Here is a 143,834-nt window from a genome sequence, read left to right as displayed (position 1 = left end):
CCCTTGTCTGCTGGTAGGATTATTATGCTGGTGTCTTCTTTCAGGTTACGTAGTGCTGTCTGTTCCTCTTTGGGTAAGTTGCTTTTGGGTGGCTTGCTGGTGCAGAGAATGTTGGTGATTTCGAGTCTGATTCTGTTAGCATCATCAGGGTTGATTTTGGTCAGGCTGGTTTCACCTCCACATATAATGGTTTTAGTGGGGATGTCTTTGGGAGCGACTGCAAAGTTGAATCCTTTGGAAAGGACATTCGTTTCGGCTTTGGTGAGGATCCTATCTGAGATGTTATGCACTGTTTGTTTCATGTGTGGCTGTGAGGGAGGAGGGGTTTGTTTCTGGCATTCTTGTAGTCTTCGGAGTTTGTTGGTGTGTGTGTCTGTCTTGAGGGTGGTCTGTGTTTCGGCTCTCCAGATGGCGAATTATTTGGATTTGTCCCAAAGTGCGGGGTGGATAATCTTTGAGCGCAATGTCTGATTGGGCTTGTGAGCCACCTTTATGTTGTGGGGGGCCAACAATCTGGCCGTCGCCTCGGAGACATTGTTAATATACGACAAGGAAATGTGTGTTGTCTGTGTCTGAAGTTCTTCTTTCTGTTGATTGCCCCGGGGTTCAGATATCCTACTGTGGCATCTAATGAACCTTAGTGGATATCCATTCAGCCGGCAGATGCGGTAAAGGTGTCTTCTCTCTTCCATTTTAGACTCTACCGTGCTGCAGTGTGAATGTATACTCTTCCCCCACTCAGTGTGTGTATGTGTGTGTGTGTGTGTGTGAGAGAGAGAGAGGCATTTGCGCTTCCCCCTTTCTCTCTTTCTCTCTCTCTCTCCCTTCCTCTCTCTCTTTCTCTCTCTTTCCTCTCCCTTTCTTTCCTTTCTCTTTTTTTCTCTCTCTTTCCTCTCCCCCTCTCTCTTTCTCTCTTTCTCTTTCCTCTCTCTCTTTCCTCTCCCTCTCTCTTTCCTCTCCCTCTCTCTCTTTCCTCTCCCTCTCTTTCCTCTCCTTCCTCTCTCTTTCTCTCTTTCTCTCTCTCCCTCTCTCCCCCTTCTCTTTCTCTTTCCTCTGGGCTATCTAGCTCAGCTAGAAAAGGGAGGAGCCCTGCCCAATAACCTTTCAGCTCGTTGAACAGGGTGAGGCCACTCTCTTGTTTACACACACACACACACACACACACAAACACACACACACAGAGAGAGAGAGAGAGAGAGAGAGAGAAGGGAAGCGCAAGTGTCTCTCTCTGTCTCTGTTTCTCTACAAATGGCAGAAGAGGCTGGGAGCCACAGGAAAAGAACTGCATGCAGCTCCAGAGCCGCAGGTTGCTGACCTCTGGCCTAATAGAAGGGACCTGGAGCATGCCAGCAGTCGTATAAGAGAAGACAAGAGATAGAAAGAGACAGAGATAAAGTGTAAAGGAATTGAGTTCTAGCAATGAGGAGGATGTGGAGAAGATAAAATGATTATTCAGCCCTGGGAAAATAGTGTGAGAAAAAGATTAAGAATATCCCCCACCTTGACTGTGTTGTCCTTTAAAAGAAGTAGTGAAAGCTTTGGATTCTGGCAGGGGAAGAAGGATGAGGGTAGGGAAAAAGTCAGCATTAGTTCTTGACTCTTACACCTCAATGTGTATTGTTAGGATGAGTTCAGCAGCAGAATTTCCTATAGTTCACTCCAATGTTGTCTGTGGTGTTGTTCATATTTTCATATTGTTCTTATTAAAATATTAGGCTATTCAACTTTACAATGACACTGGGTGACCTGCATTAAAAAGCAATGATAAAATGCAGCTAAAACTCAAACAGCTGTAAGAAAAACAATTAAAGAATAAATTAACATACTGGACCCACCACTAACCCAAATTAAGGCCTGGGGAAAGAGCCAGGTTTCAGGGCTCTTTTATACATAGCCATGTAGGACCAAACATCTCTCTGGGAGAGCAGATTCTACCACAGACAAGGTGTAATTCTTAAGTCCTATCAAGTGGCATTGCTTACCGGATGGGATCTGGATCATGCCAACTGCCAGATTGCTCTGATCAGAGGAGAAAGCATGGGAGACAGTCAGTGGTGGGATTCAAATATGTGAACAACTGGTTCTCTGTGAGGATGCCATTTCCGGAAGTCCATTCTAGGCCTAGGCAACAAAAAATTAGCTACCGGTTCTGAATTCCACCATTGGTGACAGTCCTTTAAATAATTAGGGCCTGCAACCTGAAGTGCTTTATAAGTAATAACTAATACCTTGAAATTCTGGGAATTGAAATCTACATGTCTTAAAATTATCAAGATTGAGAAACACTACATTAGATTAAGGAGATGATGATCCCAATGACTAGAAATAAGAATACAGATAAAAGGCAAGCAAAAGTAATTAACAATAAAAGTGACACTATCTGCAAAACAGCTAAATTCACTTAAGAGTATATACAGATGAATACACAAATGACTTCAGCCAGCTAAATAACCTACTGTAGCTAAATATTCCTGCACAGAAATATTTATATGTATATGCACTATACATATACAAAAAAAGACAGAAGGAGACAACACCTCCAACTCCTCATTAGTCTTCCATGGTGTCAGGGTGTCCATCAAACTACTTACCATGCATTTTAAGTACATTTTGCTCACTCTGTCTGGAATATATTTTTTTTCTAGTTTAGTCCATGTTACTTTTTACTATGTTTATTAAAACCTCAATAAAATTATAAGAAAAACAGTATGCCCTGAATTAAAGAACTCTAATTCCAATCCCCATGACAACCATAAAACTGATGGAACTGCAGGACTCTGCAATTCCAACTCTATCAATAATTTGCATCAATATCTAAGGCTGTTTAGAGAACATCACAAGCTATGTATATATAACTTAATGGTTTGGAAATTTTTGCTTTGTAGCAAGAACCATTCTTACATTTTCAGAATCTGTTACAATAATCATCAATGCTGACAGTTGCTGAACAAAAGGCAGCCTATGATATAATTTTGGGAGTTCTCAAAGCATGTCCTTAATTTTTTTAAAAAGGTAATACAATTCCAAATATTTCATTCGGTGTAGTATACATGTTTCTTTCAAGCATAGAATCTCCCTTGTTGAGATGACATCCAACCAATGGTAAATCTGCCTCTTCCTCCTTAACTGACCTTTACAGAATATTGAAGAACATTCTTTTGTGGGGCTATCCTCCCAAGAGTTTTAGTGGGCCAACTGCAAACATCTACAAGGAAAAGCAAATGTAATTTTCTACTTTCTCATATTGAGTATTTAACCTAGTTTTGGTTACGGGTTAGAACTGGAACTTCAGAACTCAGTTCTTCTGGGGAAACTTAAGAGGTATTATTTGCTCTTTAATAAAAATCCTTCTATTTATATTACCTTATAATGCTGAGCTAATTAAAGTACAATGTTAGTTATCCATAATTTTAGCTTCAGAGAAAAAATATTTAATAACATTTAATAACCAAGCAAATTCTTGATCGAATGGGAGAAGGACTGATCCATCTTTAGTTTCTGCTCTGCTAGGTTACAGGATGGGGCTGCAGGTTGAATATAAAGCAACACAACATAATTTGCATCAGAGAGATAGATATAGCTTTGCAGATGCTTTCATAGTTGCATATTGCTAAGTGAGTTAAAGTGAACTGATTAATTGTGGGCTCTTTACCTCAGGAATCTTGTTTTTTTATTCCTACTCAACCCAGATCTGTGGTGGTTACCACAGTATCCAAATGTGTAAAGGGGTCAAAATCAGAAGGATGAAACTTGGAATATCACTGTGCAAGCTTTACCCATTTTGTATATGCACCAACGTGCAGACACTAATGTTTTTTGGGAATTGGCTCAAGGACAAGTCACAAGATGTTTCCAATAGAAAACTAACAGGAGACAATTAGGCAAAAACCTATTAAATTGCTGTTTATTGGATTCATATCCTACCTGGTGCACTATTGTAGGCAAACTCTGCCCAGAGCCTGGAGTTCGATTCTGATGGGGCTCAAGGTTTACTCTGCCTTCCATATTTCCAAGTTCAGTAAAATGAGGATCCAGATTTTAAATCCGCCAAGAGTATGCTATAAAGCACAACAGAATGGTAAACAAGCGTAAATGCTATTGCTAAATACTATTGCTATTTTCTGTTTATCTCCAGACAATGTACACAGTATTGCCTTTCCCATTTTTGCCACACAGCGACTGCTCTGTGAGAAGGTTGGAGCAGGTTTCTTGAGTAGAAGGATTTGAGTTTTTGACTTCCCCTCCTCATCTGTAAGGCTTGCAATGTTAGTTTGCTATCTTGGAGAATGCTAGACTATCCTAATGTGGAATGTTTGGCTGGCCTACAAATGTGTCATAAAAAGATCCACCAATAATATCTGATGGGAGGGTCAGACTGTTTCTACAGCTACTTATAATAGCAGGTAAACCAGTCTTTAAAATGAAAAGCAAAGAGGCCACTCAGAGTGAGTACCTGCCTGTGGGAAGATCCAGTAAGTGAGTAAATTGCATTTAATTTTTTTTTAAAAAAAACAAAATGGGAATTAACATTTTATGTAGTAAGTTTGGAGACAGAAGAGTCAGTCCTGTACTGGGAAAGCTGACAAAGTAAAGGGAGAACAATCAAGCTGGTGTAGAATTTTCTTTTCTGATTCACAGTAACATTTGCAAGATGTATTGCTTACACCACTCTGAAAACAAATGAGGTTGGGAGACCGGCTTTCTTTCAATGTCACACAGTGTGAAACAAATCGTTAATTGAAATCAAGGACTTTAACAAGTTAATATCCTTCTGTCCCTCCATTGATAGATATAAGTCTGCCTAGATCAGGGGTAGGCAATCTTGGCTCTTTGAGGACTTGTGGACTTCAGCTCCCAGAATTTCTGAGTCAGCCATGCTGAGGGGAAAGGGAGAGGTTTCCAAGCTGAGCCATTCTGGCTCAGGAATTCTGGGAGTTGAAGTCCAGGAGTCATAAAAGAGCCAAGGTTGCCTACCCTTGGCCTAGATAAATAAATTGTTGGATTTGTTCTATAGCCTAGGCATGGACTGTTATAGGCATATTATCCTGAGCATTTCTGTTGAGTTCTCAGCTTAATGGCAATAATCACAGAGCATCTTGTAATGTCAATAAGCCTTTATTGTTGTTTCTTCAGCTCCGTTTTAGCTCTGAGGCACGCAGGCCTCTCTGCTCCTCTTAAGAACGCTTCCCCGGACCGAATGGCAACATTTGGCGTGCTCCGCACCTCGCACATGGGTGCAAAGCCGGCGCCAGCCAGTTTGGTCCCAGGCAGCTTGCAACTGCCTGGGACCATTGCAACGTCCCGAGCCTGCCCTTGCAGGCTCAGGACACAACACCCCTTCCCCCCCCCTGGCTAAGACTAATAAACTATATGAATAGTTACACACGACATCAACACGAGCGTGGTGTGCCAACCCATGCTCCAAATGGTACCGGGCTATTATTCTGGGGATTAATACTCAATGCCCGCATTTCCATTGTTCCCAACAACAGACACCCTCTCACTGTTTCTGCTTTGCCAGCAGTTACAAAGTCTTCAAGGTACTTAGGAGATCTCTTGACTCTCTGTGATCTTCTTAGACCTTGATAATCCCCAATTTCATTTTGCCCAGAGGATGACATGAAGTTGCCCCCTTTTTCAGGCCCTGGTGGTCCCCATGGACCATGCCCCGTTGCCTGGTCTGCTTGCTTGCCCACCGGGCTCGTCAGACCAGGACTTTGTTCTCCCAATAACCTGGTTGACCTGCCTAGTTGCAGGCTCTCTGGCCCCTTTATAAAACTGCCACTGTTAGGCAACTCTGTACGGCCTCCCAGGCCCACACTGGGCCTATCAAGGGACTGCATTCCTTTGCTTCCCAGTCCCGTAACGGGACTGTCTGGGGTTTCAGTATTTCCCCAAAACTCAGTTGCCCCCCCCATCTGTGCTGGAGGTGTCAGAATTGGGATTTGCCTCTCCAACCACCTCCCTGTATGAATGCTTCCTTCTGGAAACAGCAGTAGTACTGGGCCAACTAGACTGTTTATGTGCCAACTCTCTTGCAATGTTTGGGTTATTAGGATGCTCCCGGTTATTCTCCCTAACTGGAGTGCTGAATGGTATTGGTGAATGATGAGTATGCCCCCTGGGTGACTCCCTGGCTGGAGTAGGCACTGGTGCCTGTGTGCTTCCTAGTTCCCATAGATTCCTGTTCGGAACACTTGCGGAATCTTGGAATAGGCCATCTGTGGCCTCTCTGTTTGGGTCCGGCTGCTGCCAACACCCATCCCTTTGCCCATAGTGGTCTCCCTCCCCCCCTGGAAAAGACCCAGGAGTTTCTGAGGGTAAGTCCAGTCTTGTATGCAGCTGGTCGATATGCCACCGAAGGATACGACCGTCATCCAGCGAGACCTCGTATGACAAAGGACCAGTAACCTTGCATACTACAGCAGGAATGCACAAGTGACCTGGCCTGTAATTAGGGTCAATACCGGGGCACCCACTTGCAGATACCTCGGTGCCCTGGGTTGTGTAGCCTTAGGAGGCAGTCTGTCCAGGTGCAACAAGTCAAGTTTAGTAATCAGTTTGCGCCCCCATCGAAGTTCAGCTGGGCTTTTCCCAGTAGAAGTTGAAGGTATGGTGCGGTACACAAGAAGAAAGTCTGCCAACCTGTGGTGCCAGTCCCCATAGGTCAGTTTCTTTAAAGCATCCTTGGTGATGCGGACCATCCGTTCAGCCATACCCTTGGTGGAAGGGTGGAAAGGTGCAGAGGTGGCATGACGAATCATGTTGGCCTGTAAGAAAGCTTGGAATTCAGAAGAGGTGAATTGAGGGCCATTGTCAGACACCCAAACATCCGGAAGCCCATGTGCAGCAAAAATCCCCCTCAGTACTTGAATGGTCTTTGCAGCGGTGGTGGAAGAGACAGGTACAACCTCAAGCCACTTTGAATAGCTATCAACAAGGACCAAGAAGAATTGACCCTGAAAGGGCCCAGCATAATCAATGTGCACCCTGGACCAAGGTGACTGTGTGTCCTCCCATCTATGTACAGGAGCCTGGGGCATTTCTGGGCGTGAGCGCTGATACAGGTGGCATGCGTGCACCTTAGCATCAATTCACTTATCTAACACAGGGCACCACAAATGGCTACGCGCAAGGGCCTTCATTCTTACAATGCCAGGATGGCCCTTGTGAACGGAACCTAAGTCTCTAGACCTCGTAGAGGTAGGAATAACAACTCTGCTGCCCCACAGCAGACAACCCTGAAAAGTGGATAACTCATGTTTCTTAAGCCAGAAGCTCTGAAAGTCAGTACCTGGACAACTCTCTGGCCATCCAGACAAAACCCAGGATAAGACACGAGAGAGTGTGAGATCTGTGGCTGATTCAGCAGCCACATCCCTGGCATTTAAAGGTGAATCAGGCAATGCCTGAATGGAAAGGATGTTGATGGCAGGGGCAGGATCAGCCTCCACTACCTGTAAGGGTAATCTACTGAGGCCATCAGCATGGCCCATTTCTTTGCCAGGTTTGTGAACTAAGGAAAAATCATAGGCTGACAGAAAGATGGACCATCTCAGCATCCTTGGGGAGATGATATGGGGAGTTTGTTTGTTTGTAGTAAACAGCCCCAACAAAGGCTTATGGTCAGTGTAGACTGTGAAATGCCTGCCATATAAAAAAATCATGGATTTTTTTAATTCCAACAACAGCTAAGGCCTCCCTGTCTATCTGGGTGGAGTTTCGCTCAGCAGAAGACAAGGTTCTGGAGTAATAAGCAACAGGAAACTGAGTTCCATCAGGTCTTAGATGGCTAAGTACTGCTCCCACCCCATAAGGGGAGGCATCACAAGCGATGCAAACAGGGAGAGTTTCATTAAAATGTGCAAGCACATTATTGGATGTGAGTAAGGCCTTAACCTCATTGAAGCTTGCTTCATGTGCTTGTGACCACTGCCACACTGCCTGTTTCTCCAGAAGCCTATGAAGTGGTTCAGCTACATTAGCTTTGTTAGGAATGAAAGCATTATAGAAATTCAAGAGGCCCAGAAAAGCTTGTAGTTCAGCTTTGGACTTAGGCCTAGGAGCTTGCATAATAGCCTTTAATTTAGACTCAGCAGAATGAATGCCAGTGGCATCAATTTTGAATCCCAGAAAATCTGTAGAAGGCACCCCAATTTTACATTTGTCTTTTTTAAGCTTGAGGCCTATTTTCCAGAACCGCAGCAGGACAGCCCTCAATCTCTCAGCTAAGTTTTGCGCGGAATCTCCAGCAATTAAGACATCATCAAAGCAGGGGCAAACTCCTGGTATACCCCTCAAAGTATTTTCCATTACGCTTTGTAAAATTCCAGGAGCCACATTTACTCCAAATTGTAGTTTTTTGACTTTAAATGCCCCCCCCCCCCGTGTTACAATGGTTTGTGCTACAGCAGCAGCTTCATCAACAGGTAACTGTTGATAAGCCTGTGCTAAATCTAGCTTTGCAAAAACACGCCCCCCCCCCTTGAGGGAAGCAGAATATGGCTGACTACAGGTACAGGATATGCATGTTGTTGCAAGGCCTTATTTAGGGTGCATTTGTAATCTGCACAGATGCGAATGTCCCCATTAGCCCTAAGAGGTGTGACTATGGGAGTTTCCCAAGGACTGGAGTCAACAGGTTCTAAGACTCCTTGCTGAATCAATTTGTCCAATTCAGCATCAATTTTTCCTTTTAAAGCAAAAGGTACTCTCCTTGCTTTTACTCTGATAGAAGTGACAGTGGAGTCCAATTTTAAGGAAACTGGGGGTCCTTTGTAAGTACCCAGCTGTGGGCTGAAGACATCTGCAAATTCTTTGCAGACTTCTTGTAGACCTACTGTTTGCAAACTATTAAGCCCTGTAACTTGTATTCCCAAGGCCTCAAACCAATCGAGTCCTATGAGACTCGTGCGCTCACCCCCAACTACCAATACATCTAATGGACCTTCAAAATGCTTATATTGTACATTAAGGGTGGCCTCCCCCTTAACACACACTTTGGAGTTTTGAAAGTCTGTTAGAACTATATCGGATGGCCTAAGCTTGGCCTGGAACCCGCTGCTAAAACAAAGCTTTCTGAATGTGTGAATGGAAATAATTGAAAGTGCAGACCCAGTGTCTAGTTCCATAACCAATGGAACTCCTTGCAACTTCACCTTAAGTGACAGTTTCTTTTTAAGTGGCTTGTGTGTGCCTGTCCTATAAATGCTTCTTCGTGAAGCACAGAAACCCACCCTGTTTTGTCTACGGACCCTGGTACTTTTCAGGCGCAATTCTTCTCGTGGTTGTACCTTCTGATGGCCCAGACTCACAGCTGCTATGTGGCCTTGCTTCCCACATGCTCTACAGATTGCAGAAGGGAACCTGCAGTCGGTCCTCTTGTGGCGACCTCCACACCCGAAGCACTTGGGTACAGCTGAAGACTTTTCTTTGCCTTCCTTTTGCTTCCTTTCTTTGGTTGGGTAGAGATGATCCACCTCCTCTTCAGCATCCTCTTCCGAGCTCTCCTGGACTCCCTCATGGTGCACGGAAACAGCTTCTGGAGTACTTCTGATAGGCCTCATATTCTTGATTGCCCCACCTGCTGCCTCTTCTGCAGTAACCTCTCTCAAGGCATCTTGGAACGATATGTCTTCCTTTGCAAAAAGTCTCTGCTACAAGTCTCTGTTTCTAAGCCCACATACAAATCTGTCTCTCAGCCTTTCTTCTAAGTCTTTAAACTCACAAGGCTTAGCTGCTCTTCTCAAAGCTGTAGTGTATTCTTTAACTGATTCACCAGCCCGTTGATCCCTCTGTTCAAAAGTATGTCTCCATGCAATAACAGACAACTTGGGCTGAAAATGTTCTTTTAGTAATTTTTTTAAATCTGTGTAGGTAACAGATTCAAGAGGCGCAGGGGCTGCTAAATTTTCAGCAATTTCAAATGCATCTTGACCACAAACACAGAGCAAAGTAGCGGCCTTTAAGCCATCTTCTCTTACTTGGTTTACTTTCAAGTAGTTTTCTACTCTGGCCACATAAGACTCCCATCTTTCTGGGTGCGTGACATCAAATTCAGAGAGTCTTCCTATCTTTGCCATTTTGTCTTTTGTAAGGAAAGGGTCTATCAGCCAGCTTACCTCCAACGACGCTGTATTGGCAGGCAGATGCTGAATTTAACGCTGTCTTCCTAGCTGTTCTCCGGACTCCTGGGTAAGCTTACAATTCTTTTAATTGATGTAAGGCATCCCACCCTCGTCGCCAGTGTTAAGTCCTCAGCTTAATGGCAATAATCACAGAGCATCTCGTAGTGTCAAGAAGCCTTTATTGTTGTTTCTTCAGCTCCGTTTTAGCTCTGAGGCACGCAGGTCTCTCTGCTCCTCTTAAGAACGCTTCCCCGGACCGAATGGCAACATTTGGCGTGCTCTGCGCCTCACGCATGCGTGCGAAGCTGGCGCCAGCCAGTCTGGTCCATTGCAACACAACAATTTCTGATTTATATAAATTTGGCCTTCTCAAAATTTATATTCCTTTCAAAAGCCAGTCTTTATCTCTGTTTATTGAATGTTGTGAGGATATAGATAAGTCTTTGATGGGTGGAGTGGGGAATAGGGAATGGCCTTGAAGGACGCAAGGGATAGCCATCAGCAACACAATGGTCAGATTAAGGTTTGGTCAGTTTTAGGCAGAGGCTGGGAGCTAGCCAGAGCGTTCTCATCAGGTAATTAAGATCACAGAACTGAGCCTATCAACTTGCTAGTAGTACTTTTTAGTACTAAAATAAAACAAAATTAGTCAGACACAGGCTACCATAAGAGAGAGTTTACAGGTATCTGAATGAGATGGCAATAACCAGTGATCTTCACAGCATCTGCCTTTTTCTCTTAGTCATGTGGCTTCCTTAGCTACAGTACTGCTTAGCAACCATTTCGCTAAATTGCCATCACTAAATGAGGACTACTTATATAGCTCTTACAATAAATGTAGTCCTCACCTATATGGCATTGGTTTCTAAGTCTGGTCTACCTTTTAGAGCTACATTTGTGATGGAAAACAGAGAATCCTGTGGTTTAAAGCAGGAGTCCTCAACCTTGACAACTTTTAAGATTTGTGGACTTCAATTTCCAAAATTCCTCAGCCAGCTTTGCTGGCTGATGAATTCTGGGAGTTGAAGTCAACAAGTCTTAAAATTGCCAAGGTTGAGGACACCTGCTTTAAAGTAATGGAGCATGAGCCACTTATGAACCAGCTGATAAATTAGGGCAGTTAGTTGGGTTAAAGAAGTTTCCTGCATTCTTTGAGACAGAAGAAAAAAACATGGTAGTACAATTTCTGCTGGTCTCATCAACCTATTTTGCTCCCATAAAGAGGCTAGTGAGTGGGAAGAATAAAATACACACCATATATTCCGGCTTATAAGGCAACCCGGCGTATAAGACGACCCCTGTCTTCGGCGCCGAGTCGCATGCCTAGAAAGTCGTCTTATACGCCGGAAACTACCGTTATTTCTGACATATAAGATGACTCGGCGTATAAGACGACCCCCATCTTCGGCGCCAATTTTAAAGCTTGCAAAACTCATCTTATATGCTGGAAAGTACGGTAGATACTTTCAAAACAACTTTATAAGAAACGCACTTCTTTTAGAATGGGAAAAAAATAAAAGCAAAAATTTACATCGAGATATCTGAATGGCTTTCAACAATGAAAGCTTTTGCTTACCCAAATTTAATTAATTACGACAAAGTTGTGACCTATAAAGATATCTTGGACAATGAAGGAAAATTGAAAGACAGACAAGATTTACAAGAACAAGGTATTGATCTGTCATGGTGGCCATATTTGCAAATCCAAACGAGATATGAAAAAGATGTTAAAACAGTGGGATTTTATAAAAAACAGATAGAATTTAACCAGATACTGTTAAAAACAGATGAAAAGTTGATTAAGAAACTCTATAAATATATGTTAAGCTTAAAGATGGAGGAAGAACAAGTAAAAGAAACAATGATAATATGAGCAAAGAACTTTGGATATAATATAGAATTAGAAGACTGGCAAACGTTATGGGAAAGAAATGTTAGATTAACTAAAGCAGTGGCATATAAAGAAAACTTATATAAAATGTTTTATAGATGGCATATGACACCAGTGAGATTAGCAAAAATGTTTAAAAATACTTCAAACAAGTGTTGGAAACGCAAACAAAGACCAGGTACCTATTACCATATCTGGTGAACATGCCCTAAAGCAAAACGATTTTGGTTAAAAATACATTTATGGTTGGAGAAAATCACTAAAAAACAAATAGACTTTAAGCCAGAATTATTTTTGTTAGGAATAATAGGAGCAAATTATGAGAAAGATTATATATATTTAATTCTACACATACTAACTGCAGTAAGAAATGTGCTGTGTCCTGAGCCTGCAAAGGCAGGCTCGGGATGTTGCAATGGTCCCAGGCAGTTGCAAGCTGCCCGGGACCAGACTGGCTGGCGCCGGCTTCGCGTGCCTAATTGTTGCCATTCTGCCCAGGGAATGTTATTAAGGGAAGCAGAGAGGCCTGCGAGCCTCAGAGCTGTAACGGAGCAGAAGAGAGACCACAATAAACACTTCTTGAAACCACGAGATGTTCTGTGCTCATTCGCCATTAAGCCGAGGACTCAACACTGGCGACGAAGGTGGGATACCTTACAATTAATTAAGAAGAATTATAAGCTTACCCAGGAGTCCTGAGAGCAGCTAGGAAGACGGCATTAAATTCAGCACCTGCCTGCCAATACAGCGTCGTTGGAGGTAAGCTGGCTGATAGACCCTTTCCTTACAAAAGAGAAAATGGCAAAGATAGGAAGGCTCTCTGAATTTGATGTCACGCACCCAGAAAGATGGGAGTCTTATGTGGCCAGAGTAGAAAACTATTTTAGAGTAAACCAAGTAAGAGAAGATGGCTTAAAGGCCGCTACCTTGCTATGTGTCTGTGGTCAAGATGCATTTGAAATTGCTGAAAATTTAGCAGCCCCTGCGCCTCTTGAATCTGTTACCTACACAGATTTAAAAAAATTACTAAAAGAACATTTTCAGCCCTATCAGGAGCACTCCAGAAGCTGTTTCCATGCACCATGAGGGAGTCCAGGAGAGCTCGGAAGAGGATCCTGAAGACGAGGTGGATCATCTCTACCCAGCCAAAGAAAGGAAGCAGAAGGAAGGCAAAGAAAAGTCTTCAGCTGTACCCAAGTGCTTCGGGTGTGGAGGTCACCACAAGAGGACCGACTGCAGGTTCCCTTCTGCAATCTGTAGAGCATGTAGAAAGCAAGGCCACATAGCAGCTGTGTGTCTGGGCCATCAGAAGGTACAACCACGAGAAGAATTGCACCTGAAAGGTACCAGGGTCCCCAGCCAAAACAGGGTGGGTTTCTGTGCTTCACGAAGAAGCATTTATAGGACAGGCACACACAAGCCACTTAAAAAGAAACTGTCACTTAAGGTGAAGTTGCAAGGAGTTCCATTGGTTATGGAACTAAACTCTGGGTCTGCACTTTCAATTATTTCCATTCACACATTCAGAAAGATTTGTTCTAGCAGTGGGTTCCAGGCCAAGCTTAGGCCATCCAATATAGTTCTAACAGACTTTCAAAACTCCAAAGTGTGTGTTAAGGGGGAGGCCACCCTTAATGTACAATATAAGCATTTTGAAGGTCCATTAGATGTATTGGTAGTTGGGGGTGAGCGCACGAGTCTCATACGACTCGATTGGTTTGAGGCTTTGGGAATACAAGTTACAGGGCTTAACAGTTTGCAAACATTAGGTCTACAAGAAGTCTGCAAAGAATTTGCAGATGTCTTCAGCCCTCAGCTGGGTACATACAAAGGGCCCCCAGTTTCCTTAAAGCTGGACTCCACTGTCACTCCTATCAGAATAAAAGCAAGGAGAGTACCTTTTGCTTTAAAAGGAAAAATTGATGCTGAATTGGACAAATTGATTCAGCAAGGTGTCTTAGAACCTGTTGACTCAAGTCCTTGGGAAACTCCCATAGTCACGCCTCTTAAGGCTAATGGGGACATTCGCATCTGTGCAGATTACAAATGGACTCTAAACAAGGCATTGCAACAACATGCATATCCTGTACCTGTAGTCAGTCATATTCTGGCCTCCCTCAAGGAGGGGGGGCGTGTTTTTGCAAAGCTAGATTTAGCACAGGCTTATCAACAGTTACCTGTTGATGAAGCTGCTGCTGTAGCACAAACCATTGTAACACACAGGGGGGGCATTCAAAGTCAAAAAACTACAATTTGGAGTAAATGTGGCTCCTGGAATTTTCCAAAGCATAATGGAAAATACCTTGAGGGGTATACCAGGGGTTTGCCCCTATTTTGATGATGTCTTAATAGCTGGAGACTCCACCCAAAAATTGGCTGAGAGATTGAGGGCTGTCCTGCTGCGGTTCCGGAAAACAGGCCTCAAACTTAAAAAAGACAAATGTAAAATTGGGGTGCCGTCTACAGATTTTCTGGGATTCAAAATAGATGCCAATGGCATTCATCCTGCTGAGTCTAAATTAAAGGCTATTATGCAAGCTCCTAGGCCTAAGTCCAAAGCTGAACTACAAGCTTTTCTGGGCCTCTTGAACTTCTATAATACATTCATTCCTAACAAAGCTAATGTAGCTGAACCACTTCATAGGCTTTTGGACAAACAGGCAGTGTGGCAGTGGTCACAAGCACATGAAGCAAGCTTCAATGAGGTTAAGGCCTTACTCACATCCAATAATGTGCTTGCACATTTTAATGAAACTCTTCCTGTGTGCGTCGCTTGTGATGCTTCCCCTTATGGGGTGGGAGCAGTACTTAGCCATCTAAGACCTGATGGAACTCAGTTTCCTGTTGCATATTACTCCAGAACTTTGTCTTCTCCTGAGTGAAACTACGTTCAGATAGACAGGGAGGCCTTGACTGTTGTTGCTGGGATTAAAAAATTCCATGATTTTTTATATGGCAGACATTTCACGGCCTACACTGACCATAAGCCTTTGTTGGGGTTGTTTACTACAAACAAACAAACCCCCCATATCATCTCCCCCAGAATGCTGAGATGGTCCATCTTCCTGTCAGCCTATGATTTTTCTTTAGTTCACAAACCTGGCAAAGAAATGGGCCATGCTGATGGCCTCAGTAGATTACCCTTACAAGTAGTGGAGGCTGACCCTGCCCCTGCTATCAACATCTTTTCCATTCAGGCACTCCCTGAGTCACCTTTAAATGCCAGGGATGTGGCTGCTGAATCAGCCACAGACATCACACTCACTTGTGTATTATCCTGGGTCTTGTCTGGATGGCTAGAGAGTTGTCCAGGTACTGAGTTTCAGAGTTTCTGGCTTAAGAAACATGAGTTATCCACTTTTCAGGGTTGTCTGCTGTGGGGCAGCAGAGTTGTTATTCCTACCTCAATGAGGTCTAGGGTCTTGGCTTCCCTTCATGAGGGCCATCCTGGCATTGTAAGAATGAAGGCCCTTGCGCGCAGCCATTTGTGGTGGTCTGGGTTAGACAAGGAAATTGAGGCTAAGATGCACGCATGCCACCTGTGTCAGCGCTCACGCCCAGAAATGCCCCAGGCTCCTGTACATAGATGGGAGGAAACACAGTCACCTGGGTCTAGGGTGCACATTGATTACGCTGGGCCCTTTCAGGGTCAATTCTTCTTGGTCCTTGTTGATAGCTATTCAAAGTGGCTTGAGGTTGTACCTGTCTCTTCAACCACCACTGCCAAGACCATTCAAGTACTGAGGGGGATTTTTTGCTGCACATGGACTTCCGGATGTTTTGGTGTCTGACAATGGCTCTCAATTCACCTCTTCTGAATTTCAAGCTTTCTTACAGGCCAACATGATTCATCATGCCACCTCTGCACCATTCCCCCTTCCACCAATGGTATGGCTGAATGGATGGTCCACATCACCAAGGATGCTTTAAAGAAACTGACCTATGGGGACTGGCACCACAGGTTGGCAGATTTTCTTCTTGTGTACCGCACCACACCTTCAACTTCTACTGGGAAAAGCCCAGCTGAACTTCGATGGGGGTGCAAACTGACTACCAAACTTGATAGGTTGCACCCATAGTTGCAGATACCTCGGTGCCCATAGTTATGGGTCCATACCGGGGCACCGAGGTATCTGCAAGTGGGTGCCCCGGTATGGACCCATAACTATGGGCCTTTTCACTTGTGCATTCCTGCTGTAGTATGCAAGGTTACTGGCCCTTTGTCATATGAGGTCTCGTTGGATGATGGTCGTGTCCTTCGGTGGCATATCGACCAGCTGCGTACAAGACTGGACTTACCCTCGGAAACTCCTGGGCCTTTTCCAGGGGGGGAGGGGGACCACCTTGGGCAAAGGGATGGGTGTTGGCAGCATCCGGGCCCAAACAGAGAGGCCACAGAGGGCCTATTTCAAGGTTCCACAAGTGTTCCAAACAGGAATCCATGGGAACTAGAAAGCACACAGGCACCAGTGCCTATTCCAGCCAGGGAGTCACCCAGGGGGCATACTCATCATTCACCAATACCATTCAGCACTCCAGTCAGGGAGAATAACCGGGAGCATCCTAATAACCCAAACATTGCAAGAGAGCTGGCACATAAACAGTCTAGTTGGCCCAGTACTGCTGCTGTTTCCAGAAGGAAGCATTCACACAGGGAGGTGGTTGGAGAGGCAAATCCCAATTCTGACACCTCCGGCACAGATGGGGGGGCAACTGAGTTTTGGGGAAATACTGAAACCCCAGACAGTCCCATTACGGGGCTGGGGAGCGAAGGAATGCAGTCCCTTGATAGGTCCAGTGTGGGCCTGGAAGGCTCTACAGAGTTGCCTAACAGTGGCAGTATCATAGAGGGGCCAGAGAGTCTGCAACTAGGCAGGTCAACCAGGTTATTGGGAGAACGAAGTCCTGGTCTGACGAGCCCAGTGGGCAAGCAAGCAGACCAGGCAGCAGGGCATGGTCCACAGGGACCACCAGGGTCTGAAAGAGGGGGCAACTTCATGTTATCCTCTGTGCAAAAAGAAATTGGGGATTCTCAGATTCTAAGGAGGTCACAGAGAGTCAAGAGATCTCCTAAGTATCTTGAGGACTTTGTAACTCTGCTGGCAAAGCAGAAACAGTGAGAGGGTGTCTGCTGTTGGGAACATTGGAAATACGGGCATTGGGTATTAATCCCAGAACAATAGCCCGGTACCATTTGGAGCATGGATTGGCGCACCACGCTTGTGTTGAGGTCGCATGTAACTATTCATATAGTTATTTAGTCTTAGCCGGGGGGGGAGGGGTGTTGTGTCCTGAGCCTGCAAAGGCAGGCTCAGGACGTTGCAATGGTCCCGGGCAGTTGCAAGCTGCCGGGGACCAGACTGGTTGGCGCCAGCTTCGCACGCATGCGCGAGGTGCAGAGCGCGCCTAATTGTTGCCATTCTTCCCGGGGAATGTTATTAAGGGACGCAGAGAGGCCTGCGAGCCTCAGAGCTGTAACGGAGCTGAAGAGAGACCACAATAAACACTTCTTGAAACCACGAGATGTTCTGTGCTCATTCGCCATTAAGCCGAGGACTCAACAAAATGTATTTGCCCAATACTGGAAAAATGAAAATTTATCAACTGAAGAAGAATTAATTAAGAAAATTTTAGATTGTGTAGAAATGGATATATTGACTTTAAAGATAAACGAGAAAGAAGACTCAGTATATTTTAGAATATGGGATTATTTTTATCAATGGCTAGAAAAACGAGTTAGAGAGAATGTGATATGTAACTTTGAATATATATTAGCAAGAAGAAGACCATCGAGCGATAATTAACATATTGTTTATGATAATTAACTATTACTCATTGTTTTTTTCTTTAAACACATGAACCCAGACATTATGCTGTTTGCTAAATATTGGGAATGTTATTTGAAAAAACCCTAACCTCAGCCCCAACCCTAACCTTAACTCTAACCCAAATCCTAACCCCAATCCTGATCCCACTTTATTCCTGCTCCTATAAAAATTATTAATAATAATATATATAAATATATATAAGAGGCTAGTGAGTGATGCTGTTGTAACTGCTTTAATGCTCAGGAAAGCAAGCGGTAGATTTGTCTGGCTCTGTTTTCCCACCACTATATCCTGTCTGACAGGAAAAAATACCTTCACCAATTGCAATGCTTAACATGGTTCCCCAGGAGGCAAGTTTTTAAAAGGTGGAACGTGGGTTTAATATCTTTCTCAGAATGTGTTTCGGCTTTGCACAGATGTTTTATATGGGTGAATTTAAATAGAACCACTCATCAGCTGTAAACAGTTGATAATTGGGCTTGTTTGGAACAGGGATTTAATGGAACACAGAGTAACACTTTGTAACACAATGTACCCAATGATTAGGAAATAGTCTTGGTTCCATTTAGGATACACTCATGCAAAAAATTAGAATTCAGTTCTTTTTTGGAGCTAACTTAAGGGGTATTATTTGGCCCATAATAGAAATATTTCTATTAATGTTATTTATAGTGCTGAGTTAACAAAAGAAAAGCAAATACAGCAGACTTAACCTCAGTGCTGATAACCATTGCAATAAAAGGTCTGGAAATTACAGTATTAGATATCAGCTTCCAAAGTACAATGTTAGCTACCCATAATTCTAACTTTAAAGAAAAAAAGATATGCTTTAATAACCACACAAATTCTTGGTTGAAAAAGATTATGAGTTGTGGGGAAGGACAGATCCATCTTTAGCTCTTGTTTTGCTAGGTTGTGGGGTGTGGTTGCAAGTTGAATCCAATTCAATAAAACATAATTTACATTAGAGAGGTAGAACTAGCTTTGCAGATGCTGTTTATTGTAAAATGGCTTAAAATTAACTGCTTAATATCCTGATTTCCTTAGATTGCATCCATGCAAAAATAATAATATTTTTTAATTGTTTTGCTTCCTCTTTTACATTTCCCTTTTTGTTCCTTGCTATTACTCTAGGTCAGCGGTTCTCAACCTATGGGTCGTGACCCCATTTGGGGTCGATCGACCATTTTTCGGGGGTCGCCAAAGGCGGCGATCCGCCATTTTCTCCCCTCCGGGGGTGCCGCCGCGCATGTGCGCTGCACATGGGTGTGGCGCCACGCCCCTGGGGGCGCTGCCGCACATGGGTGGCGCCGCGCATGCACGCCACGCATGGGGGTGGCGCCGTGCATGCGCATAACGTTTGTGTGACGGGGGTCGTCGTCACACAAATGTTGAGAACCGCTGCTCTAGGTCTTGAATTATTGTCACTGGGGATTGTGTTGCCACCTCCAAAGGGTTGTGCAAGCTATTGCATGTTGATCTTTCTCTTACCAATCAAAGCCTCCAAACTCTGGTTGAGTTGCTGGAGCCAACTCAAAGAAGCAAAGGGAGGCATTGGAAACTGAATTAACAGAAAATGCCTCTTTGGGTCTTTAGTTTATGTAATAAATAAGAACCCGAAGCTAGAGAAGACAGTGGTATCGCTCTGCTTCAGTCAGTCTTCAGTCAGTTGGGAGATCAGGCTATTATGTGCTCCTGGCTACTTTCCTTTGTGACCAGAGGCAAGCTCGCCTGACCAACAACCAGCCAAGACACAGTGAAGGCCTTTTGTTTCACTTATTGCAATAAGCAGTGAGAGAAGCTTTCAAAGCTTGGTTCTCTCCAAAGTTTCATGCCAAAAAATTCCCTTCTTTATACAACCCTCTCCTGGCTGCCACATCCCTCCTCTTTTCCCATTGGCTGAGGTACTATGAGGTTACACTCTTTCCTACCGCCTCCTATCTATTTCCTGCTACATACTAAATCATACATATGTACATTAATAATACAAAATATTAGACATATTCAACTGTTGGTTTTGAGTTCTGTGCCCCTTAGGGGTGTCAAACTGCCTGCCAGTTTCATCATACCAAAGTCGCACCCACCCCATTGCCGGCAATGCAAAAAGGGTCACGATACATCACGACACGTCACCTGACGTGGCGAGTTTAAACATCCATGCCTTAGAACAATAGGTTTTTTCCTGTTTTTCAGTTTAGTTAAATTTTCCTGGCTAGCAATTTCCTCTTACAGATGTTTTTATAGCTTATCTTCTTCCTTTCCCACTCTAAGACTCAGCTAATTTTTGCCTACATATTTATCTTATATCCTCCCTTTATGCTATCCTTTCCTGTTTCCCATCCATTGTAGTTGCTTTGGTAAGCTTATTTCTCCACTCAGTAATTTTCCACTGCAGCAAATTCAATTTTAAATTTCTTTTTCAATGTTAAATTTTGAAGACCATTCATTTATTCCTATCAACGCTAACAGAAAAGAACAAAAATTTCTTGAGATTTCACAACTTGTGAAAGGAGGTCAGCTGTTGAATGGCTGGTAGAGGTACGGTATTAAATGAAACATGAGAGTGCGTCATTCCATTATGTTACTGATCATACAAACTGAATTATCAAGAACTAAGAAGGCACACAGTTCACTGAAGCTTGGGAGAAGAAATAGCAATGCTGTATGTGAGAGGCAGAATTCTTATCTTCCTTTAGCACAGTGGTTCTCAACCTGTGGGTTGGGACCCCATTTGGGGTCGAATGACCATTTCACGGGGGTCGCCAAACAACGCAGTCCGCCATTTTTTCCCCTTTTCCTTAGCTGTGCTACTCCCTTTTATTCTATTGGCTTTTGAAAGCCAATAGAATAGACTCTCTTGAATGAGTCTAATTCTATTGGCTTTCAAAAGCCAATAGGAATTGTCCAGGCTGTCTCTGCCCTGCTGAGCCCGCCAAAAGTCCCATTCTGCAAACTGTGCTGCAAGTTGTCTGCAGTGAAGGCGAGCTGTCTGGAAGCTTCCACCCCTCCCTGCTGAGCAACTACTAAAAATATAAGTAAAAGAGGGCCAGGGGTGGGAGGTGGGAGGCCGGCGGGTGCAGGGAGGGTTGCTGGCACGCGTGGGGCCCGGTGGGTGCCTTAACTCCCTTGGGCTGGGCCAGCTGGTGGCCCAGCCAGTGGTCGGCCTGAGCCGTCTCTGCCGCTTGCCAGCTACGCCTCGGCCGGCACAGGGGGCGGCACCACACATGCACGGCGCTCCCGGGCAGGGAAAGTCCTGGACTTACGACCAGTTGGGTAGTCCTCAACTTACGACTGGTTGGGGTCACGGCATTAAAAAGGTTGAGAACCACTGCTTTAGCAGATTATATTGTATCTGGGTATATAAAAGAGATTGAGATATTTGGATCATATACTTTGGACTTCAATTATCATCAGTCCCAACTAGCATGTCTGATAACAAGTTATAGTGGAAATTATAGCTAAAAAATATGAAGAACAATTTAAGCAGGGGTCTCCAATCCCAGGTCTGTGGATCAGCACCGGATCACGGCATGCCAGGAATTGGACCATGCAAACAAGCAAAGCCTCATCCACGGCTTCAGTCTGCAGATAAACCTTTCTCCTGGTCCCTGGTGCCCAAAAGGTTGGGGACCATGATCTAGAGGCCTCAGGGCACCTACCACTAAATTAGAGGACTACAGCTATCTTATCACTTTATGACTCTAATACTGAATCCAGTGGTGGGATTCAAATATGTGAACAACTGGTTCTCTGTGTGGATGCCACTTCCAGAAGTCCATTCTTGGGCCTGGCAACAAAAAAATAGCTATCGGTTCTGCCGAAGTGGTGCGAACTGGCTGAATCCCATCACTGACTGAATCCCTATTGTTGCTTAGGTTGGAAAAACAATATACATTTTTTGGGAAGAACTGTAGGATTGGGGGGGGGGGGTTATGGAAAAAGAAGGATGGAGAAAAGGCTCAGAGCTGAAATGTTCTCAGTAGTACAAGGAACTGTAGGTCTGAGGAGCCCTGGTGATGCAGTGTTAAAATGCAGTATTGCAGGCTAATTCTGCCCACAGTCTGGAGTTTGATTCTGACTGGCTCAAGGTTGACTCAACCTTCTATCCTTCCGAGGTCAGTAAAATGAAGACCCAGATTGATGGGGCAACGGCAATATGTTGACATTTATAAACTGCTCAAAGAGCACTGTAAAGTACTATGGAGTGGTATATAAGTCTAAGTTCTATTGCTATTGCTATTAGCAAGAAGGAGGAGGCATGCAGTGTAATAAACAGGAACATTTATCCTAAGGATATTAGAACCAGACTCACTAGAGCTTTGTTTGTGAGATTGGCAGTTATATAAATTGAATAAATAAATAAAAGGTAAGGGAGGGAGGGAGGGAGGGAGGCCCCAAAAATCTAATTGTCTAAGATAAAGTTCACCAATGACCAGTTCCTGAGAGTTTCTATTATTTTGGAATTAAAAATAAATAAAGCTATAAAGTGAACTGACCTAATACTCAAGGAAGCACATGGGACTATTTTAATTTTTAAAAATGAAAGAAGGTTGAAAGGTATTTTCTTTCTGCATAGGGAATTATAGAAGTTATGATCCTAAAATTCTTCCTAAGATTCAGGAAAGCTGCTTTAAAGGATGGAAAATCCTTTCCAAATTGTTAGGTAAAAGAAATCTAGTTAAAAGAAACAAGAAAAAAAATGAATGTGTGGAAGGCCTTATAAATAAGTCCCAGGGTCTAAGGAGGACAAGGCTGCATTTCACAAATGAAGAAAGCATAGTTTTAGAATTAAAATAGAAACATCTATTGTGCAATGCATACATAAGTTGAAAATATGTCTACTGTAAACTTATATTCAGATCAAAAATTTACATTTTACCCCAAGGCTGTTTAGAGGTGATATTCCATATGCTGTTGAATCATTTTTCTTACTTGGTTTAGCTATAATTAGAAAGATGTCATAAAACAACACAAAACACAATCTTGTATAAATTCTTGTATAATATTCAGTTTACTTTTGAGTAAGTTTGTGCTCCCCCTACTGAGCCTACCTGCAACTTTGGGTCCTTAGCAACTAGAAACCTGTTCACATCTATAATGGAAAAGAAATTTGCAATTTTTTTTGTATATGATGAATAGACTGAAAAAAAAATCCTCTGGGTTGACTATGATGGGACACTAACGTAACTGATCATCTAATTACAGTTCACTCCTCTTTCAGTTATAAGCTGCAGTCAGGTCTCTAATTAATTGGGTTTCTTCATTTATGAGCCAGGTACATAAATGGCCCCTATGTGATACTTAGAAATGCCAACGCATGTGAAGATACTCGGTGTGGTGTGTGTCAATTTCCATTTGCCTCTGACTTTTCCAAATTTCTAAGATCTTCCCCTTCCATTCTTCCTCCTCCCCTTTTTCAACAGTTCACTCCATCAGTGGGGGTGACCTGATAGCAGTCTTCCAACATTTAAGGGGCAGCCACAAAGAAGAGGGGGTTAACCGATTCTCCAAAGCACCTGAATGCTGGCCAAAAAGCATTGAATGGAAACTTATGAAGGAGAGATCAAACCTTGAACTAAGCAGAAATTTCCTGATGGTTAGAACAATTAGTCAGTGGAACAGCTTGCCTTCAGAAGTTGTAGGGACTCCATCACTGGAGATTTTAAAGAAGAGATTGGACAACCTGAACCATTTATCTGAAATGGTGTAGCATTTCCTGCTTGAACAGGGGGTTGGACTAGAAGACCTCCAAGGTCTCTTCCAACTCTGTTATTCTGTTAATAAGTGAGTTTACTTATAGATCCCAAACGGGCCCACCTGGTGGGCTTTGTTATTCAACTTTGGGATTGGAAGAATATTACAGCTATGACTTGCACCATTTCTCTATAACTTACCCTGCTCAGTTCTAGTATCATCCGATGAACTGAAGTGACCTGGAAAGATGGAAAACTGATATAAATAAAGTTTTTGGGATGTCATAGAATTATTACTTGGGAATAGAATGAACTCAAAGACGTACACAGATTGCTTGCATTCCTGTAGGCAGAATCCTTGACTTATTGTCCCACAGAGACAGCATTTGAAATAGTCTTCACATCTGTATGATTCTATGGCAGTCATACAGATAGTCCTCAACTTACAACAGTTCATTTAGTGACTGTTCAAAGTTAAGATGACCCTGAAAAAAGTGATTTATGACCATTTTTCACACTTATGACCATTGCAGCATCCCCATGGACATGTGATTTACATTCGGATGCTTGACAATTGGTTCATATTTATGACGGTTGTAGTGTCCCGGGATCATGTGATCATCTTCTGACAAGCAGAGTCAACGGGGAAGCCAGATTCACTTAACAATGGTGTTGCTAATTTAACAACTGCAGTGATTCACTTAACAAATGTAGCAAGAAAAGTCATAAAATGGGCAAAATTCACTTAACAAATGTCTCATTTTGCAACATAATTTTTAGGCTCAAATGTAGTTGTAAGTTGAGGATTATCTGTACTATTTGTCTCTTTCCTTCGTTCTCAAACATGCCAGCAAATTGGTATTTGTTAATTAACCTAAGCTTTGGTTAATGATCAAAGAGCCACTTTTAACTTATATGATCTAAGGATAAATGGATATTTGAATGCAATTAATAAGGACATACCAAAAGAGCAATCATTTCAGCACTAATCTCTCCCTTTGAATACACACAGTAATTAAAATTTGTACAGATTGAGGGAGGCAGAACCAGTTGAAAATTATTCCTTAAGAGTGGCTAACAATAACAAAACACAGTGAAGTGAAATCCCACATGGGATTTCAAAGAGAGGGAAATCTGTATGTGCCTTTAACATTATTTTATGCCTTTGTAAAACAGAATAAAAATATAGCTAAAGATGATCTTTCTAAACATTATACATTGGTTAAATATCCTTTTTTTTTAAACACCATGTTCAAGCTAGGCTGAGCTTTCAGAAATGAGAAAAATGTATTGAAATTCAACAATTAAAATATCAATGATTAATCCAATGTAAATAACTCTATGGACTCTTAAGCACCATGAATGCCAGCAGTTGGACAATCAGTAGATAATTATGTCATTCACAATCTTCTGCCATTCTTCATCTGGGCAGGAGCTGATAGTCTGGGGTTTAAACTTAGACTATTTGTATTATATCTATTTGAGAATAGAAAAACAGTTGAACATTCCCATCTCCCTATCTTATCAAGACAAAGCTAGAGATATGAATTGTGTATGTGTTTTCAATAAACTTTTTATTCCATGTTTTCAGCATTAAAAATAATTCTACAGTTGATAAACCTGCAAGGGAAAAAGACCTCTTTTTCACTTGCACATATAGGAACTTCTTGTGATTTTACCATAATCACAACATAAATTCACACAATCTCTTTTTTTCCCCCTGTTAGGTCACAATATCATTGCCGTGATTTAAACTAAGATTTAGTTATGATTTTAAAGCTTTGTTTTCTCCTTTAAGATGCAGCTTAAGGTCACCTTGACAAATCTTGCATTCATTAAATCAAATACCATACATTTGTCAGCAAACTAGAGTAGTGTCAAGATAAAGATGGCAATGGGGATGTCAGAAGATCAAAGGGATTTGATCCCCGAGCTAAGAAGAGAGACTCGTCAACTGTTGCTTGAGGAGGAGACTAGGGCATTTTTTTATTTTCAAGAGCACAGCACAGAAATCAGTTTTCGAAAATGGTAGGCTACAGAGGTTTTGGTGCTGAGATCTAAGCTTCTTATAGGGATGAATGTGTATATATGTGTAAGGGAGGAGTATGCATAAGAGAGTGTGTGTCTGTGTTAATTTGGTAATCTGCAGTTTTGGAGGAGGTCTGTTTTTTTTTTTTTTATTGAAAGTTTTATAAATTTTACAAAAAGACAAAAACAATACAAAACAAAAAGCAACATATACAAAAAAGAAACTAAACATTACATATATATATATATAAAAAAAAAACAACCCCATCCCCCACCCCTCACAAAAACCCTCCCTTCCCCCCCCCTGAGCTTCCCAGAGCAGAATATAGGCTTAATTAAAAATTAAGAAATAAAAATAAAAAATTAAATTAAAAAATTTATATTTATATATATATATAAAAAATATCTATATATATATATAAAAATAAAACTTATAAAAAAGCTATGTGATATTTTTGTATACCCAATCTAAATTGTATAAATTTTATCCATTTGTCCCAAACAGCAAGGAACTTCTCTTGCGTTTGTTGCTTTAAGAAAGCCGAAATCTTTGCCATTTCCGCCAGATAAGCTACTTTAAGAAACCATTCCTGCAATGTAGGCAAAGATTCCTTCTTCCAATATTGTCCTACTAACAGCCTAGCGGCTGTAATCAAATTTAACATCAATACAACCTCCTTTGTATCACAATCTGGAGGAGGTCTGTTTTTTAACATCTGTTTGAGCATGTAAAACCTTTGCATGTCTGAGTGCAGGATGTTGAGTGCTAAGTTTTTGTGTATTCATGGAACTGAATCTTTTGGGGTTTCCTTTGTTAGTCTGTCTCTTACTTGATCAAATAGTCTCTAACATTACTTTCAGATATGGTCATTAAATTAATCTTGCAATATCTTATTTGTCTTGCAACATTGTTATGGCAAGTCAGCCTTTAGTGATTAAAAAAAGTTTTTTAAGGAGGCTATAAAAATAATAGAACAATAAAAATTAATTTGGCAATTCCCTTGTTTAGCTGCTTGCAATGCATGTTTACAACATACATCAGTATATCCCTTAAAAAATATCAGCCCAATGTTAAGACAATATCTGTTGATGTCCTCAGTTAAAATCTTTGCCTTCTAAAGCAGGGGTCCTCAACCTTGGCAACTTTAAGACTGGTGGACTTCAACTTCCAGAATTCTGGAAGTTGAAGTCCACCAGTCTTAAAGTTGCCAAGGTTGAAGATCCCTGTTCTAAAGATCCTACAAAAGAGGGAAGTTTTTATCATTTTTTAGAAGACAAGGTAGGGTGGGGACAGTTAAGACCAAGTAGAGTGGGCAGATCCTTTTGGAGAAGATGGTCCTGAAGATACAGGTAGTCCTGAACTTAAAACCATTTGTTTAGTGACCCATTTAGTGATCAAAATTACAATGGCACTGAAAAAACTGACCAATGCCTGGTCCTCACACTTATGACCGTTACAACATTTCCCACGGTCACATAATCAAAATCCAGGCACTTGGCAACTGGTATTGTCTTTAATGATGATTGAAGTGACCTGGGGTCTTGTGATTACTAGCCAGTTTTCAACAAGCAAGGTCAATGGGGTAAGCTGGATTCACTTAACAGCCCTGGGATTTACTTAACTGCATGATTCGCTTAATGAATTTGGCAAAAAAAAAGGTAATAAAATTGGGCACAACTCATTTAAAAACCTTCTTGCTTAGCAATCTGAAATTCTGCTGTCAATTTTGGTCGTAAGTTGAAGTCTACCTGTAAGAAGGGCCCAAGCCATGTTGGGTTTTGTAGGTTATAACCAGCAAGTTGCTGAAGTTTGTTGGTGACCAAAGGAGTACCTGAAAATAATTAGCATTGTACTGAACTGGATAGTGCCAATCAGCAAGTAGACACATGTATTCCTTCCAGCTGCTATTTATAGGACATTTTCAAGGTCATGAAAAAAATCGGAAGTCTAAGAGATTACAAGGGCGTGAATTTTTAGTTCCTTCAAATTAGAGCAAGGGCCTTCAAACGTAGCCCTTTTATGACTTGTGGACTTCAATTCCCAGAATTCCTGCTGGCTGAGGAATTCTGGGAGTTGAAGTCCTCAAGTCATAAATGGGCCAAGTTTGAAGATCCCTGAATTAGAGGAATGTATGAGGTTCACATCTAAATCCCATTCAAATCATGGACAATGGGATTGCAAGCTATTAATTTCATAGCTTTCATGGTTAACTGTTAGTTGAATTGGGATCAATAGATGAATCCAGCCATTCTCAGTCTGCTGCCCTCTAAATCAGTTGAACTTTATTTTCTAGCCTGGCGATTGTATCAGCAAACATTACAGTATTTGATAACACTCAGATTTCATGTCACCTATTGGTAAAGAATCAACAGTAGAAACAGCTATTAACACCATTCAATTTATCAAATCTGTCATGTGAAAAGAACAAAGTCTGATAACATTAATGGTCTTTTGTACAGTGAAAGTCTTATCTTCACAATCACTAATTCTTAGTCTTCAGCACAAAAGTTGCTGGTTACAACACACAGTATCTGTTTTCATATTCTATTGCTTAAGCAGGATGACAGTTGTGTAAGAATATCTTTTTCATCATTAACACATTTCAATTTTTTTCACAAGATTACATTTGCAATCCGTAGGCTGAAAAGTTGAAGAAAAACATCCTGGTCACCAGCCTTTCCAAATAAACTAACATAAACTATGACCAGATGAGCTTATTCTACTTGATTGTAAGACTACATTAACAAAATCTTGCAAATCTGAATGTAGAAATCTTCCGCCATTTTTTTTATAGCCTGATAAACTAGGCAACTTCCTTTCTCATGTTTTTCTCTGCCAGTTTATGCAGCTGTAGGCTCCCCCCACACCAACTGATCATTTGCTAGGCATCATCTCTTCTCCCACTTATCAAGGTCATTCCCAGATAACACTCCATTTTGTGGACTGTCTGAATTCTCCCTAAATGAAGGGCCCCCTTCGTAGCTCTTGGGAAGGGTGTCTGTGGAGTTTTCCTTGGTTGCTGTTTGGAAACGAGCTGGGCACTTGCTGGCTGAATATTCTGTTGATTTGCAAGATCTGCGTTGCATTGTTGTGTCAGACATCGGCACTTTTATCGAGCATAATCTAGTTAAAAGAACAATAAAAGAACCGCCCATGATATCTTCTTCTTTGCTTCTCTTTTGATGATAGGCGTATTTTTGCTATTCTTATTTGCTTGGTTCTCCTACACCGGATTCTGTATTGGATTCCAATTTTCCAATTCATCATGTGTGTATGTACTACATACTACATACTACATAAACTTCGCAATCTAAATGCTGCAAATTCCAGATTGTTAGGAGTTCAAGGTTGAAGTGATACCTGATCTTGCTTAGTTGTTTTTCCTCCCAGTATTAACTGATAAAGCAGAAGTTATCAAGGAATCCTCATTAGATAATGCTGTTCTCAATCGCTAGATTATAAAACCATTGCTAGATTATAAGAGTATTGTAAAATTTCTAGATTATAAAAGTGACTAATATGTAAAACATTTCTTACTCAGTGGAACGCAGTTAGAAATCACTTCAACTGTCCCCCCCAAGCTACCATGTCATTTTGATAGTTCTGTGTTCCTTTCAGTATCCATGAACACCAAGAAGAAGAGTCCAAATTCTGCAGTGTGAAATACAGGAATCTCCAGGTTTCTTCTGATTCCGTTCAACCATTTATCAGGTAAGGATGCCTTTGTATTTTCCAGTTCAAGACATTCTATGTCTTATCACATGGGAATTGACTCATGGACCAAAGGAAAAAAAGAAAGAAAAAAGATTCACAATCAAATGAATTCGACCTCTGAAAAATAAATGGCTCCAACTCTTTGTGGTTTGTTGAATAGATTAATATGAATCAGCTAAAGATGACTGTAATGAATCATTGCTTCAGTGTTTTGATATATTTGACTCCATGGACTATAGCATGCCAGCCGGACTGCCTACACAGAGAAGCGCAGCCAAGGACATGGCAGCTGGGAGGCAGGGACAAGACTCTGCTCTCATGCCCCATTGTGTGTAGATGATGCTGTAGAGCGTGGGCAGAGGGCATGGCCTCCATGGCACTGCAGTGTTGCCTGGGCGATATGCTGCGGTGGTCTGTGGAAGTGGTAGATGGCCCTGCGGGGCAGGTGGCAGAACAGGTGGGCAGGTGGGCACGAGGTGGGTGCAGCAGGCAGGGGGCAGAGCAAGACGGGTGGGGTATTCAATGTCTAAAAGGTTCACCATAAATGCCCTAGGATCAGTGGTAGTATCGAGTAACTGGAGGCAAGTGTTATGGATGTTCTGTAGTCCATCTTGCAACCCTAACCACATTTCTTTCTGAGGTTGGCTTCTGTCTACAAGACTGTGTGTGGTGCCTTGGCTCCTTCTTCCAAGAATAAACTATCTGGAGGTTATCCAAAGATATGTAAGACATCTACCTAGGTTACTGATACTTCTTTTGTGTTGTTTCTTCTACTTTTCTTTTTATAGTTGTTTTTCCATTGATGAAGAAATCCAAATCAGCAGTTGCTCTTGGAATCGTTAGTGTTGCCTTCGTGATGGTCGTGCTAGCAGTGGTCATATCCCTCTTAGTCATTTATGTTCTCCCAAATGGTAAGTCTATGGACTTCTTCTATCAATATTGTAATACTGATGGAATAGTAGTGCCCATGAAGTTATTACTAATTGTACTTGAGAGATTTCCAACCAAGGATGGGATTGGAATGACTTTGGTCCGTTCATTCTCCCTCATAGTTTTTTTTTCAAGGTATTCATGTTCTCATATGCTCATTAAAAAAAAAAAAAGAAAGAATGATAAGATTACAGAGAAAACACTGGGCCAGAAGATTTTGAAGAAAGGATGGTTTGGGAAGTGGTGGAATTCAAATAATTTAACAACCAGTTCTCTGCCCTGATGACCGTTTTAAGGAAAAATAGAAACAGGAAAAAGTTCTAGAGCCACAACCCCAGCTAATACTTGGTGGCCTCGCCCCCTTTACCATATGCATCAATCGGGGTAACTAGAGAGATGAAGCATCTATTCCTGAAATTACCTCTGAGAAACACCATCTAGTTTTCGCCTGAGTGATGTGATCAAAGGCACCGTGTCTCCATTTGGTTTCCATTGCTCCTCCATTGGACTTTTGGGGAGTTTTTTTTTTCCTGCTTGGAAGGAAGTTGATCAAAAACCAGACATGTTCTGGGAAACAAGGATTTATCATAATCAATTCACCGAACTCAATAAAAAATTAGGTATCAGTTCTGCTGAACCGGTGTGAACTTGCTGAATCCCACTACTGGTCCCGAGACAAAAGTAGAAAAGGATTAGGTAGTTAACATTATTTCTCAAATTGCATTTCTTTTCTGATGGTAATGGTTACATTGCCAACTGCCAAATAAAGGAAATATTTATATGCAGTGTTGAACGTTGTACTCTGATGACAGGCATGGATATAGCAAAGCACATATGGGAGAAAAAGGAGAAAAAGGAAAAACTAAGCTAATTTTTCTTAAAAAAATCAAGGGATGGCAAGTGCCTTGAAACATTCCTGAGGGACTCAAAAGTAATGATACCGTAGATTTCCTATTTTTTTTTTCTAAAAATGGTACTATTTGTACTTTTCTATTGGTTTTTTGGGATTCTCTTCCTTTTTGTTAAAAAAAAAAGGAAAAACCAAGACAGGTTCTCAGACCAATAGATCTTTATTATGATCAAAGGGCAGTATATCGACACTGGGGTACAATCAGTTAAAAAACATACATACTGGCATCTTTGGAATCTACTAACAGTAGTGAGAGACAGAAGGCATAATCTCCCATTCTATCATTGATTTTGTTGTTTATCAAACTAAGAAATAAAATTTGCAAAAAAAGCAAAGGTGAAAAAGAAAGCAAACTAGTTGTTTTTTTAACCAGTGTTTTTGAGTGTACCCAACCTTACATGCTTTCAGAATCGAAATATTGTTTCTCATAAAATGGCTATTGCAGTCACCACTGCTGAAATCTTCCATCTGAGGAAAGACTCTTCTCATCCTGAAGGTGCTGTGTTTCATTTCACTGGACTTAATTTTGGACTCCTCAAGCAGTGTCTGTCAACGCTGCTAACATTGGATGTTCTTGTTTTGACAATGATGGAGATGCAGCCTTTTTCTTTCTGTTGTTTTACTCTTAGAATTAGATGATGCTGGGGGGAGGGGGAGGAATGTGATTTATGACTGTTAGTTGTAGGAGGGAATTGTGCTTTGATCTATGTGCTGAAGGGAGGGGAAGTCAGGTTTTGTTTTCAATTATGTATGTACCAAAGCTATGCTGCTCGATTAAAGATTCTTTAGGGTAAACAATGCCTCAAAGTTCTTTGAAGAGTTTCATCTATGACATTAAGCCAAGATCTACAAACTTTCCAAACTTTCTAGGGGTCCTGAGCTCCAATCACTGTCCCCAGACATGAGGGTAGCTGACAAAGATTCAGGAGAAGATTTCATCATGGAGAAAAAAAATTGCTTGAAACTGGCAAACCGGCAGCAGCTGCTACCCCGGGGGGTGGGGGGTGGGGGGGGTGGGGGGAGCGACAGCAAACAAGAAGAAGGAGGAAGAGCTTTTGCAAGACTCCCAGCTGGAGGCAAAACCCAAGCAGCTAGGAGAGCTGATCTGGTCGTCAGATGGGAACCAGCCCAGCGGAGACTCCAGATGCCTCGAGACTGCCTTGCTACCCACAAAGACTTCAAAAGCAGACCAGTGGAGAGCTACCAGGACATCTGCCATTGAGGAATGCCTGTCTGCAGCTTGTAGCCAGCCAGTGGAGAGATTTGAAGGGATAGGACAGAGAAGCAGAAATCAACTCCTGCCAAGAGAAGCATCCAGCCCCTCCTTTGCAGATCAGACAGCCTTCCAGCCCCTACAGAGAGAGAGAACCCCATTCTGAGGCCCCTGCAGCAGTGGGGAGTTTGGAAGCCCCTGCAGGTGGATGGTCAGCGACCTCTGAGCTTGCAGCTTGGGGTGGTGCAGAAGCCAGGATATCAGCAGCTATTACTATTTGAGGACCCATTCATTGCCCTCAAAGCAGAAGAACAAATCCATAAATAAAACAAGCTGGCAGGCCTGCCTTGGAGTATGTACGAGAGTTTTGCAAGTTAGCTGGTCAAATAGAGAGGTCGCCTGAGCGGTCCATAGTCCATCACTTCAGGGAAGGGTTGGATGATCACCTCTCTCAGGCATGTATCTATTGAGTAGTACATGATCAGCTGCAAGAATGGTACCAGACAGTGGTAAGACTAGACATTCAGCTCGCCTGCTATAAGAAGCCTCCCCCACCTGAAGCTGAGCCAAAGCCAGAGCAACATAAACGGCACCACCCCCAAACTTCCAGTTGCTGCGACTGCTGAAGGACCCAGGCCACCTGCAGGCCCACCAATCAAGTGCTTCCGATGTGGACAGCAGGGACATCGAGGAGCAAATTGCTCAGTCCCCTACCCCCAACAGCAGAGTAGACTGGGACCAGAAGCGAGAAAGAAACCTGCCTAGCTGCCAACGAGAGAGAAATCCAACTGGATTACATAGGAACCAATTGCCCAAGTCACATTGCCCAAGCAGGAGGATGCCAGGACTAAGACTGGATCCACTCCCGCTCTACCCTCTTTCGATAGCGACAATGAAGGAGAGGATGACTCGATGATAAGTTGACACATCCCATCTTTCTCGCTGCCAGCCAAACTCATAATCCTTAAGTTGGGAGCACAGGCAGATTTAAAAGTGCTAGTTGATTCCAGATGCTCCCAGTGCATCATTAGCTTGCCATTTGCCATGACAATGGGCATACAAGCAAAGCTACTCTCCAAACCTGTGAGGTTTGAGCAAGCTGATGGCTCCCTGATGAGAGGGACTTTTAGTCACTCAATTAACTGAGCCCCTACGCTTAGAAATAGGAGAGCACTGGGAGTTCATTCATTTCTTGATGGCTCCAAAAATGAGACTATGATCCTAGGATTAGCCTGGTTGGACAAATGGAAGCTGCTTATCTGGTGGGAGAAGGGAAGGAGAACTGTGAGGCTACCTATAGGGCCCAAGCCCCATATTGATTCAACAGATGTTACAGGAAACTTTGGCCCATCCAACAAGCAAGCATGCATGGCTGCCTCATCACCACCAGGCGAGCCACTCATCCCCAGTGAGTACTAGGACCTAGCAGAGGCATTTCATGAGAAGGAATGTGACAGCCTACCTCTCCACTGACCCAATGATTGTTCTATTGAACTGTTGCTGGGAGCCAAACTCCCATGACCGAGAATGTACACCATGTCCCCCCTTGAAATGGAGGAGATGCAGCGATACATGGACAAAAACCTAGAGAGGGGGTTCATTGAACAGGCCAAGTCTACTGTGGGAGCCCCTGTGTTATTTAAAGAAAAAAAGATGGGTCTCTTCGTCTCTGCATAGACTATAAGGGTCTCAATGTTGTGAGTGTCGAAAATAAATACCCCCTCCCCCTCCTGAAGGACTTACTAACCCCCCTGGCTAAAGGGAGCATCTTCACTAAATTAGATCTGAGAGAGGCATATTACTGGGTGAGAATAAAGGAGGGAGACGAGTGGAAAACTGCCTTCAACTGCCCGATGAGACTCTCAAACAGCTTCAGAGCTTCTTAGGCTTTGCCAACTTCTACCGTTAATTCATCCCCTCCTTTGCTGAGATTGCCCTACCCCTTACAAAACTACTCAAAACAGGCAAAGGAGGAAGGAAACCATGACTGGACCAACCACTAGCATGGACTATGGGCTGTCAAACTGCTTCTGAGAATCTAAAAAGAGTATCTGCTCTTGAGCCAGTCCTAAAGCACCCCTGCTCAGGGAAGCCCTTTGTAATTCAAGCTGATGCCAGCGACATAGCCGTAGGAGCTGTATTACTGCAAAAGAACCAAAGTGAGGCCTTGCAAACCTGCGCCTACACTTCAAAAAAATTTACTGAAAGCGAAAGTAGGTGGGCAGTCTGGGAAAAGGAGGCCTTCACAATCAGATGGGCTCTATTAAACTGGAGACACTATCTAGAAGGAGCAAGGTGCCTTTTGAAGTATGGACAGATCACAAAAATCTAGAAGCATTGAAAACTCCCCGCAAATTGTTCCTGAAACAGGTGTGCTAGGCACAATTCTTTAATTGTTTTAACTTCACTCTAAAGTACATTCTGGGAGAGAAAAACTTCCTAGCTGATGCACTATCCAGACTGCCCCAGTACAAAAGCCAGCACGAAGAGATCAATGAGGCAATTATCTCCAATCCACAAATGGCTGCTCAACTCATTCCTTGTAGGGCCCCTAATCCTGATGATTCTAGGGCAAAGAAAATAAAACAAGTGCTCCTCACCGATCAATGGTTCAAGGACAATCAAACCTCCCTAACGTGCAGGGATGGTTTGGCTTGGAAGGGGGGAGGGAATTGTACTTGCCAGAAGCCCTCCATCTTAATGCTCTCAAACACAGCCATGATGTAAAGCAGGCTGGACACTTTGGATATTTAAAAACTCTACATCTCATCTGCCGGCAGTTCTGGTGGCCAGGGTTAAAACGGGATGTGAAAAATTATATCAAGAGTTGTACTGTATGTGACACCATGAAAAGAATTCCAGGGAAACCCCCTGGATTATTGCATCTGGTGGCAGACCCTTCTCAACTATGGGAAGAAATCGCTATGGACTTTATAGTAGACCTCCCTGAAAGTAGAGGAAATACAGTCATCTGGACTGCGATAGACCTATTTTCAAAGCAGGCTCACTTTATCGCCTTTAAAGGACTCCCGTCTGCCCAACGACTGACTAAACTGTTCTTGAAACACATCTACCGGCTGCATGAAGCCCCTAAACAAATAATTTTGGACAGGGGGATGTAGTTCACAGCTACGTTTTCGAAGAGCTTTCTTAAACTAACTGGGTCATCTCAAGGTCTATCATCTGCTTTTCACCCATCTACTAATGGGGCTGCGGAATCCACTAACAAGATGGTGGAGCAATATCTCAGATGTTATATTTCATACCAATGAACCAACTGGACCGACCTCCTCCCTTTCGCAGAGGTGGCTTACAACAATTCTGTTCACAGCAGCACTGGCTTCACGCCTTTCAGTGTAGCTACAGGAAAAGAGTTCAGCCCAATACCTGAATATCCTCAAACACCCTCAATTTCTCAGACACTTGATCAATGGGTGAGAGGGTGGGAAGAGGTTTGGAAAGCCATGAAAGCTGCTTTAAAAAAGACTTCTGAGACTTATAAAAAGCAGGCAGACAGAAAGAGAGCCCCTCAAAGAACGTTCTGAATTGGGGAAAAGGTCTGTCGACCAAATATTTACGCCTTAAATTACCCAGTAAGAAATTAGGACCAACATTTTTTGGGCCTTTCTCCATCGTAAGAATCATCAACCCAGTCACAGTAGAATTAAAACTCCCTAGGCTTTTAGGGAGAATTCACCCTGTCTTCCATTGCAGCTTGTTGAAACTTTTGCGAGAATCCACTTTAAAACCTTCCTCTAAGAAGGCACCTGGACCCCTCGTAGTGGCAGGTCAAACTCACTATGAAGTAAAGTGTATTCTTGATTCTAGAATTTTTTTTTAATTGAAAACTTTTTAAATTTTACAAAACAAATCCCCTCCCTGAAACCCCCCCACCCTCCCATACCCTCCCCCCCTCCCCAAACCTCCCAAACCCTCCCCCAACCTTCCCAGAGTTGAGTACAGGCTTAGTTAAAATTTTTCAAAAAAAAGAAAAGAAAAACTTAAAACACATATAAATCCTAATATACTCTAAACATTTTCTAACATCATACTTATAATATTATTCATCATTCTGTATAAACTCCCTCCAAGACACAAATTTAAACATTACTTTCTTTGAACATCTATACATCTATATAAATCTAATCTCTCCCTCTTTCTTTATCATAAAACAAAAAAATAAACATATAAACCTTCATTATACCATTGAAACAAAACACTCTTTGAATACTTAAGCTAAATACTTAAACTTAAACTTTAAACAAATTATCTTCTCTTAAAAATAATAATAAACAATAATAATTAAAAAAATCCAATCATTAAACACGTTATAATATACTCTAAACCTTTTCATGTCATACTTATATTCCATCATTCTTTATAAACTCCCTCCAAGACACAAATTTGAACATTACTTAAAACTTAAAACTTAAAACATTAAGATCCCCTTATACGCATTTAAATCTTTACCAATAACAAATACTATCTTAAACACATTGTAATATACATCTTTACCAATAACAAATTGCATCTTAAAAATAATAATAATAATTAAAAAAAACCCAAACATTGAAGACATTATAATATACTCCAAACCTATTACTTAAACTTAAACTTCTTATCTAAAATTTTCATTCAGTCTCCATAATCTTCTGTCCAATAACCGGTTACGTCCACTATAAACACAATCCTTATCAGTCTCTCTTGCCCATAAGCATCGAAAGAAATGCGTTAAAATCTGCCCTTGAAGATCGCTCCAAAAAATTTGTAAGTCCTGGTTCTCCCACAAACTCAGGAACCAATACCTGTGAAGCTTCCTCAACCTCCTTCTTCTGTTGGTCTTTCTCTTTACGTTTATATGTTACTTTTTCTTTACATTTATACGTTACACAAGTCTCAGGAACCAATACCTGTGAAGCTTCCTCAACCTCCTTTTCTTTACGTTTATATGTTGGACATGTTGTCTTCTGGTCTTTCATCTCTTGTGGAACTTCCTTGAGCTTCTTCTGTTGATCCTTTTCTTTACAGTTATATATTGCATAGGTTATCTTCTGCTCGTCCATCTCTAGTTGTTGAGGCCTCCCATTTTTAATTAATATAGACTCTTCAGACTGCAATTCTGGCATTAAAGGTTGCTCCAAAGAATTTATAAATCCTACTTTTCCCTCAGATTCAGAAACCAATACTTGTGGAACTTCCTTAAACTTCTTCTGTTGATCCTTTTCTTTACAATTATATGTTGCACAGGTTGTCTTCTGCTCCTCCATCTCTACTTGTTGGGGCCCCTCAAACTGCAATTCTGCCTTTTTTTCTTCCAAAGCTTTAAGCGTAGTAGGTGACGATGAGCATACCCCCAGGACCGAAGTATAAAAGTCGTTTGCTTTAGAAACAGTATTAAGACTATAATGTATCCCCAGGTAGCTCACCACCATTCCAGTTGGAACATCCCATCTAAACAAAATTTGTCTCTTTTTAAGTTCGTCTGCTAAAAAAGCAAACTCATTTCTTCTTCTTAAAATTTTTGGTGGGATCTCCTTTAAAATTATAACATCTTGTGAAGCAATTTGAAACCTCTTCTTATAAAAGGCTTGTATAATTTCATTGCGCAGGGATCTTTTCCCAAAGTAAATTACCACATCTCTTGGCAAATTCTTTTGCTCTGCCACCACAGAGTTAACTCTAAATGTCTGATCAATTCCACTAAGTATTTCCTCTTCTTCTCTATTCAGAATCACAGCAAAGTCCTTTGCCACCATCTATCTCAAATCTCCTTGCACAGACTCATGTAAACCTCTGATTCTTAAGGCATATTCCATTTGTTTATATTGAAGCATAAGAATCTCATCTTGAAAGTTTTTCATCTCTTTTTCCATACTTTCAAAATTTTCCTCCATCAATTCCAATTTTTTTACTACCTCTTCTACGCGAGAATTCAACTTTTCAAGAACAGAGGCAACTCCTTTTAAAGTCAAAACTATCTCTTGCTTCAAAGTCTTATTATTTTCCTCTAAAATCTCTTTCATTTCTCCCCTAATTTGAAGTATAACATCTCCCATCATATCTTGCAAGTCCTTCACCACTGTTGACTGTGGCAAGGAAGAAGGTGAAACTATTAATTTAGATTGTTGCCCTGATGATAACACCGAAGAAGAAGTCACCTTAGAAGCTGTAGAGATTACTGGACGCTTTGGAGCCATCTTAAAAAAAAAACTTTACTCCTTCTTAAAAATTGCAAGAATTAAGCAAGAAAAATAAGAAATTAGCTCCATAAATTAAAAAAAAAATCCTTCAAGAGGGGATCGTTATGATAAAATAAAAATAAATAAAAAAGGAGTTCAAAAAAGAAAAAGAAAAAGGAGAAGAAAAAAAAATAATAATTAAATAGAAAAAAATCCATTCCATTTTTTAAAAGTACCAAAAAGTAAACAAAAATAATAATACTAACACTCCATTCCTATCATAAAAAAAAACAAAAAAGAAAAAAGGAAAGGGAAAAAAAGAAACAACAAAAATGCTTAAAAAAATAGAAAAAACGCCGGAAAGTCTGCCGATCGCCATTTTACTTTCCCTTTCAGCAAAAAGTAAAAAATAAAAAGAGGGAATATAAACGTAAAAATAAATCTTTAAACAAAATCCATATAAAGTCAAAAAAGGCAAAAGTTAAATCCTATAGTCAACTCTGTCCGCTTCTAAAAAAACTCACCAGATCTCTTTAAACGCGGAGGTGGTTGCAACGGCTTGTTTTGTCCCTAGGGACAAAAGCAGCTGGGAAGCAGAGACAGTCTGAACTCCGTGGGAGCACTCCTTTCACACCCCCCCAAAAAATATTGGGGGTGCATAAGTGGCTCTACCACTATTCAGACAACCCTCTTCCCCCCCCTTTGCCCGGGAGGGGGATTTTGAACCACTGAACAGCTGATGTCCGCTGTTCATAGCGATTCATTACACTTACCCAGGAGGACGGCTACAAAGTAGCCGCCATCGCCCGTGCAGATCCACCGGAAGTCCGATTTTAGAATTTTTAAAGGGAAATTACAGTACCTAGTACAATGGAAGGGATACTCGTTATCTGAAGCCACTTGGGTGAAATCTAGTGATGTGAAAGCTGACAGACTCATCAAAAAATTCTATAAGAAACACCCTAGTAAACAGAGAGACAGCCCCTACATATGCTTTTGTTTATGCTACAGGACCTGTCATTTTTGTAAGGGGGGCCAGATGTCAACGCTGCTAACATTGGATGTTCTTGCTTTGACAATGATGGAGATGCAGCCTTTTTCTTTCTGTTGTTTTACTCTTAGAGTTAGATGATGCTAAGGGAAGGGGGAGGAATGCGATGGGAATTAGTTAGATAAAGAATGGCGGGAGAGAAAAATGGGCGGGAAGCCAGCATTTTGAACTAATTGGAGAATGTGATTTATGACTGTTAGTTGTAGGAGGGAATTGTGCTTTGATCTATGTGATGAAGGGAGGGGAAGTCAGATCTTGGCTTCAACTATGTACCTACCAAAGCTGTACTGCTCGATTAAAGATTCTTTAAGGTAAACAATACCTCAAAGTTCTTTGAAGAGTTTCATCTTTCGGAACCATGACATTGTCCTTTCAACCTTGTCAACCTAGCTTTAAGAACTTAGATATGCTTTTAAATTTCAGATTCTGCACAGCCCTGTTTCTCTGTGTTGGAAGGAGTGCTTAATTCTTCTATGTATGTTTTTTCAGGTGCTGATTCTGAAATTTCTAAAGGTTCTGAAGGTTACTTAATCGGTGTCGGCCGGGCAGATTGTACTGGTCCTATAGCTGATGTATCTCTTGTGAGTATTTGTCTGGTCTCAATAGCTGACAGCCTATTTATCCCAACTATTTAATGACCCACTCAAACTCCTGCCTACCCTGTTCAGAGTCTCCCATTTGACCACCTTCTATCAAGCTCTCACCCAACCTTGGAACCATGGGGACCCATGCCTTCTAATAATTTACATTGGGAAAGTCGTTTTCTCCTTTGGTGCCTGTCTATTACCCAGAAACCAAACATCAAACCCTTTCCCCTCCCATTTTATAACTCGTCTGAACTGCCTTCTTCCAATCTTCAATATCTCAGCAAGTTAAATCTCCCAACCAGGACCACTTTATTCTCTGGCTTCTATCTCTTCCCATTCTTCTTCTTTCATTATTAGCCCTTCAAGGTAGTGCAGACAAAGAACAAGACAATCAATACTAGCTCCCCTCTTCTGCAGGTAACATTCCCACATGCTGTACCATTACATTCATTCCAACTTTTCTCTACAACTCCTGTACATTCCTTCTCAAAATTCTCTCAGGAAACACAGGTAGTCCTCCACTTACAACAGTTCATTTAGTGACTGTTCAGAGTTACGTCACTGAAAAAAGTGGCTGATGACCCTTTTTCACACTTACGACTATTGCAGCATCCCCAGGTCAAGTGATCCAAATTCAGATAGTTGGCAACTGACTGACATTTATGAGGGTTGCAATTTCCTGGGATCATGTGATCAGCTTTTGTGACCTTCTGACAGGCAAAGTCAATGGGTAAACCAGATTCACTTAACAACTGAGTTATTAACTTAACAACGGCAATGATGCACTTAACAACTATAGCAAGTTGGTCAAAAATGGGGCAAAACTCACTTAACAAATGTCTCATTTAGCAACATAACTTTTGGGCTCAATTTTGGTCATAAGTTGAAGACTACTGGTACCAGCAAGTAACTAATAATGTAATGTATTCTGCACTGAATTCCACCTACCTGCACTGAAACATTTCCATATTACTTTTTTAAAAAGATACCCCTTGTGTATTTGATAACTTTTCCTTTCTTTCCCCTATAATTATATTTATAACTTGGTAAAAATGTTCAGAAGGATTTTGGAAGCCACGTGCCAGGTTTGAGGATGTATGTGCATTTCTGGAGTCTATCATGCTTCTGATAGAGAGGATTGAATTATGTGTATGGTTAATGATACCCAGCCTACTCCCACCAGTAGAATCTGGAAGGGGGCTTCTTTTGTCTTCCCTCTTTGAAGAGGTGTTAACATCAGGGATTTATTCTGCATTTATTCCCCCCCCCTGCTTTTTTTTTTGGGGGGGAATAGTATTTCTCCCAAGCTTAAACTGGCAATAATCCTATGTGGGTTAAAGAAAGATTGGCTGTTCCAAAAAGCCTTTGGGGGTTGAGATGACTAGATTTCCTGTTACAGTAAGATCAGGGCATATGTGAGTTTGCTTGTTGTTCCTTGGTGCAGGATGATAGCATGATATGAGAGAGTAATTATTGTTCTATATTTACAGAATATGAGTACAGAATGTAAGGATTTATATTCCTATATTTTTTTTTACTCATGGTAGTCACTCAAAGTCAATAACCACCAAAGCATTTTCTAATCTTAATCAAATGAATAAATAATGACATTTTATGTTTCACTGTAGATGGGCTATGCCGAATCTAATCAAAAAGCTGGTGGCATTCTCTCACGACAATATTGCAGAACTTTCATCCTTGCAGAGCAAAAGAATAACACCAAAAGAGTAATATATGTGGTTGCTGAAATAGCAGTAATGTCTCAAAGAATAAGGCTAGAGGTATGTGAGGAATAACCAGTACCTCCCTTCCCTTCCCTTCTTTTCCCTTCTCCTCTCCTCTCCTCTCCTCTCCTCTCCTCTCCTCTCCTTTTCTTTTCTTTTTTTTTCACTTTATATGAGTTGTAATCATGGTGACAAAATGTGATCCACTGGAGAAGGAAATGGCAAACCACTCCAGTATCTTTGCCATGAAAACCCCATGGACAGTACTAAAAGGCAAAAAGATATGACGCTGGAAGATGAGCCCCTCAGGTCGGAAGGTGTCCAATATGCTACTGGGGAAGAGCAGAGGGCTAGTACTAGTAGCCCCAGAAAGAATGAAGCGACTGGGCCAAAGCCGAAAGGACACTCAGCTGTGGATGCATCTGGTGGTGAAAGGAAAGTCCGATGCTGTAAAGATCTTTTCTCCATAGGAACCTGGAATGTAAGATCCATGAATCAAGGCAAGCTAAACGTAGTCAAAAAAGAGATGACAAGACTGAACATCGACATCTTAGGAATCAGCAACTAAAATGGACAGGAATGGGTGAATTTAACTCAGATGACCATCAGGTATACTACTGTGGGCAAGAATCCCTCAGAAGAAATGGAGTAGCCTTCATAGTCAATAAAAGAATAGGAAAAGCAATACTGGGATACAATCCCCAAAATGACAGAATGATCTCAATTCGAATCCAAGGCAAACCATTCAATATCACAATAGTCCAAATCTATGCCCCAACCACTGGTGCTGAAGAGGATGAAATTGACCGGTTCTATGAAGCCCTACAGCACCTTATAGAATTAACACCAAAAAATGATGTCCTTATCATCATGGGGGATTGGAGTGCTAAGGTAGGAAGCCAAAAGATAACCAGAATAACAGGCAAGTTTGGCCTTGGGGTACAAAATGAAGCAGGGCCCAGGCTGATAGAATTTTGTCAAGAGAATACAATGGTCATAACAAACACTCTTTTCCAACAACCCAAGAGACGGCTCTACACATGGACATCACCAGACGGTCAACATAGAAATCAGATTGACTATGTGCTCTGCAGCCAAAGATGGAGAAGCTCTATACAGTCAGTAAAAACAAGACCAGGAGCTGACTGTGGCTCAGATCATGAGCTTCTCGTTGCAAAATTTAGGCTTAAATTGAAAAAAGTAGGAAAAAGCACTAGGCCACTCAGGTATGAACTAAATCATATTCCTGATGAATATACAGTAGAGGTGACAAATAGATTTAAGGAATTAGATCTGATAGAGTGCCTGAAGAACTATGGATGGAAGTTCGCAACATTGTACAAGAGGTAGCAACTAAAACTATCCCAAAGAAAAAGAAATGCAAGAAAGCAAAATGGCTGTCTGAGGAAGCTTTGCAAATAGCTGAGGAAAGAAGGGAAGTGAAAGGCAAAGGAGAAAGAGAAAGATACACCCAATTGAATGCAGAATTCCAGAGAGTAGCTAGAAGAGATAAGAATGCCTTCTTAAATGAACAGTGCAAAGAAATAGAAGAAAACAACAGAATAGGGAGGATCAGAGATCTCTTCAAGAAAATTGGAGATATGAAGGGAACGTTTCATGCAAAGATGGGCATGATAAAGGACCAAAATGGCAGGGACCTAAAAGAGGCAGAAGAGATTAAGAAGAGATGGCAAAACTACACAGAAGAATTATACAAGAATGAGCTTAACGTCCCAGATAACCACAATGAGATGGTCACTGACCTCGAACCAGACATCCTAGAATGTGAAGTGAAATGGGCCTTAGAAAATCTGAGCAACAACAAAGCTAGTGGAGGTGACAGTATTCCAGCTGAGCTATTCAAAATTTTAAAAGACGATGCAATAAAAGTACTACACTCAATTTGCCAGCAAATTTGGTAAACTCAACAGTGGCCACAGGATTGGAAAAGGTCAGTTTACATTCCAATTCCAAAGAAAGGCAATGCCAAAGAATGTTCAAACTATCGCACCCTTGCACTCATTTCACATGCTAGTAAAGTTATGCTTAAAATCCTACAAGCTAGACTCCAGCAATATGTGGATCGAGAACTACCAGAAGTATAGGCAGGATTTTGAAGAGGCAGAGGAACTAGAGATCAAATTGCTAACATACGCTGGATCATGGAGAAAGCTAGGGAGTTCCAGAAAAACATCTACTTCTGCTTCATTGACTATGCAGAAGCCTTTGACTGTGTGGATCACAACAAATTGTGGCAAGTTCTTAAAGAGATAGGAGTACCAGACCATCTCATTTGTCTTTTGAGAAAGCTATATGTGGGTTAAGAAGCAACAGTGAGAACTGGACACGGAACCACTGATTGGTTCAAAATTGGAAAAGGAGTCCAGCAAGGCTGTATACTGCCGCCCTGCCTATTTAACTTATATGCAGAGCACATCATGAGAAAGGCAGGGCTAGATGAATCAAAAGTTGGAATTAAGATTGCCGGGAGAAATATCAACAACCTAAGATATGCAGATGATACCACTCTAATGGCAGAAAGTGAAAAGGAACTAAAGAGCCTCTTGATGCGGGTGAAGAAGGAGAGTGCAAAAGTTGGCTTGAAACTCAACATTAAGAAAACCAAAATCATGGCATCCGGCCCTCTCAATTCCTGGCAAATAGATGGGGAAGAAATGGAGGTAGTGACAGATTTTATTTTTCTGGGCTCCAAGATCACCTCAGATGGGGACTGCAGCCAAGACATTAAAAGACGCTTGCTCCTGGGGAGGAAAGCTATGGCAAATCTAGACAGCATACTAAAAAGCAGAGACATCACCCTGCCAACAAAAGTGCGTATAGTCCAGGCCATGGTTTTCCCAGTTGCAATGTATGGCTGTGAAAGTTGGACCATAAGAAAGGCTGAGCGCCAAAGAATTGAGGCCTTTGAACTATGGTGCTGGAGAAGACTCCTGCGAGTCCCTTGGACTGCAAGGCGTTCAAACCGGTCAGTCCTAGAAGAGATCAACCCCGACTGCTCTTTAGAAGGCCAGATCCTGAAGTTGAAACTCAAATACTTTGGCCACCTAATGAGAAGGAAGGACTCACTGGAGAAGGGCCTAATGCTGGGAAAGATTGAGGGCAATAGAAGAAGAGAGTGAGATGGCTGGATGGAGTCACTGAGGCAGTGGGTATGAATTTGAATGGACTCCAGGGGATGGTGGAGGACAGGAAGACCTGGAGGAACGTTGTCCATGGGGTCGCGATGGGTCAGACACGACTTTGCAATTAACAACAACAACAACAATCATGATGATGTTATGATGAAATCCAAACTGTAGGAGAAGGAGTGACAGAACATGGAGGTGGAGTCAAAAGAGGAATCAGCCTGGAGTCTTTCTGTAGCCACAAACAAACTATTTGTGGCTATGTAGAGATTCTAGTCTGATTCCTTTTTTTGTCTCTGTCCCCAGGTGCTATATTCCTCCTACACAAACAGATCTAATTAAATAGCACACCAGTAGAAATTTAGGAATTAAAAGACACATCCTTAATTTTAGTCAATTTTAGACCATCAGATATCAGTTCATAAATTCATAAATTCTTCTGTTTTTTTGTCTTGCTTTCTATATTATGGATTATTTAATGTATTTAATTAATCATTGCAGATATTCCTCAGGTCCAATCCAGGTCCTTTTACCCAGCACTGTAATTAAGGCAGCTTTTCTTATCTTGGTTTAGAGCAAGTGGATTGCAATCCCAACATCACTACTGATTTAGAATTTTCCCTACAGAAGGCTGCTTAATGCCTTGATAAATGCATATATGTGTATATGTTAAAGTGTGTAGCATTTCTAAGATATATGTTCTAGATAAACATATATATTCTGGATGTGTGTGTACACCCACACACTTCTAATTCTCATTACTGAATGCCTTTAGAAATATCCCTCTCCTTGTTCTGTTGAAAATATTTTATATAAAAGTAAAATCTAACAATGAAACACAATATATTTCTTTCAATCCTTTTTTAAGGTAATGAAACAGTTAAAAGATAAATATGGAGATCTCTACAATCACAATAATGTGATAATGTCTGCAACTCATACCCATTCAGGACCTGCAGGCTATTTCCAAAACACCTTGCTCATACTAACATCTGGAGGTCTTATAAAGCCAACACTGAATGCCATTGTCAACGGGATCCTTAAAGTAAGGCAACATCCAATTTAGCATTTTAACTTCATGTAATGGTATCTTTTGATGCTGAAAAAGATTCTCATCCTTCTTTGCACATTCCTCCAAGAGAACAGCTTCTTCCTCCATACCCTGGGGAAAAGAAATAGCTTCAGGTAGTCCTTGACTTATGATCATTCATTCCATGATTGTTCAAAGATAGGGTGGCATTGAATGAAGGGATTTAGGACTCATGCCCAAAGTTATGGCCATTGCAACACCTCTATGGTCAGTTTGATGAATTTATTTTATTTATTTAGCATACGGTATATCATACGTGCACTAGCAATATACAGTATATTAGCATTTCATCTAGATTAGTAAAACACGAGCATGCATGCGTACTCAATTTGTGCTGGTCCGCCACGCATGCACATTGAGTTGCACATGCTTGTGTGTGCAGGTCCACTATTTGCATGGCCCAGTTGCAAATAGGCCATGGCCAGTAGTAGGCTTTGGCCCAGGGGTTGGGGACCCCTGGCTTAAAGAGTGCTGTAAAGCACTCTGAAGCGGTAAATAAGTCTAAGTGCTATTGTGCTTTTTAAAAATCTTTGCAATGCCTAAAGCAAGCCCCACATGATCTAGCAGCCAGGCCAGGCATGTCTCATCAGCAATGGGAGCAAGAAGACAGCAACAAAGATTGGCTGGGGCATTGGAGCACAAGGCCGCAGAGGTCTCAGATTGTAGGATGGTGAGGGTAACTTGAACTGGGCTTGGGCAGTTGTGGCTTCCTGGGGCTCAGAGTTGCATGGTTCTGGGGCTGCTTGCTGCCATGCAATGGCTTTTGTGTTAAATAAGCATGAGATTGTGATGTCAATGTTCAATTGCAGGCTGATGATACCTGGTCCTGATCTATCTAGTGGCATAATAGGATTTGTTTACATTTACTTCTGGGATAGGATGGGATCTCTACGCATTACTTTAAAGGGTGGCTGGTACATGTGGGCCATCTAAGAGTAGAATTATCCCATGCTACTTTTTTTATATAATAACTCTACTCCATGATAATATCTGTGAGACCTTCAGGGGCCCAAGGTTCTTTGTTGTGATTGATTTTTCTGTTATGTAACCAGTCTTGTGCTAATCCTTCATTAGCAAAAAAAGCTGGATGCAAATCAAAATGTCTCACATTCCATGTTTTTAATCCCTGTTTTCTGATTTTCAGAGTATTGATATGGCCCATCAGAATATGGTGGAAGGACACATCTTTATGGGTACAGGTTTGGTAGAGAAAAGTCAGATCAACAGAAGTCCTCTTTCTTACCTTCAGAATCCAGTTTCTGAAAGACGCCGGTAAATGAAGGAAAATCCTGAGGCATTTGTAACGGGTGTATGGTGAATCTTATAATTTAGCTAAGACATAGTATTTACATCTATGCAACCCTGGATTAAGATTCACTTTTTCAAAGGCAGTGTTTCTCAACTTTAGTAATTTTAAGAAGCTGTTTGGACTTCAGTTGCCAGAATTTTTTCCAACATGTTGACTGGGGAATTCTGGCAACTGAAGTCCACAGAGCTTAAATTTGTCATGGGTGAAAAACTCTGCTCTAAACAATTATTCGTTTGTTTGTTTAGAACTTTCTCAATAAAAAACAAAAACCTATAGGTATTTTATAGGAGCCCTATCTGGAATATTATGACTTATTGTTTTGTTCTCTTTTCAAAATGCATTAATGTCCAAAAGGAGAAGAAAATATATGTAGAGGGTATTATTTTTTTTGTCCTTCCATTTCCTTGATGAGGGAAGGTCACTATCAAATGCTGATCATAGGAACAGCAATGCTTGAAGGGTTATTTATGTGTTTATTCATTTTAGACCACCTGGAATTTACGTCATTGAACAGTGTACAGACAACAGAACATCCATGGTATAATAATGACATAATAGAAATTATAAATTATAACAGTAAAGCAACATGGATCATTAAGTGAACAACTAGAATCAACATATACATGAAAATTGACACATACTTGACAAGGTCTGTCTGCAGTAAAACTTCCATGACATTAAGAGTGTGTATATAGGTAAAAGTGGTACATATGTGAATGTCCAGGAAGCTTTAATGTTGATGTTGCTAAGGATGTTGATAATGCTGAGAATAAATTTTGAGTGCTCAGAATATTGAATGCTGAGAATATTGAATTCTTCATGCCAGTGAGGAATTCTGGGAGTTGAAGTCCACAAATCTTAAAAGTTGCTAAGACTGAGAAGCTCTGTTCTAGTTGCTATAAAAGTCTCTCTTTTCTCCTTCCTCCCCCCACTTCCTCCATCTTTTCCAGGTATTCATCAAATACAGACAAAGAAATGACGGTGCTGAAAATGGTTGCAAAAAATGGCCAAGAGATTGGAATGTTTAGGTAAGAACTCCTTTGAAAACAGGAAAGAAGCCATCCCAAGCAGACTGTATTGGTTCATTTTATTCCCATCAGGGCTGTTACAGCCTACATATATAATTGCTCATAATGGCTGGTATAGTGGGTAGGTTGGGATAAAGCAGAGAGAGTGACTGGCTCAAACATACAGGTGAACTTGAATGGCCAAAGGTAGCCTTGAACCTTGGCCTTCTTTTTTTAAGTTCTTCACCTTTATCCTATTTCATGCATTGTCTGCTGAAGTTGAAGTCAAAGGAAAATGGATGGGTAAGGGGAAAAAAGTTGAGAGATGCTGATTTGTGTGGTGAAGAGCAAAGAAAAGAGAATAAGACCCTACTCCGTTGTATTGGAAGTATAGCTTGTTGGGAGACAGGTTAAACATATATTTCTGCTGGTTATTAATCACTGACCGCTTACTAGCAGTCTGCATTCTAGCAGCTTCCATTTCAAGAATAGAGCTTTAGAAGGGTGATTTTCATCTGTTTAAAAACAAAACAAAAAAAATGTTCATGCAAAATGTTCATAAAGCTAACCACCAGACTGTTAAGAACACAAGCGAGCAGATAGATGATGAGACCCAAACTCATTGGTAGCCTCACATTGCAATGAACAAGGTCACACATTTAACTTTGCAGCAGTTAAGATCATTGGCCTTTCACATACAAAGATAGCCAGGGAAGTGATTGAAGCCTTGCCAATTAACAGGAGTGCTGAATTACCATCAGCTTATTAAGTACTTAGGAGTCAATGGCTTGGCAGCCAAGGAAATAACAGCCAGTCACCAGCTATCAACACATCAATCAGCCAATAGAAAAGCACCACATAAACACGACTCAAGTCCCAACCCTGTAACCCAAAGCACATATTCCAGTAGAGAAATTCCCTGAATATGGGCTTCAGGATGAGCCCAAAAGCTCAGAAGAGTAAATCTCTGGTCCTGATGACTGACCCAAATTCGATTTCACATCATTATCCTGGGACACATATATTTGCCTTCATTACTTTTCATAAAGTGTTATATTTAACCTTGGGTTTCTTTTAGCATTAAGGTGTTGCTTAATGTTTTTTTCAAAAATAATAAGGATAGCTGAATCTGAAAGCTATCATGCCCTAATCACATCCAAGTTGGATTACTATAATGTACTCTAAATGGGGCTGCCCTTGAAGAATATCTGGAAGCTGCAGCTGATGCCAAATCCTGTGTCCCAGGCAGTGATGGATGCCCAAATATATTTGAGTGATCTTTCCACTGCAGGAGCTCCATTGTTTGCCAATGGTCTTCTGGATGAGATCTATGATGTTGGTTGTCATCTTTAAAGCAGGGGTCCCCAATCTGTGGGTCATGGCCCACTACCAGGCTGCTGCCCATTGGCCCCCGGGATGTGTGAGTGGCTGGCTGCTGTGTTGCTATGTGCTTACAGTTCCACTTGCATGAGCGTCGCTGAAAGTGTCGTGGGTGTTTGTAGCCCCACTTGTGTGAATGTTGCCACAAGCATCATAGGCGTTGGCCCCATTCGCATGAGAGTCACGGGCGTTGGCGGCCCCATTTGTGTGAGCATCATGGGCACTGGCAGCCCCACCCGCATGAGCATCACAGGCATTGGCTGCCCCATTCATGTGAGCATTGTGGGCACTGGTGGCCTCTCGCATGAGCATCATGGGCATTGGCAGCCCCACCTGCACAAGCATTGCAGGCGTTGGCAGCCCCATTAATGTGAGCGTTGTAGGCACTGGTAGTCTCACTCGCATGAGCATTGTGGGCGTTGGTGGCCTCATTTGTGCAAGCATCGGGAGGGTTGGTGGCCCCATTTGCACAAGCATTGTGGGCATTGGCGGTCCCATTCACTTGAGCAATATGTGTTTGTGCATGCACACACGCATGTATTCACCCCCACTTACAAAGTCATCTCTTCTCCCCCCCCCTGCTCTGGGCCACCCACCCCAAAAGGTTGGGGAACTCTGCTTTAAAGTCCTATATGACTCTTATCTAAGCTATCTAAGAAACCATTTCTTTTGTCATTGATCTATCCATCCAACCAGATGTCAGCAATCAATGGGTGAATGATCTCCAGGTCGCAACCCTGTAGGATTGTCATTGGAGAGTGCCTCAGAGATAGGCATTTCCATCACTGCTCCATTGTCTGCAACTCCCAATAAAATTTCATTCCACTTCATCCCTCCTGTGCTTCAAAAAATAAAATAAATTTCCTGACTCTATTTAATTTATAAAATATATTCTCTTCTGGTTCATACAGAAGAATGCAGAAGCATGCTGTACATTATACAGGTGGGGCATGTGGCATGTATGGCAGATTTACTAATCACAGGAGATGAGATCTGTCCTCCTCTCTTTTAACTTTTAGGGAAAGCTTTAAAATCTGGCTATGACAATTGGCTTGGAATCCTGAAGTAGAAGCTGTTGGTTGGAAATGGTTGGTGCAGTAATACAAAAGGCACCAGCGCATCTCTCCACTCTAAACCCAGGGTTTTGAGATTGTTTGAACTGTTTGTAATTTTAACCTGTTTTTATATTTATAGTTATTTGCATATTTGCATATTTTATCACATTGTAAGCTGCTCGGAGCCACCTCAAACTCTGAGATGTGTAGCAAATAAATTTAATAATAAATAAATAAAACTAAATGTACTAAAGATAGATAAATAGATAGACAGACAGACTCGATTTTGGGATAGGATGTGTTGAATCATATATGGTTAGCTGGAAATAGGTGGCATACGAGTAAGTAAGTAAGTAAGTACTTTCCTAACAGCCTTCCCTTTTTTATTTTTTTACAAGCTGGTTTGCCATTCATCCTGTCAGTATGAACAACAGCAACATTCTGGTTAATAGTGACAATGTTGGCTATGCAGCTTATCTCTTTGAACAAGAGAAGAATGAAGGATACCTTCCAGGGAAGGTAAGAACAATTAATGTGCATCATTGTATAAAGCATAGTAAGTTGTGTCAGCCCTTCTACATCTGGTTGACTGTGCGATGAAACATAATAATAAAGCATGGCAGTGGAAATGAAATTAAATAAATACAAGAAAGCAAACTTTCATTTCCATGTGACTACTCACAAAATCTAAAAGTGCAGAATATTACTTGAATGTGGGAGACACTTAAAGTATTGCAGTAAATGTCAGGTCTCATTAAAGGTCATATTGATAAGAATCTGTTTGGTGAAACCTGCTTAAATATTGTTATGCTGTTTTAGTCTAGGGCAGGGGTAGGCAACCTTGGTTCTTTTATGACTCATGGACTTCAACTCCCAGAATGAGCTGAAGTCCACAAATTATAAAAGAGCCAAGGTTGCCTACCCCTGGTCTATGGAATGGACTACAGGTAGTCCTCAAATTACAACCACAGTTGAGTCCAAAATTTCTATTGCTGAGACAGTTGTTAAGTGAATTTTTCCCCATTTTACAACTTTTCTTACTACAATTGTTAAGTGAATCACTGCAGTTGTTAAGTTAGCAACACAATTGTTAAGCGAATCTGGCTTGCCCATTGACTTTGCTTGTACAGAAGGTCACAAAATAAAACACATGACCCCAGGACAACCGTCCTAAATATGAAGCAGTTGCCAAGTGTCCCAATATTGATCATGTGATCATGGGGACGCTGCAACGGTTGTAAGTGTGAAGAATGGATATAAGTTATTTTTGGGTGCTGTTGTAACTTTGAACAGTCACTAAACAAATGGTTGTAAGTTGAGAATTATCTGTATTATAAATCATATATGCTATCAAGAAGAATGCACAGATTTAAATTTCTTACGTTAGACTTGAGGATGATTTTTTGTGGTAATGTCTGCAGGTTAGCATGTGTTTGTAAAAAAACATTTGCATGAAGTTAGGTGTGGTGTTGCAAGCCAATCCCAACACATTTTCTACATACATCAACCCTGTATGCACTTATAAAGAATAGAGCTTCTTTCATGATGCCACACTTGCCAATCGTCAAATGCCAATTATTCTGAGCTACAAATATTGTGGGATCAGTGGGAATCACTGATATGACTTTCTTCCTCTTTCAGGGTCCCTTTGTAGCAGCTTTTATGTCTTCTAATTTGGGTGATGTGTCTCCAAATACAAAAGGTCCACACTGCATCAACACTGGAGAGCCATGTGAAAACATGGCAAATTACTGCGTTATAGGTGGGGTAAGTATTAGATCTGGATCAAAAGTTAGTGGGTTTTGTAGTTGAAATTACTGTATGCAGAGTTTTATATATCTCAGGCATTTTATATACTAGAGGCAGTGCTGGGATTCAGCTAGTTCGCACCACTTTGGCGGGACTGGTAGCTATTTTTTTGTTGCCCAGGCCCAGAATGGACCTCAGGAAGTGGCATCCACACAGAGAACCAGTTGTTCACATATTTGAATCCCACCACTAACCAGAGGCCAGAGATTCTTAGGATGAAAAAAAAACAAGACTATCAACTCTATCAACACTGTATTTTGAAGTGAGCTATTGATTGTTTTGGTTCCAGGATAATTTACTTAATAAATTACTCTTTGAAATTCTCAGGATCAGATATGTCAAACTCAAGGCCCACAGGCCAGATCCAGCCAGTGATGGGTTTAGATCTGGCCCATCAGGCCGTCCTGGAGATGGCAAGGGGCTGGCTCCCGTTGCCTTGGTCCCAAGCCACCCCAGCCAGGCCAGGCGCTCCCAGGTGCACGAACAGAAGGTGGTGAGCATGCAGGACTAGTGATGATGCCTGGCAGCAATTGTATTTCATTGGTTGGCAGTGACGGCCAGACCACTCCTGCCCCGCCACCTGCCTCATCTCACCTCACCCCATGGCGGCAGCACCGCAGTCAGGCCACCCCCAGTCTGGCTGGCCTTGCCTGGCTTGGCCTCATCTGTGCGAGAGAGAGAGAGAGAGAAAAAAAAAAGAAGTGCAGAAAAAAAGAAGAAACGTCCGATTTCCTTTGTAGAAAATACAAGTATAATTATAAAGTTATCTCTTACTCTCTGGTTATAAAAAAAGCTCACTTTTTTCTATTTTTTTTTCTAATCATCAAAACCACAAATCAGAGGTGCAGTTTTTTTCTAGTTGATGCAAGAAGTTTATAAAGGGTTCCAGTTAACCATAAATATAAATATTGTCTTTCTGCAACCAAACAAGGCAATTTGTTCACTTCTGCAAGTTTTATATCTTCACCGACCATTCCTCCATTATGGGCAATGTCAGACCTTTCCAATCTTAAGCACATAATTTCACTGCAGTTGTCATATAAAGTTTCAAAATGTTTTTCTAGTTTTTCTGTTAATTTATCAATTGTACTTTAATCTTTAAAATCTTCTGAGTTAATGTAGGTGTAATGTAGGTGTTGCAGTGTCCTGGGGTCATGTGATCACCTTTTATGACAAGCAACATCAGTGGGGATGCCAGATTCACTTAACAACCATATTATTAATTTGATAACTACAGCGATTCACTTAACAACTGTGTGACAAAAGGCTATAAAATGGGGCAAAAGTCACTTAACAAATGTTTCACTTAGCAACAGAAATTTTGGGCTCAATTGTGGTCCTAAGTCAAGGACTACCTGCTAAATGACACATTATTCCACATGCCTTCACAAATTCATCATTAATCACTTCTTCTGACAAAATAACAATAACAATAATAGAATTGGAAGGGACCTTTGAGGTGTTCTATCTAGTCCAACCCCCTGCTCAGACAGGAAGCCCTATACCATTTCAGACAAATGGCTGTCCAATCTCTTCTTAAAAACTTCCAGTGATGGAGCATTCACAACTTCTGGTGGCAGGTTGTTCCACTGGTTAATTGTTCTAACTGTCAGGAAGTTTCTCCTTAGTTCTAGGTTTGATCTTTCTTTGATTAGTTTCCATCCATTGCTTCTTGTCCTACCTTCAGGCACTTTGAAGAATAGCTTGACTCCCTCTTCTTTGTGACAATCCCTGAGATATTGGAACACTGCTATCATGTCACCCCTAGTCCTTCTCTTCATGAAATAAAGTGATCGTGATGCTGAGCTAGTCAACCTTGCTTGGCCTTTCTCATTCTCAGGAGTGGCCCATTGTTTTGAAGAAGCCATTTGAGAATTAAATCGTTGCAGGAAAATTCTAGGTCCCCATTTGTGTTTGATACCTATCCTAGTTCTAACAACAGAATGATATGGTTGATAGGGATCTTGGTGTTCAACCCATTTCTTCTGATGTTCAGTAGAGAAACTAATCTACAGGACCCAATGGAGCATTCCTGAAAATAGGTTTCTTCTTCATATCCTTCTTGGAAATAAAACCCACCATATCAATAGGCTGCCCATTTAATTTTTTTTATTTTATTTTTTTAAATCAGTCCAGAGTTAATAGAAATTTTTCTTCAGTAAAATTCTACTAATTCCACTAATTATCATTTCTATCAGTTGAAAGACTGGACTGAACTACTTTATTTATTTGCTGCATAACTACATTACCATATTTCCCATGAACTTATTGAATACTGGAGTTGATCAATTATTACTGCATATAATACTTTGGCACATATCATGTTGTAGTGCTCAGTAAGGGTGTTTAATCTAAAAAACAAACAAACTGGATTATTAGACCTATGTAAAATATGCTACTGATTTTATTTTGCTTCTGTTCAGTCATTCTCAGACACTGCCTGGACAAGTCCCACAGTTTTCTTGGCAAGTTTTTTTAGACGAGGTTTGCCATTGCCTCCTTACTAGGGCTGAGAGAAAATGATTGGACCAAGACTTTATGGCTTTATACCAAATGGCTTTATGCCTAAATTGGAACTAGAACTCATGGATGCCTGGTTTCTAACCTGGTGCCTTAACCGTTACACCAAACTCGTTCTGATCTGCTGCTTGATTAGTGGCAAGTTAAAGGGAACTTGAAAGAGGTTTATAATTGGAACTCAGAATTGAGGGGATAAAGATGGAAGGGAAATGAGTAGATGCAGAGGTAAAGGCTGGTCAACCGCATATCTTTTCCTTTCTAATTTGTTGTTCTGAAATCCAATTTAGGCTAAGATGTGCATTGCTACAGGTCCTGGGAAAGACATGTTTCAGAGCACACAAATAATTGGGAGTCAAATCTACTCAAGTGCAAAGGTGAGTCTAAAATCTTAACATTCTAGAAAAATATAGATGCTAGATGCATCAGCATTTATATTTTCCAGGAAAGCATTCTAAGAAAATATAATATTCCTAAAAAAGCCTATAATTTCCTAAAAAGCATTCTAGGAAAATACAGATGCTAGAGATTGTCACTTTCTTATAACATGCCAACTTTCCCTTTAAATGAAATATTTTTCTGTTAAAAAACTTTACTTATACAAATACACAAAGATGATAGATAGATAAATAGGTAGATAGGCAGGTACAGTGCTTTTTTTGTAAGAAAAAAGGTGCCGGAACTCACATCTTGTTAATCTTTTATTTAAAAAAATATATATTCAGTTCTTAGCAGGACCGGTGGTTGAGAAGTAATTAGTATTTTTTTTCATTTTTAAATTTGGGGGTTACACTTTTACACTAAAAATTAAAAAAAATTTTCAATTCACCAATGTTTTTTTAAAATAAAGAAATTATTTACCTTTCACACGTAATCACGAACACACACCAACACATAAAGAAACATAACGGTCGCCGCCTGCAGTAAGCACTCAGCACATGACCAATCACAAGCCGAGCAGTGCCACAAACCAAGGAACGCCATCACAACCAGCGCATGACCAATCACAAGCCGAGCAGTGCCACAAACCAAGGAACGCCATCACAACCAGCGCAGACGAAGTATGCATGCATCGGACCCGACACACAAGCAGCCTGCATGCATCAATTTAATGATTTTGCTGCCAACCTGCTATGCTTGGCAGGGAAATTCAAGTCCATGTGGACCAAACATCAAATTTTTAAAAGTTACTTTTAAAACTTGGAAAATCTGTCAAAAAAAGGTGCTGGAACTCTGTTCCGGTGCATTCTAGGACAAAAAAAGCACTGGATAGATAGATAAGATAGATAAATCATGTTCAATATAACGATTCATTGCTGCATGGCACCTGACAGACACTAAGAAAAGTTATCTTTAGGCATCTGTATTAACTTTGCCTCCCTTTCCTATGAGGCCTTGGACCTAAATTTTGTTCAAATTTATAGTAAGATTCAGGAAGGATACAAACTATTCTTTCATTATTACAACTACAACTCCCATCACCTCCAATTAAAATGCCCATTAGGGATAGGAAGAAGTTGACACATATCATAGCTTTTTTTCTAACCTTTTTTGGTTAGAGTTCTCACTTCCTAACTAATAAGATACATTGGGTGTATGAGCTATATTGGGGAAAAACAAAATATTTCTCCTGTGATAAAGAGTTTTACCCTTCTGTCAGGGTAAGATCTTCGCAGCAGCTATTTCTACCTCAGGATTTCATGTTTCTCCAGCCTACTAGACTTGTTGAAGAAATGATGCCCATTGTTGAACTGCAAATTATAGTAGCTTCCACTTACATGTCGGGAGTTGCACTTCAGAAATTCAGAACTTCCCTACTACATATTCACACATACAGATCCACACTTGAACGATATATATGTGCTCACACGCAGTAATAAAAACATCATATTTGAGTGATGATTGGTTCCCATTTGTATTTCAGGAAATATATATGAAGGCCTCAAAAGAAATTGATGGTCCCATCAGTTCGGTTCATCGATGGGTGGACATGAGTAATGTCACTGTTCAGCTCAACTCTACACACACGGTAGTGTACCTCCATGGTGATGTTCTAGGCCAGGGGTCTTCAAACCTGGCCCTTTTATGACTTGTGGACTTCAATTCCCAGAATTCCTCAGCCAGGCTTGCTGGCTGAGGAATTCTGGGAGTTGAAGTCCACAAGTCATGAAAGGGCCAAGTTTGAAGACCCCTGTTCTAGGCAGATGGTAACAATACAAAACTATTTACAATGTAGACCTTAACTCTTTACATTGTTTTTCCAAAGGGTAAAACATGTAAACCAGCCTTGGGATACAGCTTTGCTGCAGGTACCATAGATGGACCAGGAATGTTCAATTTTACTCAAGGCAAGTAGAAAAAAATATCGACAGATTTTATTCATTACTATTACTCTTTCTGTTACACAGCATTCCACAATCTAGTCTGCGTATGTTTTGGGACTGCAGCTTTTCAAATTCTCAGCCACCACATTCTGCAGAGCAGTTGAGTCCGAAAGACAAATTTGGAGAGCCAGATTGGGGAAGTGGCTAAGGTGCTGGGCTAGAAATGAGGAGACTGTGAGTTGTAGGCCTCACAGAACCAAAGTTGACTTTGGACCAATTGCACTCTTTAAGCTCAGTGCATTTCACAAGATTGTTATTGTGGGAAAAATAAGAGCATTAGACATGTACACTGTCTTGAGTTGATAAAAAAAATAAAGGTAAATCTAATAATATTTTTTAAAGGTGTACATTCTGCCTTGACCCTGCAATACAAACCAATAGATTCTGACAAATTTGGGAAACTTGCAAATCTTTTTGTTATTCAGATTTCTATATATGGTATGAGGGAAAGACCTTGGGGCACAGGGTGAAGAGATGCTGCTTGGGGAAGAGTCAGATAAGAGAGGGCATAGCAAGTGTGGGCAAAGATGAGGCTCAGAAGGGGTTCCCCCTAGCTTATCAGTAGCATTTTTCAATTTACTTCTAGGTAGAATAAGACCTGCTGCTTTCCTTCCCTGGTTTTACCAGGTAGTAAAACATTGTTCAATAAGGTAGTTTCAGAGCTTTCTATCACCATTGTGCAAAGGACACAAGATAGAAACAAAACAACATGAAATGAAATAAAATAATCAATGAATACATGGCTTAAAGATTAAAATTAATACATAATATTAAAAATGGTCAATGGTTTGGCATATCAGCAAAGTTACTGAAAACAAACCATGTTCCAGTTATCTGAATGTTATTATTGCTTATGTTGTATTTCTGCACTGAAGTTTATTTAATTAGTTACTTGAGGATTTCATTAATTAATCATCAAGCCAAGTCCCATTGATCTAGAGAAGTTCAAGATAGCAAAACTATACAAATTATAATAAAGCATATATACTGCTAATCTGGGTATCCATAAATATTCTTGGAATTTGTAAGAGGAATTTCCAATCCTCATTCATAAGGAGGTCATTAAGAAATCTGCTCCCAGATTTCCTGCCAGCTGGGCTAGGTTGCTATTTATGAGATAAACTGTCTTGCCCATTATCTGTTGATTGGAATTCTACTCCCTCTTTTATTCCTTTCCTAGGCTCCCACAATCTTTCTCACACCTGCAACTTCTAAAAAAAAAAAAGATTGCTGTGAATATTAGGCATCCTTAACTTTACAATCAGTCCTCACCATCAATCAAAACAAATGATTTATACTCGTAAACATTTTTAGATGAGTTTCTCATTTGTTTGTTAAAAGGCAAAAGTACTGAAACTAGAAATCAGTTAAATGCCTCTTGACAATTATAGGTTGTATGAGGGTAATTTGGAAATAAATCCCTGTTTGATTATCAATGACAGACACTTGCAGATATAGAACTTTTATTATACACATTACAAAACTACAACATTACATTACTTTTTAGGCATAATCACCATTCAAACTGAGGCATTTGTCATAACATCTTACAAGGTTTGAAATTCCTTAGCAGTAGTCGCTGGGTACCAAATCTGGGCTATAGGGGGGGGGGTGATCAAAAACATCCTAACGGAACTGTTTCAAAAGTTCTTGGGTACGTCTAGCTATGTGCAGGCGAGCATTATTGTGAACCAACACCACACCAGAAGTCAGCATGCCCCGACGCTTGTTATGGATGACTCATCTGAATTTTCGTAACATTTCACAGTAGACTTCTGAATTGATGGTAGAAACAAACTCCATGAACTTCACTAGCAGTACTCCTTTGGCATCTTCACATTTGGTGGGATTTTCTACAGCGCCACTTCCGGTGTGGTGTTGGTTCACAGTAATGCTCGCCCACACATCGCTAGACGCACCCAAAAACTTTTGTAGCAGTTCCATTGGGATGTTTTTGATCATTCCCCCTATAGCCCAGATTTGGCGCTGAGCAACTACTACTAAGGAATTTCAAAACTTGTAAGACATTATGACAAGTGCCTCAATTTGAATGGTGATTATGTCGAAAAGTAATGTAATGTTGTAGTTTTATAACGTGTATAATAAAAGTTCTGTGTCTGCAAGTGTCTGTCATTGATAACCAGAGATTTATTTCCAAATTGCCCTCGTATAAATTATACTGTCTTTTTTCCCCCCAAAAAACAAAATAAAAGTAAGCAAAATGTGTGTGCTTTTATGTTAGTCTTGATTCATGGCAACTACAAGGACAGGTTCCTATGGGGGTTTTTTGATCAACATTTTCAGAAGTGGTTTCCCATGATCTTTTTCCTAGGGATGAGAGAGAGAGACTGGTCGAAATTCATCTTACGGCACAGTCACAGTCTCCCAGCTTCCTGTTTTTCACTACTTCACCAAACTGATTCTTCTTTAAAAAAATGGCAGTTAGATGTTCTTAAATATTATATATTAATTCAATAATGTATTTTAAAATGGTAGAAAACTTTCTACTATTCCACATTTTTTTTTAACAGGCACCACTGAAGGCCACCCATTCTGGGATGCTGTCCGTGATGCTTTCCTTGTTCAACCATCTAATGAATCGATAGAATGCCACAAACCTAAGCCTATTCTACTTCCCATAGGAGAGGTATGAACCATTAGATCTTACTGGGAGAAACAAACTCATTAGGTTAAACCAATTATTGCATCACAGATTATATTCATTGCCCAGCAGCAGCAAGAAGTGCAGTCCTTGCTCAGATGTATTGTTCAGGGAAAGATCATAAAAGGTTCACAATATTTCCTACTGTTTAATAGGTTTGATGATACACTTCATGTCACAAAGGCAATAACATTTGCCTTTTCTGAGGGGAGGATTTTGGGCATCAGGGGACTTGGAATGGGAAGGGAGACAGAGAACCTAAGGCATATCCCATGGCTCATTAAACAGGAATAGCTGTAAGCTAGATGGCTTGGATAGGAGGTAGCATGATCTGAAGACTGGATAGTAGGAAAAGACTGATGTAGTGATGGCCAGAGAGAAATATTATGGGAGGCACGTAGCAAACCATTGCAGGAGATTGGAAATCTGATGCCAATCCCCTTTTTGTCCTTCAGGCTCATCTTCAAGTCTTGGTGGAAAATTGTTGGACATCTTATCCTTAGGCTATTTTTGAATGTATTTATTTGATTTTATTGTTGAAGACCAAAGCAAGAATGTTGGGGGGAGGGATGGGGAGAAAAGGAATGGAACACAAATCCATGGTAGATAAAACAGATATACAGAAAAAAGTACAGTACTGTATCAAAAAGTATTTGGAGTTGCCAAAATTGCTGAACTTTAATCACAATTTTTGAGAGCTTGATGTGAAACAACTCACACAAATTTAGCAACTCATTTAGAAATACTGTCTCTACTGGTCTATGTGAAGAAAAATCATCAGTTGGTTCCAGATGGATTATCAGCAATACATTGATGATGATATCTAGCTGTATATCTCCACTACAGACTATAGCAATAGCAACAGCACTTAGACTTATATACCATTCCATAGTGCTTTACAGCAGTGGGTCCCTAACCTTTTTGGCACCAGCTACCGGTTTCGTGGAAGACATTTTTTCCATGGACCGGGGTTTCACATGCTACCTACTGTAGATCCTGCCTGTGTGCAGATGAACCTTCTTTCACTTGTGTGGCTGGGTTCCTAGCAGGCCGTGGTCCGTTATCGGTCTATGGTCCAGGGGGTTTACTGTACTCTCTGAGTACAGTAAAAATGTCAACATATTGCTCCCAGCAACTTGAGTCCTCATTTTACTGACTTTGGAAGGCTGGAAAGCTAAGTCGACCTCGAGCACTGAGTCTTGTCAGGATTGAACTCCAGGCTGCGGGCAGAGCTCCCTAAGCCAGAGAAGTGGTGAAACTACTTTTGGTTCATAGATTTTTAGATAGTTCTATATTTAACCTTGGATGGAGGCATTGCCATAAATGGATACACAATTATTTGAACCACTTTCTAGACTTGCAGCTCTTTTTTGAGTAGCAAGTGGCAGTTATGGCCAGGAGAGTCTGCTTGTTTTGTTGATTCACTAGTGCAACCTTTTCTAGACCATTGCAATCTATACCTCATCCTTTATTCTCTTGGTTAAAATATGACATTTTCAGGTGACGTCTGCAATTTGCTTTTACCTGAAGGTTATCCTTGGAGAAATTCAGATGCTGCAGCTGGTGCTGAATGCAACTGCCTGCTTAGTAACCAACGGAATCCAATATAATAGAGTGATTCATATGTTACAATGGATGCACTTACCGGGTGGTGCATGGCTGTTGGGTTGGTCAACATAGTGCTGCTTAATTAGTGTTTATTTGTTCTGACATTTTACAGGTATTTATTATTTTATGGATGTGAGTTATCCAGAACCTGTAATGTAGGTGATTATATAAATATGTGCAAGCAAGCAAGCAAGCAAGCAAGCAAACAAACAAACAAAAAAGGAAAGAGGCAATGCCATCTCCTTTGAAGCATTTGGTTCCTTATAGTCTTCTGTTATCATCTTTCTATACAGAATTCACTTCTGAGGAGGATGCAGAAGAGAGCAAAGCCAAGCATAAAAAATATTATGCTTCACAAGATGCGAGTTTTGCATTCTACTTCGTAACCAGTGCAAAATGTTGGAATGTTATATTAAAGCCAAAAGCAGGGTTGTTCAGAATTCATTCATTCATTCATTCATTCATTCATTCATTCATTCATTCATTCATTTATTCATTCATTCGCTTTGTTTGTTTGTTTGTTTGTTTAAAAAATTTATATAGCCATCCATAGATGACTCTGGGTAGCTTACAATATTTAAAAAAATAAAAAATCCAACACATAATAAAACTTTTAAAAACCCTACCCCCACCCTCAATGGCAGCAACAATGCTATCAGTTTAGCCACTTGATTGGCTCCAGAATAAGCCGAATATTGGCAAAATACTCATCTCTTCCTGTTGCTATTGTCTAATTTTTTTGGGCACAAGGCTGTCATCATTATCATCATTTGGGAAATGGAAGGCACAACAACAACAACAACAACAACAGCAACAACAAAGTAGAAACTTCATGACATCAGTGAAATAGTGGAGATATTTTAGTTTATTGTTTGAAGTTTCAGGAATTTGGGATTCTAGGTTTATCTGGGATTGCTAAATCTAACAAAGGATTTGTGTATCATACCATATTTCCAAAGGTTTCTGCTGGAAAACAGTAAGGAATCAATTCTAGGGGTTGGTCTGAGAGTTCCTTGTGCTCACTTTGCCCACCCACTTCTAATCTTTCACAAGGTCCTTGAGTGATAAAGGAGAGTAAATGTGGTTTTATTATTGATGACATTATGTAATATAAAGGCTGATCTAAGATTTCCCCTTTCTTCTTGAATTGCTTAAGCTTACCAAGCCTTACCCGTGGCAGTCCAATATAATTGATATCCAGATGTTTACCATTGGATCTGCAGCCATCGTGGCTCTTCCAGGAGAGTTTACGTATGAATTTATATTCTGTCTTTATAAGATCATTTCTAGACATACTTGGTATTTTATGGTTAGCTTAGAAAAAGAAAGCAGCTTTATTTAGGAAAAGCTAGTTCTGGAGTGGGAAATATAGAAACACAGTCAAGACCAGTCAGAATTAGTGTGATAGATGGAAATTCAGGAAACTGAAACCCACATATACTCTATCTATGTACTATAAAATTAACAAAGAATAAAGTCAGTTATTGACATTACAATATTCTTGAGCTAATTTAAGGTGATTAAGATGCAATCCACCATTTTTGGGGGGTGAAAGTCCCATTAAATTAACTGAGTCTTGAGTAGCATGTTTAAGCCCTAATTTTTTTAAAAAATGTGACAAGTTAATCATGACTCAACTATTTGGTTAGTTTCCATAGATTTCCATTGCAACAGAGCAGATAGGAAACTCTTTTGGTATTCTCTTGCTCAGAAATATCAGTGATTATAAGTTTTTCATAAAGAGAATAATTTAACAACCTTCTTTGAGAATCAATAGCCCTTTAGAAGGGTATGGAAACTGATCCTCCTTTTGTGTGTGTGTGTATATGTGTCTTACAGGACAATGGCTGGCCGAAGAGTCCGTGAAGCTGTGAAAAAAGTAAGTTGGCAGTTTTAGAATAAGAAAGGAATTAGATATTGGTGGTAGAACAATTTACTTGCAATTTTTAAAGGACTCATTCAACTTGATAAAAGAGGCTTTGTCTTTGGAAGAAGTTGGAGACGAAAATCTCCCATGGAAAAAAATGTTCATGTGTTTATTGAGGAATTTCAAAAGGCAGCTGTGTGCATTTTTAATTTTTGTTTTTAATTTGTCTTATGACTGGCCAGACAAATTGAATAAATAAATATATTTATTCTCAACTTTAGAATAGATGGATGTTTAAATTAATTTCTCCTTTTTTATGGCCCCTCAATTTCTCCTTGACTTCATAATTGTCTAATACCCAAGACTTAATTAAACTGAGGCAATACTTTTTTGTGATAAAAAAATGGTTCATTTGATAAGAAAGCAAATAATTTCTTTTAAGTTTATTTTGGGAATAAATTAATATTGACCACATTTATTTGCTGTTATAATAATAATAAACTCTTGGAAATACTAGGAATAAACTCTTGGTTCTTATCTCCTGTTTTACCTAGTTCTTTCGGGTAATTCTCCCGCTTCCTTTCCCACTTAGGTGCTTACTTCACATCGCATTGCAAGCAATCTCCCACTCAGGTCACAAACATCACAAATCCACGACTTGTGCATGAAATTACAGCACTGCAGCCTTTTATTTTCAGAGCTCTGCTTATTAGGGATTAGAATCTAAAGACTGATGAAGGGATTGAATTGCAAGATGTTTTCATTAGACAGTAACTGGTTGCAGGATTTGCTTGTTTTACACTGTGCTTGGCAAAGTTCTTGTAGTGCATGATGCAATGAATTTTGTTCTTTAATTCACATGGCTTTTTTCACAATTTGATGCTGATTCAGCTGAGAGGGAGTAACTTGCCTAAAATTATCTAACTGGCTTCTGTGCTTAGGAGAATCCTAGAACCCGGGCTCTCCTCTTCTTTTTCTAGAAACTTAAAATATTATCTTATTGGCTCTCTAGAATATCTTCTTAGAATTTTGAATTTTTTCTAATTCAGGGATGTATTATGTTATGCTCAAGAAAATCAAATGGAGAGGAGAACATATATGGTATTGATAACCTTAAGCCGTTTGCTTCTGGCTGCCTTCTCAGCAAATTTTGGGTGCTGCACATCATCATCATCATCATCATAATAAAGTTGGAAGGGACCTTGGAGTTCATCTAGTCCAACCTCCTGCTCAGGCAGGAAACGCTATACCATTTCACACAAATGGCTGTCCAGTCTCTTCTTAAAAACTTCCAGTGTTGGAGCATTCACCACTTCTGGAGGCAGGTTGTTCCACTGGTTAATTGTTCTAACTGTCAGGAAGTTTCTCCTTAGTTCTAGGTTGCTTCTCTCTTTTATCAGTTTCCATCCATTGCTTCTTGTCCTGTCTTCAGGCACTTTGGAAAGTAGCTTGACTCCCTCTTCTTTGTGGCAGCCCCTGAGATATTGGAATACTGCTATCATGTCCCCCCTCATCCTTCTCTTCATTAAACTAGACATACCCAATTCCAGCAGCCTTTCTTTATATGCTTTAGCCTCCAGTCCCCTAATCATCTTTGTTGCTCTTCTCTGTACTTTTTCTAAAGTCTCAACATCTTTTTTACATCGTGGTGACCAAAACTGAATGCAGTATTCCAAGTGTGGCCTTACCAAGGCATTATAAAGTGGTATTAATACTTCACGTGATCTTGATTCTATCCCTCTGTTAATGCAGCCCAGCACTGTGTTGGCCTTTTTGGCAGCTGCAGCACACTCCTGACTCATATTTAAGTGATTGTCCAGTAGGATTCCGAGGTCCCTCTCACAGTTACTACTATTGAGCAAGGTACCCCCTATACTATACCTGTACATTTGGTTTTTCTTGCCTAAATGTAGAACCTTACTTTTTTCACTATTGAATTTCATTTTGTTAGATAGAGCCCAGTGTTCAAGTCTATCCAAATCCTCCTGTATCGTAAACCTGTCTTCTGGAGTGTTGGCTATTCCTGCCAGCTTGGTGTTGTCTGCAAATTTGATGAGTTCCCCATCTATCCCCTCATCCAAATCATTGATGAAGATGTTGAAGAGCACTGGGCCCAGAACAGAGCCCTGGGGCACCCCACTACACACTTCCCTCCATGTAGATGTGGTTCCATTGAGGACCACACACTGAGTACGGCCGGTCAGCCAGCTATGGATCCATCTGGTGGTGATGCTGTCCAACCCACATTTTTCTATCTTATCAAGTAGTAGGTTGTGATCTATTTTATCAGATGCCTTACTGAAGTCCAAGTAAATTATATCCACAGCATTCCTCTGATCCACTAATTTTGTCACTTGGTCAAAGAATGCAATAAGATTTATCTGGCATGATCTGTTTTTGACAAACCCATGTTGGCTTTTAGTAATGACTTTGTTTGCCTCTAGGTGTTTGCTGATTCGTTGTTTGATTATCTTTTCCAGAATCTTCCCAGTTATTGAGGTCAGGCTGATAGGTCTGTTGTTTTCTGGGTCTATTCATCAAAATATTTCATCAAAATATATTCATCAAAATATTTCAAACCTAGAATTGTCCCACCCCACTTGACTGCACTGCTCTTTAATCAGTGCTCAGAAGCCCTCGCAACCTTTTGTGCAATTGTGATAGCCTTAAGTCCCTAGTGTTTACAAGTAGACCTATATAGCATAATTATGTGATCAGTATGACTAAATCCATAGGGTGGACTAGAGGAGAAAGAAAATAACTGTCTTCTTCTTGAGAAGACTTGTTTGGTCAGTTCAATAAATCAGTTTTATAATTGGGCCTTGACTATATTTATATTTGATCCCCTTGGGTAACAGGAGATTTTAGAGTAATTTAAATATGGCAAATATGTGACCTCTTTGCTGTTTAAGTATGGGGAAAAGCTTAGGATACCTGATTCTTTTCAATACTAGTTCCTTACATGTTGGTATCTTTGCTTAGTATCTACAAGTTTTCATTTAAACAGAAAGGAAAATATTTCTTTTTTCCAGGCTCTAATACATGACTGTTTTATTTGCCAGCAGCTTTCCTATTAAATTTTAACATGTTTCTGTTTGCTATTGTGATCAATGACCATAATAAAAATAGTCTGTTCTAATTATTTTAGGGCTGCATCTTTGACATTTATCATATTTTCCTTTTTTTCTAAATTGCTAGCCATGGTAATAAAACTTGAACACGTGATTAAATGCTCTATGCTTTGAATTTAGAATTTCTTTTCTTTCTTTTCTTTGTTTCTTTCTTTGTTTCTTTGTTTCTTTCTTTCTCTTCTGTTTCATAGGAATTTGAAATTCAAGGAAAAGCAGGAATGGATATTATAATTTCAGGATTGTGCAGCATTTACACCCATTATATAACTACTTATGAAGAATATCAGGTAATTAACTGATAATATTCTTAAGACAAAAATAGTAGCATTAATGATTTATGGCTACAGTTTGTAGAAAATTTAGTTTTTTGTTAGGACTATGAAGCAGTCATGAATTCATGGATCTTCATGTTTCACTTTGTAGGTTCAACGATATGAAGGAGGGTCCACCATTTTTGGACCACACACACTTTCTGCTTATATACAATTATTTGAAGGTCTGGCCAGAGCGCTTGCTACGGTAATAACAAATTGCAACTATGCAGTGTTAAAGAACTAAGATATCTGTTTCTTAATGGAAATAGGGTGCAATCTGAAGAGGTGTACATATGATAGAAGGTTTCTAAAGGGCTGCATTCTAATGTGGAGATGTTCCATCAATATAAATTCCAAACAAGCTATTTTGTTCTTCATCTCAGCACCTCCTATTGCCCATAAGTGTGCTGTTAATCTATGCTGACTACTACCTACCATCCTTGAAAAAATTGTTCAAGAGAATTATTTTTTTATCAAGTATATTCCAAGAGTAAGCAAGCAGCGAAGTGTAAATGCTATTGCTTCTATAGTTTACTATGGAAGTTTAAAACTAGACCTGTATATGGGGCAACTCGCCGTGACCAATTCACCATGGGACAACTCACTGCAGGACAATTCAACAATTCAATTTAATTGTTTAAATAATTAAAACATTATTTTAATTTTTGTCATTCACATTTCATTTTGTCCCTCCTTTCAGTGGTGGGATTCAGCCAGTTCGCACCACTTTGGCAGAACTGGTAGCTAATTTTTTGTTGCCCAGGCCCAGAATGGACTTCCGGAAGCGGCATCCACATAAAGAGCCGGTTGTTCACATATTTGAATCCCACCACTGCCTCCTTTGGCATCCTTCCTTTAATGATTGTATTCTATTATTCCTACTATATAATTAGTGTAACTCTTGTCTCACCACGAGTTGTCTCATGGTGAATTGACCATGGTAAGTGACTGTGGTGAATTGGTTGTCGTGAGTTGACTGTGGTGAGTTGGCTGCTATAGACCCATTTCAAGGAGCCTATAAATGAAAACAAGGGGGAAAGAAAAGAAAAATAGAACTGAAAATTTGGAAGAGGATACAGAAATGCTGAGCAGGATCTCTCAACTCCATGCAGCAGAATATTTTTTATTATGTAATTCCTCTCCTTTTTTCCTTTGCTTTATTTCCTGGTTAAGATTAAAGCACCTTTCATTCCAAATTGAATTACATTTGTTTCAGAATACCACTCAAGATTTACCAAATATTCCAGAGCCACCCATCTTAAACATAACAAACTTGAATTTTTTGCCACCTATTATTGATGCAAAGCCACTTGGTCAGACTTATGGTGATGTTCTACAAGATGTTCAACCAACATACAAAATGGTATGTGTACTTCTTCCTCCCCACCCCCAACCATTTTACTTGGCTGTACTTTTAAACCTTGTTTAATCATATAATTTTGATTGGCAATATACTAAGCTCATTACATAACAGTATCCCAATGTTCCAAGAATTCCCAATGGTACAGCAATGAGGACATTAGATTAGGATCAGGATTAGGAAACCTCAAGTATGGAAGTTCACAGAGTGCCTTTAGATCAGATCTCTCTCTCTTTCTCAACCTAGTCTGTTTAATTTATTATGCAATTTATACCCATTTTTTCTGATAAAAATATTCGAGGCACAATGACAAAATAAAGTGCAAAATACAAACACAACAGTAAAATGAAAATAAGGATCGAGCATTTTCTGCTCTAGCACCCACCCCAAAAGAAGGTGCCAATTCTTCTGGTCTTTTGTAAGGCCTTGGAGGCCAGGTTCTGGACCTGGGGCTCCAGAGGGGGCCATCTCCTGCCTGTATTAGTAATTGTTGATTCTGATATCTTCCTCAACTGCTTTGCATATTAGTTTCTTTACTATAGTTTTGCATTTAATATTGTTTGCCACCCAGAGTCATTTGTTGAGATGGTCAACTAAACAAACTGATAAAATAAATGAGGACTCCAATTGCCAATTAAAAGCTTAGGGGGAAAAAACACTTTCTAAACATATCCCAAGAAGAAGGATTAAATACACTGGAAACCTGCATCTTTCAAACACATCAGATGGACCAAAAAGATTCCATAGCTGATGGTACCAAATGCTACTGATTTATTTATTTATCAAATTTATTTGCCGTCTATCTCGCAATAATCAGGACAATTGGTAGGATTGAACTCCTTCTCCATTTGGTGTAATTTCTAGTATAGGTCATTCATAGAGATGACCAATGCAGTCTCAGTACCATATTCTAGATGAGGGTCTAATTGAAATGGGTTCATTAAATCAGCTTCATCCAAATACATCTGGAACTGTGAGGACATAACTTCCTCAATCACCTTACCTGGACAGCAATATTTGAGAGTAATTTATAATTATAGAATTAGGGAGGGTTCTTCCAGTACAAGTCTTGTACCTTTCTCCTTTTCTGGGGTAGATACTTGTCCCTCACTCAAGGACCATTTACTGTATATGCTGGTGATCCCTAATTGTACATCTCAAGCCAGGCTGCATAGGTGAAGCTATCAGTGTATTAACCTAGACTCTGGAGGCTATTTAGCTTGTTGCGGAGAAACACTCAATTCTAATGATGGAGTGTTGCATTTCTCCATTCAAGACTAGTGAATAATTTGGGGTTCCTTCTGAACTCACAGCTGCTGCTCCAGGTGTACTCCTGGACAGCCTCTAGCCACTGAGTCAATACACGGAAAACTTCCTTTGTGCTCCATTTGTATCCTTTCTGTTATGTCCTGGGACTGTGATTGACAGAGCAGGTGCAGGAAGCTGCAGAGAGACCCGGGCAGACCACATGGCTGCCCGGGCCAGACAGGCTGTCTCCAGCCTATTGCGCACGCGCAAAATGGGAAAATATATTGCATTTATTGGCTGACGCTGTTCCCTGCAAAAGGATATAAAAGGGATCTGTGCCATTTTGTGTTGGTTCTATTGAAGCTTGAATAAAGAAGCAACTATTGTTACCCATGCCTCATCTCAATGCCTTACCAATGCACAGAACAGAACATTGGTGACAAAGGTGGGAGTGTGCTACAAGGAAACAACAACAAAAGAATACTAGGCTGACTCACCACGGGAGGCCAAAGTGCTTGGAAGTTTGGCATTCTGACTTATGCGACTCTGCCTGCCAGTATGAAAACGCTGGAGGGGAGCTCAGCAAGATTCGCCCTGGAACCCCTTCGCAAGCCTGAGCAGCACGAGGCGTTGATGAGGCCACCAAGGACGAACGATGGCTAAGATAGGGCGTTTATCCGAATTCGATACAATGCACCCTGAATGTTGGAGTTCATACATTGCCAGAGTAGAAAACTACTTTTGGATAAACCAAGTTTGGGAGGACGGGCTCAAAGCCACAATGTTACTTTGTGTCTGTGGGCAAGAAACATTTGATACTGCTGAAAATCTGGTTGCCCCAGCACCTCTAGAATCCATTGCTTATACTGAGCTTAAGAAAATCTTAAAGAAACATTTTGAACCAAAGCTATTGGTGATTGCATGGTGTCATGCATTTGAGCAGTGGGACCAACGTCCAGGAGAGTCTGCTGCAGACTTTATTGGTGCTCTGCGGCAAGCTGCAAGGCCCTGTGAGTTCAAAGACTTAGAAGAAAGGTTGCATGATCAGCTAGTTTGTGGCTTGAGGAGCCGAGAGCTGCAGCAAAAGTTCTTTGCAAGGGAAGATGTTTCCTTCCAGGGTGCACTAAGGGAAATCACGGCCAATGAAGCAGTGAGAGGAGCTGTTAAGGCCTTGCAGCTTTCCAAGAACCCTACAAGTTTGGGCTCAATCCATCAAGAGGTTGCTCGAGAGGTATCCAAACTGGATTCCGAAAATGAGGTTGACCATCTGCAGCAGCCAGCAGAGAGAAGGCCCCAAGAGCGAGCTGACAAGGGGTCTGACAAGGCAGTTCCATTCCCTTGGTGTTTCGGATGTGGAGGACGCCACAAGCACTCCAACTGCCATTTTTGCTCTGCTACTTGCCGGGTGTGTGACTGGCAAGGCCACATAGCCGCCGTCTGTTTGGGTTGCAAGAAAGACCATCCATCAGAAGAATTGCCTCGGAAAATTATCAGGATCCCCAACCAGAATAGGGTGGGTTTCTGTGTGTCCCGCAGGAGCATTTTGAGAATGGGCCCACCGGCCATTGAAGAAAAAGCTGCGTATTGATGTCAAATTGTAGGGGTCCCCTTAACGATGGAGCTGGGCATGGGTTCAGGTCTGTCAATCATTTCCCAGAACACTCTCAAGCAGATCTGCTGTAGAAGCGGCCAGAGAGTTAAACTCAGGCCGTCAAATCTTATCTTAACAGACTTCCAGAATTCCCGAGTCAGTGTGAAAGGGGAGGCCATGCTCAGAGTGCAGCATAGGCAATTCGAAGGGTTTCTGGACATTGTTGTGGTTGAGAGTGACCGCATTAGATTGGTTCGAGGCACTTGGGATTCAAGTGATTGGGCACAGCTTGCAAACAACAGGCCTTGCAGAAGTTTGCAAGGAATTTGCTGATGTGTTCAGCCCAGAGCTAGGGTCATACAAGGGGCCTCCCATTGCTTTGCGGTTAGATCCCTCCATTGTACCTATTAGGATTAAGCCTCGTCGGGTGCCTTTTGCGCTTAAGCAAAAGATTAATGCCGAGCTGGATAAACTGCTACAGCAAGGTATTTTAGAACCTGTGGATAGCAGTCCATGGGAAACACCCATAGTCACTCCACTCAAGGCCAATGGGGAAGTCCGCTGACTATAAATGCACGCTAAACAAAGCGTTACAGCAACACTGTTATCCGGTCCCTGTGGGGAGCCACATTTTGGCCTCACTTAAAGGAGGCCAAGTTTTCGCCAAACACGATTTGGCTCAGGCCTATCAACAGCTACTGGTTGATGATGCAATGGCAGAGGCCCAGACGATCGTAACACACCGGGGAGCTTTCAAAGTCAGAAGACTGCAGTTCAGGGTTAACGTAGCCCCTGGCATTTTCCAAAGCATGATGGAGCAAACGCTCCGTAACATTCAGGGAGTTTGCCAATATTTCGATGATGTCTTCATCGCAGGGGAATCACTTGAAAATCTGGCTGAAAGGCTTTGGTCCATTTTGCTGCGTTTCCGCGAAACGGGGCTGAAGCTTAAGAGGAAAAATGCAAAATTGGAGTAACTTCCACTGAATTCCTTAGGTTTCGCATAGATGCCGAAGGCATCCATCCTGCTGAATCTAGGCTCAAAGCGATTCAGCAGGCCCTAAGTCCCAAGTCGAAGAGCGAGCTTCAAGCCTTCCTTGGGCTTCTAAATTTTTACCATTCCTTCCTCCCTCACAAGGCTGCAGTGGCAGAACTGTTACACTGGCTCTTGGACGAACAGGCTCCATGGAAGTGGACACAAGTCCATGAAAGGAGTTTTGCTGAGGTCAAGGCATTGTTGTCTTCAAATGCTGTTCTTGCTCATTTCAATGAGCAGCTGCCGGTGTTTATAGCCTGCGATGCATCCCTTTATGGGATCAGGCTGTCTTAAGTCACCTCAAGGCTGATGGAACACAAGTTCCTGTAGCCTACTATTCAAGGACTCTGTCTTCTGCTAAGCGTAATTATGCACAGATAGACAGAGAAGCCTTGCCCATAGTGGCTGGCATAAAAAAATTCCATGGCTTTTTGTATGGTCACCACTTCACGGTCTTTACAGACCACAAGCCACAGTTGGGGTTGTTCACAACGAACAAGCAAACCCCACACATAATTTCTCCTAGAATGTTGAGGTGGTCAATTTTCTTTTCTGTGAATGACTATTCCCTGGTTCACAAATCAGGCAAAGAAATGGGCCATACAGATGGCCTTAGTAAGTTGCCTCTACAGCTTGTAGAATCAGATCCTGCTCCAGCTAACCACATCCTGGCTATCCAAGATTTGCCTGAGTCTCCCCTCAATGCAGGGGATGTGGCTGCAGAAACAGCACTGATCACACACTAACACGCGTGTTGAACTGGGTGCTGTCGGGATGGCCTGGCACCAATTTCCAGAGTTTCTGGAAAAGGAAGCATGAGCTATCCACCTTTAAGGGCTGTGTTTTGTGGGGTAGCAGGGTAGTGATCCCAACCTCATTGAGGACTAGAGTCTTGCAGTCTCTGCATGAAGGACATCTGGGAATAGTCTGGATGAAGGCACTTGTGTGCAGCTATCTCTGGTGGCCTGGACTTGATAAGGAGATTGAGACCCAGGTCCAGGAGTTCCACATTTGCTAACAGTCCAGGCCTGAAATGCCACAGGCTCCTGTACACAGGTGGGAGGACACACATGCTCCTTGGTCGAGGGTTCATATTGACTACGCTGGCCCCTTTCAGGGGCAATTCCTCCTCATTGTTGTGGACAGTCACTCTAAATGGCTAGAGGTCATTCCAGTGTCCCCCACAATTACTGTCAGGACCATCCAGGTGCTGAGAGGGATCTTCACCTCTCATGGGCTACCAGATGTCCTTGTTTCTGACAACGGGTCTCAATTCTTCGGAGTTCCTGTAAGCCAACATTATTTGTCATGCTACTTTGGCACCCTTTCATCTGGCTTACAATGGCCAAGCTGAGCGCATGGTCTGCACAACCAAAGATGCCTTGAAAAGGCTCACTCACGGGAGCTGGCACCACAGGTTAGCTGATTTTTTCCTTTGCCACCGCACCACACCTTGCACAGGTACAGGCAAAAGCCCAACTGAACTCCGCTGGGGTCGCCGTCTCATTACCAAACTGGACAGGTTGCACCCAAACCGGGTGGCTTCACAGGTGTCACAGCCGCGGGCACCTTATCCCGGTGGGCAATCCTTATCAAGCAAGGAACTATGGACCTGGTCATCTCTGGGTGACAGCAGTGGTCTGCAAGGTCACTAGGCCACTATCATACAAAGGGGCCTTGGAAGATGGTCGTATGCTGCGTCGACACATTGACCAGCTGTGATGCAGGCTACCTAGTCACCCTTCCGCTCCTGACTCTGCTCTCGGGGAGGGAGGAGATCCACGATCACGATCGTGGATCTCAGTCTCTCTGCGAAAACGGGGGTTGCATTCTCCGACTAGAGGTTTTGCCAACAAGGCGGCTCCTGACTCTGGCACAGGGTCCATGCACGCAATCGGCTTTTCATGCCACTCCTACTGCTGGCCTTGTGCCTATGGGACAATGCTCCCAACAGGGGTCCCTCACTGACCTGGGGAATTCACCCCACAAGGAACTCTGGTCTGGGCTTTCCAGAACGAGCCAGCCAAAGTAAAATGGACAAAGGATTGGGCTTACTGGACCAAGCCAGTCAGCAAGATGCGGGTTCACCTGTATCAATTGGGCCTCAGAGTCCCGGTCTGCTGAGCCTGGCAGGTGAGCTTGCAGACTGGGCACTTGCAGCAGCTCCGAGACATTCGGAGCGGGTCAGAGGCCCTCCAAAGTTCTTACAAGATTATGTAAGTTTCCTGTCAGTAAGCTGGCAGACTTAAGGGTTCCCTAGAAATAAGAACATGCTCAAAAGGGTAACCTTGTAGTAGTTAAAAATAGTAGTGTATGTTTTTTTGAACTAAGAGGGGAGGGGTGTTATGTCCTGGGCCTGTGATTGACAGAGCAGGTGCAGGAAGCTGCAAAGAGACCCGGGCAGACCACATGGCTGCCTGGGCCAGACAGGCTGTCTCCATCCTATTGCACACGCAGAAAGTGGGAAAATACATTGCATTTATTGGCTGATGCTGTTCTCTGCAAAAGGGTATAAAAGAGATCTGTGCCATTTTTTGTTGGTTCTGTTGAAGCTTGAATAAAGAAGCAATTGTTGTTACACCTGCCTCGTCTCAATGCCTTACCAATGCACAGAACAGAACACGTTCATTGACATTTCAGGAAAGGGGGATTATCTTCCATGTTGAATGCTGTTGTAAATACCTGAAGTCATACTAGAAGATTTCAAGCACCATTTCCACTCTTTAAAGAAATGCTTAGTAGGATATGTACCTGCCCAGATATATACACATCTCCTTATCCATTTGTATTTTAAGAGTTGAATGGCCACCATAAAAGCTGCTCATTTTGAGCACAGGAAAAACTCTGAAGTTCAACAGACTTGTGCCATAGCAGAATTGATTAATTTGTACCATGTATGGGATTTACAGTTCATTTTCTCAAAACTCATTCCATCTCTTTCACCCAGGGGCAGATTGCTGAAGTGCATTTTGTAGGAGCAAATCCAAGGAGTTCTACAGAGTATATGGTGAGATATGAAACAAATGGAAAGATTGCTCAGAAAAATTGATCGAGTCCTTAGATTTCCTGCATTTGACCAAATAATTCTGAGATGCAATTTCTATTTATTTCTCCCTTTCCCCCCTTAGATAATCTAAGGAGGCCCTCTGATCTTATTATATATATATGTCCATAATTGATAATTGCTGAGGAGCTATTTTACATTTGGATATTTCATATCTCTATCACTGATTATTTCTTCCAGTCCAATTTTACTTTCCTTACGGTGGAGAAATATGATACCATTTCTAAAGGCTGGCAAGTGCTGCATGATGATGCCTCATGGGACACTCGGTAAGCAATCCTAACAAGACTTTATATATTTCAGCAGATATTCAAATTGTGCTACATTTTTCAAAAACAGATGCACAGGAGCATCTGATGTCACTTAGGTCTTTTTCAAATATCGAAACAGGACAGGGAGGTCAAAATCAGGACCAGGACCTGCATGGAAAGAGGTGTAAAGGTTAATTTTATTGTGTAACACCTCTGGGAGGTTCTTTTTTCTGGTGAAATAATACTTGAAAGTAGACAATTATGAGAAGATAGAGCTTGGGAGGAATGATTTCAAGCATAGGATCTGGCAAAAGATATGATATGCATCTATCCACAGGCTCTATGGACATGCACTAGTGTTAACTGTAGTGGAGAGGAGAAACAAAATGTACACAGATAAACCTTACATAGATAAAAATATAATGTACTGTAATGAGGCTATTTCAGTTCATCTGTGAGCTTTGAAGTTGAGAGGTTGAGTTGTGTAAATATAATAATCCAACCATTTAGTCATTGATATATGATGTAATCATTCATTACATTTATATGATGTAATCATGCATATTAGGTCATTAAAGGCTTTGGCCATAAATGAAAGATAATTTCCAAGGTTGTTGCTTTTCCAAAGTTTTTTTTTTAACACTCTTTCCCTGAATAGATTGGCTTTGAAAGTAAAAGGCAGGTAAAAAAAAAGAATTAAAAATAAATAAAAGTACAAGGCAGGTAGTGTTCCTCCTTTCCCCACAATGAATGAATTCCTATAGTCAAAGGCTATAATGTAAGGCATGAATGTGCAGAAGACTACTTCCAGTTAAGATCATTTATTGTTCATGTCTATACACAAAAATTTAGTCAACTAATGGTCAGCATTAAATTGGCGGTAGGTAAGAGTTAATGAAATTCAAGAGGATTTGGGCTTAGACCATTTGTGGAAACTCTAGGCCAGGGTTCTTCAAACTTGGCCCTTTTATGACTTGTGGACTTCAACTCCCAGAATTCCTCAGCCAGGCAATTCCACTCTAGGCTGATTCCACTCTTGACTCCACCTCCTGTCTTTGCCTGTCCTTCTCCTAATATAATCCAGTATGTTTTTACCTGTAATGCTACATTAAAATGTGGTTTCTCTGACTTTGTTCTTGACTTTCATCATCACCATATCACTGTGTTCTAGTACAGAAGATGTTTGATTATTACTTGGCAAAACCATAGACAAGTTCACCTCACTATAGAAATGTTATGAGAAAGCTCCTTTTCTGTCCCACAGAATTTGGCAGCATCTTCTTCTTTCATTCTATGGAGATCTGAATTTGGAAAGGGAAGAATTTCTAGAAATTGTCTGTATTCAGTTCAGTATTCCACTAATGAAAGTGGAGGTGTTTTCTAATCCACAGAATGAATTGTGTCTTCAAGGCATTGAATTTTGACAGACATTTTGCTAGGTTTTTTATTGAGTTTATTTTGTTAAATAAGTGGCACTGCAGTGTGGATATAAATGCAGCAATTTTTTGTTCAGAAATTGAGAAATGAGACTATATGACTAAACCCTGAGTTGACATCATATTGAAATCTGAGATTTATCTGCATTTAACTGAGTCAAGCCTGCATTATCTTCAAACAATCACTTTCATTCATGATACTTTTTTCTCATCAGGTTGATCTGGAAGAAAGGCAAGGTGGGCCAAAGTACATCTATAATAGAATGGCACATCCCAAGGACCACTGAATTAGGAAAATACAGAATACAATATTTTGGGCACAGTAAAAAATTATTTGGTTCAGTCCAGGCATTTAATGGGACATCTTCAACATTTGAAGTTTCTAATTGATAATTTTCTATTGAAAAGCATCAAGTTGTCACTTTCAGCCTGAAAAAAGGGATAATCTAAAACCCCCTTTGTTGTCCATTAAGACTTTGCAAGTTGCTATAGCAGAGATGGAAAATATACTATCTGTTTGGCTGTGTGCAGCCTGCAGTTCCCAGTACTATCAAACTTTGGAAACTCATTTTGTTTGCATACTACTAAAAATTTCTTTTGTCAGTTTTGCAACACAAACCCATCAGAAGCAAAAAAGGCTCTTAAATTAATGCCCTATTCTTTCCAAAATAGTCACTGCATCACCACCATAATCAGTGATCCCATCTAAACCTTCTCTGAAATAAAAACCTTGCGGAAACATTCCTCATATCTTCTCTTGGGAAATCTGCATTAAAGATTTGAAGGAGCAAACTACAATATGGTGTGAATCCTTTTGCTGCAATTTCTGAAAGCTAATGTATGTATAAAGGATCTAGAACTAAGACTCCATGTAGGTTGAGACCCATCACAGATAAATAATTTGGCTTACTTGGAATTATCAACAAGAGAACCAGTAATTAAATCTAATCAACAATTTGGAATGTGCTTTCTGAACTTTGGTAGGTTGATTTGGATGAAAATGTGGGTTACTTCACCTTGCGCTGAAACTGATGAAGGGGCACAATCAGTTTATGTACAAATTGTTTAAACTACTTTTGCAAATTAATTCAACAAAGAGTTTGGTTTCTAAACCAAAGATCAGAGAGCAAAATACTTTGTTTTATCAAGCAACAGTGAAAATTGAAAATGACCACAACATCAAAGGTACATAATTCAGAACCAAGAAGAAGTGTGTCCATGCAGCTGGATATCTTCAGTGGGGCTGCTATTGGTGAGATGATCCTGAATAAAATGCCTTATAAATTGTCTATACATAAACACTGCTTTGGAGATACACTTGGGGGCATAAGTATCCAATAGTCAATTAATCCCTCTTTCCCTCCTCTCTCTCTTATATTTCTAAAACTTGTTTGTAAGATTTGGATCAGCTGCTGGCAAAATATCCTCAATGGGAGGAAGAGGAGGGGGAAGACACGTCTTCTGCCATTTTCTTTTGATTTTTTAAAAATATGTTCAAAGTTGAATTAAGTTCCTACCAAGCCTTAGCAACACAAGTGGTGGAGTTCCTGATACAGCAATTTCCAAATTCTGTTGCAGAACAGACAGTATATTTAATAGTTGAGCTAAAGATGTTGAATAGATTTCCATCAAATCCATCAAGTATTTGGCATACAGCTGAGAAAGAATGGCAAACATCCCCATGCAGTAATAAACTTAATGAGCCATAAGATTCCCAGCTGTTTTTATATTTTTGTAAATACAACTACATCTGCCAAATGTGCAAACATTTGAAGTCACAAAGGCTGCTTTAGGAAACAAATTTCACTATAACAGTGTAACTACACGATTCACTAATAAGCAAGAACTCCTATGTGTAGAAACCTGTTTAAAAAGGTTCACAGTGACCTCTGAAGTATCTGATACTCCAAAGCAGGTATCTTCAAACTTGGCCCTTTTATGACTTGTTGACTTCAACTCCCAGAATTCTGGGAGTTGAAATCCACAAGTCATAAAAGGGCCAAGTTTGAAGACCCCTGCTCCAAAGCAATGTTTTCAACAGTGGCAACTTGAAGACTGGGTGGCTGGGGAATTCTGGGAGTTGAAATTGATGTCTTCAAGTTGTCAAGGTTGTGCTCACTTCAGCAGCACATATACTAAAGTTGCCAAGGTTGAGAAACACTGCACCAAAGGATTTGGTGAAAACCAATTGGAGCCAACACCCATTGGAGTAGCATAGGAATAAGCTAGCCTAGGCAGTTTTGACAACCCCACAGTGTGGTTTCTAAATAAGCCTTAATATACTACTTTATTGCTTTATGCTTTAAAATGAGTTCTTAGTGTCTTCTTAATAACCCAGGAAAATCTTGTGACATACTTCTGTTTCACATGCTAAAAGTAATTAGAGATTAACATGACACCATTAGGAAATCCTGAAGACAACTGATTAAAGGTGTGGTTGCAACTCCTACCTCTACCAATCTCTACCAGGATTTTCCACTGCAGCTAATGCAGCTATACCTGAAACTTTATTACATTTAAAAACATAGAAATGTACTGTTTTCCTGTGGGCAGTAAAAAAACCCACAAGCTATTGTTCCAGTTATAGACTCCTGCTGGGAAGGATATGTGTGAATGCATCCAGCATCAATAACGAACAGAATGGATTTCAAATGCATTGAATAGTAAACCTCTGACTTACTCAGTCTTTCATAGCCAATTTCCAGTGTATATCTAATCCAGGTGAAAGCTTGTTCTTTGCCACAAAATAAAAGACATGTTGCACTGGGCCCTAATCAACAGAATGAAATTCAGCATAGAGAAAAGTATTGTCAGATCCCCAAATCCTTATTATTTCCCCTGCATATGTACTCTAGTTTTGGGGCCTACCATTCTGAGGGGGGGAGGGGGAATTTGCTTTCGCTTGGGATAATTTTTGCTTTCTACTTTTCCTCTCCCACCTCCATCCACTTGAGCAGGCATGTCAAACTGCCGGTCTGCGGGCTGGATGCGTCATGCCGAAACTGCACCCACCCCAGTGCTGGCAATGGGGAAAAAGTCGCGATACGTCACACAACGTCACATGACGTTGTGAGTTTGACATGCCTGCACTTGAGAAAGGAATGTGTCTCCCTTATCAGGGAGATGGTTACAGAGAAACGAAACTGGAGAAGACCTTGAGATGCACGCCAACTGTGCCAGTTAACTGCACATCATGCCACCTGTAGATTAGCTAGATTTCAAATGGACATTATGACTTCGGTGGGAGAAGGAATATTGCTAGTTTAACTCTACCATTTGAGCGGGATTTTCCCCAGATCTCGCCTTGACTTCCCTACTGTTGACTTCCCTACTGTTCCTAACACCTAATATAAGTTTCCTTTTGGGACAATGCCTGTTTCAAGAGTTCTGCTTTCTTAGGTGGTTAGCTGAGGTGAGTCCTTACAAGTACAGTATTACACTTTGGCAAGAAAAACCGAAAGTACAGATATAGATTAGGTGAAACCTGGCTTAATAGCAGTAACTGTGAGAGCAATCTTGGAGTCCTAGTGGATGATCAATTAAATATGAGCCAGCAGTGAGTGGCAGCAGATAAAACAGCCAAAGCAATCCTAAGTTGCATTAACAGAGGGATAGAATCAAGATCACATGAGGTCTTAATACCCCTTTATAAAGCCTTAGTAAGGCCACACCTGGAATACTGCATCCAGTTTTGATCCACACATTATAAAAAAGATGTAGAAACTTTGGAAAGAGTGCAGAGGAGAGCAATAAAGATGATTAGGGACCTGGAGGCTAAAACATATGAAGAATGGTTGCAGGAATTGGGCATGGCTAGTTTAGTGAGGAGAAGGACCAGGAGTGACATGGTAGTATTTCAATATTTGAGGGGCTGTCACAGAGAGGAGAGGGTCTACCTATTTTTCAAGGCACCTTAAGGCCAAACAAGAAACAATGGATGGAAATGGATCAAGGAGAGATTCAACCTAGAAATAAGGAGAAATTTTCTGACAGAAAAATCAACTAATGGAACAGCTTGCCTTCATAAGCTGTGGGTATCCCATTACTGGAGGCTTTCAAGAAGAGAATGGACAGAAATGGTATAGGGCACAGGTCGGCAACCTGCGGCTCCGGAGCCGCATGCGGCTCTTTGAGCCTTCCCCTGTGGCTCCCAGCCTCCTCTGCCTTTGCAGAGAGAGACAGAGACAGAGAGAGGCAATTGCACTTCCCTGCTTCTGTGTGTGTGTGTGTGTGTGTGTGTGTGTGTGTCTGGGTGTGTGTGTTTGTGTGTGTGTGTGTGTGTGTGTGTTTTGTGTGTGTGTAAAAGAGAGTGCACTCACAGTGTTCTCCGAGGAGCTGAAAAGCTTTCTGGGCGGAGCTCCTCCCTTTGCTGCGTCTCTGAAGGAAGCAGGAAGCAGGAAGGGCAGGGAGAGCTAGCTAGCCCAGCTAGGCTGACTCAGGAATTCTGGGAGTTGAAGTCCATGAGTCATAAAAGAGACGAGGTTGCCTACCCCGGAGGTTGTTGGACAACAGCTTGAAGCTTGCCAGGTGAGCAGCAGATAGGGGGGGGGGGGGAGAAAGAGAGAGAGAGGAGAGAGAGAGAATGGGGGAAGAGGAGTGGCAGACCAAGGGCAGATAGAGAGGGAGGGAGAGAGAGACCCTTTTGACATCTAAAATGAAGATAACACTGCATATATCCTTTTTTTACCTGTGTGTGTATGTAATTTTATTCTCTTAAAGCATTCTCTTGGTGATCATTGTTTTAATAGTATGGGTATTCCCAAGAGTCATATTTTTACTTTTATTTTTAATGTGTATATGTGTGTGTGTGTGTGTATGTGTGTGTATATAACATACACACACACACATACACATACACACACACACACACACACTACACATACACACACCTATAATAAAGGTAAAAAAGGATATATGCAGTGTTATCTTCATTTTAGATATCAAAAGGGTTTTGCGGCTCCCAGTGTTTTGTTTTTGGTGGGAAACGGGTCCAAGTGGCTCTTTGAGTGTTTTGGGTTGCCTACCCCTGGTATAGGGTCTCCTGCTTGAGCAGGGGGTTAGACTAGATGACCTCCAAGGTCCCTTCCAACTCTATTATTCTGTTTATTCTGTTAACAAGGATCTCCAGAAGAATCCCTTGAAAAAATGCTGAGACATATCAATGGTTTTGCAGATAAATGGAGGCCATCTAAACCAAATATGACATTAGAGGGCTTACTGTTCCATGACATATAAACCATATCTGTGTCCTCCTGTTCTGTTTTTTTTTCTTTGTGAATACAAATTATTTCTAAGAATGAGCTCATTTGCCTCACACTATGGAGATCACTTCATATTTTACATCTCCACCACCTCTATTTGCCACATTTTAATCTGTTGCAAAAGACAAACCATTTCCAGCTGAAAATTCCTCTTTTTGAGAGGAAAAAAAACTTCCATTATGCAGCAGACTTAGCAAAATCTGCTGTAGGCAAGCATTTCTATGTAAACAATGGGAGACATTTGGCATGTGTGTTATCCTTTCTTGTGGTTTACTAGCCAACAACTCTTCATTTCTTTGATTCAGTTGTCCAGTACCAAGTAAACTATGTTTGCACAACTTTCTTTCTTGGCCTGAGTGTTTCTGCCCACTGAGGAAGTGGGTCTAATTTTGGCCAATTGTGTGCAGCACAACAGCATCAAAATGAATACCATAGAAAACCTACAAAACTGAAAAGATGCAATATAGCTGCTAATTCTAAAGCCACGCCAATCTACAAGTAACACAAAAGATTAGTTCACACATTTTTACTAGTTCATATAACTTTGTAAATCATGGTTTATTGACAATCAGCTGGGTTTATGCAATGTGATATAAACCATGGTGTACAAATAATAGTGGCTAGGATGTCTTTCTTTCTAAAACCTAGCAAAGTGTATAAATCCAGCTAGCAGGTCTTGAAAATATAAGTTTCCTTACTGTTACCCTTGCCACACAACTCTATCCTACATTATTAAATGTCATATCCATTCATATTCAAAGGTTAGTGACACATCCATTCAACCGGCCCAGACTCTGTTACTCTTTCTTTAGGAAGACACTGAAGATGGATGTTCCCTTGGGTGTTAGGGCCAGAGTATTGATGAGCAGGTCCTGCGAGGTGCAACATATGATGGGGCTCCCCCCAAAATTTATGTTTTCTTGATGGGACTTTTGTTTCCATTTATGCGATTGATTATATTCTTTTATTGCAGTCCCCCTATTTTTGCAAGTTGAGCAGCCTTGTAAAGACCTTAAATGAATGACTAATCATCTCCCTGCAGAATCAAACCATTCCACTTCTTCATTCCACCATGTCAAGATTTCTTTGCATCCATAGGAGGCCAACTCTCCCTGAAGCTCAGGAGGGAATAAACCTTCAACTTCAGAGGGAGAAGTTTATCTTAAAGGGGTGTGTGGGTGTTCTGAATCATATAGCTCTACGTAACCTCATATAGCTCTATGTAACCCTAACTAGAGAGCATGTATCAGTATGTTAGAATACTGACAGTTATTGGGTTAAATGCTGATTTGTTAATGAGTCAGTGGGAGGAGTTTCTAAAGGGCATTGGGAGACTTCCTGGTCACAAGCCAGATTGGAATGTCTTTGTCTGAAAGAAGCATGGGCCATCAGATGTCACCACGATGAGCCTGCACCGTTATAAAGATGGTATGGAAGAGAGCATTATTCTTTTACCTATAGGAATGGACAAAAGATGTATTTTCCAGAAGTAACAACCATAGCATGAATGCAAGCAATCTTTTTGACTGAAATATATTTTTTGTTATGAAATCATTTCTATTGAGTTATCTATCTGACTTGATTTAAAAGAAGGTGTTTTTAACTCAGAGTCAGAATAGTAAAAAAATGCTCAGAGTTCATATCGGCTTTATAAAGGCAAATAGTAATTGGATGTGGCTAAATTCCTTCAAACGCCTGCAACGTAAAGTCAGCATATCTGTTTGGTAGACAGTGTTTCAAAGAAGGTGTGATTCAGATGCATTGTTTTGTTGATTTGCTGTTAGCTTTGCAAGTACCCACTGCATGATAAAGTTTATCTGCATATTGACAAGCATCTGCTGGCAAGGATTCACTACTAGTCAAACTCTGCATGCTGGCCAACGTTTTAAAGTAAAGATTATAAAGTGCTTTGTGTCTTGTTTGGATGCTTCTGCTAAGTCTGTCTTAGGATCTGTTTACAAGCCAACATTTAAGTCAAAGAGATATTGTGCTGTCTATCAGGAAAAGTTTAGCCTTCTTCAGCCACTTTCAAAACAGTTGTTAATGTCGTTTGCATGTATCTCCGTTCAAGAGAAGAAAGCAGTTGTGTATTTCTATAGCTCTACTCTTTCTGTGGCTTTTCACACTTGAAAAGATCAAAGAAATTGTGAGCAGCAACCCCCCTTCCCCCTTTCCTTTGTCGGCAATTCATCTTGAGTCAATGAGCAGATGGTTTCAAAGGACTGTCTGTGAATTCAACTCAGTTTGCCAGTAAAGCGAGGGAGGCAGTAAGCCTTGAAGAGCTTTGTTGTTAGCACGTGAATTCAACTAGCTTGTTTGGAATGTCTGGGAATGCATGAAACTGACCCTTTAAACAAACATAGCAGGATGGAAAGGATTTCTTGCTAACTTTGGCAAATTCCTGTTGGCTTTGTTTGATGCTCAGAAAGGGTGATTTTCCCCCTCTTTTCGGGCCCCAACACAAGCAATAAAAACAGTTGTCGCCTTAACAACCAGATCAAAAAATTCCTCGTCACTAAGGAAAGCAATTAAGGCAATTAACCTCTTCACCCAGCCACAGCACTGGTGAAAGAAGCTAAACTCCCCCCTCCCTTAGGAATGCTTGGAATTTTAACCAATGTCAATGGAATAAGAAGGCATCTGGTTTCAAAGGCAGAACCAACCCTAATAGCATTGCAGTAGCACCCCCTGGTGGTCAATTTATACATGACACCTTCATACGATTTCTTGCTTCTTGCAATCTATATGCTGGATTACAACAACTTGATAATTAATTCAGCACATAGCAGACTCATACCAAGCCAAGCCAAGAGTACCCCATAGAGGGAAAGAAGGTACTTCACTGCTTGCATCACTAACTACACAGAGTGAATCTGTTAGTTAAAGAGCAAGTTACTTAAATTTATCCCAAGCTACCAACACCCCCTAAAGGGCACATAGTGAACTTCACCAAAGTATTCACTCACTCAAGCTGACGACCAAATTGTTCCAGTTTGAGGGAAATTAAGGAGAAGAACAAGCAGAGCCAATTGTCCTTGCTTATTATCACAAGCTGATGACCAAGGGGTTCCAGTTTGCAACTTAACGGCCAGGTGGGAGTTTTGTAGCTCTACATTCTCTCAGTGGCTACTAGCAGTAATGTGGTAATAAGAGGAATTTGGCTGGCCTTTCTTCAGATGCCCCTAGTGGTTAAAGGAGGAACTACATGCAAGCCTTTAATCACGCCCAGAGCCAGCCCTCTAGTGGACAAAGGGTGAACCTCGAAGGAAGAGCACCCTGGTAGCTGACCGCAACAAGTGACCCCTAGTGGTGAAGGGGTGAATTGTGCTGAAGTACCCACAAACGCAGGAGAATGCACCCAGTGGCACCTCCACCCACAGACAGCACCTGTGAAGCTGATCTGCAAGTAGCGACCCCTAATGATCAAAGAGAGTTCTTCAAATTTGCTTCAAAAATATTTGGGAAAAACACTGAACCTATCCTAGCCATGGCAGAGCGTCTCATTGGTTTAGATGAAGGGGTTCAACCAACCAGACTAGATGAGACGCCCCAACCAGCTGGTCAAGGAGAAATGCTGCAAACAGCCAACCTTGACTCACACACAGAGGCTGAAGCTCAAGACTCAGTGAGGCCAAAGACGTCTCAGGTGCCCTATGACCTGAGGCAACAAAGAAAGTTTATAGCAGCCATGCACTCACATCTGATAGAAAGATGGGAGTTGAACTACAAGCGCCATGAGAGATGCTGGGAGAGATTACACAAACTCTACCAAGAGCCTAAGGAGGAACTCTCCCCTGAATGTGTGCACGCAGTGGAAGGAGATAAGGAAGATGCTCTTGTGCAATGGATGGACTCCAAACGGCAACTCAAAGACATTCACTGGTCTACGCATAGACGTGATAGATGGAAGTTCACATTTCCGGTTACCATCAGTGTTAGAATGGGAGACCTTACCAGATGTTTGCAGCAAAATCTCAACACCAGAAGCGGCAAGAAAAATACCTCACTTAGCACACATAGCCGATTTAATCCCTCCTCTAGATCCTGAAGCTGAAATCCTACTTATGGTGGGAAGAGACGCCTCAGAGTCCATTGGCTCCAATAAAAGACTCAAAGGTCCACCAGGAACCCCAGTAGCCATTAAGACGGAACTCGGATGGGTCATAGGAGGGACGGTTTGTGTTGATCAATTGCAAACCCCAACCCAGGTGAGCATGTCAAAAATCTCCATTCCCAGTAATGGAACAGCACCTCTCCTAAAACCACACCTAGAACACTGCACGCTTATGACAACCAAACCTGTTTTGGAAGCAACAGTGTTCCAGACAAGCAAGAATTACAACAACTTAGCTTTGTCCATAGAGGACAAACAAGACAAACAATGTCTCCAAGACTGGGAGTCATGGAGCGTACTCCCAAGATGTCTCCAAAGCATGCAAGTGCAGCGCATGTATGTCTCCAGCTCACCCGCCACAGTGCAGAAGAAAGAATTGTACGCTTCCTTAGGTGTGTCTACGAAGGTAAATGCAGCCTTAAGATCCATCATAGTCCACAGCGGGGAGAGCCACACTTATGTCGTCTTATTTGCAACCATAAGATACATCAGAGTCTACAGCGGGGAGTGCTGCAGTCTCGGTGTCTTCTTTGGAAAAGGGAGACTAACAATGCAAGAAGGCCACACCGTACCAAGGTTAGAGCTATGTGGTATCACTTTGGCTGCAAAGCTCACCAACTTGACAGCGAAGATGTTATGCCTTGAATTACAGTCTACCACCTTCTATGCAGACAGCAAGGTGATGTCAAGCTATATCTGCAAAGCAGACATTTCTACGTCTATGTAAGCAACAGAGTGAAAAGGATTGAAAAATCTTTAAGCCCTGAACAATGGCAACATGTGCCAACAAATAAGAACTTTGTTAACCAAGTGAAGTGGCCCAACCTTGCCACACAGTTAACAGAATTGATCTGGCTAGAAAGTCTTGAGTTCTTGGCCTGTCCAAACAGACAGATGCCACAGAGACCAAAACGTTATGCACTTCCAGCTTCAGATCAAAGTGCCAACCTTCAACCTCAGACACCCAGTAAACGTCAACCAATCCACTTCAAAACCCTGTCTAAGCAGAGACACCTGAAATTAGGCATAGTTTTGATCGTCTTGATCACTTGTCTCAGCACCCCAAGAATTAGCCTTGTAGGAGCCTGCAAGGACTTACTGACTATTGAAGATATTTGTCATGATCCGATGATTGACAAATGTCTGAAAGCCAAAAATTGCCTTCCCCCTGCATCTCACACGGGTGAAGCATGCATAGGCATAGTGTGGGAGCACATGATTGGTACATCCCGCGAAATCATGGACTCTATGTCGTTAAAGACACCCACACACACACACATGAAGTCCTCACTACCCTGATGACAACAGTAGCAGCCATCTTCAATACTCCATCGGTGGTTCCAGATCCTTAGGTTCTTGAGTATCCTGAGTCTTCTGCAGCAGCTGTTGTTCCTGATTCTTTGGTTCCAGCTGTTGTTCCTGATTCTTCAGTTCCAACTGTTGTTCCTGATTCTTCAGTTCCGGCTGTTCCTGAGTTTCCAGCTCCAGCTGTTTCTGAGTTTCCAGATGTTCCTGATTCTTCAGCCCCAGCTGTTCCTGTGTTTCCAGATCCAGCTGTTCATGTTTTTCCAGGTTCTTCGGTTCCTGAGTATCCTGTGGATCCAGTTCCCCTTGTTCCTGAGAAACATTGGGTTCCAGTTTTTCTGTTCCAGATTTGGTTCCAGTTTCCTTTACAGGAAGAAGACCTTGTCTCACGGGGAGACAAGAACGCATACCAGAACTATTGGCCCATGGGACTTGCGCACCGGGCCCACCCAGTTGATGAACTACTTTGCCAAGCTGAGGTCCAGATCATGAAGCCACGTGAGTCAGGTCGTGACTCAAAGACACTTGTACCAGGCCAATCAGTGATTTGGTCCCGTTGCTGATGAAGACTGAACCAGAAGATCAAACCTCAAATTATGTATTGTCTTATGCATTGTTTGATGTAACACTTGCTTGTTTTTTTGCATAATTGTGCATGTTTTATATTTACCAATAGTTATGCATATTTGATACCAAGGTTTTACTTATTTAGTCAAAAGTTAGTTAACAATGAGTATTGCATGCCTTAATGCTATGTTTTTTACTATTTCAGTTAGTTAGTAGTGGAAATATAAATTTCCAAGCGGGGAGTGTTCTGGATCATATAGCTCTATGTAACCTCGTATAGCTCTATGTAACCCTAACTAGAGAGCATGTATCAGTATGTTAGAATATCTGGCAGTTATTGGGTTAAATGCTGATTTGTTAATGGGTCAGTGGGAGGAGTTTCTAAAGGGCATTGGGAGAATTCCTGGACACAAGCCAGATTGGAATGTCTTTGTCTGAAAGAAGCATGGGCCATCAGATGTCACCCGATGAGCATGCGCCGCTATAAAGATGGTATGGAAGAGAGCATTATTCTTTTACCTATAGGAATGGACAAAAGATGTATTTTCCAGAAGTAACAACCACAGCATGAATGCAAGTAATCTTTCTGACTGAAATATATATTTTTGTTATGAAATCATTTCTATTGAGTTATCTATCTGACTTGATTTAAAAGAAAGCGTTTTTAACTCAGAGTCAGAATAGTGGGTGTCCTTCCACCATTTAAAAAACAACATGGTCCAGCAGCTGTTTTATTCATTGCCTGATTTATATAAGTCTATAATTTTCAGAAATTGCTCAGTAAAAGACGCTCTATGAGTCTGTGGTGATACGTATATGTGGAAAACCCCCCACAACCATTCTCAAGGTATCCACATATAGTGGCAGAATGGAGAATGTATCGTTGTGATGTAGACCCATTTCCCCCCTGAAGATCTGCTTGTCCTAAGCAGAGATGGGATTGTAGCATATCCTTTCAAATAGAGATTCCATCAAATGGCTGTCCACCATCTTGCTGCTTTTGACCTCACCTCCTCCACAGCTTCTGCTGACCATTTTCATAGATTTGATGGGAAAATAGTTGTCAATGCTGCTAACATTGGATGTTCTTGCTTTGACAACATATAGAGATCCAGTCTTTTTCTTTCTTATACTTTACTCTTAGAATTAGATGATACTGGGGGAAGGGGAGGAATGTGATGGGAATTAGTTAGACATAAAATATTGTAATAAGAGCTGATGAGGAATCAACGGGAAAAGAACTGGGTGGAAAGCCAGCATTTCAAACTAATTGGAGAATATGATTTATGACTGTTAGATGTAGGAGGGAATTGTGTTTTGATTTATGTGCTGAAGGGAGGGGAAGTCAGATTTTGGCTTCAACTATGTATGTGCCGAAGCTATGCTGTTCAAATAAAGATTCTTTAAGGTAAACAATGCCTCAAAGTTCTTTGAAGAGTTTCCTCTGTCGGAACCATGACAGTAGTCTTGTTAGAACTACAAATCCCAGCATCCCTTACCATGCATCGTGCACAAGGAGCTTGGTATTCTCCTGAGAATTGGTGAAGAGAGGTTTTGTTTTGTTTCTGGTTAATGCAGTAGACCAGTGATGGCGAACCTTTTAAAGACTGAGTGCCCAAAAAACTGGCCCCGCCTCTGCTCCACCCCTGCCCTGCCCCCACCCCACCTGCCTGCAGGGCCACTCACTGCCTCCAGGGCCCACTGCAGATCGCCCAGGCAGCCCAGCAGCGCCATGGCAGCCACGCCCTCTGCCCGTGCCCTGCAGTATTAACTGTGCACGATTGGGCATGAGGGCAGAGTCTTGTCTACGTTGCTGGCTGCCATGTCCTTGGCTGTGCTGCTCTGCATGGGCCACACTCGGGGGTGACTCTCCTCCAGGGAGGCTGCTGGTGAGGAGGGGGTTGCGGGGGGAGGCAAGGCTGGGACAATAGCATGTGTGCCCACAGAGAGGGCTCCGAGTGCTACCTCTGGAACCCGTGCCATAGGCTCGCCACCACTGCAGTAGACTATGCAGAAATATGGATTTGCTGATTAAAAAGGACTAAATATGGGAAGAAAGAAAGTATGAAATAACTTTATAGGAGAAATAAGTTTGTTTTACTAACTGCTGCAAAGATCATAAATCGCTTCTCAATATTTTTCTTTTTTCTTTCACTTGCACTATTTTTCACATCTTTTTATCTTCTCTTTTTATTCTATAGTATTTCATATTTATCATTTATTTCTGTGTAAATCTTAAATACATGAATAAATAATCAAAGGGGTAAAACTGATCTTCTTGCAGACTCCTGTGACTTTCAAATACTGGGGGAGAGGTGGGAGAAGTGAAGCAAAGTGAATACCAGTGGAAACAGAAGCAGCTTTGGAGTTGCTTTTTAAGCTGCAAAAAAAGACTTTACTGCTTTTAGAATTCCAAAAGGGGAGCTGCAGACTTATCAGAAATAAGGACTCCAGTGTAGGGTGGGCAGCTGGACTAGGGTTCCCTAACCTTTCTGGCTTTGTGGACTGGTGGTGGGGAGGGCAGAGAGGGGATGGTTCTGCGTGAGCGGTGGGCAATGCATTTGCCGTTCACACAAATGGTGTTTTCATGTGCTCATCTGCTGCTCATGCAAATGTGGATGTACATCACTCATCCACTTATGTGGCCCAGTTCTGAACAGCTCAAGGCCAGGTAGTGGGCTGTGGCCTGGGGGTTGGGGACCTCTGGAATTAGAACTTTCAAGGTCCCTTCCAGCCCTGATTCTCTATTGTTCCAAACACTTATTTTGAAGTTTATTACTCCAGAAAACAGAAATTGACTTTGGCAACAAAAGAATTGTGGGAAGTCAGCCTCCCAGAGAAGGAAATATTAAAAGGGCAGAAAAATATATTTCCTCAAAGGATCCTAAAGAGGCAGAAAAGCATGCCCAGTTTTTCTTAATAGCCCCAAGTCTCCCTTCCCCAAGCAAAAACCAGCTCTGCAGAAATGCAGATGTGATAATCTTGTTAAAATGACTGGAACGAGGAAACTGGGATTAGGAAGAAAGATCCCTAGAATCAACACAACAATTTAAGAGTCATCAGCCCCAGCCCCAGGGAAGCAGGATATAACCCTTGGGACATAATAGGATTAATCCACCATCATCAGAATACCAGAAAGGCACACTCAGACTCAGGTCAAAGTTCATGCCACAGCAACAACTCCAAACAAAAGGCTCCAAAGGGTATAAAAACCCACTCCCTACATGTGCTTCACTCTTTTTCTTCCAGAGCCATCTTTCTGTCTGGTTCTCCTCTTCAATAAACTGCAGTGCCATGTTGTTTATTCCCGGCTTGGACTGAACCATGATGAAGACTTTTCCTTCAACAGAATGAATGAATGAAAAGAACTAATGTAAAGACAAGAAAAAAACCTGTTTATATTTCACATCCAACAACCTCCTTGAAATATTGCTCACAGAACAGTAACAGTATTTTTTTTCTTTTTTATATTTTCCAGGATGCAGCAGAGCTAGGAATATTCCGTCCCCTAGTGTTGAGTCTATGGAAAATCAAGCTTTTGATTGATAGTTGAGCAGAATTACATCTGTTTTGGGATGTTATTTGCTCATTTGTAGGTTCATACAATGAAATATGTATTTTCATAAGCATGATAATTTTTATATGTATAGTATATGTGTATTTAAAACATTTAAAGTTATAGTTTCAAACCTGTTTTCTCAGAATAGATGTATGTACGCAATAGGACAAGTGCAGGAAAGGTTCCTGGATCAGATACTTGTGGCCCTCAGAATCTCCTCAAAACTTCCAGTGTAGTGGTAAAAAAAGAGGGACAATTCCAGTGTATCTTCTCAAATATATCTTACATAATTGAAAAGAAAAACATTTCATTCTCAGATCCCTAAATGGGGGGAAATTAGCTCTGTCCATGTTTTTAGGTGACATTATTCACTTTACATCATTACTGTATCCACTCTAATCCCTAGTGAATATTTCTTGTTTCCATGTTTCTTCAATGATCCTGTTCAGATCCAGATAAGGAACTGAACAATATGGAAACTTGGAAAAGTACATGAAGAGAGTTCTGTTAAAAGCAGGCCACTCAACATGAAGCCAGCTGAGAAGATGCTGGATGAAACATTGTTGAAACATGTTAACGTTCAAGTGTTTGCTATTAAAACACACATTATTTATTTGATTCTAAAATACAATAAAAGAATAAACTATAAACAATCAAAATATAAAGAATATAGAATCATACCTCCCTCCCTCCCTCCCTCTCCCCTCTTTCTTTCTTTCTTTCTTTCTTTCTTTCTTTCTTTCTCTCTCTCTCTCTCTCTCTCTCTCTCTCTCTCTCTCTCTCTCTCTCTCTCTCTCTTTCTCTTCCCCTTCACCATCTATAAATCAAGTAGTTATTCTAGAAAGAGTCCAGAGAAGAAAAATAAAGATGTTTAAGGAGCTGGAGGCTGAAACATATAATGAATGTTTGCAGGAACCGGGTGTGTCTAGACTAAGAGAAGGATGAGGGGTGATATGATAGGAGCCCTCCAATATTTGAGAGGCAGTTACAAAGAAGAGGAAGATAATCTATTCCCCAAAGCACCTGAGGGCAAAACAAGAAGTAACAGAAGGAAACTTATCAAAGAGAGATCCTACCTAGAATTAAAGAGAAATTTCCTGACAGTGAGAATAATTAATGGAAAGGTTTGCTTTCAGAAGTTGTGGTTGCTCCAACACTAGAGGTTTTAACAAGAGATTGAGCAGCTATTTGTCCAGAATGGTATAGGGCAGGGGTGTCAAACTGCCGGCCCACAGGCCAGATGCGTCATGTGGATGCCATGCCCACCCCATTGCTGGCAATGGCAAAACTCTCCTGATACATTGCATGACATCATGTGACATTGCAGGTTTGACATGTCTGGTGTAGGGTCTTTTGCAAGGGGTTGGACTAGAAAACCTCCAAGGTCCCTTCCAAACTCTGTTATTCTGTTTCCTGTAAAATGAAATATTCAAGTGGAATAAGCCAGGGCTTTCTAACCGGGGGTGCTCACATCCCCTGGGGGTGCGAGACGATATTCCAAAACTTGGGTTTAGAAGTTTCAAAATTATAGTGTATATGCATAATTCATTTTGAACTTTTGTAAGGGGTGCGAGAATATATCAGAAGTGTTCTAGGGGTGCAGGGTATAGAGAAGATTGGGAACCACTGGAATAAGCAGACTGTGAGCATCTGTTCATACTTTTTAAAGCCAGTATTCATGGAGAAAATGCCTATTTCTGTATATATTGTTTTACAAAGAAAGCTTCAACTTCAAAATTGCACTGAAATATTCTTCATTTTCAGGATCAATGTTCAAGGCTTCTTCATAGGCTTCCAATGCTTGTTGCTTTTTTCCATCGAGCTGATGAATAAATCCAAGGATGGCGAAATTCTCAGCAGCGGTTTTACCTTTCCTGATTTTATTTTCCACTAATCTCTTCAATATACGTTTGCATTTATCTCTCTCAAAAGACTCATTTTCAATCTTCAGCGTTGCAAGGTAGTGTTTGATAGCTTCTGATGGTGAGCCTCTGTCAAACTGTTGAAAACACCCCAAATTAAAATTGAGCTGTTTCTTCTCTAAGGAAGTTAGATGATTGCTGGTGGTAAAGAGTTTCTGGTATATTTCATCTGCTTTATGTAGCTGTCCTTGTTTTACATACATCTTCGCAAGGTCAATAGTAGGATAGAAAAACTTAGGTTTACGCTCCACCACTTTTTGGAAATAATAAATGCAACATCTGAGCAATTCCTCCATTTTATCCTTGACTTGGCACTTGCCATATTGACTTTCATTTTTCATCACTAAATACTGTTTTCTATAGCAAAGGCCAATCTGATGGTACAAAAACCCAGCGTTTGGGGTCAAGCTTAATGCTTCCTCCAAATATTGTAGTGACATCTCTACATCTCCTTTCTTCCTATAAAATTTGGCAGCATACCTTAATATATAAGGAATGTCAGGATGTTTTTGAAGGGCTTCTTTAATGTAGTTTTCTCCTTCTTCCATTTTTTTTATTTCTTGAAGCTTAATTGCAAGTAGAGGAACAACAAATACATCATCAGGATTCAGTTTTACTGCAAGCCTCAAAGGTTCCAGTGATAACTTTGATGGCTTTTCGGCAAAATGATCTTCTAGGCGGTATACCGTAATTGCATAGCCTGAGTTAAATTCTGGGTTTTCTGGTTCTTTTTCCAGTGCTTTTTCAAAGCTCTCCTTGGCCTTTTCGTAATACCTGCTTCCAAATTTTAGAAGCGACCAACCCTTATCACAGTAGATCTGTGGGAGCTCCATCTTATAAGAAGATGCACTTCCAAGTTGCTTGCAGACGCTTTCTACCTTCTTCACATAGGTTTGGGATTCAGTAAGATTGCCCATGTGGTAGTGCACCCAGGCATAGTTGCCCCATGTAACCAGGCTTTTCTTTTCAACATCCCCAGGATGGGCACAGTCTCTTCAGCTTTCTGTAAGTTTTCCAGTGCTTCTTCCTTCTTGTTGTTCAGGAATTTCACATAGGCAAGAAGGTTATAATTTCGAACTTTGGATTTATTGATTAAGAACTGGATCTGCTCAGCAATTCTTTCCTCCAATTCATCAGGATGAATATGCTCTTTCTGCAACATCCATGTAAAATGGCATTCAAACTGTTGGAGAATCTCTTTTAAACCTTCCTGGGAGAGGAGACTACAGGACAAAAGAAAAGACAATGAGAGATATTTACAATTTGCAGACAAAGAAATTCAATTGAAGAGTACATTTTCATACTACTTTTGTATTACTTTTTATTTAATGTATAGAAATCAATTAGTGATAATTAGGCTATGTATCTAGATCAGGGGTGTCAAACTGCCGGCCTGTCGGCTGGATGTGTCATGTTGAAGCCGCGCCCACCCCATTGCCAGCAATGGCAAAACTAGCCTGATATGTTGCGCGACATCAACTGACATCACGAGTTTGACATGCCTGATCTAGATTATATTCCTTTGTTATATTTTCCCATCGTTACCTCAGGACTAACTGCATGTTAAGCTTTATGCCTCTCCAAAATGTATTAAAACATTTATGACTATAGTGTGATCAGTGTTCAGGAATTCATTGCAAAATAGGAATGAACTAGACCAATGTTTATTAAAGTATGGTCCCAGAACCTCCTAAGGTCCCTCAAGACCTTCTTAAGAGACCATGAAATCAAAATTATTTATCAAATAATTAAGATATTTACAAAAATGTAAAGCAATATCATTCTTTTCATTTTTTAAAATTTGTTAAAAGATAAAGATAGTATGTAGGAAAAACCTTAGGAGATTAGGCAGAGACTCTGCTAACGGAACAGTCAAATGAGAGACAGCATGACCCACAAATGAATGGAGGGCTGGACAAGAGGTTTAAAAGAGACTCTCCCTAGTTTTTCACACTGTAGAAGAGTGAGGGAAGGGGGGGAAGAAGGAGGTTCTGTCAATGTAGCTTTAGAATAGAAGAGAATTAGCTCATATGGTTGTGAATCCTATATGGCAGAGATGGCAAACCTTTTAGAGACCAAGTGCCCCAAAACTGCCCCCCCCATCCCCGTCCCTGCTCTGCCCTGCCCACAGGGCCACCCCCTAGCTCCACGGCCTGCCACAGATCACTCAGGCAGTCCAGCAGCGTCATGGCCTTCTGCCCATGCCCCGCAGCAGCATCTGCGCACAATGGGGCACAAGGGCAGTCTTGTCCCCGCTGTCCGGCTACCATGTCCTTGGTTCTGCTGCTTCGCGTGGGCCGCACACAGGGGCGATTCTCCTCCAGAAGGGCTGCTGGTGAGGAGGGGGCCGTGGGAGGAGACGGGGCTAGGGAGACGGTGCGCATGCCCACAGAGAGGGCTCGAGTGCTGCCTCTGGCACCTGTGCCATAGGTTCGCCACCATTGCTATATGGTTTACAATGTGAAGCTAATAATAGAGTTTTTGCATGAAAATATTTTATTTATATTAATATCTAATGCTTGAATATTAGTTTTATATAATTTGGTAAATATTCTACAAATGTGTCAGTGTTAACCTTTAGGACTCCTGAGAGCAAAATGTTTTAAAACACTATTATTCTAGCCTTTCCCAATCTGATGCCCTCTGATAGGTTGGTTTTCAATTTTCTGTGCTGCCTGGGAATTCTGGGAGATGAAGTTCAACATACAAGGCTGACTTAAAAGTACTCTAGATTCATTGATCTCCCACTTTTCTCCAGCAGCTCAGCCAGGTTTACATGGGTATAATATCAAGTTATTTTTACAATAACCATTTGGTCAGGTTGGATAGGCTTAGAGGAAATGACTGGCCCTAACTGAAGGAGGACTTAAAGTGATCTTATTTTATTTATTTGTTTAGTTATTTAATCTGTATTAAATAACTAAACGCATCTCACCTAATGTCTGGCTCACAACCATCCAATAAAACAAGTTAAAAATCAATACTGTTTCCAAATGTATAAAGCCATCAAGAATCTACTTATCTTAGACCACTATTTTAAGCCCTCTATCACCACTGGCTCAAAAATACCTTTGGTGAAATAAATCTCTTAACTAAAATTGTGTTTAAGCACAGGCTACTTTTCTATTCTTAAGGAATGAGGATGAAGTCAATGGGAAATTTAATTAACAGTGGAGGCAGTTCTTGTGATTACTATCCTGTATTTAATCATTTATTATTTCACTAAAATAGCATAGTAAAATTAGTGCTAATGTTTTCAGGGCATTTAAAGCTTTAACATGCCCTGGAGGAAGCCTCAAATCATTTTATGGTAGGTGAGGACCATGTAAATGTGTCCTTTTTAAGGTGGGTCTTGTCTGCAGTAAAGATATTAGCTAGTTAGTTCCTCCACTCTCACATGTTTCATTGGCAATTTTCAAGATACAAACATGCCCTGGCAAGACTTTTTCTCATAAATATTCCCCATGAGGTCACCTCCATATCATCCCCAAACCTTGAAGGATTTAGACTTAGTTATTGCCTCACTTTTGATTTTCTCCAGGAGCAGCTTCAAGGTATGCAAAATCTGATCAGCTTTGTCACCCCATCACTTGGAGGGACACTGTCAGAATCCAATTATATTTCATCTCTAGTTATTAACTATGGAAAACCCCATTCCTGCCTTCCCTGGATTCTGTCATACGATGAAGGGAAGGGGGTGAACAAAGGGGCTTTATGGCCCTCATTTCCTTCAGTACACTTCAAAGAGACTGGATGTGGATACCACCAAAAGGACTAACCATAACAATGGGGCTATTAGCTTTAATATATTCCTCTCTGAAGTCTACCTCCTGTCGGCAGTGAGAGAAAGGGGGTGGGAACGTAATGCCTGGGATTGTCGCTGGAAGAAGGGGGTGATGGGGGGCTACTGGGGAACCCCCTAGAACCTTGAATGGGAGAACTTGGACCCCAAGTCCTGTCTAGAATGCCTGCAACCATTTTCTCTTAATAAAGATGCCTGTTGGAAGAAAGATTCCAAGAGTTCTGTCTTCTTAAGATGCAAAGTGGGTTGGGTCCTTACATTAGACAGGACTTGCAAAATTAATCCACCTGGAAGGGAAGCCCTTGCCGGGGGATTTTGCAAAAATTACCATGTCAGACAATGGAGCAAGGAAGGGAGAAAACTCCCTGGAAAGGGAGCCGCTGCCCCGACTGAAACCCTGCCAGATGTCAGGATCCGAGAAGTCAGATTCTCAGGAGAAGAGGTGGTGGAGACACGAGACCACAAGCCTCGCTGGTCAATGGACATTGGAAAGAAAGGCGAGTGGGAAAATAAATCAATAAAGGTGACCCTGAGACGGGGGGCCAAGCAATCAGAATGGAAGCAGGAGATGGAGAAATCCCTACATGCCAGCGAAGAGGAAGGGAGCTGGGCACCGTACTCAGACGGGATCCTAGAGAAAGCTATCGACCTGATAAAGAGAACTCTCAGCTCCCTAGGAGAGGAGAATCCTGAGCTCTACAGCTGCCCCAGCTCCTGGAACCGCAAAGGAGAGACACCGAGGGGGAAGTGGAACCTGCAGCCCTGGGGACATCTGCTGATCCAGTAGTCCCCACCCCCTACCGAACCACAGATGGCGATCTGGATGGAAGACACTACCACCGACAACGAAGGCACCGATCCATTCCAAGACGTCCACCGTTGGAGGTGAAATTCAAAGGGGAGCCAACACGCTTGGGTTTTTTCCTAACCCAAGTCCTCAGCTACATGGAGGAATATGGGCAGGAGATCCCCAGCAACAAAGCCCGCATCCGGATCGTGCAATCTGCCCTGGACGGACCAGCCACAGATTGGGAGGTGAACCTGCACGACTCCAATGCCCCAGAGCTCAACGACTTCAACCATTTCATGTCCTCTCTGAGAAGGCTACTTTAGGACTCCCTGGCTGATTGTAAAGCCGTGAAAGGATAAAAATGATGAGGCAAGGCAAATGCCCGGTGGCCGACTATACGCAAGAATTTTGGACCATTGCCAGCAAACTGAACTGGCCAGAAGACATCCTCCTTAGCCATTTCAAAGATGGACTAAATTATAACCTATATGATGCTTGCCTGCCCCGAGGGGACCCACACCAACTTGAGAAATGGTACATCTTGGCTGAGGAAAGAGAGATCGACATATTGAAGAGGCACCGTTGAGGAAAGCAATGGAGCTGCCCCCTGCCTGAATTGACACACGAACCAGTGAAACCATTGGCCACAGCCAAGAAGCAAATGGGATGTTTCAAAGAGAAGGGCATCGAGCTGTAGAATGCCGCTCAAAAGCCCCCCAGCACAACCCAGACAGATCGCCGATCAGCAAATCCGGAAAGTCTCCAGCTAAGCCAAAAGAAACTGCCATAAGAATGATGGAGGGGGTGGAATCCCCCACCTCCGCTCATCAGGGGGAAAGAACTCCAGCCTACACTGCAGGGCCGGTGGATGCCTCAGACGACAGCTCAGAGGGCGAACCCCTGGTAAGTGGACGCATCGCACCCATCCTCAAGACAGTAACTATATTAATTCCCCCCATGCCCGAAGCCATGAAGGTGAAAGCCTTAATAGACTGCACCCGCTGCCTCATTAGCCCAACACTAGTGGGGAATCTGGGCATTCCGTCGAGGAGACTGGAACAACCAATCTCATTTGGCCAGTTAGATGGATCCATAGCAGGGGGTGCCAGGTACCCTAGCCACTTTACCAATACACCTCTCCCTGGGCAAACACAAGGAGGACATAACGTTTGTGGTGACCCCAGGCATGGAATGCCCAATGATCCTAGGGATGCAATGGTTAAAAAAAATGTAACCCCTGGATGAATTGGAGGATGGCAGAAATCAAATTCCCGAAGGGGAACACTATGGATTTAAAACCCCAAGGCGGACTACAAGAACCAAGAACAGAAAAAGCATCCATGGGGGAGGAAAAAGGACCACCAAAAATACCAGAAGAATACAGAGACCTTGCTGAAGTTTTCAGTGAGTAGAGGGCGGATGAGCTTCCCTCCCACCGATCCACAGACTGTACCATTGAATTCAAGCCTGGGGCAAAACTCCCGAAGCCCAGATTATACTCCATGAGCCCAAAGGAGAAAGAGGAAATGGAAAGATTCATAAAAAAAACCTAGAAAGGGGGTTCATTGAGCCAGCCAAGCCTAAAGTGGCTGCCCCGATCCTTTTTAGAGAGAAGAAGGATGGCTCTTTACGCTTATGCGTGGACTATAGGGCCCTGAATACAATCAGTGAAAGCAACCTATACCCTCTGCCCCTCATGAAAGACATGCTGTCACACCTCTCGAAAGGGAATTTTTTTTCTAAACTAGACCTAAGGGAAGCTTACTATCGCATGAGAATTAAAGAAGGGGATGAATGGAAGACAGCATTTAATTGCCCCATGGGGTGCTATCAATTCAAAGTCATGCCATTTGGATTACAAGGGGCCCCCGCAGTATTTATGCAATTAATCAATGACGTTCTAAGGGAGCACCTGTTTAAGGGGGTCCTTGTTTACTTAGACGACATTCTTATCTTCACTGAAACAACCTAGTCAGAGCAGCTTTAAAGAAACTGCGAGCCGCCCACCTATATGCCAAACTCTCGAAATGCGAATTCCACCAGGAAAGGATAGACTACCTAGGTTATCGCATATCCCCACAGGGCATTGAAGGTCAGAGCAGTATTAGATTGGGCACCACCCCGCACAAGAAAGCAACTACAAAGTTTCCTGGGCTTTGCAAACTTTTACCGCCAATTCATACCCTCATTTGCCCAGATAGCCCTGCCCCTCACTAACTTACTAAAAACGAAGGGAGCATTCTCAGTAAAACCTAGCCAGCCACTAACATGGACAATGGAGTGCCAAGCAGCATTTGAGAGATTAAAGAGACTTTTTTCTGCCGAACCAGTACTGAGGCACCCAGACATGGATAAACCCTTCGTAATACAGGCAGATGCAAGTGATGTGGCAATGGAGGCTGTTTTATTACAAGAAAATGATGAAGGGGTATTGCAACCCTGTGCATATACATCCAAGAAACTCACGGAAACAGAACAGAGCTGGCCCGTATGGGAGAAAGAGGCATATGTGATATATTGGTCATTACTCACATGGCGACAATTCCTGGAAGGCAACAAAATCCCCTTCCAGGTGTGGACTGATCACAAAAATTTGGAAGCCCTGAAAGCGCCCAGGAAGCTCAATCCCAAACAAGCCTGCTGGTCCCAGCATTTTCACCAGTTCCAATTTAAACTCAAACATTTACCAGGGAAAAAGAACTTCCTGGCAGATGCACTCTCTCGCATGCCCCAATATAATAGCGCGCGAGTCACAGACTCTAAACCAATGATGGCAGAGTCACAACTGGCAGCACCAGTAACCACCAGAACCCATGCTAAATTAAAACCACAACTGGACAGCCAAACTGGAATTGAATTCTGGAAAAGTTTGGAAAGAGATGAATAGTTCCAGAAAAACAAAAATGTGTGCACAATGAGAGATGGGTTGCCTTGGGTAGGGGAAAAGTTATATATACCAACAACCCAACAAGTCACATTCATGCAGTTTTGCCATGACACAAAATCAGCAGGGCATTTTGGATTTGTGAAAACTTTACACTTAATTAAACGGCAATTTTGGTGGCCATCCATAAAAAAGGACATAGAAAGCTACGTGGCCAGCTGCCCAAAATGTGCAACTGCAAAGAGGTTGCAAGGGAAATCGCCAGGACTATTACAAACAGTGGCAAGTCCCTCAGCCCCCTGGAGAGAAACAGCCATGGACTTTATAGTGGAATTGCCAGAAAGCAATGGGAATACTGTTGTCTGGATGGTCACGGACTTGTTTTCCAAACAGGTGCACTTTATCCCTTGTCAAAAGATTCCCACTGCAAAAGCCTTAGCGAAACTTTTCATCCAGCACATTTACAGATTGCATGGGGCACCCCAACGCATCATCTCTGATAGGGCAGTGCAATTTACGTCTGCATTTTGGAAGGAATTTTTATCCCTTTTAGGAACCACTCAGGGACTGACATCTAGCCATCATCCACAAGGGAATGGGGGGGCCCCTGAAAAAATGAACTCAGTACTTGAGCAATATTTAAGATGTTTTCTTAATTTCCAACACACTGATTGGGCGGACTTACTCCCTTTTGCAGAAGTTGCCTACAATAATGCAGTCCACTCCAGCACAGGTTACACTCCTTTTCAAATAGCCACCGGTCAAAGTTTCAACCCCATGCCAGAATTAACCCCAAACGAACCCATGATCTCATCACTGAAAGAATGGATGGAAAAACTACAAAACACCTGGCCAATAGTTAGAAAAGCACTAGATCAGTGGTTCTCAACCTTCCTAATGCCACGACCCCTTAATACAGTTCCTCATGTTGTGGTGACCCCCAACCCCCCTCCAGCTGGCCGGGAGGTATCAAAAACTTAACCCCCCCCAAAAAAGGAAAAAATGGGAAAGTATAGGTCAGTGGTTGTCAACCTTTTTAATGCCACGACCCCCAACCGGTCGTAAGTCGAGGACTAAACAACCGGTCGTAAGTTGAGGACTTTCCCTGCCTGGGAGTGCTGCGCATGCATTGTGCCACCCCCTGCACCAGCTGAGGCGTAGCTGGCAAGCAGCAGAGACGGCACAGGCCGATCACTGGCTGGGCCACCAGCTGGCCCAGCCCAAGGGAGGTAAGGCCCCCGCCAGATCCCACACGTGCCAGCAACCCTCCCTGCACCCACCGGCCTCCCACCTTCCACCCCTGGCCCTCTTTTACTTACATTTTTAGTAGTTGCTCAGCAGGGAGGGGTGGAAACTTCCAGACAGCTCACATTTGCTGCAGACAACTTCCAGCACCGTTTGCAGAATGGGACTTTTGGTGTGCTCAGCAGGGCAGAGACAGCCTGGACAATTCCTATTGGCTTTTGAAAGCCAATAGAATTAGACTCTATTCAAGAGAGTCTATTCTATTGGCTTTTAAAAGCCAATAGAATAAAAGGGAGTAGCACAGCTAAGGAAAAGGGGAAAAAATGGCGGACTGCGTTGTTTGGCGACCCCCGTGAAACGGTCGTTCGACCCCAAATGGAGTCCCGACCCACAGGTTGAGAACCGCTGCACTAGATGAAGCTAGGCAAGCATACAAAGCACAAGCCGATAAAAAAAGGGTTGAGCCTACACCATTCATTATAGGAGAAATGGTGTACTTATCTACAAAATACCTAAAGTCCCTACAACCCTGTAAAAAAACTTGGACCAAAATATATAGGGCTTTTTCCAATTAAAAAAATCATAAACCCAGTAACAGTAGAATTAGAATTACCAAAAAATCTCAGGCAAATAGACCAAATTTTTCATTGCAGCTTGCTGAAAAGAGAGCATCAGTCATCTTTATGGCCAAAAATCCCCCCCCCACCATCTCCAATCATGGTGGAGGGCAAACAACACTTCGAAATAAGGGAAATCCTTGACTCTAGGAGATATCATGGAGCGACTCAGTACCTAGTTGCATGGAAACATCTCCCTGCCTCACAAAACGAATGGGTTCATAAATGTCATGTCAGAGCCCCGAAGCTATTAAAGAAGTTTCACACAGAGTATCCTAACAAGCCTGACTAACTTTTATACCTGTTTTGTTTTCTTTCAGGTGGATCTATCTTATTTTTAAAGGGGTAGGATGTCAGAATCCAATTATATTTCATTTGTAGTTATTAACTATGGAAAACCCCATTCCTGCCTTCCCTGCATTCTGTCATACGATGAAGGGAAGGGGGTGAACAAAGGGGCTTTATGGCCCTCACTTCCTTCAGTACACTTCAAAGAGACTGGATGTGGATACCACCAAAAGGACTAACCATAACAATGGGGCTATTAGCTTTCATGTACTCCTCTCTGAAGTCTACCTCCTGTCGGCAGTGAGAGAAAGGGGGTGGGAATGTAATGCCTGGGACTGTCGCTGGAAGAAGGGGGTGATGGGGGTCTATTGGGGAACCCCTTAAAACCTTGAATGGGAGAACCTGGACCCCAAGTCCTGTCTAGAATGCCTGCAAGCATTTTCTCTTAATAAAGATGCCTGTTGGAAGAAAGATTCCAAGAGTTCTGTCTTCTTAAGATGCAAAGTGGGGTGGGTCTTTACAGACACAATGAGATTGCATGCATAAATCAATGTATTGGGGAAAAGGAATGACTCTGAGGGACAGGAGGCAGAGCTGCTACCAAGGCAATGGTCAGATAAAAGAAACCTGAGTCCAGTGCAGAACTATAACCTGACAAAGTGTCTGAAAAAAGACCCCCCCCAAGATAAACCCACCCAAGAGGAATGGGTGTTAGTGCATTCAGACTTGAAAGATTCTGTCACTGCTATTGTATAACAAAAGAATCATTAGCCTGCATAATTGGTTTACTGTCAAGCCCCACGGGGCTTGTCATTCGGTGGGGTGGGTAGCGGACGAACAACCTCACCCCCACCAGCACGCACTGTTGCCACGCCCGACATTGCCCTACTTACCGCCTCAGCCGCAGAGGACACCGGGCCCAGAATTCAGCTCCCCGCCGGCCAGCCGAGAAGAGGAAACTGGCTGGCAGCCTCACATGACCACTGGCCCTCCCCGGATGCCGCGGATGATGCCACAGCCGCAGAAGACACCGTGGCTGCCACAAAGCGTCCCGCCGGCCAGCTGGGTGGCGGAGATTGGCCGGCAGCATCATGTGATGTTCGGCCTTTCCCCGGCACCGCGGAGGATGCAGGGGCCGGCACGGGGCACCCCGCCGGTCAGCTGACAGGCGAAAACTGGCTGGCGGCGCCGCGTGGGTACTGCACTTTCCCAAACGCTATGGGAGACACGGGGCTCAGCGTTAAACACACCCTCAGCCCGGTCACCAGAGTGGCCATAGGTGGAGGGAATGCACACTCTACCAACCAACGGACTGACAGGGACTGGCCAGCGGCTGAGCAAACAAACTTACCATCGAGGGTGAAAGAAGCAGATGTGGGGCGGCAGCAGACAGTCGGACGCTGGAGTAAGGGGGGCGGGGCTGCACAGGAAGAGGGATTAGAGCACAAGGGTGGGGTTATAAAGGTAATCAAGCGGATGGTGGTTTGTGGGCAGAGGGTGGGGATGTGGGCGTGGGTGTGTTATAAAGAGCGTTGGGAACAAGCCATTCCCAGTGCTGACTTTGTTAGTTAGGCAGTGAATAAAACTTCCTAACGTGCACTGAGTTCCTGCGTTCCTGGCTTTCATTTCCAGACGACTGAGGACTTGGATTGATAGTAAGTCAGCACTCCCCTTCCTTTTTGCTACCTTCTGCCCTTACCTCAACCCTGGGGAATGTCAGAGGGGATGCAGGACGCTCCTCAGGTGGAGGACGTTTCGCTGACTGGTGCTGCAGCAGCTGTCCTGGCAGACCCTGTCCAGATGGCTGTGGCAGGGGAGGAGCAACCGGCGGTGAGGCCCAAGACCATCCAGGGACCTGGCCCTGTAGCGGTGGCCAAGGATGCTGAGGGCGCCAAGGCGAGGGAGGAATGGTGGCAAAGCCCCGCGTTAACATCTCTGGAGACTGACCGGCCCCGTAACCCACCGGGTAGGTCATCCCTAGTGGGGTGGAGGGAAAGACGGTTAACAGGCGATGATGAAGAGGAGTGGAGCTACTCCACCGCTCCTGGCGAGTATACGTTGGATGTTCTCTGAGAACGGTTTGGTGAAGGCAGCTGCCAGGGCCGCTCCTCGCGCCAACCGTCGGACGGGACTTCTGGATGGGCGGATACATCGCAATTTCGGCTCAGTAGTTCTCATCTTTGGCTGCCCCGCCTAGGGGACGCCATGACAACGGGACCTGCTATTTCTGGGCTAGATTTCACGGGGGCCGTTGGCTGGGCACAGCCTCCTGGCAGGAGGGCACAAGGTCAAGCTGCTGTAACAGGTTCAGCCACGCCGGTTGGGAGTGGTGGGGTGGTGCCACCTGAACAATGGGGGCCAGGTCAGCAGTGGGGCCCACCGTCTCTCCCCATAACCTTTGACGGGCACCCGGACAGGTTGGCTATGTTCCTAAGCCACGTGGTTAGCCACCTTGATCGGTATGGCCATTTATACTCATCTCAATGGGCCATGTGGTGGGGATTACGGCAGGGCTACAAGGGGAGGCGGCAGCATGGGCTGCCGACCTCTATAGCGATCATGCTAGGGTGCTTGGCAATGTGGGGTTGTTCTTGGAGGCACTTCACAGCCGATTTGAGGATGCTTCCCAGATTCAGCGGGCCAAGTCGGAGCTCCTGTCCCTGAAACAGGGGTCCAGCCCGTAGCGGAATATATCCGAGATTTTTGACGGCTAGCCGGCCGGCTAAGCTCGTCATGGCCTGAAAGATTGCTGATCCACCATTTCCGGGCTGGGCTGGATCAGGAGCTGCGCCAGGCGTGTATTTATAGGGGCATCTCCAATCACCTCCGGGAGTGGTTTCGGATAGCAGCAGACCTTGATACCAATCTCAGGGAGATCCAGAGGACCTGGGACACCGGCCGGGCACGGCCACTTGTGGGGAAGCCAAGGGAGAGCGGACAGAACCAACCCCCCAGTACGGCTGGTTATCCCAGAGCGCCCGGTCTGTTTAGTGGCATGTCGTTTCGTTGCTTCCGATGTAATCAGCCAGGACATCGGGCGGCCGAGTGTCCGGCTCCTACTCCACGAGTGTCCGGGACCCCGAGAGGGCCAGCACTGATGCCACAAAAGGGTCCTGACACATCGAAAGCTGTGACACATCCGAAAACCCCGTCAACACCGTGGGTACCACCCGGGCAGGACGCTATGTCGACGGCGCAGTATCGTCCAGCCGATGAGGAGAGCGACGATGACCCCGTCGACGATCCGATGGTAAGCGAGCCTATAGCCCCTTTCGTCCTACCTATAGTATTGACGAGCCCCCACTCCGGGATACGATGGGAATGTAGGGCACTGATAGACACTGGGTGTACCCGCTGCTTGATCAGCCGAGCACTAGCTCTGGAGCGTGGGATCCGGCTACATAGATTGGCCCAGCCTGTGCGATTTGAGCAGGTAGATGGCTCGCTGTTGGGTGGAGCTCCGGCAACCCACATCACCGAGCCAGTGCATTTGGAGCTTGGAGCCCATTGGGAAATCATCCGGTTTGTAGTGGCCGTGATCCTCGGCCTGGCATGGCTGGATAAATGGGAACCCACCATTTGGTGGGAGGGTGGGTATCGTAGGGTACGCTTGGGTGTTGGGCCCCAGCCCCCTGGACAGCTTCAGGTCCCAGGGACAGTCAAACCAACCCCGGTGTGTGGAGTGAGTGGGGGAGGGGAGGACCTGTTCCCCAAGGAGTATCAAGACTTAGCTGCAGTGTTTAGCGAAGAAGAATGCAACCAACTACCCCCTCATCGACCGACGGACTGCGGCATCGAAATTGAACCCGGGGCCAAACTACCAAAACCTCGGATATATGCCATGGCACCCAGGGAACTGGAGGAGGTGCGACGGTTCATTGATGTGAACCTGGCCAGAGGCTTCATCCAACCGGCTCGGTCTCGGGTTGCCGCTCCTGTCTTGTTCCGAGAAAAAAAAGACGGATTGCTACGTCTTTACATCGACTTCCGGGGTCTGAATGCTGTCTGCGTGGAACATCTGTACCCACTCCCACTTATGAAAGACCTGTTAGCCCAATTAGGGAAAGGGAGGATATTTAGCAAGTTAGACCTTCGAGAGCGTACTATCGAGTACGAATATGACGGGGGGACGAATGGAAGACGGCGTTCAATTGCCCTTTAGGGAGCTTTCAGTACCACGTTATGCCATTTGGGCTGCAGGGGCCCCCGCAGTCTTTATGCAGTTAATAAACCAAGTACTGCACGAGCACCTTTATCGGGGGGTCCTCGTCTACCTTGACGACATTCTGATTTATACCACAACCATGGAGGAGCATGTTGCTCTGGTATGACAGGTATTGAAAAAATTATTGGAGGCGAGGTTATATGTTAAGCTGTCCAAATGCGAGTTCCACCCTACGCGGTTGGATTATCTGGGCTATCGCATATCGACGACAGGAGTGGAAATGGATCCACTTAAGGTTAAAGCGGTTCTTGACTGGCAGGCCCCTACCACACAAAGACAGTTGCAAAGTTTTCTGGGGTTCGCCAATTTCTACCAGCAATTCATTCCATCGTTTGCTGGCGTGGCTCACCCTCTAATGGAACTCCTAAAGACAAAACATCTAAAAGGTAAGCCACGACCCGGCCAGCTGGTAGGATGGACCATGGCCTGTCAAAAGGTGTTTGAGGAGCTCAAAACACTGTTCGCCAAAGAGCCGATATTGCTCCATCCAAATCCCGATGCTCCGTTTGTTGTCCGGGCTGATGCGAGCGACGTGGCTGTGGGGGCTGTCCTACTACAACCAAACCAATGGGTTACTACAGCCGTGTGCATATACGCCCCGCAAATTTACTACAACAGAGCGCGGGTGGCCATTTGGGAAAAAGAAGCATTCGCCGTCAAATGGGCATTGATGACCTGGCGGCATTTGCTGGAAGGCTCCCCTCGACCATTTGATGTGTGGACTGACCACCGGAACCTAGAAGCACTACAAAAGCCACGGCGCTTATCACCGAAACATGTCCGATGGGCCCAATATTTTACTCGATTCCAGTTTACTCTGAAATATGTACCAGGAGGTAAGAATTTCCTTGCGGACGCATTGTCTCACCTCCCTCAATATCATAGCGATAGAGAGGAGGTGGTACAGGCAATTATACCTTCCTGTACTCACAGGATAGCCGGCATAACAACACCACAAACAACCACTATTACGCTGCCAGAGTTGCGGGGGGCTGTAATAAACGACAAGTGGTTAAAAGAACATCCGGGACTATTAACCCAAAGGGATGGGCTGGCATGGAAAGGCGACAAACTTTATGTTCCTGAGGAGTTACGCCTAACCGTCCTTAAGAGATGCCACAACGCCAAGCAGGCAGGCCATTTCGGCTTCCTAAAGACCCTGCACCACGTCCGATGACAATTCTGGTGGCCCCGCATGAAGCCAGACATAGAAACTTATGTCAAAACCTGCCACGTCTGTGCTACTGCGAAACCCCAAGTGGGAAAACCGATGGGCCTCCTACAAAAGGTAGCAGATCCACGACAACCCTGGGAAGAGATCGCGATGGACTTTGTTGTTGAATTACCCTCAAGCCGCAATTACATGGTAATATGGACCATAATCCATCTCTTCTCAAAACAAGCCCATTTCATCCCGTGTAAAGGATTGCCGTCGGCGCAGCGGTTAGCCAGAATGTTTATACAACATGTCTACTGACTACACGACGTGCCACGACGTATAATTTCGGATAGAGGGGTGCAATTCACAGCTCAATTCTGGCGAATGTTCCTGAAGTTAGTCGGGTCGTCCCAGGGCCTCAGCTTGGCTTACCACCCGTCTACCAATGGTGCCGCGGAAAGAGCAAACGCTATGATTGAACGATACTTACGTAGTTACGTCACCTTTCAGCAAACAGACTGGGTGGACTTACTACCATTCGCTGAGGTGGCGTACAATAACACCATACATAGCAGTACCGGGTTCGCTCCTTTTCGGGTGGTGAACGGGGTAGAGTTTGTACTATTTCCAGAGTGGTCCGAAGAGACTGGTAATGTATACACACCCCAAGCATGGATAACACAGGTAATGGGACTTTGGGGAGTAGTGAAGGAAGCCCTACGACAGGCCGAGGCAGCTGCCAAAAGCCAAGCCGATATGAAAAGAGCCGACCACCCACCTTTCAAAATCGGAGATTGGGTATACCTGTCAACGAAGTATCTCAGGCTACCAGTACCTAACAAGAAATTAGGCCCAAAATATATAGGTCCATTCCAAGTAATAAGAGTACTCAATCCAGTCACGGTGCGACTGCGATTACCACCATTTCTAGTGTTCCACGGTAGTTTATTAAAATTGGTACGTGGGCCTCCCATGGGAGCTAAGGGTCCTGGGCCAGTCACCGGGGCCAAATACAAGGTACAAGGAGTGCTCAACTCCTGGATGAGACATAGCCAGTTGCAGTACCTCATCCAATGGAAGGGATATCCCCTGTCAGATGCTTCCTGGGTGAGGGCGGGAGACGTTCATGCCCCTCGACTACTACGGGCATTCCATCAGCGCTGGCCGGAGAAAACAGGCCAGGCACAACACAACCAGGGGAACTCACTGTCTTGTCATTCTCTTACAGGTGAAGACGTGGTAGGGGAGGCCGCATGTCAAGCCCCACGGGGCTTGCCATTCGGTGGGGGGGGTAGCGGACAAACAATCCCACCCCCACCAACATGCACCGTCGCCGCGCCGCGCCCGACATTGCCCTACTTACCGCCTCAGCCGCAGAGGACACCGGGCCCGGCATTCAGCTCCCCACCGGCCAGCCGAGAAGAGGAAACCGGCCGGCAGCCTCACATGACCACCGGCCCTCCCTGGATGCCGCGGCCGCCGCCGCGGCCGCAGAAGACACCGGGCCCAGCATTCAGCTTCCCGCCAGCCAGCTGAGAGGGGGAAACCGGCTGGCAGCCTCATGTGACCACCGGCCCTCCCTGGATGCCGCGGGAGACACCGCGGCCGCCACGAAGCATCCCGCCGGCCAGCTGGGTGGCGGAGATCGGCTGACAGCATCATGTGATGTTCGGCCTTTCCCCAGCGCCACGGAGATTGCAGGGGCTGGCACGGGGCACCCCGCCGGTCAGTTGACAGGCGAAAACTGGCTGGCGGCGCCGCATGGGTACTGCATTTTCCCAAATGCTACGGGAGACACGGGTCTCAGCGTTAAACACACCCTCAGCCCGGTCACCAGAGTGGCCATAGGTGGAGGGAATGCACACTCTACCAACCAACAGACTGACAGGGACTGGCCAGCGGCTGAGCAAACAAACTTACCATCGAGGCTGAAAGAAGCAGATGTGGGGCGGCAGCAGACGGTCGGACACTGGAGTAAGGGGGGCGGGGCTGCACAGGAAGAGGAATTAGAGCACAAGGGTGGGGTTATAAAAGTAATCAAGCGGATCGTGGTTTGTGGGCAGAGGGTAGGGATGTGGGCGTGGGCATATTATAAAGAGCGTTGGGAACAAGCTATTCCCAGTGCTGACTTTGTTAGTTAGGCAGTGAATAAAACTTCCTAACGTGCACTGAGTTCCTGCATTCCTGGCTTTCATTTCCGGACGACTGAGGACTTGGATTGACATTTACCTTGAGTGCTAACTATGACAACATAAGAATTGACAAGGTGGCAGCAACTTTCACCCTACTTGAGCTTTCTGCCAACTCAAGGTGTATGTTTGTGGGAGGGATATTTCAACTTGGCAAGGAGCAGGGGTGTCCATGAGGTATGGTCAAGTTGCTATAGTATGATTGAAGCTTCCCATTTTTGTTGCACACAAACAGAGAGGTAGAATTTTGATTGTACCTCGACATTTTTGACCATATCTTGCAGACACTCCTAGCGGTGTGAAAGGCTCCAAGTGGTCAAGAAAGAAGAAAGAAAACCTCCCGAAGTTTTGAGAGTTGCCTATCCTGTTTACAATCCTTTTCTGTTAACAGTTAACATCCCAGCTCTTTTCATTAAGGGTTAAGTAGTTTAACAAAATGAAAAGTGATTATACAACACACTGAACAAGTGAACCCAATATGTTGTGAGAACTTTGTTCTGCTTCTCATATAAATGTAGAAAACTGCTTTATTAATAAATCATGATTCAGTTAAGTGTGGGTAATGATGTCATGCAAATACATATTTTCTTTCTCTCCAAAGTAAAGGTAGCTGAGCTACCCTTCAATAATACAGATAGTTCTCAACTTATGAGAATTGGGACAAGAATTTTCCCTGAAGTTGTTGCAGTTGTAAGTTGAGACATCATTAATTTTACAACAGGTATAAGTGAGACATGAAGGTTGTTAAACAATTTTGGGTTCCTCAATCGGCATTTTTGCTGGGAATTGGTAAAAAATGTTGTGAATTGTGATCATGTGACTGTAGAATATTGCAACCTGTAGTAAAAGTGAGCTGGTTGCCAAACTCCCAAACTGCAATCAGATGTTCATGGGAGTGGAGTGATGTGACATTTCTGAGAGTTATAAATGGGAGTAAAGGTTATTACTTTTTTCTAAGGCTGTTATAATTTTGAGCCATTGTTAAATGAATTATAAGTTTAGGACTACCTGAAGAGTATTATCTTTTTCATTTAATCTGTTTCGAGATCTTGTCTAAAAAACCCATTTTCCTAATAACTGTTCAAATATTCCTCCCTGTGCTCACAGAAGCTGTCATTTATATTTGGCCCTAAGACTTAATGATACAGATTTCATTGGATTCATTGCAGTTGATTTATACTCTGGATAACTGTTTTAAGTTCTCTACAGCATTATAGATTTATAGAACAGACTGTATGCTTCATTCAAAAAACCCCCTAACCCTCTAAACAGAAGCTGAAACGTTGCATGATGAAAAATACCTTTTTAATGCTAAATACTTTATAAGTAAAATAATTGAGGATATAATATCCTGTTATTTTTTGTTAACTTACCTCATATTGCCTGTTTAGAAGTTTTTAAGAAAGCTTGCTTCTCTGAAAATAATGGATTTTTCTTCCCGATTATTGGTCTGAAATGCTGTATTCCTTTGTTGCTATCCGCTTTTAACTTGTCACAAAGGGAAAGGAGCAGTTTCATTTTCTTGTTCCTAGAAAAGGAAACTGAAAGTTGCTCTATTAGCCCACCCAGATGTAAGATCAGTTTTTATTTCTTCTAATCTTGCTGTGTTGTTTCAGTAAAATAATTATAGAAGATTCAGCATTATTTTTCTGTTAAAAAAAATTCTGTATTTGTTAAACAACAATGCTAACAGTATGATGAGTGGATTCTCTTGTTCTTGAAAGCAATATGACCTACTTTTACCATGTATATTGTGTTTAAACGCGAATTGTTGAAAGTTTCATTTGCATTGCTTTGTATTGTTTTCCTAATGAAAACAATGAATGAATTACACACTAAGCTATGCCCAAGTCAAAATATGTATGAGCCGTATTTTGTGGCTTGTAACCAGTTTATGGATTAGTGTGTTGTATGGAGCCTTGTTTGTAATTTAAAATGCCCTAACTACTCTACAAATTAGTGTGCTGTGGAAGTTAAGACAATTTTTAATGATAGTACATTAAAACATAATCCTAGGGTCTTCAATCCTTTCATTCCATTTGTTGACCAAATCTTGAACTGGCAAAGCCAAATGCTGGATTTGTTTTTCCCTGGTATGAAATAGCCAATTTGTCACACAAAACAGAAAATTGCAGCCTGTTTAATCTGTACAGCATAAAGAAGTAGGGGCTTTGGGGCTTAAATCACAAACTGGGAGCACTCAATAACAAATTAGCATAGTTTATATACACTTGGAAAACAAAGGCTCCCATCTCCCCGTCTATTCAGTGTGCATCCTGTTCCCTTCATCACCATCTTTTTCTATTACACTTTACTGTTTTGTTATTAGCAATTATTTATTTATGGTTTTATTGGCTTTTAATGTTTGTAAGCTGCCCAGAGTTGCCTTGAAGTGAGATGGGCAGCAAACAAATCTAACAAACAAATAAAGGCACGTGATCATTGGCAAGTAATAGGCAATACGTAACCATGTATTCACATCCCTGGTACAGGATGGGCCTGAATGTGGAATCATTACAGGTAGTCCTCCAGATATGTTCGTAATGGAACCTGTCCATTATGGTCACAAGTCATGACTGCCATTAAGTGAGACGGCTTCACTTAATGACTTCCATCCCGTTCTCCCTAATGTGACTGTTAAATGAATGCATGGTTCATTAAGCAAAACACAGGGTGCCTTCAGGGTGGGGAAGACCCTTGAAGGCCTAGCACAGGCCCAGGGCCCACCTGTCCTAGGACTCCCAAGGCCTCCCCCACCAACCCAAGACACCTGTGCTCCACTTCTTTTCCCTTGGCCTGCAGGCCTTTCCCTCACCCACCAGTCCTCACAAGCTTTTCCATTCCCCACTGAATCCCCCCCACATCCTTTTGCTGTCCTCCCTGATCCCCACAGACTTTAGGCCTGATTCTCTCCTCACCAAGTCCTGCATCTTCCTCCTCACTTTCTTTCTTTTTGTAAGAGTTTTTATTGATCCCCCCCCCCATATATTCAGTAATAATTTTTCAACCAATATGCTGAGTTTACATTCACTAATACATATTTAATTCCTAATTCTTTATTCTTTCCTCTAGCCATCGATAAAATAAGTCCCAAGTTTGGTAATATTCCGTTTCTTTTTCTTTCAGTCTCATAGTCAGTCTATCCGTCTCTGCGCATTCTAGTATTTTTTTTTAATTATTTCTTCATCTGATGGTATTCCTTCATTTTTCCAGTATTGCGCAAATATAATTCTTGCTGCTGTTGTGACATGCAAAATCAAATATAAGCTTTGTTAGCCTTTTCTGGCATTATACCTAATAAAAAAAGTTTAGGTTTAAAATCTATATATTCTCCCAACATCTTTTCTAGCCAGGTATGTATCTTTTTCCAATAACTCTTTACTTTGTCATATGTCCACCAAACATGGTAATAAGTGCCTGATTTATGTTTACATTTCCAACATCTATCTAACATGTTTTTAAACATTTTTGCTAGTCTTGCTGGTGGCAAGTGCCATCTATAGAACATTTTATATAATTTTGTTTGTAGGAAGTTAACATTGTCAGTTTGTAATTTCTTTCCCATAAATTTTGCCATTTTTCTAATTCTATATTATATCCAAAATTTTTCACCATCTTATCATTGTTTCTTTAACTTGTTCACTTTCCATTTTCAAAGTTAATAGAAAATTATACATTTTTTCCATATATTTTATTGATTTTTTAAAACATAAATCACTTAATAGTTGATAAACAGTGTTTGCTGGGTTTACATTTGTAAAGAAAAATAATTAACAATTGGTTTCTATAATCCATAATCCACATAGTACATTTAGTTGATTTTCCCCTTTCCCCAAAATGTCTTCTCTGCAAACCTTGAAATAATACAGTTCTTATTATTTTGATAAATAACAGTTACATATATGATTTTTCCCCAATGCTCCTAGAAATAATGATCACATCAATCTAATATTTCTTTTCTATCTAATCATTCTGGTTGCCTCATCTTATACCCTGTTACAGTCCTTATTTAGATTTGTTTCTCCCATAAAGTTCAAAGTATTCTTGCTGGTTAAGATTTTCTCAACTGTTAATACATTTAAAGATTTAAATCCATTTTTCCCATATAAACCATCTCAACACTTTTACATTTCTTAAAGAATAGGTAAAACAGTAGAGAAAAGAAAAAGAGAGCAAGAGTAAAGAAACATAAAAAGTAAAATACTACTTAAAATATATATTCCTCCTAAGCTTATATTCATTCCCAAAATTTCTCATTCTTTTTAACCATGATTAAAAATCTATTTAATCTTTAAATATTCCATTTAATGTGTCTAGTGATCTAATCCTTTAATTATTATTCAAAACATTTTTTCTTTTTTATACATTATAATTTCTCTATGGAAATCATAGCTGTCATAATCTTCATCCACCACTAGGTGTCAGCATCTATTTAGTTTTCTTCTTTTTTTTCCAAACAATTTTTATTGGTTTTCCATTTTACACCAACAGAAGCTTAAGAGCCAACTTGGGGATATGGTGATCAATTACAAAAAGAAAACAATAGCATTATAAATATACAGTTCACACAATATTTCTTAAACTTTCCCTCTCTATCTATCTGTAATATTATAATCAAATTGGTTCAAATAAAATCATTCATTAATATTTCTAAATATAAATTCTCTTAATCAATCAAAACTTTCAACCGCTCAGTGTCTATTCCATACAAATCTATAATTTCTCACATATTTAAATTTAAACTGAAACTCCATTTATTTAAAATATATTATAATCTCATTAATACATTTCTAAAACAAATTTTCATTTATACTGCTATATATGAATTTCATAAATCAATAAATGTTTAGCAGAGCTCATTATCTATCCCAAGAATCCTGTTTTACACTTTATTAATTTTTCAAATGTTAAAATTTAAACTAACCTATATATTTACTATTCAGATACCCCATGTTTCTCTTATTTAAATCTATTCTTTTTCAATAATTCTCCAATTAATTCCATATCATTCGAGAAAAAAAAAAAATTAAAATAACAAGGAACAAAGAATAAAGAGCAAAGAAGAAAGAAAAAGAAGAGAGAAAAGAAACATGTTCTTGCTACATTTCAGTATTAAATTCTAATTCATTTCATAATAGCCTCTCTTTTTAACAAAATCCAAATCCAAAACAATCCAAGTCGCTATAAAACCTTTATCATCCATAATTATCATCTCAAATTTAATATTTATATCTTATTCTGGGTTTCTTCTTATTCCAAATAGGTTTCCATAGTCGAGTCTCTAGTTCCGCAGATAGCTCTCCCATTCTTTCCTGCCACACTGTACACAGCAACAAGTCTCCCATTGTCCGTTTTATTAGGCTGATTTAAGAATTACAGCTATTCTGAATAACTCGTGACAGAACATCATTTCCTATCTTTTTTAAAGTTGTATAAACTTTAATTGAAATCATTTTTTAATATAGTACTCTTTAATCAAATTTGCTCTTCTTCCAATAGTTTTTCCTCTATTGGAAAATCAAATGGTGTCTGCAAATCAGCTTGTCCTTCTGAAGTAAGCTCCTCCATTTCCTTATTATAGATCATTTGTCCATTAATATCAACACTTCTTTCCAATATCAATTGATAATCCAACTGTACATTTGCTTCTTCCATCTCAGTGGACTGAAAACAAGTCTCTTGGATATAAACTGCTGTTTCACTTAAACCTTGTGCTTTGCTTTGTCAATGCAGAGAGATCTCCTTACTGCAGGCAATTATCATCTCCGTGTTTTCCCAGATTTTGTCCAAAATATACTTATAAATAGAATCTGAACACGTTTCCTTCATTTTTATTATATTTGAGGACATTATCTTTTTGGGGGGAGATTATATTTACCAGCAATCAATCAATATCCATCTTCTCCCAAGTTCCTTAGTCTCTTTCCTTTGTACAAATTGCAAGAGAAGAAAATAGCAAAAGTAATATGTAATTTCAACACAAAATGTCCCCCAAAGAGTTATCAAAATTAATTAACTATTCAGTCTTTTTGGACACCATAAAAAAATAAAAACAAACAATATTCTCCAAGTACATAGCATGTTAAGTCTCAATAAGAAATTTCCTTGCAGCTCCCAAATAGCCAAAAATAAAATCAGCCCTCAAAACAAAAATAGATTTAAACTTTTTCTTAGGCTTTTCTTTCCCCATTTAAAACGCCACTTCAACAAAAAGGGAAATGAATAATAATAATACAAACTTTTCACAGGAAAAAAAAGAAAATAAAGGTTAAAAAAAAGTCTCACTGAATCTTCCACGGTGGGTCTGTTGCTTAGATGATCTTATGGCTTACGGTTGGCACAGTTAAATGATAGGCCATTTTATTGGTCGATCTTTACCCTGTCGGCCCAAAGGAGATATTCGGTGCACAGAGGACGCCGCTCCTCTTCAACAATCCGAAAGGCCTCCTCAATGGTAGACGCTCCTCTAGAGCATCTTTTCGACCCTCTAAGGCAGCGGTTCTCAACCTGTGGGTCGTGACCCTTTTGGGGGTTGAATGACCCTTTCACAGGGGTCGCCTAAGATCATCGGAAAACACATATTTCCGATGATCTTAGGAACCGAGACACCGCTCCGCATCCATCTCTGCATGGCCTCCTCCGCCATTTGCAGAGAGAGAGACAGACAGGCACTTTCGCTTCCCTTCTCTCTCTCAGGCGGACTTACCTCCTGCAGGGCTCCTGATTGGCCCTGCGCCCAGGTGCCCCACACCCTCTGGGAGAACCGCGGCCAGGGCCTCGTGGCCTTGGAGCTGCCCGGGGAAGCCCCGGGATCCCTGCTGAGAGCGGCCCACTGGAGACTCCACTGAGCGAGCTAGCCCTCCTGCAAGCCGTGACCCAAGGGAGACCAGTTCCCGCGATCCCCAGCCAGCCTAACCATTGGACCCGCTGGCAAGGAAGACGCGCTGGAGTCCAGGCTGCCGGGAAGGAAGGAGATTCAGCAAAGGTAGGAGAGGAGAGCCACCTCCTGGGGCCCAGCGCTGACGGCGGCTTCCTTACCATCCTCTTCCTCCTCCCGTTCTTCCTCATACTACCCCCAAGGCAGCTCGGGCAGGTGCCGGGACAAAAGGGGTGCCTGGGGGGGAGCAGCCTGGCTGGCAGAGGGGTTGGCAGGGGCCACGTGGCACCAGCCCCCCTGTGGCTCCATCGGATGGGCGGAGGGTGAGGCCGGACAGCGCGGAGTCCTGACTGGAGAGGCAGCGGCAGTTTTCTTGCCCTTCTCCTCTCCTTCTTCCTCCTGCTGTCCCCAAGATATCTCGGGCAGGCACCGTGAGGAAGAGGGGTGCCTGGGGGGAGCAGCCAGGCTGATGGAGGAGTTGGCGGGCCACGCGGCTCCAGTCCCCACCGCGGCTCCATTGATGGATGGAGGACGAGGCTGGGCAGCGCGGAATCCTAGCTGGGGCAGTGGCGGTGGTTTTCTCAGCCTTCTCCTCTCCTTCTTCTTCCTGCTGCCCCCAAGGCAGCTCGGGCGGGTGCTGGGAAGAAGGGTGCCTGGGGGAGCAGCTGGGCTGGCGGAGGGGCTGGTGGGCCACACAGCTCTAGTCCCCACCGCAGCTCCATCGATGGATGATGAGGCTGGGTAGCGTGGAACCCCAGTGGGGGCGGTGGCCAGGCCGGGGGTGGTGGGGACCCCCAACGAAACAGCAGTGGCCACTGCCACCAGAGCTGCTGCCTCCCGTCCTGCTCCCCCTCTCTGCCCGTTCGGCTGAGGACACGGCGGAGGCTGGGCTGGGGGTGGCGGGGACCCCCGATGATGCTGCCATAAGAGAGAGAAAGAGAGAGAGGAAAGAGAGAAACAGAGGAAAAGAGAGAGGAAAGAGAGAGAGGAAAGAGAGAAAGGGAGGAAACAGAGAAAGAGAAAGAGAGAGGAAAGAGAAAAAGAGAGGAAAGAGAGAAAGAAATGGGGAAAGAGAAAAAGAGGAAAGAGGGAAAGAGAGGAAAGAGGGAAAGAGGAAAGAGGGAGAGAGAGGAGAGAGGAAAGAGTGAGAAAGAGAAAAGAGAGGAAAGAGAAAGAGAGAAAGAGGAAAGAAAGAGGAAAGAGAAAGAGAGATAGAAAAGAGAAACAGGAAAAGAGAGAGGAAAGAGAGAGAGAAAAAGAGAGGAAAGAGAGAAAGAGGAAAGAAAGAAGAGAGGAGAGAGAGGAAAGAGAGGAAAGAAAGAGAGAGAGAGCGGAAAGAGAGAAAGAGGGAGAGGAATGGCGCTTCTTCAACCAGGCTGGACGGAGCCGGCGGAGTGGCATACCTGCCCCCCTCCCTGGCCAGCTGGATGGGGGTTGGAGGTCACCACAACATGAGGAACTGTATTAAAGGGTCGCGGCATTAGGAAGGTTGAGAACCACTGCTCTAAGGGGTCTACCGGAAGGGGAAACTCGATCGGCAAAGGGACAACTCCTTTCGCTCGACTGCACCGCCACAAACTGGAACTGGAAGCCTATTTAGTTTTCAATATGAACAATGGTCTTTAAAACGAGAGTCTTAACCATTCAACAATCTTAAACTTGTCCAAAGTTAAATTTTAGCTTTCAAGTTTATAAATTTATTTCACTACTATATATTTTGATCCTCCATAGAAATTTTAATTTACCATTTCCGTTAGTATAAGGGTGGTGCGGAAGTCCCCCTTCTTCAATTTTCGGAGGTATTTTGCTTCTTGGGGATCTTTTCCAGGAAATTAAGTGTAGAATAGAAAAGGGAAAATCAGATTCCTCACCCAATTTCAAACACACTGTTTACTGTAGTGCTGGTTAGTTCTTTTGGACTCTGGTTGCAAATAGCTTGGGCTAATCAATGAAATACAGCCTTTCTCCTGTCAGGTTAGAAGGCTTTCCCCAAGTTGAACGGAATGACTGCTGTCATTCCAGAGTCACCAGGGCACCCTTCTTTCTTCACCCCCTCTCCGGGGCGGCTTGGACTCATTAAGGTCTCCAGGCAGGACAAAATTATACATTTCCTTAATTAGTTTCTCATCATAAGTTAACAATGTCTTATCAAACACAGTTTGTTCCTTATAAAATCCATACAGTTTAACATCTTTATCATAGCTAGCTTGCATTTGTAAATGTGCCCACCATGCTAGATTAATACCCTGATTTTCCATTTCTTGTTTAGATTTTAAATTCCCTTCAAAGTTTAGAATATCTCTATATATCTAGATTTTTTCAAAGTTCACTAAATTTGGGTGTACACATGCTTCCATTGTTGACAACCACCCTGGAATTTTCAAATACATTTTATATATTTATTTTTTCCCATGTTGTTTATAATGCATTTCTTATATAATGACTTTGGAAATATATATGGACTTTATTTTTCCCGTACCATTAAAAAAGCGTACCATCCTAATTGTAAATCACGCCCCTCCAGATATAACAGCCTTTTACTTCTAAGATTTATCCATTCTTTTACCCATGTTAATAGAGATGCTTGATAATGTAAAACCCACTCTTGTAGACCAAGACCTCCATTTTCCTTGGCATCTTGTAACATTTTCATCTTAATTCTTTCTTCCTCCTCACTTTTCTTTTGAAAATCTCTGGACATCATGTACAGCACAGGTATCAAACTTGCTGCATCATGTGATGTGATGCGACATATCGTGACTTTTTTCGCATTGCTGGAGCTGAGGTGTACACATTTCGCTTGTCAAAAAGTTTTCCAAAAGGTGATCATACGACCTTGGGACATAGCAATGATCCTAAGCATGAACCAGTTGTCAAGCATTTTAATTTTTGATCACATTTTCATTGGCATGCTACCAAGGTCATAAGTATGAAAATGGTGATTTCTTTTTTCAGGGCCTTTGTAACTTTGAACGGTCACTAAATGAACTGCTGTAAGTCGAAGACTATCGGTATGTTCAGACAGGGCAATTGTCTGGGTTGCAGCCTCTTGTGCAAACCCGCCCGACAGCCGCTCTCTTCGTTGCTGAAGGCCCCGCTGCAGAGGAAGCTGCTGCCCTCTTTCCATCTCTTCGCAGAAGCCTCGTCAAGGGGTCAACGGGACTCGCTTCCGGGAAGTGCTTTTGCACCTTTTATACCAACCGCGGACAGCGTAAAGTGCAAGAAAAGAAGCAATACGCGAAGAGACGTTAGGCCAGCGATACGGTTCCCGGTCTCCTCGCTCGTACTCTTCTCCCAGCTCCCCTCTGGTCCCTGTTATATGGGGGGGGGGGGGGGAAGGAAAAAAAGGAGGAAGGGATATACTTTCTCCCCGGGAACGCTGATTGGCCAATACGCATAGCCTGAGAGGCGGGGTTTGGCTGCGCCGAGATGACAGGGAGGAGCACTAAAGCACCCGGAGTCGGTGTGGGTGCAGTGTCTCCTTTTCACCCAGCGCCTCGCTTCCCGGTGAGTATCTTGCTCTTACTGTTTCCTCACCTACCCTAAGTGAGGAGGGATAATGCACGGGCCCTTACTTAAGGAAGGACTCGGAGTACTCTTTGGGGTGACTATTCTTGTTCTGGGCTGGGGATTCTGGGAGTTATAGTGGGACCTACTGGGGAAGTGGGCCATCGGGAAGAGACGGGTTCTCAGCGCTGCAGGGCTCCCACGGCATGATTTGAAGGGAAGCCCCAATTAGATCACTGCATATTTTTTGGGGGATCCGAATTTTATCCTGTGATGGTGCCCAGGAACGTGACGTGTGGGAAGGAAAAGTGGTTCGAAAACGTGTATTTCCCACCAGATGGGTGGGTCTTAAAGTGCCATTAACTGCCTTCGGAGAGGTTATTAAAGTTAATGTTACATGAGCTTTGTGGCAAGGATCTGCGTCGTTAGATATATGTCAGTTGTGGTTTAGAAAAGAACCAAAGGCAGAACATCAGCAAAACGAATGCTGAAATTAATTGCACACAAATATTCTTCTCCCTTTATAGCCAAAGTGTACTAGTTCTCATTCTGTAATCAAATAATAAACTTTACTAGTTCTGTTAAATCAATTAGATAAAAATAATGGCAGTATGATAATCTGAACAGCCTGAGAGAGGAATTGAAGACTACTATTGAATACATAAACTTGAAAAGCTGGGAAATTACTATTCTGAAAATAGTTTTAATACCCTGCATTCTTTGTGTACACCTCTTAGTATCTACAGAGCCCTCTGTCCCATCTTTATTTACAAGCATGCCTCAGGATCAAGGATAGGCAACCTTGGCTCTTTTATGACTCATGGACTTCAGCTCCCAGAATTCCTGAGCCAACTGGCTCAGAAATTCTGGGAGCTGAAGTCCACGAGTCATAAGATCTAGATCCTACATCCTACATCTTAATTTTTAAAAAGTGCAAAGGAAAATGCAGCCTCCTATATGATTTATATTGACAGGAATATCCCTGCATCTGACAAAAACCCATTGGCATTCTAAACATAAAGATGGTGAGAAAATGCAGACTTGGGCTTGGAAATTTACTTATCTGTCACCTGTCAAAGTAGGGAAAGCTACCTGAGAAATGGTAGACAACATAACAGCAGGGTTAGAAGCAAGAAATGAGTTAAAAGTTTATGGATTTGTTGTTTGGAAAATGAGTGTTTTGCGGCAGGCTATTTGTATCTGTGCATAAAGTCTCTATAGGAGATCAGCTCACATGGAAGGGGACTTTACTCAAATAAGTAAGGTCTTTTTGAGTCAAATTGATTGCCGAAGGCGACATGGAGTTCTTGGCAATCATGTGGAAATAGTTGGGCACTTTTCTGGAGTATTTTTTCAGATTTCCTAATAATTCTGTAAATTCCCTATTGAACAACCTTCCTTCAGGTTTCATGAAGGCCTTTTTAATTTACGAATAGAGGTGAATATATGTGCCCCATATATATGTTGCAGGATCCAATCTGGGTAGGTCACTGGACCAGAGGTTTAGTCTTCCAAACTTTTGTACTCCTGCTGAAGCCTATCTTCAGGGAATTTCTCTCTAACAGAGTGTGTGTTTTTGGACTTAGCTTCCAAGCACCAGATTAACTATCTACTAATAAGAACAAATGTTGGCTTCAGATTCTGGCATGTACAGTATGTTAAAGATGGGTGTAACTCAGTGGTTTATTATTGCCAGTGAATTGACTCAACATCATATCCACAGCACAAAATGGAATGAAGATCCTAAACTGTATTTTATAATTCAAGGCAGGGAAGTTAATTCAGAATTGTTAATTGTTGGCACTGAAGTTGCCAACATTATTTCGAACCCTCTCTCCTGAGCATTCCACAATTGTTTGTTCTGCAGTTTAGCAGCTGTCCTATCCTTTCCAAACCAATACCCAAGTGACAAAATGCCCAGCTGCAATCCTATGATTTCAATGTCAGACCACGTTTACCTGCTGATTTCCATAAATCATAGCAGATCATAATATAGTAGTTCAACCTATGACAATAGAAAAGCCTGGGAACGACCAGGTTGACCTCTTCCAGTTAATCTAAACCAGCGGTCCCCAACCTTTTGGGCACCAGGGACCGGTTCCATGGAGAGAGGTTATTCCATGGCCCGGAGGGTGCATGGTTTTGTGTGCTGCCTGCATCTCACGGATGGGGCTTTGCTTGTTTGTGCGGACTGGTTGCTAGTGTGCCGCGGCCCGATACCAGTCCACAGACTGGGGGTTGGGGACTCCTGGTCTAAACCTTGTGCCTGTGTGCTTCCATTCAACTCTCGTATTGTTCCCTACCTAAAAAGCTTCTTGCATGCAGAATCTGTACAGCCCAAGATAGCAACTGAAGACTAGTATTGAATGCATAAACTTGAAAAAGGATGGAAAATTACAATTCTTAAAATATTTTTAAGGTCAGAACTGTTTTGTTTTCTATTTCTAGTACTGGTCTTTAGATGTTTTTATTGCAGAAGGATGACAGTGTGTCTCAATCAGAATCTTTTGGGTTCCTCTTTTTAATAAATTTTCCATTTTTAGCATTAATAGGGAACTGACTTTTATGGAGGTAGGTGAATTGTGTAACCTGTCACGAGACTTGTGAAATGCTGCCTCCAAAAAGAGAGAAGGAGGGAGGGGGGAGGAATAATCCTCCTGGAGAAAAGGTAGTTTCACCACTGAATGACATTCTGTTTGAATAAAAAATGAACAAATGTTTTATCACTTGCTTCTATTTTATCTTCTGAAAAGCACCACAGTCCTAATGATTCTGCTGATCCCAAAGCTTCATTTCAGCTCAGTTTGTACTCCATTTTTTTCTCTTAAAAACCTCCATTTCACAATCACCATTTCTTGAACTATTTTTGGAGTTGTACACTGCTCCATACTTTAATTATCCTCCCTTTTTTTGGGGGGGGGTTGCTTTTACAAATGTGGAGATTTTCCTGAGCAGTGCATAAATGGTGCTGTATGTCACAATTACAATTCGAGATGTGAACTTGCTGTTTCTATATAGAATTAGAATTAGGTCGGATAATGGAGGGAAAAAAGTACAAGGACCAGGCAGGATGAGATCAAAGTTCTCTCAATGCTGTAAACTTGAGTAAGCAGAATATGACACCAATAATAGATCCCTATGCCCTAGAATTGAGTTCAGCTGTTGTTGACTGATGGGAGACTGTTTATAACAATGTGAAAATAGCTTGTTTTTGCTTTTTTACTTGCTGGGTTTTAAACTTCCCAGTCTAGCTTTCATGCGTGAGGTTTCCTGACGGTTTCATGTTCATGTAATTAGATCCAATGTATCTTATAAAAATTCAACCAAGCTATATACAAGTTGCTTTTTTAAACTAGATTTTCAACATGTAGAGGCCAATTTGGTCTATTCTGATATTTATCTTGTGTTCCTGGTGTTGTATCTTTGGTTCTTTAGGCATTGAACGAGGCAGAGTGTTGAAAGAGCAAACAAGTTTATTAACTCAGAACAGAAGCAGCTCTAAAGCAGTGGTTCTCAACCTGTGGGTCGGGACCCCATTTGGGGTCGAACGACCATTTCATGGGGGTCGCCAAACAAGGCTGTCTGCCATTTTTTCCCCCTTTGGCCATGCCCCTGGCACCCGGTGATGTATAAGTGGTTGGGGGTCACCACAACATGAGGAACTGTATTATGGGGTCGCGGCATTAGAAAGGTTGAGAACCACTGCTCTAAAGACTGCTGCACAGTTATTTATACAGTTAACCTGTAGGTGGCAACCAATAGGTTTAAAGTAAGTTTCCCACCCCATTATCAGCTTGGAGACAGCCAGTCTAGCTTTCAGTAATAGCAACTGTTAAATAATACAGCCAGGGCTTTTTTTCTTATAGAACTCCCAGAACGGAGTTCCGCCACCTTTTTGGGATGGAACCTTGTAGGGTAGGCAAGGCGAGTTGTATGATGTGTGTGAGTTCCAGCAATTTTTTTTTTTTTTTGGAAAAAAAACACTGAATACAGCAATGTAGGTCAGACATTAAGCAAGTGATTTAAAACAGTTGTGGCCAATACATTACACCTGGCAACTTTATTTTTTGATACATACAACTTTTGCAAATGTTTAGATAAATTAAATGGATTTGTGGTGATATTAATATTTCTTCCCCCCCCCAGAACTTTTAATATCCAGTAACTGGAAACTGGTATCTAGTTGAGAATGAAATGTTTGTGTACAAGATACATTACTGCTTTGTAATGATAGTACTGCAGTGTAGTGTAGCAGTTACGGTGCGTTAGGAGAACCAGGAATGCTGATTCCAGTGTACTCTCAGCCATGAAAATTCCTTGGGTAACTAGGTCAATCAACCAAACCTACCTCACAGGGTTGTTGTAGAGAAAAATCAGAAAGGAGTGCTGTGTAATTTGCCTTGAGTTCCCTGAAGAAAAACAAGATATAAAACTAATAAAGAAAGCAGTTAATGCTGTTCCTTATGGCATAGATCAAGGGTAGGCAACCTTGGCTCTTTTATGACTCGTGGACTTCAGCTCCTAAGGAATTCTGGGAGTTGAAGTCCACGAGTCATAAAAGAGCCAAGGTTGCCTATCCCTGGCATAGATGAAAATGTACAAGGATTAGTTTACTAATTGGCTCCCGTCAGAGTTCTATCAAAGCCAATGATTATGCAGATTGGCCAGAAGCAAAAGAAGTAATGGGAAGATCATAGTATTCTAGTTCAATGTTTTTCAATCTCAGCAACTTTAAGAAGTGTGAACTTCAATTCCCAGAATTCTACAGCCTCTAACTATAATGGAGCATTTTTTTTTCTGTTCTAGGCAAGCACTATATTTATTTTTAGCCACAACTCTGAGTATAAGCTGAGTGTAAATTAGTTTAAGTTGCTTTATATCATGTTTCTATATAGAACACGAGAGAGCTGCAAATACATAGTCTTAATGTTCGTGTTAGAAAATCAGTGTTTCTCAACCTTGACAATTTTAAGGCATGTGGACTTCAACTCCCAGAATTCCACAGCCAGCATTGCTGGCTGTGAAATTCTGGGAATTGAAGTCCACATGCCTTAAAATTGTCAAGGTTGAGAAACACTGTGTTAGAAGGTTGATTGTTACTGTGTAGTGTTTGTGGTGGGATAGACTTGCATATTTGTGCTGTGGAAATGACCTTTTTTTTTTGTTTTTGTAGAGATAAGATGTGGCGGCTAATAATCATAGCGATTTTGTTCCAAGGCCTGGTAAATTCAGCAATGCTTGAGAGAAGAAAAAGAGGTGTGGATCCAGAAACAGCCATGAACATTGTAAGTTGTTACTGTTATCACTTCAGTTTCAGATGGTTTCAGTAATTGGTACTGCATATTGGTGGCCAATATTTTCATGAAATTTGATCTTTATTGACAATTAGGGTTACAGAGGAAAAACCTGACAAGCGGGAGCAGTTTATAACAAGTAAAGCAAAACAGTACAATAAAATGCAGAATTTGTAAAGGGCATCAATGGACAGTATTCTGCTGAGTTCTTGTGAGATAACATATCCAAAAGGGCAAATGTGTAGGAGAAGAGAAGGCAGAGCCAGGGCCGGGTGTTAAAATAGTTGTCAGTCTGGAGTTGTTATCCAAGTCCATCCCTCCATGAATTCCTTTGACTCTTTTCTAGTGCCAACTTAGTACTAATCGTTAGTTGGCTAGATTCTTGTGAATGGAATGTTCCTGATTTTCACTGTAAGCCGACAATGTGTTCACCATGGATATTATATCCACTTGGAAGTCTGCTCCTATAGAGCAGGGATGCTCAATATTGACAATGTGATAGGATGCATACATGACTCCTGTTATAGCTGTCCTGTACAATAGGTACATAGACTGGCATTTGGGCACTGCATTTCTGCAGTTGCTAAATATTAATCAAACCTATTGATCAAATACAGAGATGAATTGCTTCAGCTTTATTGCTTAGTTTTAGTTCAACAATCATAACAGTTTCCAATGATAGCTGATTTGCATATTAATAGAACTTTTTTAATGTTCTATTTTAAAAATATTTGCTTTTGTGATTTTCCCCCATGCTTTTGTACATTGAATTTGCTATTTTGTATGTTCTAAGAGAAATAAAATTTCTAGATTTGTTTTTTCCAACTTTTCTAGCTGTTCTGAGGTAGCAAATTTTCCAGACACCAGAAAAATGGAAATTAGCCCTAAAATGTAAGGTAGTCTACCTACAAGAAAATTTCAAGCTTACTTCAAGCAGAAGGAAAAAAATTCTACCCGATTATATTTTCTTGAAACCAATAAAGGGTAAATCTGAAAAAAGATCATATAAAGAAGTTCATAACATTTTAAAAAAATTGTTTATGTTTATAACTTGCTTTACCAAGGACAATTCAAGAACACAAACAAGAAAATAAATAATTGAATTAAATCTAATGGACAGTTTACTGAAATAAAGGACTGGTTTTTTTATAATAAAGAACATGTGGTCACTGTACATGTGCATTGCAGCCAGGATCATCTTAAGGGCCCAGTCAGAAAGTTCAAGATGCTGGGCATGAAGGTCCCACCCAACATGCAATGCACATAAAAACAATCAGAGCTTTGTTCATTCTGTCATAGCCACCTTCTTGATCTGCAGAAACCCCTGAATTTAACTTACTAACTTAATATCCTACCAATTGTCATCCTTAACCCCTCTAATCATTAAAGTTGATCACCAAAAAGTTCTTTACCCCAACGGTTAGGCTTTAAAGAAAAGAAGCTTTTCAAGGAACGAACGAAAACCTTCTAGTACTAAAGTCAGGCTGGGAGAAATAGTTTATTAAAGCATTGGAGTCTGATACCTGGGTAGATTTTCTCCAGTTTGTGTGAAGGGTTGACTTCTGATTCCTGGTTTTAGTTCATATATACTTTGCCTTCCTATTCTAGCAAGTATCAAAGTGTCTAACTTAAAAATGAATTAAAATGACAGAATCTATAGAGGTAAAAACAGACTATAAAAATTGCTACTAGAATTAACAAAAGCCTTGCCTAGAAACCAGGAGTTCCTGTCCCACTTTAGGCATGAAAGCTAGCTGGGTGACTTTGGGCCAGTTACTTTTTTCTCAGCCCAACCCATTCACAGAGTTGTTATTGTGGGGAAAATAGGATGAGAAGGGAGTATAAAGGTAAGTTTATTGAATTGAGTTACTTATAAAAATAATACAGATGGGTTAAAAACAACAAGCTTTTCAAGTTTCCTGAATGTTGAGTGAACAAGGATCAGTGTCAGGATTGGAGATTCACCTGCTAGATAAGCAACTATTGGTACATCTCTACACTTATAGATCTTAACAGCTGGATAGCTTCACAAGAGGAGCAGTAGTAGTAATTTATATCATTGAGCACTGAGCCATTTGAGGCAATATCTTAAGCTGTTTGTAAGCACTTGGCAAGCAGTCTAGAATGATCTTTCAATATAGAAGTTTTTGGTAGAGTAGCTGCCATATTTTGCACCAATAGTTAACTTCTGGATGCTTTTCAAGGGTGGCCCATGTTACATGGCTATCTATCATATCTGTGTTGATCGGTAGTAAAAGAATAGCAATAGCACTTAGACTTGCATACCACCTGATTGTGCTTACAGCACACTTTGGATGGTTCATTTTACCGACCTCGGAAGAATGGAAGGCTGAGTCAACCTTTAACCCAGTCAGGATCAAAATCCAGGCTGTGGGCAGAGTTAGCCTGCAATATTGCATTCTAACCACAGCGCTACAAGTAGGTATATAGAGTAGTATCCGGGCATTACTTCTTTGCAGTTGCTAAACCATTGTTAAGCAACTGTGAATGTTGAAACATGTTGATAGTTGCCCAAGCTACTGATCAAATGCAGAGATGAATTGCTTTAGCTTTATTGATTTGTTTGGGTTCACTGGTCATCTGACAGTTATAGCAATAGCTGATTTGCACATTAAGGGAATTTTCTCATGTTTACCATAATAATGTCTACTTTGTGGATTTTTTTCATTCTTTGATTTGCTTTTTAGATAAGAGAAATAAAATATTTAAGCCAAATATCTTTTTGAAGCTCTCTAGATATTTTGAGTCAACAAATTCTCCAAAGTTCCTAGCTAGTGTTGCTAAAAATTGGGAATACTAGGAATAGCAGTCCAAAACATCCTAAGGACATTAAATAGGTGAAGTCTGGCTTAGGTACTTTAGAACAACGTAATACTGAACAGCATTATCTTTGATTTGCTTCTCTTTTAGAGTGAAATTATTTTATTCAGAGGATATCCCAGTGAGGAATATGAAGTGGTGACAGGTGATGGATATATCCTATGTCTGAATAGAATTCCGTATGGGAAAATAAGTCAGAAAACCAAGGGTGAGTATATGTTTGTAAGCAGATAATAGAGAATTATGAAAGTATATAAATCTTGTTGCAAATCTTGTTGTCACGGCCCTTAACTGGATCAAACAATATATCACAAGGCAACAATTTTTGAACCAAGGTAACTCAAAAGGGCTAACTTAGAGAATGTGTCTAAAATTCGGAGCCCATGACTCCCAAGGGTTGGAAATGGTTCCTTCCAATGAATTTTGTTAATTTTGGATGGGGATAATTTTGGCAAGAGTCCTCGGAATATTTTGATGTACTAAGTTTCAGTAACCATCTGATATGTGTTTTGAATGTTTCCCTTCCAACCCAAAATAATCATGGAGTGCCTCTGAGAAATGACAGGACATAAATTTAAATGAAAATTCCACATCTTTTCCCCAATTTTTAATGTTGGCTTTCCCCATAAAGTTAATTCAGCATGAGAAAAAGAATCAGATCTTTTAAATTCAATATTACATTCCATATTTTTTCAACTGATACAATTTTCAGAGATAGCAGTTTTCTGTATTTAGATCCTAAGACTGTCCGTCCAGCCAAAGATGTCATATATGTATATTCCAAACTTGTCAACATTCTAAAATTAACACCAATTGTTGGCTTTCAGTATTTAAAACTTGAGAATAGGTACTTGTGATGATATAGCTCCAGATTTGAAAGATTGAATTCTCATTAATTGGTAATTGCATTTTGTGTAATACATTCTTGGAATTGAAGAATCCCATAAAAAAATTCTAAACAAAGAGTTTATTTTCTGAAAATATTTTCCAGATATTTGAACAGGAATTCCTCTCAGGATATAAATTAATCTGGGAATAATATTTATTTTCTCAGCATTCCCCATTCTCCAAAGGTTGAGGTTTAATGACTCCCATCTATCCATATCTTACTAACCCTCTTTTTTTTTTTTACATTGCATTTTTATTACATGTTACCAAGTTGAATCTGCTGTCGTTCAAAGAAAGGCATTTGTAGAAACAGCTGTGGAATTAACTTTCTTGCCTTAGGAGAGGATACTGTTGCTCTGCTTCTAACTATGTATAAAATGCTTCCCTTTCAGAACCGAAACCAGCTGTGTTTCTGCAACATGGCTTGCTTGCTGATGGCAGTAACTGGGTGACCAACCTAGACTACAACAGCCTGGGTTTTGCGCTAGCCGATGCTGGTTTTGATGTTTGGTTAGGGAACAGCAGAGGAAACACTTGGTCCCAAAAACACATCAACTATACCACAAAGCAAAAAGAATTCTGGATGTTCAGGTAGACAAATTTGCTAAACATTAGGAATTGTTTGGTTTTACCCCTCTACCTATCCCTTTATGTTTCACAAGCCTGCTTTTTATAGCTTTATTAATGGAAGTGTGTGTATGTGCGCATGCATATGTAAGTATATAATATTATAGATGGTGAAAACTGCTAAACTGCTATTCTGAAACAGGAGACCTAACGAGGGTGGTACCCTAGAGCAAACCTGGGTTTCTACAGCCTGCAGGTCACATTCAGCCCTTTACTTGTCCCTGTCCAGCCAGTGGAGGCAGCCCTATTGGTTCTGCCCTCCCCCGCAATCCTAGTTTCATATGTGGCCCCTTGGGAAAATTAATTGCCCACTTCTGACTTAGAGAATTTCTTGGAGAGAAGGTTTAAGAATACCAAGCATTCACTCTGTACAGTAGGCTCAACACTGCAGCTGTACTATACAAATAGGAATAAGAGATAACACTTAATTATTGCCATGATATGACATCTATATAGTTTACCCCGTGTGGCAAACATTATATGACATCTATATAGTTTACACTGTGTAACTAGTGCTAATATCTAAGGAGGATGGAGACATATGATGGCTGATGCATATTGGCTGATTTGTGTGATGAATCATTGTGTGGGATTTTCTTGCCCCATGATAAATAACTGTTATATGGGTAAAACTAACTATGACTTCTTCACCAAATCCATAATATGTAAACTGGCCTTTTTGCTTTCATAAAGGATATTGCTAATTACATTTTTGTCTTGCCACTTTTCCAAAGGTAACTTTTTTTTTTAAAAAAGCCATGCTCTTCAGACTATAACAAGAAAGTTGACCCACCTCCAGGTTTACAAACTAAAAAAGACAAGTTGCAGAAAGGAAGGGAAAATGCAGAAAGGAAGAGCTAAGTAGCCTGATTGGGCAATTCTAGGAGCTGAAATGCAGAAATCTTAAAGTTACTGAGGTTGAGGAGGAGTTAAAGTGTGTTATGGTTTTGATTGATAGTATAGTTGGTTTATGTTAGTCAGATTATGTTTGTTTATTTTATTTTTTTACCCTGTAATCAGCTCTGGGAAGTGGGGGAGGGGGGGAAGGGGTGGGTGGGGGGTTATATTGTAATAAATTTATAAAACTTTTAAATAAATAATTTTTTTTTTACTGAGGTTGAGAAACCTTAAAAGACTTAGATTCCAGAAGACCCTTAGCTATAAAAGTTCAGTAAAAATTTTTGAGCCAGTTGCTGTTTCCTAGCATAGATAACAAAGTTGTAGTTCGGAAAAATGGGAACAGTGAATGGTATGTAGGCCACTTTGAGTTCCTGAAGGTGGAATATAATTCAAATAAATGAGAATGTATGATATATTTAATAAAAATGAGTAAAAAGAGATCCTGTTCTCGTGTGGTCATATTATTCTGGATAGGTTTCAAGATCTCAAAAAGCAAACTATAAAGGTCACTGGAAGACACAAATAAAAATCTTGGTGTAAAATTAGTCAAGATTCTTGAAAGTTTTCTTGCAGAATGGAAAGAGGTTTCTCAGGTACACTTGCTGCCATTACTTATGTTAATTGCATTTTATAGTTGTTTCATCCTTGACTTAGTCTTTTAAAATAAGCCTCATCTGCATTGTAAGGGCATAAGTTAAACTAGAAGAGTCTTGATAGGTCAGTAAAGGACTTGTGAACCCTGATATGACCTGAACCCTGGTATCTATTCATCACATTGACTGGATAATATGGATCCTATTTCTCTATGTAATGTGTAAGTCTGATGGATTCCTTTCTCCTCTTTAGTTTTAATGAAATGGCTATGTATGACATTCCTGCCTCAGTAAACTTTGTCTTGAACAAAACTGGTCAGGAGCAACTCTTCTATGTTGGTCATTCGCAAGGCACCACAATAGGTAGGTTAGCAAACTGCTTACTTTACATTGGTAATTATAATAGCTACATAGCTGAAGTTGAATTTCATAGTGCTTATCTATAAAGAATAATTACACCGACTACAGGTAGATAATCATCTTGATCAGAGTTAGGACAGCAATATGTGAGATGTGTAATCTGAAGGGAATTAGCTTAGGAAAGATATATTTTAAATAATGGAAAGTATTTATGTGTGAAAGCTTGAATGAAGACTTTAAAGTTTTGAAGTGGCTCTGGACTGAATTATGATGTTTTGGACCAAATGAATGCCCCAATTTCAGTTGAAAAAACTGGGAGGCGAGAAGAACTCTGTATAGTAAAGTGATATATGGAATACAGTGTGTCTGCACAATGTGTTGAATCCTTCTTGTGGTTTGCTGCCTGCCTATTTTAAAAATGGCATACCCTATATGTAACTAGCACAGAGGTCACCAACCTTTCTCAATTGGCAGACTGGAAGAGAGGGGGAAGCATTTAACAGATGCGCGCGTGCACATGCATGCACGGGGCCATGAGCACATGCGTGATGCAAATGGGGCAGGGCTAGCACTTATGTGATACTTGCTAGCCCTGCCCCGTTCTTGTGTGGCACAGCGCCCCGTTTCCACCTGGTTTAGCGCCCTGTGGCACGGTGTTGGCCCATTTTTGGGCCCCACAGTGCAGCAGCATCCCGTTTTTGCACCCTGAGGCACAGTGTCGGCCCGTTTTTGTGCCCCATGATATGGTGTCAGCCTGTTTTTGTGCCCCGTGGCAGGGCGGCATCCTGTTTTTGCACCCTGAGGTACAGCATCGGCCCATTTTTGTGCCCTGAGGTGTGGTGGCATCCTGTTTTCGTGCCCTGCCAAAACAGGTTGGGGACCTCTGAACTAGTGGATGCCTGTGGAAAAAAGAAATCAAGTTGTTCAGCCAGCAAGAGATTTTATAACAAATTTCTGAGTGTTTAATCATTTTAAAAACTGCTTTGGATTTATAAAGAAAAATGGATGAAAAAATTCTTCAGGCACAGAGAACATCCCCTTTGCCTTAATGATGCTAGCCATAAACAGTGTGAAAATTATAAAATATTATTGCTTTTGTGGAATATGCAACAAATGTTTTCATACTGATTTTGTTCAGCTGCATAGTCTAAGCTCTATTCATGTCTTTTGTGTTTCTCCCTCCTCCAGGTTTCATTGCATTTTCAGTTTTTCCAGAGTTGGCAAAAAAGATAAAAATGTTTTTTGGATTGGCACCTGTTATGACTGTGAAGTTTTCATCCAGTGGTTTGGTCAAACTTGGAGAGCTTCCCGAATTTCTGCTTAAAGTACGTGTTTTGTTTAAAATATTTGCTTGAACCACAAAGTGCAAATACTACGGGATGTAGCTAAGTACTACATTTCTTTTTGTACATACTTGAACACAAAAGACCGACATGCCTTTGAACAAAAGTTTTAACAAGGAACCCAGTTTTAAACAAACACTGTCCGTGACTTGAGATGTTCTGGGGCATCATAGATGGCAGCTGTCTATTCTGCTTCCTCCTCTTTTCCTTCCGTAGTGGGGAAGAGCTAACTGGCCCAAAGTCACTTTTTAAACATGTCCATTATCCCTCTCTCCCAAATTATTGAAAGTTGTCAGAGGTTTTGAAAAAAACAAAACAAACCCAAAACATTCCACATTGAGATTAATTAATTTCTTGTTATTTGCAGGAAGCTTGTTATGCAGAATCTTAAAAGACTATAAATGGGAAAAATCCTAATTTAAGAAACATGTGAACTACTATAGATTAGATTTAACTTTGGATGGATTTCTATTTGCAAAAAAATGTTGAAAGCAGTTCTTCTCATTATCAGCCCCATCTTATAGGTAGTCCTCGACTTACAACCATTATTTTACTAATGTTTACAACGGTGATTTATGACCATTTTTCACACTTACCATCATTGCAGCATCCCCATGGTCACATGCTCAAAAATTCAGATGCTTGGCAACTGACTCATATACATGACAGATGCAGTGTCCCGAGGTCATGTGATCACCTTTTGTGACTTTCTGACCAGCAAAGTCAATGGGGGAAGCCAAATTCACTTGGTAACTTTGTTACTAACTTAACACAGTGATTCACTTAACAACTGTGGCGAGAAAGGTCATAAAATGGGGCAAAACTCACTGAACAACTTCTCAAAATTTCTCAACTGAAATATGTTGTTTTATTAAACATTAAGGTTAAGTGGCATTCTTGGTAGTAACGCCAGTCCTGTTACACAAGAGATAATCATTGCTGGCAATCTACTGAACCTTAATTATTGAACATGCTGTCATAGAGCAAAATTTACTCTGAAGTACCATGAATTCAGTGTTAAAACCATTGCGGGAAAATGGACCAATGCTTCAATGGAATGTATAAAATAAAGCAGAGTTTTGATTATCCTGAAATATTTAGCATTAAACAGTGTACCCCAGTGCATTGGTTTGGCTCATCCTGCCAGTTGCAAATTGAGAATGAGAAGTGATCAGTTGCTGCAAGTTCTCTATTGAGCTGGTGCCTGGAGAATACTTGAATTGAGTGTTGTGTGTTTTACCTGTTCTTACAACTGTGAGGTTCTACTGCCAACTTTCTTGAAAAGATGAAGTACCCTATTCAAATTGGGGGGGAAAAATAGTAACTGCTGATCTTCTAGGCATGGGTCAGTCAAGAGACTTGATAGCAGTTTCAGTGTCACTGAAGCAGCCATGAAGATCCTGTCCACATGGATTTATCTGCTGAAATTAATACAGAATTTTTAAGTGCAGAAGTTTTCTGCAATGTGCAGAGGGCCACCAAAAGCTCTACTAAGAGTGAGGCAGTCATACAATTCTGTTGTATTATATAAAATGTAATGTTTTCTCTGTGTCTTGTCTCGGCTCTTTTTTAGAAAAACAACTCCCTTATAGGTCCCTCCCCCCAAATACAGGGCCCAGAATAGTTGAAGACAACTTCTGATTAAATATTAGGAAAAACTTCCAAACTCTAGGAGCAGTTCAACCGTGATATAATTGTAATAGTTATTATGCCATAGGATATATGAAAAAAAAATTATTTTTAAATGTTTGGGTTATTAATTTCTATCCCATCTTTATTATTTTTGTAAACAACTCAAGGCAGAGAACATATCTAATACTCCTTCCTCCTTCCTATTTCCCCACAGTAACAACCCTGTGAGAGTTGACTGGCCCATGATCACCCAGCTGGCTTTCATGTCTAAGGCGGGATTAGTTGTTAGTCTTGGTTGTTTGGCCAGCACCTTATCCACTACACCAGACTGGTTTTCCATGTTGAAAGAAAATTAGTAGATGTCCTTAATTAACTTAAGTAGATGTACTTCTATTCTAAATGATAGAGTTGACATTCCTTGAATCAGATATGTGGTATTTTTTTGTCTATTTATAGCTAGATAGATTCATCACAGGAAGTTTCAAAATAGTTTGTTCCAACTTTTTTCGCTGCAGTAAAATGCAGATAAAATTAGAATCTCATCTTTTTACTTTTACATACTGTAATTAGTAAATACCACCTATTTCTATAACAACAAACTAATCATCAAAACCCCAAGCCAAAATTTCATTTTTTTCCCTGTTTCGAATGCAAACTCCAGAGATGATCTCCTGAGTGGAAACAAAATTGGATACATTCTTTAATTAAAACAGTTACTTTTGCCCTTTCTGCAGCTCCATCACCTTTTCCATCTATTCTTCCTTTGTGGGAATTGACCTATTCTTCTATTTTTGCACATACGGAATTCTTGCTACAGTCAACATAGGTGATAAAGTACCATTTTTTTTCAAGATCTTTATCTTGAAGTAGTCCTAAAAGAAAACTTCTGGTTTCAGTTTTGTTTGTTTTAAGAATCTCCTGAATTAAAGGATAAATCTGCCTCCAATATTTTTTTGCTTTATCATAATTCTACCAAATATGATAAAAAGTACCTTCTCTACAATTATTTTTCCAGCAGACATGTGAAACACCTTTATACATCTTGGTCAGATTATCGGGTGTTGGGTTCCAGTAATACAGAATTTTATTAAAAAAAATATCTCAGGTTATTGTTCAGTGTACAGTAACTTGATTCCATTCATTCACGTACAATATTTTCTCACTGCTGTAGCATTGTGACCAAGGGTTTGTTTTATCCATGAATCATATAGTATTTAAACATATTTATTTTCCAAATTCAGCCTTGGAGTAACCTTGGCAATAACATAGAACATAGAATAATAGGGTTGAAAGAGACTTTGGAGGTCTACTAGTCCAACCTCCTGCCGATGGCAGGAAATCCTATACCGCTCTGGATAAATGGTGGCGTAGTCTCTTCCTGAACTCCTTCAGCGATGGAGCATCCACAACTTCAGGAGGCAAGCTGTTCCACTGATTAATTCTCACTATCTCAGGAAATTTCTCCTTAGTTCTAGGATGGATCTCTTTAATGATCTTCCACCCACTACTTTTTGTCCAGCCCTATGACTTTATGTTAATTATATTTAGAAGCATCCTTATTTTTTTAGCAAAGTGACCTATGTTATACTATTCTTATTTTGGCAGGAAATATTTGGAACTAAGCAGATTTTCCCCCAGAATGCTGTTATAAAATGGCTTGCTACCCATGTGTGCGGCCAGGTTTTAATTGATGAACTTTGTGGCAACTTTTTCTTTCTCCTGTGTGGATTTAATGAGAAAAATCTAAACATGGTAAGTACATGAATTAAGAAGCCTAAATGGGTAAACTCTTGATTTGAAATGAAATGTATTAAGCTGTAAATGTTTTAAAAATAATACTGTGTATGTTATCAGACTGGCAAATACTCTTCTCTAAGCTTATATATATCTCAGCTATTTGGTAATGAAAGACTGAGAACCATTGCTATCTTAAAAATGGCATGATGGTGTCTCTTAGATGCTAAAGACTTACTCAAGTGTAGTTGAACTGTTTTTTCAGTTGCCTAAATTAGTCTAGTTCATCCAGGAACTACTCAGATTTGTCCTTCTTAGCTTATTTTGAGATTAGCCAAGGTCAATTGTATTTGGACACCATAATGTACAAATATTAAGCCCTGATGCATTTTCTCCCTTTAGATGAAATTTTAAAAAGGACTAATCGATATACTCAGTTATAGATTTAGCTAATCAATTCGCTGTTGTTTTCAGAGCCGAGTAGAGATCTATTCAACACACTGCCCAGCTGGAACATCTGTCCAAAATATGCTTCACTGGTCTCAGGTAGAGTTGAAATCCCCAAGCTGATTGAGAAATGCTTGCTGCAATGGTGTTTAGGTTATTGGCTTGCATTTATGGGTCATGATACTAATGTTAGCTTTTACCTCTGTGGCAATTCTGCCCATGTTCTTCTAGGAGTAAGACCAATTGAACTTTGGAAGTCTTACTTCTAAGGAAATTCCCTCAGCAGGAGGTGGATGTTCCAGTTAGTGCAATTATTTGCACTAAACCCTGGATACTTGCCAGTATGGGAAGACTTTGGAAAATATACACAGTTGTGTATCTCTCAAGGAATGGGTGGGTAAATAAGTGTTACAGGAAAACTGCTACACCTGATAATTTGTTTTTTCTTCCTATGTATAATAAATGCCTCAGAGCAGAAAGGCAGTATGTAGAATGAATGAATATATGAATATTCTTGAAGGCATACACACCTTTAAAAGTAACTTTATTTTCAGGCTGTAAAATCTGGAGAAGTCAGAGCATTTGACTGGGGAAGCAGAAAAGAAAATATGGCTCATTATAAACAGGTAAGAATTTCCAAATGGAGAAACATATTAGACTGCAATATTATCAGATAACCAGTATAAAGATAGTCCTCAACTTACAACCATAACTGAGTCCAGAGTTTCTGTTGTTAAGCGAATTTTGCCTCATTTTATAACATTTCTTGCCACAGTTGTTAAGTGAATCACTGCAGTTAAATTAGTAACTTGGTTGTTAAGTAAATCTGGCTTCCCCATTGACTTTGCTTGTCAGAAGATTGGAAAAGGTGATCAAAGGTGCCACTGCAGATGTCATAAATGTGATTCAGTTGCCAAGTGTCTGAATTTTGATGACGTGACCATGGGGATGCTGCACTGGTTGTAAGTGTGAAAAACGATCATAAGTCACTTTTTCAAATGCCATTGTAACTTTGAATGGTCACTAAATGAACTGTAGTAAGTTGAGAACTACCTGTAATGCTGCTGCTTTTTTTTTTTTTTTTTGCAAATACATAAATTTTCTTGTGAATGGCCTCATCCTAAGGCAGGGATGTCTAACTCGCCATGTCACGTGAATGTGACATATTGTGACTTTTTTTCCATTGCTGGCAATCGAGTGGGCGCGGTTTCAGCATGACGCATCCGGCCCACGGGTTGGCAGTTTGACACCCCTGTTCTAAGGTAATGATGAGATGTTCCCTCCTTCCCCTTTGTAATTATACTTTCAGGGCAAAAAGTTCCCCATTGTATCTATTTAGGGACTTAATCATCTGTGGAAACCTGTTTCAAGTGAAGTTAGCTATGTGGCTAAAGAGAGTAGCACTGATTGTGATGGTTGATTCCCAAACTGATGAAGATTCAGAAAGCTGTCGTATAGAGAGAATCGGTTGAAAGCCGACCCATTATCTGTTATCATTATGAAAAGACCAGCACCATCCTCATTTTGCTGGGTAACAATAGAAATCGTTCAGTTGCTGAAATTCCTGTAACCTCTTTCATTTTTTTTCTGAATAAATCTTGTTAAAGAGAACTCTGGGAATTTTGCCTAAAGAGGATTGCTTACAGTTTTGGGCAACCAAAGAGAGTGACATTCATCTCTGGGAAACATTTGGCAGAAGCCATGCCTGGCATCTCAACTAAAACTTTATCTTAGCCCAGGCATTCTCTACTCAGAATTCTGGTTGGCCTAATTATACTAGAGTATTGGCACTTAGATATGGATTTTTAGTGTAGTTTATGTTAAGAAACTGAATTATTTTTGTTGGTTTTTTTATTGCACATATTTATTGGTTTATTGTTTTTGTATTTTTACTGTTTTAATGTTTTACATAACTTGGAAATCAGCCCCAAAACTTTAGTTATTGGGCAAATGAGATATAGTAAATAAATATATAAGGATAACTGTGGCCATATTTTTATGTGTTGCATAGAATTTGTTCTGGGAATAGCGTCAATTTGCAATTTATGTTCCATAATCTTTCCCATTCCTCTAAATTTATATTTCGCCCCACATTTCATGCCCACGCTATCATCGGCCCCTTCACTATTTCTTCCTCTAACTCTATCTCTAATAATTATTTATAAATTTTTGATAATAATTTTCCTTCCTTATTAGAATTTTATCAAGTTGATGTGGGGTCTGACTTATTCCATGTTCTTGCCTATCCCTATTATATCTAGATTGAATTTGTAAATACGGCCACCAGTCTATGGGTATCCTTTGTTCCTCCAACTCTTCTCTTGACTTAAGATTTCCTCGGTTATCCAGTAATTCTTTATCCCTAATCATCTTTCTTTTTCTCTAATGTATTGGGGTGAATCACTGCCTCCATCGGAGTATACATACAGGGAGAATCAATATAAAATGATTTATAGATAGCATTTAACACCGGCGAGATTGGCCAAAATGCATAAAAATATAGACCCGAAGTGTTGGAAATGTAAAATCAGAGAAGGAACATTTTATCATATGTGGTGGCTGTGCCCCAAAGCAAAAAACTATTGGGAACGAATAAGAGATTGGATACAGGAGATAACTGAGGTACAAATGGACTTCAAACTGGAATTATTTATTTTGGGCATAATAAATTTAAAGATTGAAAAACAACTCCAACACATCATTATACACATATTGACTGCAGCTCGTATAGCATATGCTCAATGTTGGAAGAGTGAAAATATACCCACAAATGACATGATTATGTACAAAATCTTGGAATGCGCAGAAATGAACAAACTTACATTAGAATTAAAAGACAAGGAGGCGACAGAATTTTATAAAATTTGGAATAAATGTTATAATTGGCTAGAACAGAGAAAGAAAAAGATATAATTATTGATGTAAATAAAATATAAATAAGATGCAAGGAATGGTTAAAATGTATAGCACGGTTCTGTTAAAAGAAAAGATTTATGTTTATGTATTTTAAGTTTGTTTTGGTGTATGGTGTATGGTGAAAAAGAAAATACAATTAAAAAAAAAGAATTTGTTCTGGGAAAAATGGGAAGCCTTTGTTAAATAGTTTGCCTCAGGTGATTTGTTGAACAGATCTGGAGAACCTTGCCTTTCCAGTTGTTGCCAAACTACAACTTCAGCCAGTTTGCTCAGTGGTGACATCAGGATGAGAATTTCTTTGGATTTTTTTTAACCATTATTTTTCCTTCTTTCTTAGCCAACACCACCTCCCTACAAAATGGAAAGGATGCTTGTTCCAACTGCCTTATGGACAGGTGGTCATGACTGGCTTTCAGACAGGAAGGACATTGCCATCTTACTGACTCTGATCCCAAATTTGATATACCACAAGGAGATCCCAGAATGGGAACATCTGGATTTCATCTGGGGCCTTGATGCCCCACAGCGCATGTTCAGAGATATGATTCAGATGATGCACAAAGTTCAATATGCCCATTGATTACTTGAAGTTGTAGTCTCAAAACACTGATGCAGAAGTGAGAAGGAAGTCTTGCTTTTTACCTATATCCACTATTATTCTGACACAAGCCTTCCTGCAGTACCTTAAGAAGTGGAAATTTTGTACTTGTCATAAGTTTTTTAAACCATGCAGTTTAATGGAAAGGCAGAGAATAGGTGCTGAATGAAAACAAATGCCCTTGCGGTGCTGCTATTCTTGCACTATTCAGATAATTTTTGAAACGAGGGGAAGGGGGAGGATGACAATTTATTGAACCTTACTAATATCCATGATATTGAGCCTGTGAAAGCTATTTAAACATGGCTGCATATGTGCGATTTTATTTTGATTATTTTGTTGGAACAAATTCCTTTCAGAGTGCACTTAAATGTTGAAAAGTTTGCATAGTTTTGATAAGGAATCAATAAGGATAGTTAGCAATGGCTTAAGTTTAACATCTGTGAAATTTACATTGACTGCTCATTCCAAACCACACTCCTTTCCAATGTGAAAGAAGCACTTGGAAAGCAGCACCTTGGTATTCTCTAAACACAAGCGATCCTGAAAGTAGATTTTACAAAGTAGATTTCCTGCCTTAAAATCCTCCTGTGGATTTTGCAATACATACTTAAAGATACACCTTTCTGTAATATGGAAAGAACAAATATTTTTGTTTGTTTCAATAGGGAGAGGCCTGCAGCAGAAGCTTCTTGAGTTTATAGTCCTGGTTTTGGAAACAGATGTATGCATTATATTTCTGGGGCATCTGGAAGACTTGGGTGTTTTAAAGGGAGTGGGTATTTTAAAGGCAACATCATGTGTAGGGGAGACTGATCTCTTGGGAATAAATTCTTGATCTTTTATAACAAAATATATTTAGCTGCCTTAATTGCTATCCTGCAAGTTTTTAATGCGTATTAGAATTAAATATTGAATGAAATAGGTTGCAGATCCATGGGTGAGCATGTCTGTGGTGTTGGAAAGTAGCTTCATTGCAACAGAGCTTTTCAACAGCCTAAGAAAGTGCAGAACCGCTCAGAGCAATAATTGAACCCAATGAAGATGGATGTTTTCCTTGATTGGATGGGATTTCTTGCTAAGAATCTTAATGTCTTGAAGGCTAGAGATAAGCACTCCACCAGATTCCATCCTCTGTCATATACATCTTACGATTGTGTACAGTCACATGGGGCATTATGAAAATGTTGGAAGGAGGACTCAATATTAAAGTCACCTGAATATTTTGCCCTTAAATGTTCGGCTACATTTTAAAACTTTTGTCACAAGCCCATAAGGAATGGTGGAAAGGAGAAATCATTTTTAGCAACTCTTTGCAGTGTTTGTTCCTGAAGACACTTCTGTTTCTCTTCATTGATGGTGGGCTATAGAGAAACAGTCAGGGCATTGCTTCAATTGTTCTGATTTGCTTTTCTTTAATTCTATGAAATTCCCTAGCTAAAGAGATAAGATTACAGATGGGTATGCTTGAAAGAAATCACTTTTCTTTCACATTAGGCTGAGGACCCCTGCACTAGAGTACGTCCAAAATAAGGAATCTTAACCTTATTACAGTAGATTTTATTCTAACTGCTTCTAAAGGTTTCCCCAACCTACTATCCTTGTGTGTCAGACTTCCATACCTACAATTCTTGGCCATATGAAAAACTAATTGGGAGATTATGGGCACTGAACCTCAACTAATCTTCTGTAGAGAATACCATATGTAAAAGTTGACTTGACCATACACTGAAAGCCTTATACATGTTATGCTTACATAAAACAGAAGGAAGCACATTATACACCTGTCTTGAGCTCCTGTATTAAAAGCAGGCTGAACACTGAACAAATAAATATGGATGAAATGGCAATAAACTACCATAAAATGGAAGCATGCTTACCCAAGGTTGTTTGATTTGTTTTAACCAAGCATATAGAGCAGGGGTCTTCAAACTTGGCAACTTTAAGACTTGTGGACTTCAACTCCCAGAATTCCTCAGCCAGCCAGGGCTGGCTGAGGAATTCTGGGAGTTGAAATCCACAAAGTTGCCAAGTTTGAAGACCACTATTATAGAGAGTAGAAGAGGAGAGCTAGTTTAATAGTTAAGGTAACAGACTAGAAATAGGAAGATTTGCGTTCTAGTCTTGCCTTAAGTATAAAAGCCAACTGGGTGACTTTGGGTCAGTCTCTTTCAGCCCTGACATCAGATTCAAGTGACTTGTGAGAAAA

At 41.4% G+C, this 143,834-nt stretch overlaps 3 protein-coding genes across 3 annotated transcripts; 2 read left to right on the top strand and 1 right to left on the bottom strand.

Annotated features, from left to right (window-relative positions):
* Window positions 1-29,088: 29,088 nt before the first annotated feature.
* Window positions 29,089-77,939, top strand: ASAH2 (N-acylsphingosine amidohydrolase 2). The gene is made up of 21 exons (XM_039335961.1): window positions 29,089-29,279; window positions 30,071-30,193; window positions 40,055-40,146; window positions 41,781-41,933; window positions 45,891-46,067; window positions 47,257-47,384; window positions 48,372-48,449; window positions 51,262-51,382; window positions 52,505-52,630; window positions 55,480-55,566; window positions 57,114-57,218; window positions 57,456-57,537; window positions 60,105-60,220; window positions 63,000-63,094; window positions 63,683-63,722; window positions 67,033-67,128; window positions 67,265-67,360; window positions 68,372-68,518; window positions 75,338-75,397; window positions 75,635-75,723; window positions 77,357-77,939. Exons 2-21 carry the CDS (start codon window positions 30,085-30,087, stop codon window positions 77,529-77,531), a joined length of 2,172 nt encoding a protein of 723 aa, XP_039191895.1. The 5' UTR covers window positions 29,089-29,279; window positions 30,071-30,084; the 3' UTR covers window positions 77,532-77,939.
* Window positions 77,940-93,658: 15,719 nt separating this feature from the next.
* Window positions 93,659-112,557, bottom strand: LOC120304853 (interferon-induced protein with tetratricopeptide repeats 5-like). The gene is given in 3 exon segments (XM_039335845.1): window positions 93,659-94,854; window positions 94,857-95,092; window positions 112,442-112,557. Coding segments are annotated over 3 exon segments (1,437 nt in total). The 5' UTR covers window positions 112,447-112,557.
* Window positions 112,558-121,299: 8,742 nt separating this feature from the next.
* On the top strand, window positions 121,300-142,478 carry LIPA (lipase A, lysosomal acid type). The gene is made up of 10 exons (XM_039335960.1): window positions 121,300-121,452; window positions 126,626-126,737; window positions 129,678-129,795; window positions 130,868-131,066; window positions 132,849-132,958; window positions 134,144-134,280; window positions 137,536-137,682; window positions 138,139-138,210; window positions 138,666-138,737; window positions 141,365-142,478. The coding sequence occupies exons 2-10, from the start codon at window positions 126,633-126,635 to the stop codon at window positions 141,605-141,607; spliced, it is 1,203 nt and encodes a 400-aa protein (XP_039191894.1). The 5' UTR covers window positions 121,300-121,452; window positions 126,626-126,632; the 3' UTR covers window positions 141,608-142,478.
* The last annotated feature ends 1,356 nt before the right edge of the window (window positions 142,479-143,834 follow it).

Source organism: Crotalus tigris, unplaced genomic scaffold (genome assembly GCF_016545835.1).
Source record: "Crotalus tigris isolate CLP2741 ecotype Arizona unplaced genomic scaffold, ASM1654583v1 scf7180000017663.5292952, whole genome shotgun sequence".
Classification (NCBI taxonomy): Eukaryota; Metazoa; Chordata; class Lepidosauria; order Squamata; family Viperidae; genus Crotalus; species Crotalus tigris.
This window is presented reverse-complemented; position numbering and strand designations above follow the sequence as displayed.

What these genes read in the sequence shown, in the direction of transcription:
- ASAH2 (XM_039335961.1), top strand. Translation starts at nt 30,085, where the DNA reads ATGAAGAAATCCAAATCAGCAGTTGCTCTTGGAATCGTTAGTGTTGCC. An exon ending in AGCTCAACTCTACACACACG is followed by an intron (nt 57,219 to 57,455) that starts GTAGTGTACCTC and finishes GTTTTTCCAAAG; the next exon opens with GGTAAAACATGTAAACCAGC. An exon ending in AATGTTCAATTTTACTCAAG is followed by an intron (nt 57,538 to 60,104) that starts GCAAGTAGAAAA and finishes TTTTTTTAACAG; the next exon opens with GCACCACTGAAGGCCACCCA.
- LIPA (XM_039335960.1), top strand. Translation starts at nt 126,633, where the DNA reads ATGTGGCGGCTAATAATCATAGCGATTTTGTTCCAAGGCCTGGTAAAT. An exon ending in AAAGAATTCTGGATGTTCAG is followed by an intron (nt 131,067 to 132,848) that starts GTAGACAAATTT and finishes TCTCCTCTTTAG; the next exon opens with TTTTAATGAAATGGCTATGT. An exon ending in ATATGGCTCATTATAAACAG is followed by an intron (nt 138,738 to 141,364) that starts GTAAGAATTTCC and finishes CTTCTTTCTTAG; the next exon opens with CCAACACCACCTCCCTACAA.